General features: G+C 43.8%; 3 protein-coding genes and 1 non-coding gene across 9 annotated transcripts in view; 2 read left to right on the forward strand and 2 right to left on the reverse strand.

Annotated features, from left to right (window-relative positions):
- The first annotated feature begins 5,850 nt into the window (after positions 1-5,850).
- Cep72 (centrosomal protein 72) lies at positions 5,851-84,045 on the forward strand. Of its 4 annotated transcripts, none has more exons than XR_006063840.2 (13): positions 6,033-6,192; positions 8,293-8,420; positions 10,481-10,673; positions 14,018-14,123; positions 41,304-41,482; positions 55,960-56,169; positions 57,656-57,960; positions 60,085-60,223; positions 61,715-61,911; positions 64,712-64,838; positions 68,332-68,443; positions 69,950-70,173; positions 70,836-71,129. XR_006063840.2 is itself a non-coding variant. In XM_006990021.4 (12 exons), the coding sequence occupies exons 1-12, from the start codon at positions 6,114-6,116 to the stop codon at positions 70,113-70,115; spliced, it is 1,941 nt and encodes a 646-aa protein (XP_006990083.2). In that variant the 5' UTR covers positions 5,851-6,113; the 3' UTR covers positions 70,116-70,405. The 4 variants fall into 4 exon arrangements, 2 of the variants coding, with proteins under 2 accessions (XP_006990083.2, XP_042117267.2); XR_006063841.2 differs by having other exon boundaries at positions 70,863-71,129; XM_006990021.4 differs by lacking the exon at positions 70,836-71,129 and having other exon boundaries at positions 5,851-6,192; positions 69,950-70,405.
- Positions 74,715-100,114, reverse strand: Tppp (tubulin polymerization promoting protein). 3 transcript variants are annotated; one of them, XM_076551655.1, is made up of 5 exons: positions 100,022-100,073; positions 92,601-92,755; positions 89,175-89,492; positions 79,693-79,846; positions 74,715-79,412 (listed from the first exon to the last, which is right to left on the reverse strand). In XM_076551655.1, the coding sequence occupies exons 3-5, from the start codon at positions 89,486-89,488 to the stop codon at positions 79,218-79,220; spliced, it is 663 nt and encodes a 220-aa protein (XP_076407770.1). In that variant the 5' UTR covers positions 89,489-89,492; positions 92,601-92,755; positions 100,022-100,073; the 3' UTR covers positions 74,715-79,217. The 3 variants fall into 3 exon arrangements, with proteins under 3 accessions (XP_076407770.1, XP_006990081.1, XP_076407772.1); XM_006990019.4 differs by lacking the exon at positions 92,601-92,755 and having other exon boundaries at positions 100,022-100,114; XM_076551657.1 differs by lacking the exons at positions 92,601-92,755; positions 100,022-100,073 and adding an exon at positions 89,979-90,128.
- Positions 100,115-121,969: 21,855 nt separating this feature from the next.
- Positions 121,970-144,179, reverse strand: part of LOC102910394 (palmitoyltransferase ZDHHC11) — a 29,760-nt gene continuing 7,550 nt past the window's right edge. Inside the window, exons 3-10 of the mRNA XM_016008292.3 lie at positions 141,304-141,482; positions 140,460-140,561; positions 138,251-138,375; positions 136,242-136,397; positions 128,490-128,602; positions 125,921-125,961; positions 122,801-122,893; positions 121,970-122,320 (exon numbers count right to left, since the gene is read on the reverse strand). Coding sequence (XP_015863778.1) covers positions 122,803-122,893; positions 125,921-125,961; positions 128,490-128,602; positions 136,242-136,397; positions 138,251-138,375; positions 140,460-140,561; positions 141,304-141,482 — 807 coding nt within the window. The 3' untranslated portion in view covers positions 121,970-122,320; positions 122,801-122,802. The remainder of the gene's footprint in view (positions 122,321-122,800; positions 122,894-125,920; positions 125,962-128,489; positions 128,603-136,241; positions 136,398-138,250; positions 138,376-140,459; positions 140,562-141,303; positions 141,483-144,179) is intronic.
- Positions 134,664-134,767, forward strand: LOC121822999 (U6 spliceosomal RNA). The gene has a single exon (XR_006064296.1). It is a non-coding gene; the product is annotated as a U6 spliceosomal RNA (small nuclear RNA).

Genomic DNA, 144,179 nt, shown 5'->3' on the forward strand with positions numbered 1-144,179 from the left:
AGAACTAGTTAGGCAAGGTCCCAAAGCCCAGTGTTGACTCACAGAAACCCATCTCTGCTTTATTCATAGGCAAGGAGCACATAGGGATCACAACTCAAGAGTTCAGTGCCATCCCTCATGAGGATTAAAATATGTTCACCAAAGAACATGAAAAGATGCTCAGCTTTGTTATCTACAAAGGAAAACAATAATGCAATGCCACTATGCACCTAGGAGAGAGCACAAAAGAGACGAAAGAAAGGGAACGATGTACATGAGACAGCAATGTCTTGCCTTGGATTTATACAAGAGGAAATAGCTCACCCCAAAGAGAAACCAGCTCATGACTCTATGGTCCATGTGAAGAGATAGCACGATTAATATGTGACCTTTGAAAAACACTTGATCACAAGTTTTGATTTCTTGTCTTTTCTACTTCCTTGAATTTCCACTCGGAATCTTTAATTTTTCTTCAAATCTCTAAGGGTTTCTATTCAAGGGTATTAAACTAGTCATTTAATGCATTGCAGAACTAATGTGATATTCATCTTGAAAAGCAAAATAAAACTAAGGCAAGTGTGTGGCATAGCTGCCATTTGATTTAATATAATGCAGGCTGGCATGGACGTAGAGAAGGACCAAATGAAGTGATGAGATAAAGAAATGGGTCTAATGGCAACCAGCTGAAAAAATAATCCCAAGCGAGAAGAAACATGAGGCCGAAAGCATGGAGTCTGAACCCTCACTTGAAAATGGTCAGTGATGGCAGCATGTGCTACAAGTAAGATAGGCACATATCCCCATCCCCAGTCTGTGTGGCAAGGGCCACCAAGTTGCTTGAATCCTTCTTTGCTGGAGGGCTCCCCCAACTCCATGGCACCCTCCTGGTCAGCCTATATTGCCCTACCACATTCAGCCTCATTCTGACCTGAAGCTTTTTGAGGTCTGTGATCCCTTCCTGTCATTTGCTCTTCTTCAAGGGCTTTGCATGATTCACATTCTAGAATAGGACCTAGAGCCTAGAGGCTTGCAACAGATACTTGAAAGCAGAGGGATGAGGCCCTTATTTAGGAGTAAGCCAGCAAAGTTCTTGGGCTCTGACCCAGAACACCTGACTTCCCAGAACACAGGAAGCCAAGAAAGATAGCAGTCAGGGAACAAGGCCAAGGGTCAGAGGTTGAAGCTGTGTCAGGACCCTGAAACTGGGTGGAGAAGTTGGCAAGGGTGAGCTCTCCAGTAATGGAGCTCCCCACCCCACCCCACCATACACACAATGACCCCCTGCCAGGTGGATCTTCCTGCCCATCCCTGCATTGCATGCTTTTCCATTTTCCTTGTGGCTTCATGTCACACTGTGCCTCCCACCTTGGGATTCTAAGACATCAGTCACGTCGGCAGATCAAGAGCCAGTTGCTAAACACACCCCTTGAAGTTGCTGGGAATTCAGGTGTGTGTCGGGTGGCCCTCCATGTAGACCAGGTGTGGGTGACTTAGGACTTCAAAGGTCTTGGGCAGGAAAGAGGTTGTGAGCTCAAATAGGTGAGTCAGGTCCATTGTTTCATATATCTGAAAAAAATCAATTGAGTCCAAAGTAAAACATGTATTTAACCGGCAAAAGTGTATGGCTAATTGGTTTTTAAAGGATATGCTTCCTGATCCTTGATACCAAAAGGGACCTGAGATTAAAAAACAAAACAAAACAAAAAACAATTTGCAAGGACTGAGTTCTGGAAATGGCTATCTGAGGCCAAGTGAGCATAGAAAATAGCAAAATAGCAGAGTCCACAGAAGATAGCTCTGTCTTCCCTTTAGGGGTAGTACTACTCCAGTGAGAGTTAGCACAGAAAACCTGCAAGCATGTACACAGAAACAGCAGGCTGATGGGGGTAGGCCCTCCCAGGGATCACTATGTCTAATAGATGAAAGCTTCGCCTTCTCTGCATGCGTTCTGGGTCAGGGCCAGGCATGTCCCTGACTCCCTGGCTCCTTGCCTTATTTTTCTGTAAGATGGGCTCTTAATTTAGATAGCACTTACAATGCTCCTGCCCCAAACAGCCCAAAGGTGAAGTTGCAGGCCGCTATGCCCCAGGTGTCCTCAGAGAACAGGTTCTCAACCCTGAAGAAGATCTGGTAGGTTTTGAGGCTCTTAGGATGGCTGTGTCTGGATCCTTATCGACTTTAGATGCTTCTGTGGAGAGCAGCAGAGGCAGGTGCTACTGTGTGCTACTGCAGTGAGTGTGATGTGAGCCCTGCCTGGGTATAGCTTCTGAGAGTCAGAGAGGACTAGGACTCTGAAGCCATCTTTTGTCTCTCCACATGTGTAGTTGAAGTTTTTCTCCTGTGTCCTGCCCGCTCCTGCGGTCCCACGGTCCGGCCTCCACTCAGACCCAAATGAACACACAGAGGCTTAATATTAATTAAAACTCCTTGGCCATTAGTTCAGGCTAACTACTGACTAGTTCTTATACTTAAACTCAGCCCATTTCTGTTCATCTATATGTCACCACATATTCCGTGGCTTTACCTGTGTGCCATTTCATGCTGTTCCCTGGACAGTGGGCTGGCATCTCCTGACTTAGCCTTTCTCTCCCAGAATTCTCCTTCTCTGCTTATCCCACCTATACTTCCTGCCTGGCTACTGGCCAATCAGCATTTTATTTATCAATCAACCAGAGCAACACATTCACAGCATACAGAGCAACATCACCCATCACACATGCAGGGCTGATATATACTGGAAATGTGGGTGAGAACTTTGGACAGTAGCAATGTGACCTGACCAGACCTCTCTGGAGTTTCTGAAGAGACAGTGAACATCTGTGAACAACTATCTATGTTAGGGCTTCATCAAGCTATCTTCTATATTCTATTGTCTTGGTGCATTTTGGATTTGGAATGTATATAAGTTGTCATAATTAAATGGAGTTATTTGTATCAAAATCAACCAAGGTACATTGAAAACTTCCAGAGGTTGTGAAGAAGGGAAATCTCATGTTCATGTGCCTGAATAGCAATAGCTATCTATGGACTAAGACTCTGGCAGAGCCAGAGCCAGGCAGAAACTACCCTGGCCTCACATGGGAAACTTCTGCCAGTACTGCCTGTCCACATTTGAGTTATCGACATCCTGCTTTCTTATCCTGATGATAGCCAAGGATTAGTGTTTCAAAACAATTTATGCAGGCTTTTCACTTTACCTTTGAAAGTCTTCTTTTGTCTCATGTCCTGAGTATGTTGTGAGTATGCCTCAAATAAATGACTCACATGGTCTCCTTGTGGTGTTCAATCCCAAACACAGGAGTCTTTAGATACTCTCTGTGATTGAGGTTGACAAATGTGTGAAGTGTTGTTTCTGTAGCTGCTTTATCAAATTACTAGAGACTTGCTCCCTTGAAACAACACTGACTTCTTTTCTCACAGTCCTGGAGAACACAAGTCCCACACAAAGTTATGGGCAGAGCTGGGCTCCCTTTGCAACACCAGGGAGGGTCTTTGCTGTTTTCTCAAGCTCCTATGACCCTAGGTGCTCTCTGACGAGGGCTACCTCACCTCAGCCTCTCTTCAGAGTCCACTGGATCCTCTTGGGAGTGCTATTGACTTTTACAAGGACTGCATGTGGGCCAGCCTAATATCCCAGGGCAAATCTCAAGATTCCTGGGCAACTTTTATTCTGTCTTATGAGGTGACATTTGACATGTGAACATTTTTCCTGGCATCTCAGGCAATTCATGCTGTTGTGAGATGCTATGGACTTCAACAGCATATGCTCCTTTCTCAGCTTGGCATCCAATCAGGCCTGGTCAGATCTACTACTGGGGACAGGTCTTCCTGCTTCCTTTCTTGACAGAGAATAAGGAAACAGCTTGCTGATGCCTCTTGAAAGGGATTGATCTGTGTGAGGTTCCCTCACTAGATTTAGCTAATGGATATGGTAAGATACCTTAATATAGGCCTCCAGGCCCATACCAATTGTGTTTACATGAAGCAGCCATGGGAAGGGCCTTGCATATCTCTGTAAATTTTTTTTTTTTGTGTGTGTGTGTATGTGTGTGTGTGTGTGTGTGTAATATATTGACAACTCCCAAGCACTAATGTTGATTTTAACTAGTAGAGATATAACTAGGGAGAAGAGTCCTTCATTTAACATTTAAGAATGAACAGTTGCACCAGGAAAGAAAGCTAGCCCTGGGTCAGAGCCTCTTTAAGAGTAGGGGCAATGGGAACAGGGTGGGAAGCCCCTGTCCCCCATTCCTGCTTCACTCCCTGAGGTAGCAAAACCTTTTTGCCTTCAAGGATGACAGCCATTCTGCCTTCAGCCACAGCTTACACTTCCCTCACACAGCTCTGCTTGAGTCTCCTCCTGAAGTACTACACATGGCTCTTGTGGCTGCTCAGTACCCTTTGCCCACAGCTGCTGAGCTTTAGCACTCTCTGGGGAGACACAGTCAGAGCCAGAGCCACAGCCGCTGTGTGCCTTGTGCAATGGGAAGTCCACCTGTGAGCATTGTCAGCCAGCTGGTGTGGCTCCTGCTTGGCTTTAGGAGGAAGTGCTGTTGTGTGCTTCCCTGTGGTAACACACAAGCCCAAACACCTAACTCAGCTAACTTGGAGCATACTAGAGTACTGCTCCTATAAGCAGGATGACGGGAGCCAACAGAGCCACCCATTGCTCTATGAGGCCCATGAGGACACAGGGCCAGGGGGACCTGGATGAGCCCTCCTCCTATCTAAAATCCCCAGTCAATACCACAGCCTCCTCCTGTTAGCATTTAGGCATCTGTACTGGTCTACCTTTAGGGTCCTGACAGGATACGTCCTCAGCTACAGCCACTAAGAGCATAGCCTGTGCACATTCACTACTTTCCCTTATAAAAGGCAGGCCTTGCCCACCTCCTGTCTCTTTCTCTTCCTTAGCTCTAGTCCCCAGGGACAGGTCTCTGCCCCCTTCTCTGGCCCTGTTCTCCCCTCCCCCAATAAACCTTCCATGTGGGCCCTATTGTACGGTGTGACTCCTTCCTGCCGTTTTTAAATTACAACACCTTCTACTTCTTATGGCCAAAGACAGTCATGGAGAAAGGCAAAAACCTTCAGGGGCCAGCTTGAACCCACATTTTCTTCTGGCATACATGGGTCACCCTCATGTTGCCCTGCTTCCTTACTGGTCTTTTTGAAGATGACTGGCCCTATATTTTGGAGGTCCACATATTCAGGGATTCAGGCTGGGGAGTGAGAGCCTCCATGGAAGATCCTAGAAAATGGCAAGGGGTATCAGGTAGAAAGAGTCAGGGAGGCCTCCTCTATCCCCTACTAATTCAGCTGGCCTCACAAGAGGCAGTCCTTTCCTCAATGAAGATGCAAAACTTTAGTAAGCAGAAATGTTATTTCCAAAGTTTCTGCCGGCACTTCCATTACTGGACGAGCTGGTCCCGGGTCTCTGATCCCAGACAGACTATTTCTCTCCCAAGGGCCCTCTTGGACGCTGACCTCAGTCACGCAAAATGGGATGAAAGAGGGTGCTTGGAGGTTGTGCTGTGCCCTGAGGTGCCATTCTCAAGGTGGCAACCATAACAGCTTTTATTTTGCTTCTGAAAAATTTATGTATCTATCTGTTCACTGCCTGGAAGTCAACTAGATGGACAAAGTTCTACTCAGTAGACCCCAGGTTTGATGAAGGGACTTTCAATGTGTCCTAGGCAGGAGAACACTGTGAAGAAACTTTTGCACGCTGCCTGTCTCTCCAACCACAGGATGAGGACTAATGGAAGCCTCTCTGTGAAGGGAACTGATGGGAGGCGAGAGCAGCATCCCAGGGGCTGGGTAAGAGGGAACCTCAGGAGGGAGTGGGGGTTGGGGGAGGTGAGCGGAAGTGGGAGTGGGCGCGAATACCCGCGGCACTAGCAGATGCTACTACAGACCACACTGTGTCCAATGGGGCTGTCCTGGGGAGGGTCCAGAGCAGGGTGAGGTTGCATACAGCCGGTGAGGTGGCATGGGTGAAACTGCCTCAGAGAAAGTTTTGGATTCAGCCCAAACTCCGCCCTCCCCCTCCGGGGTCCGCCCCTTGCAGAGTTGGTCGGGTCCATCCACTTCGCCACACAGCGCAGGCGCCGCGCGAGGGCGTCCAGTTTGAAAACATGGCGCCGGGACAGCGGTTGGTTTTGTGCGAGGAGACTGTCCGGGAGCGCAGCGGCCTGGGTCCCCACCGGGACCTGGGTACGTGTGGGACCGACACCTGGGGTTCAGGGTTTCCCGCGGGAGGCCTGCCTGGTGTGGTTGTTGTTCGGACGCCGCTTCGCCGAAGACGGTCTTGGCCGGTTGAGGGGGTGGGGTGGGGGAGGGCGTGGCTGCGGTCCCTGGGAGCCTGTGGGCCGGGCCCGGTTTGGACGGCTGCGGTGCCCAGGCTGAGCTAGCTCCTCCTTTTTTGCAGCAGCTTCCTTCTCTGCCTTTTTAGGTCCCTACGTGGTATTTCGTTGAGGGTTTTTGTATTTGTGTTTCTGAGGGATGCAGGTCTGTTTTTGTATGGTTTGGACATCAGGGCCTCATGTTTTGTGCAAGAGTTAGTGTAGAATTTGTGCTGACTCTAGAAGCAAAACATTATATGGATTAAAGCTTGTTTTATAATTTAAATATTTTAATCTATAAATCTCTCTTTAAGCACCACTTAGCTGCATACACGTTTGTTAGTGTTGTATTTCCTTCCTGTTTGGAAATTACTGGAGATACAACCTAGGGCCTTGCATATGCTAAGCAAATGCTCTATCATGGAACTTCCACAACCTTTTATAGTTTTTCAAGTGTGATATTAAGCGAGTATGACCTTGATCTCCATATTTAGCCCAAGCTGGCCTTGGATTTTTAGTCAGATTCCCAAGTAGCTGGGATTACAAGCAGTTGCCACCCACCATGACTGGCTCTGATTTTCATTGATTCCAGTATGCTTTTAAAATATCTCTTTGGAGCTGGGCGGTGGTGGCGCACGCCTTTAATCCCAGCACTTGGGAGGCAGAGCCAAGCGGATCTCTGTGAGTTCGAGGCCAGCCTGGGCTACCAAGTGAGCTCCAGAAAAGGCGCAAAGTTACGCAGAGAAACCCTGTCTCGAAAAACCAAAAAAAAAAAAAAAAAAAAAAAAAAAACAACTCTTTGGTATCTTCTCAGACCTATGAATTACTTAAGAACTACTCACTTTTTTATACTTACTTTATATTTGTTTTTTAAAAAATCTCGTGTTTGGAGGTTTTCTTGTTATTTTCAGTTGTTGATTCTAGTGTAATTCTATTATGGTCAGAGAACAGACTGTGTATGATTTTAGTTTTCTTAAATCTGTAGAGACTGTTTAATGACCCTGAGTCTGCTTTCTATTAGAGAGTGTTCCAAGTACACTTGAAAAGTGTGCTGTTGAATGGAATGAGTATCAGGTTGATCTTCTTGGCTGGTAGTGTTCAGTTTAGTCAGAGGATTTTCTGTCTAGTGATTTTGTTATTTACTAAGAGGGTATATTAGTTTGCTTTTTAATTTCCTGTATGAAATACCTGATAAGCAACTTAAAAGAGAAAAGGTTTATTTTGACTCACAGTTGGGGGAGATAAAAGTCAAGTGAGGAAGGCCCAGTGGCTAGAGTGTAAGCCTGCTGTTCACATTTGCATTTGCAGTTAGGAAGCGGACAGTGATGGATGCTAGTGCTCAGCCTACTTTCCACATTTATTTATTCACTCATTTGTTGATTCTTTTGGAGACAAAGTCTCTATGTAACCCTGGCTGTCCTTGAACCTGCTAAGAAGTAGTGGTGCATACCTGTAATCCTAGCACATAGGAGTCTAAGGCAAGAAGATCTGGCATTCAAGGCCATCCTTGGCTGCGTAGATTTGTCTCAAAAACAAATAAAAAATCAAGAACATTAACGAAGATGCTATTCAAGGCTGTTGAGATGGGCTCAGGCCCTGTTGCAGTACAATTTTGCAGTATAAGGAAAGAAGATTCTGTTCCCAGTATGATATCAGGAAGTAGATGTTTTAGCTGACAAGTGACAGGCAGGAATCCATAGATGAACTATTACTGAGAGGAAAAGAGGGAACAGAACCTTGCACTGGGGGATGAGGGATCAAGCTGAGCAGACACTGAGGGCAGGGAATTCTTGCTAACCTTTGATTTATAGGAAGTGCACTGGTGGGCCTAGGATAGCCTAATCACTTTGGTCAAGCAGAATGTCAGACAGTATCTGCTATGTTTCTAAAATAATCCCACCAAATTGAATTTTCTATTATACTATTTTTCAATTTCAAAAAGGATTAAAATCTTACAATTTTCTATTCTTAGCTGAGCTTCGATCTCTGTCTATTCCTGGAACATACCAAGAGAAGATTACTCACCTGGGGAACTCTCTGATGCGTTTGACAGCTCTAAAATCCTTAGATCTCTCACGTAACTCCTTGGTTAGTCTTGAGGTGCGTTTTAGGCTTGTTAAAATTTATCACTACAGTATCAGAGGAACATACTTTAATGGTTAAAAAAATGCAACATGTTTTGAAGCTGTACAAAGAATGCTTATAAACTGTACATTTAGAATGATTGTGTTATATTGTCACTACTGTTCATCTAAAGCTAAATGCTTTACCCATCCCATTCTATCTTTAACTTACTTTGAATACCAAAGTAATAGATTTCTAAAGAAGATGGATTATTGATGACTATGGGGGCCCAGCCCCTCGATAGTCCCCTCCCAGGGTCCGGGAAGAATCTACAACCAGCTGATAATTAATCTTTGATGAAAAGACATGAATCTATGTACACGAAATTCCTTAGTCCATACACTTTATTCTTCTGAGTCAGTTCTCTCTATACACAGCTTCTATTCTGCTCTTATGTCTAGCTCCTTTCTTGCTTGATTTCTCCCTACATTAACCTGCTGTCCCCTCTAAGTTGTATCTTAATTCCCTCATCTTAGTTCTGCCCCATCTAGGTTCTCATCCATCTAGTTCTTTCTCATCTTAGCTCCTCTCTCATGTCCTTCTTTCTATCTTGTTCTTCCTCATCTTGTTCTTCCCCATCTGGCTTTTCCTCATCTTCCATCCTGTTCCTCTAGTACTCTCTTCTCGCCCTTCAATCTAGTTCTTCCCCATCTGAGTTTGTTCCTCTCAAGTTCTTACCCATCTAGTTCTTCTATTCTCTTTTCTCTTCTTGTCTCCTTATTCTCTCAGTTCTCGCTAAGTCTCTCAGTTATAAACCCAAGCAATAGCAATCCTCTGGCCCAGCAAAGTCACTAGGCTTGAATTCTACAGGGTCATAAAGGTAGGTAAGAATTTTCCTCAGGCAATGACTGTCAGGTCTTCTTTTACAACCCAAAATGGGAGTGGTAAAAGAGGAAGTCAACTGAGTGCTAATGACCGGTTAGTATATCAAAAAGGGGATCTATGTGCTCAGTCTACATTCCTAGAAGTAGTTAGGTAAGAAGTTAGGGGTCTGTTAGTAAGGTTGTATAAGAAAGGAGGGTCTCACCCTAAATTGCACCAGAAATAAAGCTATCCTCCTGACCTAGGAGACAGGTGTTGTTTCGTATGGCCTTGGATGCTTGATAGGCATGCAAGAAAATCATTTTAGGAACCAGCTAATACACACACACACACACACACACACACACACACACACACACACACACATAAGCTAAACTATCACCAAGACTTCTTAAGCCATGGCTTGACCTTTGGAGAAGTCCTTGACTTTTCCAAGTAGTAGCTTTTGTGATAGTAGCTGAATTCCATTATGCTTTCCTGTGGCTTGCAGCAATGGATTATCTTTAAATGGAGTGAAACAAGATCCCAAAGACTAAAGTGTGCATGCCCATCCCTCTTCATCCTTTCATCTGCTGTGTTTCCTCTTTCTGCACTTTATTCATGGCCTGGCATTGGTCTTTAACCCTCCATGGCAGTGTGTGAATTTGAGGCTCATTGCAGGTGTCCAGTCATGATGAGAAAGTAAGGAGTCCCCCAAAGTGATGCAAGTGGGAAGTTTGTATAAACACTACTTATGGCTCAATTCAGAGAGGAGGGCCTTGCCTTGAAAGAAGCATACAGTGTCATTACCTGGGAAGATGTTACTTGGTAGAGATCATTCTTGACATTGGTTTCAGAGTCTGACTCAGTTAGGTACAAGCTCCAGCTTTGGCTAAACCAAGGCTTGGCTCCTCTCTCAAACCCTAAACATTAGCCTCCTGATCTGAGTGTGTGCAGAGTAAATGAAATTGTGTAAATTATGTGGCTTGATTTATAACTGGGCACTCAGGAGAGAGTATCTGTGCTTACTACTGTTGGGACTCACATACCCGTATTCAGATACCCCATATGGTTGCTATCCTATATGAAACAGAACTTCACAAAAGAGAACATGTTACATTGTTAGTTTTTTCTGAGAATAGTATGTGTTCATTATAAGTGTGTTTAAATTGGTTAGCTCCTACCAATGTTTTATTTTTCATGATGAACTAATTGAGATATTTTCTTATTAATAGGGCATTCAGCATCTGGTCTTCTTGGAGAATCTCAATCTCTACTACAACTGTATTTCTTCATTAGCAGAAGTATTTAGGCTCCACTCCCTGACAGAGCTCCAGGATGTGGACTTCCGGCTTAACCCTGTTGTGAAGAATGAGTCTGACTATCGCCTATTTGTTGTGCACATGCTCCCCAAGCTCCGACAGCTAGGTAGGTGGAGGAGCCATTGTACTCACATCCTCATGCAGTGGAGTCATTTTTGTGCTCCTGGATAGGTTTTGCTGTTGTTCACTGATGGAAACTAAAGCTGTTTTCTTGCACTGATGGCCTAAATCCCTGTTAGCTCTGGGGTATCCTTCATCCTCACTGGGTCAGTCTTTCTAGCCAGCCAGCCCAGCCTATTCACCTAGTTCCAGGCCTAGTGAGAGGCCTTACTTCAAAAAACAAGATGGATAGCTCCTGAGAAAAGACACCCAAGGGCAGTTTACATTTGACCCCCACATGCACACATACATGTACATGCACTAGCAAGCACATGTAATACACACATACACTCACACACACACATGCCTCACCACCACCACCAACAGCAGCAGCAAAATGCCAAATTTACAGGCCATTCCTGAGTTCATATCTCTAAGTTCCCAGGATAGTTTCTTGTAAGACAAGGAGCTTGTAACCATTGGCATTTCTATTGTTATCGGCATCAGGCCTCCTGTCACAGTGGCCATTGGAAACCTTGCCCTTCTAAGCCCAGAGGGTCATCAAAGTAATAGAACCACTGAAGGTCTATTAGAAAAATTAGAAGAATAGACCACTTTTCCTTTATAGCAAATGCCTGCAAGCAAAGATTCCATTCAGAGTCTTTTGGAAAAAGTAAAGTTTAGATGCCAGTCTTTGGGTCAGTGGGTAAGGTGAGTAAAGATACTTGCTACCAAGTCTGATGACCTGATTTAATTCCCAGTAACCACATGGTGGGAAGAGAGAACTGACTGCTGCAAGTTATTTTCTGACCTCCACATATGCACTGTGACACATGTGTACCCACACTCATACACATAAATATATTCATGTGTATCAATAAATTAGATAAAATTTTAAAAAATAGGTGCTATTTTTCAGTTAACAGTAGCAAAAAGAGACTGGTGTGGCTTGAGTGTCTACAAGCATCTCTAGGTAATTCTACCTGACCCTTGTATGTAGACAGGCATGGGTTGGCCAGATCTGAGTCAGCCTCAGTTTTATGCCCAGTACATAATGCAGTAGAGACATTGTCTGTCAGTCAGCCTTCCCATAGGTAGTCTACATGCCAGCCTTGCACAGCCACTCTTCAGCCCTGGGAGATGAGCACTGTGTAAGCCCTGTCCTGTGGGTTTATCAGTAGGTCAAGAGCATTAATGAGGAAACATCAAATTGAACTCATCCATACAGTCTGGGCTGTCATGTCTTAGCGCCAAGAACTAGAATGTTTTGGTCATGAACTGGTCTTTCATGTGTAAATGATGTTCTGATACCTTAAACTCCCTTTTTCTGTATCTTGAAGATGTTTCTAGAAATAACAGAAGAATTTAGCAGCATGAAAGCACATGTTCCTTTTATTTCATCCTTCTGTAACAGTATAAATTATTGGGGGCGAATTATTCCTTGCAAAGCAGTCCTTTCTCTGGTCAGCTATAATTTGGCTATTACCAGAAGTCACCTGTTCAGTAACTCAGTTGGAAATATATTCTTCAATCCTCTGAAGGTGACTTGAGGACCTGACATAATAGCCCTGAGTAAAGGAGCTAGCCTTTCCTAGCCCAACAGGTTTCATTTCCATAAGAGCTCAGCTTCTAGGGCAGAATGGGCCAGTAGCAATGGTGGGCAGACCTGTCTCATTTGTGGCTGGTAGTCCATTGCCCCTGCAGTGGTGACCATGTGTCTCTAGCCTCAAAGTACAGTTGTTGGTCAAAGGCTAGAGAGTGCTTAGTGCCTGCACCTTCTGTGTATTGACCCAGAGAGCCCAGCTCCAGCACATTGTGAGCGCTGACACTAATGTTCCAGTTCTCATGAGAAACCCCATGTCCTACATACATTTCAGTTTTGATGAAAGCACAGGTGTGTACTGTAGACCTTCTGAAATCATGAACACTGTTAGACCACAAGTGCTGAGCAGATGGGCTATGTGCCCAGAGCACACTGTTTAGTTAAAACATACTTGGAATTTCTCTGTTTAATCTGAAGACAGTTGGGAGGGATAAGTGCTTATGCTCTATTCTTTATTTGACTGTTTAAGTAACTTACAAACAGCTGGGTTTGGCTTTGTTTTTAGAAGCATTACAACTATGAGTAATCTTGAGATTCTTCAGTTTTAAGTCACTGCCTTCCCCTTGCCAAGAAAATTTAGATCAGAATCATAAAGAGTTTATATGGAGAAAGAATGTAAGAGGTATTTTCATACAGCAAAGGGATGTTACTGAAGTTATAGTCATTGGGAAAATCCTGTCTAAAGGCTCTGGATCAACAGATGCTAGAAGAGGAGCTTCTTGATCCTGTACAGGGTCTGCAGAGGGCCTTGGTCCTGGTTGTAAGTGGGAATTTGGAAGGCTCTGGATAGGTTGTAGAGGAACTAGCAAAAGAGTAGCCTGGAGGTTATAGGATACATTAATCCTATATATTTCCTGCTGCAGGAAAGGATGTGGAAGGGGGTGAACTTTATTGGCTTTAGAAGTTTTGCATTTGAGTTCTGGTAGAATAGTCCAGGATTTTTACTGCCTCTGAGGGGAAGGTAGCTCAGCTTAGACACATCCTGCTAGTCTAGAGAAGAGACATGTAATTATACAACATTGTGGGTTTTTCCCTCACTTTTTACTATTTTCTATAATTTTGTGCCATAGGGTAAATACCACTTAGGAGATAGCAGGGGAACTTAACCACATGTCTAACATGAATGATGTGATAAAATGGGAAAGTTCCAAGAGTGAGGGCCTCCTCATCCTCAGGTATTTATGTAAGAGGTTCCAGGAACTCTTGGTCAAGGCCTTCTGAGGCCTCAGATCTCTATTTGGGACATTTGGAATTTCTCCTCTGTCTTGGTGTTCCAGCATTAAGATTCTGAAGACTCAGTTCACCCTTAAGAGCAAACTCACGTAGTCTTCTTCAGTATGTTGCAGACTCATCTATGCAGACCCTTAAGTTTGCTTATTTGACAAGACTCATACAGTGTCTGGCATGCACATGTTTAATAAACACGTCTCAAATGTGTGTGCACCTCACATGTGTCCTACTTTTGCAAGGGCATCGCCTGTTACAGTAGTAGCTCGTGGACAGTGAGCTTTGAGGGCATAGGATAGCCTCTTGGCGTTGCACTTGGTATTGTTGGGAAGCTAAGTGTAGCCACCAGAGCTCATCATTCCAGGATGATGTATGCCATTTGCTGATGAGAGCGTGTGGTCTGAGTCAGCCCTGTATTGTGAACTCTAGAGTTGAGGAACTAGGTGTGTCCACACTCATGAAGAACATGGCAATCACCTGGCCCTGTTGTTCTCTACAGTTCTTGGGAATTTTCTCTTTAGATGACCGTCCTGTGAGAGAGAGTGAGCGGAAGGCTTCTCAGCTTCATTTTGCTTCAGAGGATTCACTGGACTCAAAGCAGAGCTGCTCAGCTTTAACAGTTGGAAGGTATGGACTGTTGTGGTTCTACTCAGATGAATTTCAAATTTTCCTGTTGACAGGACATTCAGCCATCAGGCATGACTGTCTATGTGCCAACTGTCCCTGAGCGATAAGTATGCATAGCAGATGGAAGAAGTTCACAGTACTGATTGGGGCTCAGGTAGATGGTGGGTGGTGCAGAGTCTGTCTCTTGGTTTCTTCAGATGTTCCTTCAATACTGCCAGTCCATTTCGAACAAGATAGCTGCTGTGTAGACAGCCATACCAGAGAACATTGCATTTTGGATCTCTTGGTGTCTCTTGGGTCACTTTTCCCTTTATTTTGCTGTTCACATTCTGGCACTAAGGGAGAACATTAGCATATCAGCCTCATGTCTTGACCTCAGTCTGTAGTTTATGGAGAAAATAGTTTCTTTTTGTTTTTAAAATTTGCTTTCCTTTCATATATGTATATTGCCATAGTTAGAGTTTCTGTTACTATGATGAAGCACTATGTCCAAGGCAACTTGGGGAGGAAAAGGTTTATTTCAGTTTATACTTGCAGGTGACAGTCGATTGCCGAAGGAAGTCAAGGCAAAAACTTAAACAGGGCAGGAACCTGGAGGCAGGAGCTGATGCAAAGGCCATGAGGAGTGTTGCTTCCTGGCTTGCTTCTCAGCCTGTTTTCTTATAGAACCAGGACCACCAGCTCAGGGATGGCACCACCCACAGTGGGCCCTCCCCTATCAATCACTAATAAAGAAAATGCCCTACAGGCTAGCCTACACCCCTGATCTTGTGGAAGCATATTCTTAATTGAGGTTCCCTCTTCTCAGATGACTTAAGCTTGTGTCAAGTTGACATAAAGCTATCCAACACACATATACTTTAGAAAACTTCTACAGTAGCAGATTTTCATACACCTCCTCAAATGGCTTTTAGTGTTAGTTGACCCTCCTTTACCCTTCACTTCTATCACCAGGCCTGTTTAATCCTCCCACTCCAGTCTTCTCCCTATCTTCCCATAACAATATGTTCTATTTCCTCTTGGGAGATCCTCTCTTCCCTTCTCATCCCTTAATGGTTTCCTAACCTCTGTGATCATGTGGGTTGTAGGACACATATCAAGGGCTTACAGGCTAACATCCACATATAAGAGAAAGCATACAGTATTTGCCTTTTGGGGTATGAATTACTTTACTTAGGATGATTTTTTTTTTTCTAGCGCTGTCCATTTACCTGCAAATTTCATTTTCTTAACAGCTGAACAGTATTCCATTGTGTCGATGTACCACATTTTCCTTATTTATTTATCAGTTGATGGACATTTAGGCTGTTTTCAATTTCTGCCTATTATATATAAGCAGCAATGAACATGATAAGCAAATATCTCTGTAGTAGGATGTAGAGTCTTGTGTGTATGCCCAAGAGTGATATAACTGGATCTTGAGGTAGATCTATTCCCAGCTTCCCGAAGAACCACCACACTGATTTCCATAGTGGCTGTATAAGTTTTCAATCCCACCATTGGACCTGTTAGGACACATCTTCTGTATGTAACACCCCTTCTGGCACTGCTTATGTTACAGGGGAGAACTTGAGTCACTGGGTACCTCCAGTGTACAAATTCTCACATTTTGGTTGTGAGCCTAGCCTTTAATGGATGAGCCATCTCTCCAGCCCTGTACAGATTCTTATACCCTAGTGCAAGGAATTATACCAGAACACATGGTTAGAAATAGAGAGTTTATTATGAAAGGGAAGTAGGCTCATGAGCAAAGGAAAGCATGCACTCCAAAAGAAGAGTCCCATGACCCTTTATCTGACATTTACATAGTACCCACCTCTACCAGGTTTTACATGGCAGACCTTTCTTGCATATGATGTGTTCTTTACATATGATGTATTCATTACATGAAGTCCAGGACTTCTAGCCTTTCTCTGCAAATTTTCATCTTTTATATGTTAATCTTGATGTTTCAGTTGTAGCCCCTACTCTCTTGTCATACTCCTTGCTGAACTCTGTGTCTGGGGTGTCCAACTTCCTTTTCACTGGTTTAAGGCAGTTTTCCGTTCATTTTCTTTCTTTCTGAAGATATTCTTAGTTTATCAGTGGCAGTAGAAATCCATAAAAAAGAAAAAGAAAACTACACAAATCACCAAATGAATGATATTCCATCGTGTCGATGTGCCACATTTTCATTATTCTGACACTGCTTATGGTACTTGCCAATATTAATTGCCTATAACATCTGGTAGATATGGCTAAGAAATCAACAATACTTGCTTTGCAAATAATTAAAAAACTATAACTGATGAATCAATCTCCATTAAAAGTACAATGTAAGTTAAATTAGTAAGGTTCAAGGAACCTGCTACCACATGTAACAAAATAGTCTTAAAAACAAGGGGTTGGGAATTTAGCTTAGTGGTAGAGCTCTTGCCTAACAAGCGCAAGGCCCTGGGTTCAGTCCTTAGCTCCGGGGGGGAAAAAATATCATTTACAAATTGTTCAGTTGGTTGCTCATTGGATAAAGGTGGTTACTGCAAAGACTGACAGCTTGAGTTCCATCTCTGGAATGCACAAGGTGGAAGAGAGAAACAGATTCCTGAAAGTCATTTTGTCACTTCCATATGTATGCTGTGGCAAATAAGTGCTCACACATAACACAAAATAAAATTGTTTAATTTACTTTGCAGCATTTTATATATAAAAATTTTAAGGTAGCATGTAGCTGGAGAATTTCTCTCCAGCTCTCGCCAAGCCCTGCCAGTCCTGGAGCCCACTTATAAAATAAACACACTGACTCTTATATTATTTAAACTGCCTGGCCATTAGCTCAGGCCTACCATTGTTTAGCTCTTACTCTTATACTAAGCCCATTTCTGTTAATCTATATGTTGCCATGTGTTCCATGGCTTTACCTGTTGCCTCTATATGATGCTCCCTGAAGGGCAGCTGGTGTCTCCTCCTCTCTCCTTCCTCTCCTTTTCCTTTATCCTCTCTGCTAGTCCTGCCTATACTTCCTGCCTGGCTACTGGCCAATCAGTGTTTTATTTATACAGAGCAATATTATGGTAGATTATTGTATAAACTAGTAAACAAATTTAGTAAAATGACAGCCTTAGATAATTTGCACTGTTATGGATTCTTATATGTTGATACAAATGTAAACTATTTTTATATTCCTGTTTAAAATAATTTGTATATTGACACAAATACAGAACTATATTTGTTATAACGTACATATATTTCTGCTCTTATTTGAAATGTTTATATATTGATACAAATGTAGATTTATATCTGTCATATGTATATTCTACTTCTGTTTAGGATATTCTGTATATTGATATATATTTAAGATTATTGTCATATTGCATATCGCACTATACATTCCTACCTCTGTTATAAATGTCTTGTGTATTGTCACAATTTTGAAGTCATCATTCTTTACCGTACATTTGCTTATAGACTGTTTACCTTGTTTACATGAAGCCGTAGTCTTTAGGTTATTTCGGTAGATATAAGACTTATAGGTTTATAGTCACCTATGCTTGTCATCTATAGAGTTATGTTAGTTAGGTTATCCAGATTTATAGATACATAGGTTGGATGGACAGGTAATCTTCAAACACTTCATAGACCTAGAGAATATGGCATTTAAATAACTTAGAATTCTGTTGACGTGAGACACAATTGCTCCTGGCAGCACCAATTTGATCCCAAGAGAACATTGGGCTTCTAAGACATTTCCATTTGGAAGTTTGTCTTCTTGGCACAAAATGGCCTACTGGGCAAAGAACTGCCCTTGCCTCAACTGCTGACAATATGAGTGCTGTCCTTCTGGACAAGCGGGACACAAGAAAAAGTGACTTCTGAACTCTGCCAAGACAGGGTAAGATGGTCTTTCAGAATTTCTGCTTCTGAAAATGGTCTGTCAGATACTCTAGGCCTGTAGCCAATTTCAATGCATCGACAATGCTGAAAAACATTAGGTGACTGTCAAGGCTGCCAGCTGTCTCTGTCTACTCTTGCAAGACTCCTGAAAGTTGCTTACATCCATCTTCCATTTCTCAGGTACCTTATATTCCTTTTCAGGTCTTTGATGGGATTGAAGACTAGCAGTTATAGTTACAACTTTATATATATATATATATATATATATATATATATATATATATATATATGTGTGTGTGTGTGTGTGTGTGTATATATATGTATATATATATATATATATATATATATATATATCTTAGAACATATTAAGTATTAGATTCAGGTTCATTAGGATAGGACACCTTTTGGAATGATCTTTGTAACATGCCATTTACCTACGCTCTAGACTTCTCTGGATTTGAGTATGTATTTCTTGCTTGATATTGTTCACATTGGTTGTAGTTCCATCTTATCTAGGTCATTATCCCTCATTACTCCTGGACAATATTTGATAACCATTTCTTTGTATTTCACCTTTGAAAAATAATTTTGCTGGAAACAGAATTCTAGATAGTGTTTTATGTTTTGTTGTTTTGTTTTCCTTTCAACACTTTAGTTTGCTCTGCTCCTCTTACGGTTTCTGAATAGAATTCAGAAATAAATCTTATCTTTGCTTCTCTATGGATAAGGTGTGTAGTGATTTGAATGAGAACTGTCCTGTGGTGATATTTTATTTGTACTGAAATGTTATTTTAATTTTATGTTAATAAATAAAGTTGCCCTGGGGTCAGAGCTATTAGAGCCATAGTGAGAGCGTGGTGGTTAGAAGAGCTAGGTAGATTTCTGTGTGTTCAGGGATACAGCCAGTATTGGAGACATACGCCTTTAAGACCTGGAGGGCGGTACTTACAGGCAGTGATGAGGCAGTCATGTGGTTGGGTTTACAACCAATGAGAAGGCAGAACAGAAAGATTATTTAAACAGGGACACAGGAAGTACCTCCCTCTCTCGGGGAAGCTAGGAGCACTGCAGGAGGTAAGATTTTATCTCTGAGCTCTGACCTCTCGGCTTTTCTCTTTTACCTTGGCTCTGTGTTTCTTATTTTAATAATACGATTGGTTACATCTACATCTGGCGCCCAACGTGACAAGAATCCATTAAAAACTGCTTGGGGCCGGCTCCCTAGCCGGAGCAGCCGGCTCCCTAGCCCCAGCCCAGGTCTGCTTGGGCTCAGGCCAGACTGTGAGCTGCTTGCTTAAAGCCAGTGCTACAAACAGCTCAGGCCTGCCCTGCTAAACAGGGCCCCTGGCTGTAAAGCCAAGCCTTGACTCGGCTCAGAGGGAACAAGTGGCTGGCTTTAAGCTTTAGCCGGCTACCCCTTCGCTTTCACTTTCACTTTCACTTTCGCTTTTGCTTTCTCTCTTGCTTTCTCTCTGTCTCTCTCTCTCTCTCTCTCTCTCTCTCTCTCTCTCTCTCTCTCTCTCTCTCTCTGGATTTACACCTAGGACTCTAGGTGGCTGTTTTGAAATTCGCTCGGATTTCTACTGTTCTACGCAGATTTGGTAAGTCATAAAGGAAACTATTTAAAAGACAAATTTTTTCCACATTTAAAAAAATGGGTTTCCTGTGTACATTGGAAGAAAATTGGGTTTTGTTTGAAATTTTAGGCAGTCTGACAATGGAACAACTATATGAAAAGATTAGTATTATGGGAATTATGCAGTTAATCACCATGCTTATTCTCATTTTACTATTTAAAAAGATAGTCGATTTAAGTGCCAGGATAACAGCTTTAGAAAAACCTGTTAATTTTAACAGTGAAGTTGGTTCAAGTTTGGATCATAAGGTTACAGAAAGAAAGCCTGTTTTCACACAATCATCCTTAATTTATCCTGTAACCGTACAGCAGATGCCTGATCAAATGGCTACACAAAATATCTGGGCTCCAATTGAACTGATGGATTTTAAAAGGTTTAAGGAGGCAATAGTATCTTATGGCATGCATTCCCCATATGTAAAGCAAATGTTAAACTCTTGGTCAACATATAATAGGATTATACCACAGGACTGGCGGGACCTTGCACAAGCTGTTCTGGAACCCAGCCAGAGAATTCAATTTCTGACTTGGTTTAAGGAGGAAGCTAGAAACGTAGAAACACAATGGAGGGATAAAGGAATACAAGTTTGTCAGGATCAGCTTATTGGAGAAGGCCAATATGCTTCAATACAAACACAATGTTTATATGATGTTCAAACCGTAATTTTATGTCGAATGGCAGCCTTGAATGCATGGGACAGAGTTGATGAACCAGGAAAAAAACATGAGTCATTCACAAAGGTTATGCAAGGCCCTAAAGAATCTTTCACAGATTTTTTAGAAAGACTGGCTTCAGCAGTAAACAGAATGGTCTCAGGATCAGAAGCTAGTAAGGCAATAATTGAAGCTTTGGCATTTGAGAATGCGAATGCAGCATGCAAAAGAATAATCAGGCCGTTAAGGGCAAGATCTGCACCTTTGGAAGATTGGATTAGAGAAACAATTAATGTTGAGGCTGATGAGCATGATGATACGTGGGTAGGAGAAGTAATTTCAAAAGGTTTGAGGAGTGTTAGATGTTTTGGGTGTGGAAAGCAAGGACATTTTAAAAGGGACTGTAAACAGGTCATTCCTAGAAGCAATGTTTCTTCAAGGAACAATGGCAACAGAATGCCCCTTCCTTCTGGAGTATGCAGAAGGTGTGGTAAGGGAAAACACTGGACCAACGAATGTAGATCAACAAAGGACAGACAGGGTAATCCTTTGCCTCAGTTTTCGGGAAACTCCCGGAGGGGCCTCATGCAGGCCCCCATAGCAAAACCAGTTCAAACCTTTCCTGCAGCTGTAGAGGAAATCCCTGCTCTGAGCGATTAAATAACCAAATGACTATTGGAATAAATCAGGCTGGTCAGGATGATGAAAAAGAGAGAATAGAAAATTCAGGAGAAAACATAAAGAAAATTTTTTGGCAAACTTCTATTAATGAACAGAGACCAAAATTAACCATAAAAATAAATGGTGTTTTGTTGTCTGGTCTGGTAGACACAGGTGCGGACATTACCATAATTGCACCAGAATTTTGGCATCCAGCTTGGCCTCTTCAGGAGGTAAACGTTCAACTGTTAGGAATTGGGACATTATCTGGAGTGAAACAGAGTGCAAGATGGCTGGAATGTATAGGTCCAGAAGGACAGAGAGGAAAATTAAAACCATATGTGGCTAACATAGCTATGAACCTGTGGGGTCGAGACTTGTTGCAACAATGGAATACTCAGATTAAAATCCCTCCAATCTCAGAAACAAATCATAAACTAGCACATGTTTCTGAGAGAAATATTAGAAGGCATTATTTTGAGTGGTCACCAGCCATCCATATTATACAGGAACAGGGCACAACAACTGATAATCCTCCAAAAATACCAACAGCTCTACCTTTAAAATGGTTAACAGACAAGCCTGTATGGGTTCAGCAATGGCCTTTAACAACAGAGAAACTCCAGGCTTTAGAAGAGCTGGTAGAAGAACAGTTAAATGCTCAGCATATTGAACAGTCAACCAGCCCTTGGAATTCTCCTGTATTTGTTATTAAAAAGAAATCTGGTAAATGGAGAATGGTAACAGACCTTAGAGCAATTAACAAAGTAATTCAGCCGATGGGCTCTCTACAATCTGGAATTCCTTTGCCTACTCTGTTACCAAAAGGATGGCCTCTCATAGTTATTGATTTAAAAGACTGTTTCTTTTCAATACCCTTACAAGAAAAGGACAAAGAAAGATTTGCTTTCACAGTGCCTACTTATAATAATTCTCAACCGGTTAAAAGATTTCAATGGAGGGTCCTCCCACAGGGAATGTTAAATAGCCCAACTCTGTGCCAATATTTTGTACAACAGCCATTGGAAGTGATACGTAAAAAATTTCCTAAATCTATAATTTATCATTATATGGATGATATTTTACTAGCTGACTCAAATGCAGATACTTTAGAAAGAATGTTTGAAGAAGTAAAGAAAATTTTGCCTTGCTGGGGATTACAAATTGCTCCTGAAAAAATACAAAGAGGAGATTCTATTAATTATTTAGGATATAAAATAGAGCTACAAAAAATTAGACCCCAAAAGGTGCAAATTAGGAGAGATAGACTACAGACTCTTAATGACTTTCAAAGATTATTTGGAGATATTTCTCATCTACGAACTATTGTTGGGGTAAAAAATGATGAACTGACTAATTTGTTCAAAACCTTAGAAGGTGACAAGGACTTAAATAGTCCAAGAGAATTATCACCTGAAGCTGAGAAAGAATTGGCCTTGGTAGAAAAGAAAGTACATGAAGGGCACGTGGATCGTATTGATCCAAAGCTGGATTGCATTTTGGTTATTTTACCCTCTAGGCATTCCCCTACTGGAATATTAATGCAGAGGGAAGATATTATATTGGAATGGATATTTTTACCAAATAAACCAAATAAAAAATTAAAAACTTATGGGGAAAAAATCTCTGACTTGATTTGGAAAGGAAAATTGAGACTTCGTCAATTAGCAGGAATAGACCCAGCAGAAATTGTCGTACCTTTAACTAAGGAGGACATTGAAAAATTATGGACAGAAAGTGAACCTTGGCAAAGAGCTTGCAGTAATTTTTTGGGAGAAATTAACAGCAAATATCCCAAAAGCAACAGAATTGATTTTATAAAGAGAGCTGATTGGATCTTGCCTCGAATTGTACGGCAAAAACCCATATCTGGAGTTCGTACATTTTATACAGATGCCAACAAACAAGGAAAGGCAGGTTACAAATCAGAAAATTTAAGTAAAGTGGTACAAAGTCCTTATAATTCAGTGCAAAAATCAGAATTGTATGCTATTCTGTTGGTATTAATGGATTTTTCAGAACCTCTCAACATAGTAACTGACTCTCAGTATGCTGAAAGAGTGGTATTACATATTGAGACTGCAGAATTTATCCCTGATGCTTCAGAATTAACTTCACTATTTATTCAATTACAAGATACAATCAGGAAAAGGAGTCATCCTTTATATATAACTCACATCCGATCTCATACTGGTCTGCCAGGCCCTCTAGCACAAGGCAATGATGAGATTGATAAATTATTGATAGGAAATGTGCTGGAGGCCTCAGAATTTCATAAAAAACATCATGTCAATAGTAAAGGTTTAAAAAAGGATTTTCCCATAACCTGGCAACAAGCCAAAGAAATAGTAAAGAAATGTCCTACTTGTTCCTTCTATAATCAAACACCATTACCAGCAGGATGTAACCCAAAGGGTACTCAGAGGAATGAAATCTGGCAGATGGACGTGTTTCACTTTGCAGAATTTGGAAAACTGAAATATGTACACCACACTATCGATACTTATTCAGGATTTCAATGGGCAACTGCTTTGAGTTCTGAAAAAGCTGATTCTGTAATCACTCATTTGCTAGAAGTTATGGCCATTATGGGTATACCTGCACAAATCAAAACTGACAATGCTCCATCATATGTCTCTGTTAAAATGAAACAGTTTTTTGCTTATTACAATATAAAGCATATTACAGGTATACCACATAATCCTACAGGTCAAGCAGTTATAGAAAGGTCAAACAGAACTCTAAAGGATATGCTAAATAAACAGAAAGGAGTAACAAAAACCCCCAGAAATAGACTGCATAATGCTCTATTAACTTTGAATTTTCTGAATGCCAATGAGAAAGGAACAACAGCTGCAGAGAGACATTGGGTAATAGAAAAAACTACAGAATTAAATCAGCCTATATACTTTAAGGATGTGCTGACCTCAGAATGGAAGCCAGGGTATGTATTACGTTGGGGACGAGGTTTTGCTTTTGTTTCTATAGGAGAAGATAAGCTGTGGGTACCATCAAAATTGATAAAGGTTCGATTTGAACAAGAGAAACCTCTTAATTAGAGGAGGTGATAGTTCATCAACCAGCATGAACATCCAATTTAAACTAACTTGTACCTGTAACACATGTCTTTTCATTTAATCAGATAATAACTTGCCAAAAAGGAACATCCCCAAAATTAGTCTTGGGGGAAGGTTTTTGTTTTTGTCTTTTAGGAGAATGAAGGTTAAGGAATCTGAAGGACACAAGACAAATGAGACAACTGAAGAAAAGGGACAAATCATCTATCCCAGGAAACAGAGTATATTGGAGTATATGGCATATGGGTATATATTATCTAAAAAATTTTATGTCTTCTTAAATGTTTGTTTCTGCTTTTCTCTAAAGATTTAACACTATTGGTTTTCTAATAGTCCCAGTTCAATTAAAATTTAAAGCTGACTTTGGAGTTGGAGAATGGCTCTCTCCTTCTTTAAACTCAAGCATGTTGTTAAAATGAAAATACAAACTCCCTGTATCATGACAGAATAAAAGAGCCATTTTCTGCTATGGGACAGGACAAAAGCCAAATTAATTAAGGGACTATTCTATTACTAATCTCAACTCTTTGATTCTATTCTGATTCTTTAAACTTTTCTTAAAGTATAAATTTTATATCAAAATTTACAAGATTAATATATATATACATTTTAAACTTTGTTAAGATATGAATGGTCATATAGAGTACTAACTAATTCTAGAAAAAAGGCTTCAGTTAGCTGCATATATATGTCTTTGTGTTCGAGTCTCTTATCAGTTTTCTGCAGGAAATCACGGCCAGGCCTAACATCAACTGAAGTCTCCGGAAAGAAGATGGGGCCCCACAACAACAACAACAACAACAATTCCACGTGGACAATAATAATATCACTAAGCTGACAAACATCATCTACAGATCAGCTTTGAACTACAAGGTGCTCAGAACAATTTTGAGATGACTAGCTGAGATGATCCAGTCTCAAAGACTACTTGAATAAGGACTTGAGATAAACCCTGAACTTTGGCTTTATACACAGACTGGATAATAATGAAGGATATAGTTACCTTTCCTAGAATTTGACAATTAACCTAAATTTTTCTTTCAGGATAAAGATAACTTCACCCATACCCAGCAGGAAGCAATTTTAAGAATATGACACCCACATTGCCAAAGAAGTGGTGTGGGGCGGGTGGTTTTTTGGTTCTTTTAATGGGTTTTGGGTCTGGGATAATTTTCAATTGTTTAGGGGGGTTGGTTACAAGTTGTTGTCAAGGGTTAGGAAAAAGGCTAAGCAAAGGAGATTAGATTTAAGGTTCTTGTTTAAAAAAAAAAAAAAAAAAAAAGAAAGAAAAGAAAAAGACAATTACTAGTTTTAAATACTTTACATTATTACCAACTATTAGGATATAAAGAAATGAAAGTTAGTAGTTAGACATTACAATAGAAATTGTAGTCATATTAGATATGTTTTAAAAATTGAGCAGATATATTTTAGACAGGTCATCTTCAAACCCTTCAGAGATCTAACGAATATGGCATTTAAAATATTTTAATAACTTAGAAATTTTTCTTTTTTGAGACATGTCAGCTCCTGGCAGTACCAATCTACTTCAGAGAAAATATGGGCATTGAAGAAACTGCATATGGAGTTAATTTTCATTGTGGCAAAAGTTAGCCACTGGACAACAAAGTATCCTCAAATCAACAGGACAAAATGGACAGACAGAACACGAAACAAAGGACTACCGATTCCTGCCAAAACAAGTATGGTTATGGCTTTATCAGAAGGCATCTTCTGAGGCCAGGACAATATGGCACCATCCCTGAAGTGGCCTTCACAATCTGGAAAAGGTACAGTGCCCTTTTCTTTGAAGGCAGCTGAACAGGCAGTGGGCCGATGGCTTCTGTTGTGCAATGGAACAGCAACTGAAAGCTCACGCCTCTCAATAGTAGACTGGCATTTAATAGAGGGATGTGGAGAAGGGCATGCTTAGATGAAGCCATATATACACAGCCAAGAAGAATGGACAGCTGAATTCAAAAACCATCAACAATTTCCAGAATTTAAAATCCTGAATCATGACATGACACTAGTGGAATTCAGGTGTTTCTGGTACATGGACTGCTCTCACCCAGTGTGAGGTTGAACTGTTGACCTTGTGTACAACCTACTTCACAAATGAGTCTGTCAGATACGCTAAGCCTATAGGCTGAAGATGATGCCCCAACACTGTGGAGAAACCTCAGGTGACTGTCCAGGCAGCTGGCTGTTTCTGTCAACTCACAAAATTTTTGGAAGTTGCTTTTGTGCACTTCCTGTTTTTATTTTTGTTAGCTAATATTATTTCCTTCTTGGGTCTCTGAGGGAGTTGAAGATTAGTTAGTTATAGTTGAAGATTAATTAGGATAGAAAGTGAATTAGATACATTTTGGACTTACTAAAATAGGATAGATAAGGGAATTATTTTCTCTGATTTGTCAAATACAAATGGACTAGACATCGTTTAGGTATTTGTTACTTGTATATATTGTATATAGTTATTGTACTTTTGTATATAGTTTTTCTTTTGTTAGTTATAACCTTTTGCCTTTTTTCTTTTTATTAAAATAGAAAAGGGGAAATGTGGTGATATTTTATTTGTACTGAAATGTTATTTTAATTTTATGTTAATAAATAAAGTTGCCCTGGGGTCAGAGCTATTAGAGCCATAGTGAGAGCGTGGTGGTTAGAAGAGCTAGGTAGATTTCTGTGTGTTCAGGGATACAGCCAGTATTGGAGACATACGCCTTTAAGACCTGGAGGGCGGTACTTACAGGCAGTGATGAGGCAGTCATGTGGTTGGGTTTACAACCAATGAGAAGGCAGAACAGAAAGATTATTTAAACAGGGACACAGGAAGTACCTCCCTCTCTCGGGGAAGCTAGGAGCACTGCAGGAGGTAAGATTTTATCTCTGAGCTCTGACCTCTCGGCTTTTCTCTTTTACCTTGGCTCTGTGTTTCTTATTTTAATAATACGATTGGTTACATCTAAACTGTCCTCCATAGACTCAGGCACTTGAACACTCAGTCCCAGTTGGTAGTGATATTTTGGGAGTTTAGGAGGACAGGCTTAGAGTATGTAACCTTGTTCCACTTCAGTGTGTTTTCTGTGCTTTGTGCTTGTGATTGAGATGTGATCTCTCAGCTTCCTGCTTCTGTTGTTATGTCTGCCTGCCATGATGGACTCTTATCCTCTGGAGCCTTAAGCTAAATAAACTATTTCTTTAAGTTGCTTAAGTTCTTTAAGTGGCATTTTATCACAATAACAAAAAAGTAACTAATTCAAGGTTTTGTTTTGTTTTCCTTTGACTTTTTTTCTTTGTATATAGTCTTGTATTAGGTTAGAACCTTCTTATTTAGACAAAAGGGGGAGATGTAGTGGGTAACCATTTCAGCTTTGATCTGGAAGTTCCAACCCCCATTGAGGCTTCAGTAACTGTCACGCCTACAAGGCGGGGCCAAGGGAGGATGCTGAAGACCTGAGATCCGGATGCGCCGGCTCTCTTGGTTCCTGGACCCTGGACCCTGGAGGTAGACCAAGCAGAATTCTCCAGAAAATACCACCGGACTGCGCCACGCCTTTCCCAGACTCTGTAAACTATCCATTCACTTGTAAGTTCCCCCACTAAATAAACCTCTCTTTTAACTATGTGGAGTGGCCTTAATAATTTCACCAGTAGTAGCACATCTCTTTTGTAAGTTTCTTTTCTGAATTTGGTAACAAAGAAAATTGTATAACTATCTAGTATTCAGTCCCATCAGAGACCCAAGAAGGATGAAATACTACCTGAGTAAACAAGAAGTATGGAGCAAACAGCTTCTAAAACTATAGAAATGACAGAGACAGCTGCCTGCCTGGACAGTCACCCAAGGTTCCTCTGCAACATTGGGCCATCTATCTTTGGCCTATAGGCCTAGAATATCTGACAGACTTTGCTGTGAAGCAGGAATTTTTGAAGGACTGTCTTGTGTTGGCAAAGTTCAACAGTCGCCTTTTGTGTCCTGCTTATCCATTTGTCCTGATTTTCTGAAGTTTGCATATGCTTACATATATTTTTGGTTAGTTATCCTCTTTTTATTTCTTTGGTGTTGTTCACATGGAATATCTTTCTGCAAGGCATACTGTCAGCAGTCGAGGCAAGGGCTGTTTCTTGCCCAGTGGCTAACTTTTGCCACAAAGACAGTAAACTCCATATGTAATTTCTTTGATGCCTATCATCTTCTCTGAAGTAGAGTGCTACTGCCAGGAGCAGATGTATCTCACTGTCATGAAAAGCCTTACGTTATTAAAACGTCTCAAATGCCATATTCTGTAGATCTCTGAAGTGTCTGAAGACCACCTATTTAAAATATATCTCTGTTTAACCTTGAAAACATACCTAACATGACTACACATTTGATTGTTATAGATGACTAACTACTAACCTGCATTTCTTAATTATTCTAAATAGTTTGCAGTAATGGCTAGGACTAGAGCTGTACATTATATTTTTAAATGAGCTGCATAAGTACAGTGCCTTAAACAAGAGTAGAAACATATATACAGTATAATAAAAATAACCTTAAATTTGTATCAGTATACAAAAATCCATAGCAGTGTAAAATATTTGAGATTAATAATTGCTTTTTAAAGTAGATTCAGTAATCTGCCCTTTTATCTTATCCCCTCCTTTTTTATCTTTCCAGAAAGAGATCCTTGAATCTAACCCCCTTTGCTTAGTTTCCTCTCTGACCCTGACCAAGAACAATTTGTAACCAACCCCCCTAAACAATGACAAATATCTATAACCCATCGAATGACCAAAAACCACCCACCCCACCTCTTAGGAATGTGATGTCATGCTCTTACAGTTATTTCCTGCTGTCTGCCATCTTTACATTATCCCTGAGAAAATTGGGATAATGGTCAATTCCTTCCTGGGAGAGATAGCTATATAATTTGTTGTCCATTCCTTGTGTAATGGGAAAGTGCAAGGCTTATCTGAAGTCCTGGCCTGTAAGGCTGGACCATCTCACCTAGCAGCTTTGAAGTTGTTTTGGATACAGATTTTTGAGGCAACTGCAGTAGAGACATTCTGTGAAGCCGTATCACTTGGGCTACTTGTCTTCATGGGTGTCTGGTCTTTTTTTTTTTAAACACAAACTTTTAAAGGTAACATACATATCTGTATTGACAAAAGTATGGAAAGTGCAATGTGCACAAATCAGCTAAAGATGATTCTCTGCTCTATGTATGAGCAGGTAAAATATCTGTCAGCTTTATAAGTCTATTTGGACTGTATAACCAAACTGTAATATAAATCTCCATCCTTGCCATATGAAAGGATGGCTATAATAAGATAAAAAGAGAGATTATGGAATCTACTTTTAAAAAGGAACCACTTGTTTTAAATAAGATAAGTAATGAAAATTTTTTGGTCTGAGTTTATCAGATGTTACTGGACTGGACTCCATTAATATATATAATGGAGTTTTTATCTGAATCTGTCAAATGTTAATGGACTAGACATCATTAATGTGATTTTTGGCTGTATATATTGTATATACTTATTGGATAGTTTGTCTTGTATTAGTTATAAGCTTTCTTTAATTTTAGACAAAAAGAGAGGAAATGTGGTGGTATTGTGTTCCCCAAAATATCGTGTACTCTAATAAATTTATCTGGGGTCAGAGAACAGACAGCCACTAGATACAAAAGCTAGAAAATGGTGGCACTCACACCTTTAATCCTAGCATTCCAGAGATAGAAATCCCTCTGGATCTCTGTGAGTTCAAGGCCACATTGGAGACAGCCAAGCATGGTGACACATGCCTTTAATCCCAGAGAGTGATGGTAGAAAGCAGAAAGATATATAAGGCATGAGAACCAGAAACTAGAAGCATTTGGCTGGTTCAGCATTTGGCTGGTTAAGCATTCAGGCTTTTAAGCAGCAGTTCAGCTGAGAGCCATTGGGACGAGGACACAGAAGCTTCCAGTCTGAGGAAACAGGACCAGCTGAGGAATTGGCAAGGTGAGATAGCTGTGGCTTGTTCTGTCTCTCTGATCTACCAGCATTGACCCCAATAACTGGCCTCGGGTTTGATTTTATTAATAAGAACTTTTAAGATTCCTGCTACAGATGGCATGTAATAAGTCATGAGGACTCTGTAGCTAATAAGATTTATCATGTCTCATCCAGTCTCAGAGCTGTTCCCATGTACAGGGATCAGCCTATACGTCACCTATCCTGTAGTTCTTCTTGGTTTCTTCCTTCATGTCTGCAGCCAAGATTCTCAGGAGGCCTTCCCCAATCAAATCTGATCTTTATTAATTTTGAATGAATTCATAGCCTTTTGTTTCCACAAGAAATCTCTCTCCCAATACATTTTTTGATTTCCACTCTGAAATTAAGACATCCTTTAAATATATAGGCTGTCTTAATTTACAAGTTTTTTTTCTGCAATCCAGTGTTTCTCAACAACATTTGCCCTTTGCTTATCAGCATTCTAAATAATTTAAAGGCAACAAATCACCATACAGGATCCAGACACCCCCCCCCCCCCCCCCCCGCACTGTATATTTTCCATCCATATGTGGCTTATTTTTCTTATATTTCTGTATACTTTCCTTAAAGACTTTATTATTTTTAAACTATTTTTTCTATGACTGTCTATACCCATTTTCTTTTCTTTCTTTAGTACCTAAATAAATTTTCAAACATATTGTATCTGTTTAGAGGTTTTCTCGGTCTGGACCTGGCTTTATGAACATCTGCAGCCTTCTTTAACTGTGATTCAAACCTTAACCTGGTAGGCCCTCCACCACACATAGTGCTGGTGGCTGGCTCCGCCCTATTTGGGTCCACCTAACCGTCCCAGCTCTGTGTCTGTGCTGCATCAGGTGTTTTGGCATTTCCATGTAGTGTCCTGCTGGTAGCGTACCATTTAAGTGCTTTGCTGCCTAGCAGGGTCTCTTAAAAGAGCTGCGTCTCTGTATGAGCACCAAGCCCACCCAAGAGACCACAGTTGGTCTGATCCAAACTCTGGTGCTAAGACATTGCTTCTGAAGACATCATGTACTTGAATCATTGGACATGAAACATTAGACCAAAACAAAATCTTTAAGTCACCCTGGGCATTTTGCCATGTCTTAGGCAGTGTATTATTAACTCTTAGTGGTCAGAGTGCCCAGAAAAAATCTTTAGGCCAAAACTGTTGCAGTTATTATTTAAATTCTGGCATAATACAATCAATGATTATATTTATATCTTTATAGAATTGGTCTATATGTATTTATTTTACATTCTGACCAAAGTTTCCCCTCCCTCCTCTCCTCTCATTCATCTTGGTTGTGTTTGCTTTTATTTTAGAGGATTCAGGTGTGCTGTTAAGTTGCTAGTGTAAGATTTCTCCAAGTTCTTTATGCAGGCACTTAGTGCTATGAACTTTCCTCTTAGCACTGCTTTCATTGTATCTCATAAGTTAGGGTTGTTGTGCATTCATTTTTCCTTGACTTCTTTATTTCTCCCTTGACCCAGTGGTAATTCAGTTTCCATGAGTTTGTAGGCTTTCTGTAGTTTGTGTTGTTAATTCCAGCTTTATTTAAACCATGGTGATATGATAAAATAATAATATTTTTTTTCTATCTGTTGAGATTTGCTTTTTGACCGAGTATGTGGTCAGTTTTAGAGAAGATTCCATGAGGTGCTGAGAAGAAGGTATATTTTTTTGTGTTAGGGTAAACTATTCTGTGAATGTCTGTTAGGTCCATTTGAATCATAACATCTGGAAGTTCCCTTATTTCTCTGTTAAGTTTCTGTCTGGAAGACCTATCCATGGTTGAGAGTGAGATGTTGAAGTCTCTCACTAGTAATATGTGAAGTTTGATGTATTATTTAAACTTTAGTAATATTTATAGCTCAAATGTTAAAAGATCTTATTAATAAAAAACCAGGAACCAGACATTGGGGTGAAAGCTGAAAGATCAGAGAAGCAGAGCAAGCTACAGCCACCACCTCTTACCTCACCAACTCCTCAGCTTGAAAAAGCCTCTCTCTGGTTTCTGTCTCCTCATGCCTTATATACCTTTCTCCACCCAACCATCACTTCCTGTGATTAAAGGTGTGTGTGCTTCCCAGTGCTAGGATTAAAGGTGTGTGCCACCACTGCCTAGCCTCTGTGTTTAATCTAGTGGCTTGTTCTGTTCTCTGATCTTCAAGCAAAGTTTATTAGGGTACACAATATATCGCCACATTTCCCCTTTTTTTTGTCTAAAAAGATTATAACTAATATAAGAAAACAATACAATAAATACAATAAGTATGTACAATATATACAGTCAAGAATTACATTAACTATGTCCAGTCCATTAACATTTGAAAAGTCAGAGAAAATACTCTATTATCTATCCTATTTTGGTGAGTCCAAAGTGTACCTAATTCACTTTCTATTTTAGCTTGTATTACCAACTGAAAACTATCTTTTGATGTCTTTCAAACTTATATACTTTACACCTCTTTAGTGAGTTTCTTTTCTGAATTTGCTGATAAGGAAAACTGTAATTATCTAATCTTCAACTCCCTCAGAGACCCAAAAAGGAAATAATATTACCTAAGTAAGCAGGAAGTGTAAGCAAGTGACTTCCAAAAAGATGTGAAAAAATGACAGAAACAGCTGGCTGCCTGGACAGTAACCCAAGGTTCCTCTGCAATGTTGGGGCAACTATCTTCAGCCTACATGCCTAGCATACCTGACAGACTCATCTGTGAAGCAGGATTTTCTAAAAGGCCTTCTTACCTTACTTGGCAAGGTTCAGCAATCCTTTCATTTGTGTCCTGCTTGTCCATTTGAACAGCATACTGTCAGCAGTTGAGACAAGGCCACGTTCTTGCCCAGTGACTAACTTTTGCCACAAAGAAAGTAAGCTTCATAAGGAGTTTCTTCTATGCCCATCATTTTCTCTGAAGTAGAGTGCTGCTGTCAGGAGCAGACATATCTCAGAGTCATTAAAAAAAAAAAAAAAGAATCTGGGCTTGGGGATTTAGCTCAGTGGGTAGAGTGCTTGCCTAGCAAGCACAAGGGCCTGGGTTTGGTCCTCAGATCCAGAAAAAAAAAAAAAAAGAATCTATGTTATTAAAACATCTTAAATGCCATATTCTGTAGATCTCTGAAGTGTTTGAAGATGACCTGCCTATCTAAAATATATCTCTGTTTAGCCTTGAAAACATACCTAACCTGACTACAAGTTTGATTGTAATAAGGACTGACTACTAACCTACATTTCTTTATATCCTAAATAGTTGGTAATAATAACTTTCAAGGACTAGAAATTTGCATTACATTGTTAAGTGAGATGTATAGGTATAATAATTTGAACAAGATTAGAATTATATGTGCAGTTTTTTCTAATAAAATCAATCTCAAATTTGTATGCATAATTTGTATATAATATACAGAAATCCAATCCAATGTAAAATATTTAAAACAAGTAGTTGCTTTTTAAAAGGAGATTTAATCTACCTTTTTATCTTGTCATATCTGTATTCTTCCTTTTTTCTTTTCATAATAGATTCAATAATCTACTCTTTTATCCCATCATTTCTATCTTTTTTGATTCAGGAATCTACCTCTTATCTATATCCTCTTTTTTTTTTCTTTTTCTTTTTTTTTTCAAACAAGAACCCTGAATTTAATCTCCTTTGTTTAGCTTCTTTCCTGACCATTATCAATTAACAACTTGTAACCAACCATCCTAAACAATGACAATTATCAATAACCCATTGAAAGGCCAAAAGCCACCCACCTCACCTCCTGGGAATGTGGGTGTTGTGTTCTTAAAATCACTTCTTGCTGTCTGGGGGCAAAGACATCTTTAGGGGATTCTGAAAAGAAAAATTTTGGGTTAATTTTCAAATCCTGGGAGAGGTAGCTGTATCATTTGTTGTCCAGTCTCTGCATAATTCAAAAGTATAGGGCTTGTCTCAAGTCCTGGCAAGAGTAGTCTGTGAGGCTGAATCATCTCAGCTAGCCATCTCAATATTGTCCTGAGCAGTGTGTAGTCCAAAGCCAATCTTTGGGTGGTGGTTGTCAGCTTGGTGGCATTGCCATAGTCCTGATGGAATCATCATTGTGGGATCACATCATCTTTTTGGAGACTTCAAAGTTGCTGTTAGTTGTGATCATGGTTCACTGCAGAAAATCTTTTTCATGGGACATTTTTTTCTGGATGTGTCCTTTTTCTTCGGATGTCTCATTTGTCCAGTGGTCTTCAGATTCCTTAGCCTTCATTCTTCTAAAAGACAAAAACAAAACCCTTCCCCAACCGTAAATTTGGGGAGGTTCCAAATTTAATCTTTATCAATTTTGATTTATGGTTTCTACTTAAATTTTTGTTTTACTTTCTAAAGGTGTTCTATCATCCAGAGCAGTATGGTTTCTTACAACAGTCATTAGGTTCTTTAATTGCTCTGGGAAGGAGTTTCTTCCACAATGACAGGAAAGGACTGAACGGAATGTGACATGGGGGCCTGTGAGAGGTCCCTTAAGATGTTTCTCGATGGCAAAGGCAAGAGATTGCCTTGTCTGTCCCTTGTTGATCTATATTCATTAGTCCAATGTCTGCCTTTACCATACCTTCTGCATAATCCAGAAGGGAGGGGGCATTCTATTGAAATTATTCCTAGCAAAACAGTGTTTCTGGGAAGGCCCTGTTTACAGTCCCTTTTTAGGTGACCTTGTTTACCACAATTGAAACATTTGACATTTCAGTTTTTCTTCAAACCTCTGGAAATCACTTCTGTCCAAGCATCATCATGATCATGAGATTCAATATTAATTGTATCTCAGATCTATTCCTCCAAAGTTGCTGATCTTGCCTTTAACAGCCTAATTACCCTTTTGCATTGTGTGTTAGCATTTTCAAAAGCCAGAGATTCAATTATTATCTGTCTAGCTTCTGAATTTGGTATCATTCTATTTACTGCTGAAGTCAATCTTTGTGTGAAATCAGTTTCTTTTGGGCCCTGTATAACTTTTGTAAATAACTCAATTTTCTTTCCTACTTTATCAATTCTATCCCAAGCATTCAAGGCTGCCATGCGGCATAAAGCCAGGATGTGGTCATCATATAAAGATTGTCTTTGTATGTCAGCATAATCGCCTTCTCCAAGAAGTTGATCATGGCAAATTTTAGTACCTCTAGCCCTACTTTGTTGTTCAATGGTCTTAGCCTCATCTTTCTAACAGGTCCTCCATTGTAACTGGGGACCAACCTCCACAACTGCTGTAACTAAGTCTCTACAGTCTTGAGGGATAATTATATTATTGTAAGTTGGCCACAAATTTAACATCTGCTTCACAAAAGGTGAATTTATGCTATATGAGACTATTGCATCTTTGAATTTCCTCAGATCTAACATTTGAATAGGAGCCCAATCAGCTCATACATGCCTTAAGGATATCTATCATTTGGCAGTTCCTGTAAGGTTACTGGATAGATTAAGGTTGGCTGTTTGAAAGCCTTGGGCTGTTTCTCTGTAACCTTATAAAGCAATGCTGAGACTGGTTCTCCTTTAAATTCTTCTGTCTAAGTGTGAATATCTATGATCTGTTTTAACAGATTTTTCTAGAATTTTTATCTTGGCACTCATATTAACCAACTTTTTTAATGATAAAACAGAAACGATCAAACAAATACTATTTTTAATTGACATTACATAACTCCCATTAATGTTAATTATCCTCTCGTTTAATTGTTCCATTTTTAGACTATCTAATGTATAGTCAAATAGAGACCAAATGCCTTCAATTGTAAACATGTTTTCCATTTTTTAATGTAGAAAAAAACTTTTCTTTAACTAATTCTTCCCTTTAAGAAATTTTAATTGACTTACCACATCTGCTGACAACGATGATTCAGATGATGGTGTGGCACAGCCTGAGGATGGGGTCCAGAGAAAGCCAAAGGGAAGAAACCAGAGAGCCAGCTGTTTTTACGAAAGCAGCAAGTTCCAGCATGTTTGGAGCCTGGGCCTGGGGAGTTTGCTGTAGAGAGGCTGCAACAGAAACTTAGCCAGCATGGTAGGGACTTCTGGCCTAGGGCTGCATGTAGCTCTGGCCTGAGCCTGTGGTTTTATTATTTCAGACAAAAAAGGGGAAATGTGGTGATATGTTGTATATCAAATAAAGCTTGCCTGAGGATCAGAGGACAGAGCCAGCCACTAGATTAAACATAGAGGCCAGGCAGTGGTGGCACACATCTTTAATCCTAGCACTCAGGAGACAGAGATCCAGACGGATCTCTGTGAGTTCAAAGCCATCCTGGACTACATGAGATTGGTCCAGTGTAGGAGAAAAACAGAGCCAGGCAGTGGTGGCACACACCTTTAATCCCAGTATTTGGAATGTTGAGACAGGAAGTGATGGCTGGACAGAGAAAGGTATATAAGGTGTGAGGAGACAGGAACTGCTGAAGGCTTTTTCAACTAGAGCCTTTTGGGTGAGGACTCAGAGGATTTCAGTCAGAGGATTCATGGAGTTGGTGAGGTGAGACGTGACAATGGCTTATTCCTTTGTCTCTCTGATCTTTCAGCATTTACCCCAATATCTAGATCTGTTTGTTTTTTCTTTGTTTGTTTGTTTTTGTTTTTATTAAAAGACCTATTAGAATTTGTGTTACAAATGTTTCTTTTACAAATGTGGGTGCACTTGTATTTGGGGAATAGATGTTCAGAATGGAGACTTCATCTTGATAGATTTTTCCTTTGATGAATATTAAGTATCTTTCTTCATCTCTTGAATAATTTTAGTTTGAAGTTTATTTTGTTAGATATTAGGATAGCTATATCAGCTTGCTTCTTAGGTCCATTTGACTGGAAAATCTTTTCCCAACCCTTTACTCTGAGTTATGTCTGTTTTTGAAGTTGAGGTATGTTTCTTGTATGCAGCAGAAGGATGGATTCTGTTTTCATATCCATTCTGTTAGCTTTTGTCTCTTTATGGGCAAATTGAGTCCATTGATATTAAGAGATACTAATGACCAGTGATTGTTAAATTCTGTTATTTGTTGTTGTTGCTGTTGGTGGTGGTAGTGTGCATGTATGTGTGTTTCCCTTCTTTGGGTTTTGCTGGTATGTGATTATCTATTACTTGTTTTTTCCTGGGTGCAGCTAACTTCCTTCAGTTGGAGTTTTCTTTTAGTACGTTCTCTAGGGCTAGATTTGTGGATAGTTATTGTTTAAATCTGGTTTTGCCATGAAATACCTTGTTTTTTCCATCTGTGGTGATTGAAAGTTTTACTGGGTATGGTAGTCTGGGCTGGCTGGTATCCATGGTCTCTTAGTGTCTGTATAATGTCTGTCCAGGCCCTTCTGGTTTTTAGAGCTTCCATTGAGAAGTCAGATGTAATATTGATAGGTCTGCCTTTATATGTTACCTGGCCTTTTATTTTTGCAGCTCTTAATATTCTTTCTTTATTATGTATATTTAGTGGTTTGATTATTATGTGGCAGGACTGTTTTTTGTTTGTTTTGTTTGTTTGTTTGGTCCCACCTATTTGGTGTTCTGTAAGCTTCTTGTACCTTTATAGGCATGCCCTTCTTTAGGTTGGGAAAGTTTTCTTCTATGATTTTGTTGTATATATTTTCTGTGCCTCTGAGCTAGGATTCTTCTTCTTTTATTCCTATTATTTTTAGGTTGGGCTTTTCATAGTGTCCCAGATTTCCTGGATGTTGTGTTAGGAATCTTTTAGATTTAACATTTTTTTTTTTTTTTGACCAATGAATCTATTTCCGCTATCATATCCTCAACGCCTGAGAGTCTCTCTTCCATCTCTTATATTCTGTTGGTGATGCTAACATCTGTAGTTCCTGTTTGCTTACCAAGGTTTTCCATTTCCAGAATTCCCTCTGCTTGTGTTTTCTTTATTGCTTCTATTTCAATTTTCAGGTTTTGAACCATTTCCTTCATTTGTTTGATTGTTTTTTTTCTTGGCTTTCTTGGCATTCTTAAGGGGATTTATTGATTTCTTCCAACTTTTTGTTTGTCTTTTCCTCGATTTCTTTAAGGGAGTTTTTAATTTCCTCTTTAAGAACCTCTATCATCTTTTTGTTTGTTTGTTTATTTCGAGACAGGGGTTCTATGTGTAGTTTTGGTACCTGTCCTGAATCTCGCTCTATAGATCAGGCTGGCCTCAAACTCACAGAGATACACCTGGCTCTGCCTCCTAAGTACTGGGATTAAAGGTGTGAGCCACCGCCATCCGGCTCTCATCTTCATAAACTTATTTTTAAGGTCATTTTCTTGTGCTTCAGCTGTGTTAGAATGTTCAGGTCTTGCTGTATGTTTTCACTCCTTGACCTATCCTTCACTCTTTCCTGCCCCCTCCCTCCTAGCCTCTGGAAATCACTACCCTCTCATTTTTAAAAAAGATTTATTTATTTACTATGGTATATAGTGTTCTGCCTGCATGCTACAAAGGGGCACCAAATTTCATTGTAAATGATAGTTAACCACCATGTAGTTGCTGGGAATTGAACTCAGGACCTCTGGAAGAGCTGCCAGTGCTCTTAACCTCAGAGCCATCTCTCCAGCCCATTACTCTCTAATTCTGTAAGAGCAATTTAATAATAATTTACATAGCAAAAAGGTACAGCAGGGGAACTGCAAGGAGGCAGAAGGAAAGAGACAGTCATCTGGGCAGACATAAATAAACAGCTCAGTGAATTAAGAAACCATGGTGTATGTTTCCATTTGTACACATAAAAAAAAAGAAATACTTGGGTATAAACCTAACAAGATATGTACTATGGAAAAGAACCACAAAACTGATGGATGGGCTCGGTTGACTACAGTAATTAAAACCAGAGAGAGAGAAACCACAGGTAAGAGGAAACTACTGGGTAGTGAACGATCGGCTCCCCCAGTATTCCTGCAGTGAACAGCTTGGAGAGCTACTCTCTAAACTCAGGCAACTTGTCCCTTGACTGAACCATTTTCAAAGTAAACTACATGTGTTTGGAGATCTTTTCCAAATTGCAGTCCACCTCTCTTAGCTGCTGTCTTATTTGCTAAGTCAAGCAGTTGTGAAGATTGACCCCATGAGCATGCTCAGTATACACAGGACCACTAGCTACACTCTCAGCTCTACTGAGGCCTGGTGTCACACTGACAGCAGCCAGCAAGAGAATGGATTTAAAACTTATTCCTGGGTCCAGAAATAGTGAATTTTTTTTCTGCTACAAAATATATCCCATACTTCTTAACAATAATCATTTAAGCATTTGTTGAAAACAAGCTAAACATCTACCTTGCAAAATCAATACTATACTTTAGTCAGATTTTTTTTCAATAACACAGGTCTTAAATTTTACATGCTAAAAATTTTAACTGAGATTCCCCAATGCAAGGTGCCATCATAAATTTTCTAACAATAACAAAAACCTTCCTGTGAGCTAAAAAGATGAATCAGCAGCTAAGTGCTGCTCTTGCAGAAGAGTGGAGTTGAGTTCCCTGGACCCATGTTGAGCAGCTCCCAACCACTTCTAACTACAGTGCCATAGAATCCAATTCAACACTTTGTTCTACACTCCATGGTACCTGCACACAGGCACGCATACCTAACACACATATTAAAGGAATAAATCTCTTTATTTTATTTATTAGTTTTAAAAAAAAAAAAGAATGTTCAGGTCTTGCTGTTGTAGGATCACTGGATTGTGGTGGTGCCATATTGCCCTTTCTGTTAATTGAATGTGTTCTTACACTGGCATTTAGGCATCTGGATTTGGGATGATTATAGGTCTAGGTGTTGATTCTTGCATTTTTCTTTGTTGGATGGGTGTTTTGTTCTTTTGTTTTCTGTTTCCTCTCTTGACTTCTGGCCTAAGTGGCCAAGGGTTCTGGTGATTATCAAGTCTTGGGGTCAGTAGGGTGTCTCCACTGATGTTTGTGGGGCCTTGGGTGCCCAGATCCAGCTTGGCTTCCTGTAAAGATAAAGTCTTCTGGGCCTATAGAGTCTGCTCTTCTGACTAGTGTGGGCTGTACCTGTGCCAATGGAGTCTGCTGGAGTTGTGGGGCAGGATGGCCACAGGAAGGATGATGAGGTGGGTGAAGTTGGGCAGTAGAGTGGGTCTTGCGGGGACAGAATCCAGTGGGTGGTGGTGGTTCAGCTGGCAGGCAGGTCACTCACCTGCTAGCTGGTTGGTGGGGACTGCAGCAGAGCAGTGGAGTTGCACCAGAGTTGGGGCCAGGGCCAAGCAGTCTTGCTGGTGCTGAGATGGGGGGGCGTGGCGGGGGGACAACAGGATTTGCCCTGAGGTTTAGGGTCTGGAGATTGGGACACCTTAGGTGGAAGGCCGGTCACTCACCTGTTCTTCAGACTGATATGGGTTGTACCTGTGCCTATGGAATCTGTTGGAGTTGCAGGGAAGGGCTGGCCATGGGGAGGATAATGAGGTGGGTGGTGTTGGGTGGCTGAGTAGGTCTTGGGGGAGCAGAATCCAGTGGGTGGCAGTGGTCCAGCCTGCAGGCAGGCCACTCACCTGTTTGCCTGTTGGTGAGGACTGCAGCAGAGTAGTAGAGTTCCACCAGAGTTCAGATGTATTGTTTTTGCTTATTGAAGTTGTCATTGTTTGGTGGCAATACTGAGCCATTTCTTTGAATTCTCTTCTTTGTCGTATGTGATACCTGAAGTCTCTGTTCAGTTAGTTTAATGCCTTACATATATGGAACCAAAAATTAAAGGCCCTGTTAGTCATGCCTCACTCAGCTGTGGGTAAATACAAGCATCAGGAACATGTAGTCTTTTAACTTTCTTGATCACATGTATTTCTTGTGGATGTTCCAAGGAAAGAACAAATTGATTTTGTTTGTTTGTTTGTTTGTTTTGAGACAGAGTTTCTCTGTTTAGCTTTGGTGCCTGTCCTGGAACTCACTCTGTAGCCCAGGCTGGCCTTGAACTCACAGAGATCCATCCGCCTGCCTCTGCCTTCGAAGTGCTGGGATTAAAGGTGTGTGCCACCACTGCCCAGTGAACAAGTTGAATTTTACTCTGTTAGAAGATTATAAAAACAGAGGAATATTCTAGAACTTTTGTTTTCATAGCTAATTCTAGTGGACTTCTGTTTAATGCTGGGATAATGCGATTGGTGGCAGCTCATGACTTCACGATTGGTTGTCAGTTGTGCTAGGTAAGTCCCTCTTCCAGGTTACTTCGTAATGAGAGCCATCCTACCGCTAAACTCTTCCCAAGAGATGTGTGAGGGTCTCCTGCAGGCTGTAATACACATAGGCCTGCTGACACTGAAGACTTCTCTTTTTCCTTGCAGACCACACCACTCCAGAACCAGATGTGCTGGTACTTCGGCTAAGAAATGCTTGGTTATGGATGCTGATGATGAAGCTGTCTTGAACCTCATTGCTGAGTGTGAGTGGGACCTAAGCAATCCTCCTGGGAGCACGAACTCCAGCCAAAAGGAACATGAGGCTGACCTTCATTATTCCCAAGGTACGCTGCTCAGCACAGTGAAGGCTCCATGGTTTAGGCAGGCTCTGGCTTCAGCAAGGACTTGGTGATGCTTATAGTATAGGCTTTGAATACTGTGTATTTGGACTATGGAATTACAAAAGGAAAAGTTAATGGATCTAAGTTGAGTCTAGCCATAATTGCAGTTTGAATTTCATTTTTTCTCAGAGCATAGGGAAAAAAATCGGATATAAACAAGAAAGCTAGACATCCACAGTACCTGTGAGGAGGAACAGTCAGTCACTTGGCTCTGATATGCCAGTGCTCAGGAGCCTGATTAGGCCACTATACCTACCAGGATCTCAGAACTTATCACACTGTGTGAACTTAATATGCACCAGAGACTTGCTTATAAGTTTTAATTCCATGTCTTCTACTCCATGATGAGCTTCCTAGAGCCATCATACTGGGGCCAGCAGCTCCTGAGCCATATCTTCCCAATCCTGGTGTCCTCAGTCCTCTTAATCCTAATTCCTCTCATGGGTATGTTTATAACTTTACCTTGCCTTTCCCTTAAGGGTTTTGATGCAGTGTTGGCCATTTGTGTATCTTCTCTTGAGGTACGTTAAAGCCTGCCCATCCTGTTGTTCAATGGGCTCATTTCCCTTTTTGGTGTTGTATCATACAAATTATATATGGATTTTATATCTAAGACCTTTCTCTCAATCCACTGATTGATTGCCTTTTCACTTTCATAGCAGTGCTTCAAAGAACAAATAAGTCCAATTAGTCATTTTTTTCTATAATAGAATGTGCTTTATTGTGTCCTAATATGAGACCTTTTTCTGCATCATGCTGTAGAAAGACTGCCCAGGTTTGCACACAGTCTACAATTTGAAGTCAGTGCTGAGTGACAAAAGTACTTCATTACTGATCAAGACCTCTCTGTGTAGTTGTTTTTGTTTTTGTTTTTGTTTTTGTTTTGTTTTGTTTTTCTTCACTCTTACTCTTTGCTCTCTGGGGGCCCACTACCCAGCTCCCAGATAATCACACAGAGACTTATTCTTTCTAATGAATGTTCAGCCTTAGCTTGGCTTGTTGCCAGCCAGCTTTTCTTAATTTAAATTATCCTGTCTACCTTTTGCCTCTGGGCTTTTACCTTTTTCTATTTCTGTATAACTTTTCTTTATTTCTTACTCCATGGCTTGCTGGGTAGCTGGGTGGCTGGCCCTGGTGTTCTCACTCCTCCCTCACATTGTTTTCCTTCTATTTATTCTCTCTGCCTGCCAGCCCCACCTATCCTTTATTCTGCCTAGCTGTTGGCCATTCAGCTCTTTATTAGACCAAAAATCAGGTGTTTTAGGCAGGCAAAGTAGCACAGCTTCACATAGTTAAACAAATGCAACATGAAAGAATGCAACACATACTTGCATCATTAAACATATATTCCACAGCATAAATGGATATAACACATCTTCAACTAATATTCCACAGTATTTCCCCCTTCTTTTCTAAATAAAAATTAAAGGCCTTATCTTTAACATAGTAAAATTATATACAATAAGAACAATTATCAAGGATTACATTCACAATGTCCAGAGAAAAACTCCATTATCTATCCTATTTTAGTGAATCCAAAATTTTATACATAATTTACTTTCTATCATAACTAAGGAAAGCTGCAGCTCTAATTATTTAGTCTTTACTCCATCACAGACCCAAGAAGGACATAATATTACCTAACAACAGAAACATATGGCTTCATGGACAGTCACTCAAAGTTCCTCTGCAACTTGGGGCATCCATCTTCAGCCTGCAGGCCTAGAGTATCTGGCAGACTTTTCTATGAAGCAGGAAATTTGAAGGACTGCCCCACCTTAGAATGGCAAAATTCTGCCATCACTTTCCTGTGTGTCCAGCATGCCCAGTTTATACAGTATACTGTCAGCAGTCAAGGCAAAGCAGTTTCTTGCCCAAATGGCTAGTCTTGCCACATTGAAAGCAAACTCCATATGGTATTTCTATGCCCAACATCCTTTTATGAAGTAAATTGGTACTGCCATGAAAAACCTTAGATTAACAAAGCATTTTAAATGCCATATTCTATAGGTCTTTGAAGTGTTTGAAAATCATCTGTCTAAAATATTCCTTGAAAACATACCTAATGTGACTACATGTTTGATAATTATAGATTAACTACTAACAATTTCTTAATTATACATTGCATTTTAAAATGAGCTGCATAAGCACAAAACCCCAAATAAGAGTGGAAACATATATACAGTATAACAAAAATATAAAAAATACAATATTTTAAAAAATTCAGTATCAATATACTAAAATCCATGCTAATGCAAAATATCTGAGATTAACAGTTGTCTTTTTATCCTGTATTTCTTTATTTCCCTAAATGATAACAAACATCCATAACCCACCAAATAAACAAAGACCACCCACCCAATATCTTGGGAATGTGGACATTGTGTCTCCAGACTGCTTCCTGTTGTCTGTGGGTGAAGGCATCTTTAGGGCTCTCTGAGAAAATAGATAATGGCCAAGTCCTGGAAGACCAGTTATGACCTTTGTTGATAGATATCACCTGTCAAGTTTCAGGAGATTTTTGCTGATCAAACCTGATTCATATCAACCTTGAAGGAATCTACGACCTCTCATTTCCACATGTGGAAACAAAAGCAAACCTCTTCTCCAAACTATTTCATTTTAAAGTTAAGGCATTCTTAAACTATCTAGGTTGGATTATTTCAGCAGTCCCTTTCAGAAATTATTTAGGTCCAGCCTCTTTAATTTCCTTCCCAGGGGCCCAGAAGAGATGTTACTGACGGCAGGGGTATTCTTTGGGAAAATGATCTAAGTACACGATGCTCTTTCATCTGTCTACTTTATTCCTCTGAGATTATAGCTACACAGCTTCAATTCTATTCTTATACTTAGCTCCTTTCTGTCTCTTCTCCTTCTGTGTTCTCATAACTCTAACCCTTTTCTATCCTCGTCCTCATCTTCCTCATTCTTCTCCATCTTGGTACCTTCCCTCCTCATCTGGAACTGGTCTCTCCTACCAGCAGCTTGACCTGACAATACAGTGCAAAGCTTCCAAGGTACCTACAAGAGCTGTGATGGCCAGCTTCATTTGCAACCCAAAAGGAGAGTGAATAGAGGAGGTGATGTCAGATAAGGCCTGGAATAAATCAGGAAGGAATTTATGTGCTCAAAATTTATTCTTATAAGTGGTTAGGTGAAAAATTACTAGTTTATCATAAATGTGCTCAAACTACAATATTACAGGTGGTTAGGTAAAAGAGTCTATAAGTCATTAAAATAAAACTGCTTTTATTGTCCTATGCAGCCAAACACAGGCAGGGTGGGGTGACTCTGCTCAGAGCTAGGAAACCTGTCTCAAAGCTACTTTGCACCTTGTATGCAAAAAAAAAAAAAAAAAAGTTCTGAGTCAGTTGCTCTGGAATGCCATTTGGGCTGTGAGAAAAAGGATCTCAGCTTCATTTGCACAAGAAACAAAGCTATATCTAGGATGCTAGAGAAGAATTTTAGGTAAATTCACTGTTAGAAGTTCTTAGAAGCATATATTATAGCACACAAGAAAATTATTGCAGGAACTGGCTAATATATATACAAAAGCTAAAATAGCACCAAGACTTTTTAAGTCATGGCCTGACCTTCAGAAAAGTCCTTGACCTTTCTAAGTAGTAGCTTTAGTGATAGTAGCTGGATTCCATACATTTTCCTGTAGCTTGCAGCAAGTCCCTCTTTCAACTCCATGTCTCTTAGCAGCCATCATTTGCTTATCAGCAATCAAAAAATTCAAGGTCAATACAGCAACATACAGGATCCAGACTCCCTGTGTATATCCCATCTCTATGTGGCTTATTCGTTTTTATTATTTTACTTATTGATTTAAAGACTATTATTTTTAAACTCTTTCTATCTATGACCGTCTATATCTGTTTTCTTTTGTTAAGCCTACACACATTGTTAAACAAGTATGTTTAGAAGTTTTTTTCATCTGGATATGTCTTTACTGCATATCTCTAGTCTTTTTGGACGAATGAATCTTTAAACTGCTAAGTGGCTCAGCTAGGACCTCTGCACAGCTCAGATGGCTGTTTCAGCTTGCTTCAAGGGTAATGAGAGCCAAGCCTAAAGCTCAGGGCCCAGTTGGAGGTGTGTTTGACTAGGAACTGCATTCAACCCCCCAACTCTGTAATTAATAGGAATTCCAACCACGCCCCATGGTCATGCATGCCCAGCGGGACACTTAGTCATCTCCACCTAGTCATTTCTGGGTCATACGTCCTGTGTAACCCATGCCCCATGGTTATGTGGTCACATCACAGACATGACCACGTGATCTCTGTGTGTGAGCCTGTGTGCCCAGGTGCATCCTGGCCTTTATAAGACGCAACTGTAGATGTAACCAACCGTCTTATTAAATAAGAAACACAGAAACAATGTAAAAGAGAAAGCCGAGAGGTCAGAGCTCAGAGCTAAAATCTCACCCTTCCTCCTGCTGTCCCAGCTTCGCGAAAAGAGACCTACTTCCTGTCGGTTCGTTTTTTTTAAAGTATGTTGTTCTGCCTTCTTATTGGTTGTAAACCCAAACACATGACTGCCTCGTCACTGTCTGAATGTACAGCCCCCTAGGTCTTAAAGGCATATGTCTCCAATGCTGGCTGTATCCCTGAACACACAGAGATCTTATGGGATTAAAGGCGTGTGCCACCACCGCCACACTCTTGCTATGGCTCTAATAGCTCTGACCCTGAACACACAGATATCTTATGGGATTAAAGGCGTGTGCCACCACCGCCACACTCTTGCTATGGCTCTAATAGCTCTGACTCCCAGACAACTTTATTTATTAACATACAATCAAAATAATAATTCAGTACAATTAGATTACCACCACATTTCCCCTTTTCTATTTTAATAAAAAGAAAAAGAAAGCAAAAGGTTATAACTAACAAAAGAAAAACTATATACAAAAGTACAATAACTATATACAATATATACAAGTAATAAATACCTAAACAGGTATTTGACAAATCAGAGAAAACAATTCCATTATCTATCCTATTTTGGTAAATCCAAGATGTATCTAATGCACTTTCTATCCTAATTAATTTTCAACTATAACTAACTAATCTTCAACCATAACTAACTAATCTTCAACTCCCTCAGAGACCCAAGAAGGGAATAATATTAGCTAACAAAAATAAAAACAGGAAGTGCATGCAAGCAACTTCCAAAAAATTTTGTGAGTTGACAGAAACAGCCAGCTGCCTGGGCAGTCACCTGAGGTTTCTCCGCAGTGTTGGGGCATCATCTTCAGCCTATAGGCTTAGTGTATCTGACAGACTCATTTGTGAAGTAGGATGTACACAAGGTCAACAGTTCAACCTCACATTGGGTGAGAGCAGTCCACGTACCAGAAACACCTGAATTCCACTAGTGTCCTGTCATGATTCAGGATTTTAAATTCTGGAAATTGTTGACAGTTTTTTAATTCAGCTGTCCATTCTTCTTGGCTGTGTATATATGGCTTCATCTCAGCATCCCCTTCTTCTCCACATCCCTCTATTAAATGCCAGTCTACTTTTGAGAGGCATGAGCTTTCAGCTGCTGTTCCATTGTACAACAGAATCCATCGGCCCTCTGCCTGTTAAGCTGCCTTCGAAGAAAAGGGCACCGTACCTTTTCCGGATGCGAAGGCCACTTCAGGGATGGGGCCATATTGTCCTGGCCTCAGAAGATGCCTTTTGATAAAGCCATAACCACACTTGTTTTGGCAAGAATCAGTAGTCCCTTGTTTCGTGATCTGTCTGTCCATTTTGTCCTGTTGATTCGAGGATACTTTGTTGTCCAGTGGCTAACTTTTGCCAGAATGAAAGTTGACTCCATATGCAGTTTCTTCAATGCCCATATTTTCTCTAAAGTAGATTGGTACTACCAGGAGCCGACATGTCTCAAAAAAGAAAAATTTTCTAAGTTATTAAAACATTTTAAGTGCCATATTCTGTAGATCTCTGAAGGGTTTGAAGATGACCTGTCTAAAACATCTCTGCTCAATTTTTAAAACATATCCAATATGACTACAAGTTCTATGATAATGTCTAACTACTAGCTTTCATTTCTTTATATCCTAATAGTTGATAATAATAACATTCAAGGATCAGAAATTTGCATTACATTGTTAAATGGATGGAATAAATACAATTAGAAATATACATATAGCATTTTCTAACAATATCAGTTTCAAATTTGTGTACAATATAAAACAATTCAATCCAATGTAAAGTATTTAAAACTAGTAATTGTCTTTCTCTTTTCTTTCTTTTTTTTCTTTCTTTCTTTCTTTCTTTCTTTCTTTCTTTCTTTCTTTCTTTCTTTCTTTCTTTCTTTTTTTTTTTTTAAACAAGAACCTTAAATCTAATCTCCTTTGCTTAGCCTTTTTCCTAACCCTTGACAATAACTTGTAACCAACCCCCCTAAATACTGAAAATTATCCCAGACCCAGAACCCATTAAAAAGACTAAAAAACCACCTGCCCCACACCACCTCTTTGGGAATGTGGGCGTCGTATTCTTAAAATTGCTTCCTGCTGGGTATGGGCGAAGTTTTCTTTATCCTGAAAGAAAAATTTTAGGTTAATTGTCAAATTCTAAGAGAGGTAACTATATCCTTCACTATCCAGTCTGTGTATAATGCCAAAGTTCAGGGTTTATCTCAAGTCCTTATTCAAGTAGTCTTTGAGACTGGATCATCTCAGCTAGTCATCTCAAAATTGCTCTGAGCACCTTGTAGTTCAAAGCTGATCTGTGGATGATGTTTGTCAGCTTAATGATATTATTATTGTCCACGTGGAATTGTTGTTGTTGTGGGGCCCCATCTTCTTTCTGGAGACTTCAGTTGATGTTAGGCCTGGCCGTGATTTCCTGCAGAAAACTGATAAGAGACTCGAACACAAAAACATATATATGCAGCTAGCCTTTTTTCTAGAATTAGTTAGTACTCTATGTGACCATTCATATCTTAACAAAGTTTAAAATGTATATATATATATATATATATATATATATATATATATTAATCTTGTAAATTTTGATATAAAATTTATACTTTGAGAAAAGTTTAAAGAATCAGAATAGAATCAAAGAGTTGAGATTAGTAATAGAATAGTCCCTTAATTAATTTTGCTTTTGTCCTGTACCATAGCAGAAGATGGCTCTTATTCTGGCATGATACAGGGAGTTTGCATTTTTCTTTTAACAACATGCTTGATTTTAAAGAAGGAGAGAGCCATTCTCCAACTCCAAAGTCAGCTTTAAATTTTAATTGAACTGGGACTGTTAGAAGACCAATAGTGTTAAATCTTTAGAGAAAAGCAGAAACAAACATTTAGGAAGACATAAAAAAATTTTTTTAGATAATATATACCCATACACCGTTTCACTCTGTTTCTTGGGATAGATGATTTGTCCCTTTTCTTCAGTTGTCTCATTTGTCCAGTGTTCTTCAGATTCCTTAACCTTCATTCTCCTAAAAGACAAAAACAAAAACCTTTCCCCAAGACTAATTTTGGGGATGTTCCTTTTTGGCAAGTTATTATCTGATGAAATGAAAAGGCATGTTTTATTGATACAAGTTAGTTTAAATTGGATGTTCATGCTGGTTGATGAACTATCACCTCCTCTAATTAAGAGGTCTCTCTTGTTCAAATCGAACCTTTATCAATTTTGATGGTACCCACAGCTTATCTTCTCCTGTAGAAACAAAAGCAAAACCACGTCCCCAATGTAATACATACCCTGGTTTCCATTCTGAGGTCAGCACATCCTTAAAGTATATAGGCTGATTTAATTCTGTAGTTTTTTCTATTATCCAATGTCTCTCTGCAGCTGTTGTTCCTTTCTCATTGGCATTCAGAAAATTCAAAGTTAGAAGAGCATTATGCAGTCTATTTCTGGGGGTTTTTGTTACCCATTTCTGTTTATTTAGCATATCCTTTAGAGTTCTGTTTGATCTTTCTATAACTGCTTGACCTGTAGGATTATGTGGTATGCCTGTAATATGCTTTATATTGTAATAAGCAAAAAAATGTTTCATTTTAACAGAGACATATGATGGAGCATTGTCAGTTTTGATTTGTGCAGGTATACCCATGATGGCCATAACTTCTAGCAAATGAGTGATTACAGAATCAGCTTTTTCAGAACTCAAAGCAGTTGCCCATTGAAATCCTGAATAAGTATCGATAGTGTGGTGTACATATTTCAATTTTCCAAATTCTGCAAAGTGAAACACGTCCATCTGCCAGATTTCATTTCTCTGAGTACCCTTTGGGTTACATCCTGCTGGTAATGGCGTCTGATTGTAGAAGGAACAAGTAGGACATTTCTTTACTATTTCTTTGGCTTGTTGCCAGGTTATGGAAAAATCCTTTTTTAAACCTTTACTATTAACGTGATGTTTTTTATGAAATTCTGAGGCCTCCAGCACATTTCCTATCAATAATTTATCAATCTCATCATTGCCTTGTGCTAGAGGGCCTGGCAGACCAGTATGGGATCGAATGTGAGTTATATATAAAGGATGATTCCTTTTCCTGATTGTATCTTGTAATTGAATAAATAGTGAAGTTAATTCTGAAGCATCAGGGATAAATTCTGCAGTCTCAATATGTAACACCACTCTTTCAGCATACTGAGAGTCAGTTACTATGTTGAGAGGTTCTGAAAAATCCATTAATACCAACAGAATAGCATACAATTCTGATTTTTGCACTGAATTATACGGACTTTGAACCACTTTACTTAAATTTTCTGATTTGTAACCTGCCTTTCCTTCTTTGTTGGCATCTGTATAAAATGTACGAACTCCAGATATGGGTTTTTGCCGTACAATTCGAGGCAAGATCCATTCAGCTCTCTTTATAAGATCAATTCTATTGCTTTTGGGATATTTGCTGTTAATTTCTCCCAAAAAATTACTGCAAGCTCTTTGCCAAGGTTCACTTTCTGTCCATAATTTTTCAATGTCCTCCTTAGTTAATGGTACGACAATTTCTGCTGGGTCTATGCCTGCTAATTGACGAAGTCTCATTTTTCCTTTGTAAATCAAGTCAGAGATTTTTTCCACATAAGTTTTTAATTTTTTATTTGGTTTATTTGGTAAAAATATCCATTCCAATATAATATCTTCCCTCTGCATTAATATTCCAGTAGGAGAACGCCTAGAAGGTAAGATAACCAAAATGCAATCCAGCTTTGGATCAATACGATTCACGTGTCCTTCATGCACTTTCTTTTCTACCAAGGCTAATTCTTTCTCAGCTTCAGGTGATAATTCTCTTGGACTATTTAAGTCCTTGTCACCTTCTAAGGTTTTGAACAAATTAGTCAGTTCATCATTTTTTACCCCAACAATAGTTCGTAGATGAGAAATATCTCCAAATAATCTTTGAAAGTCATTAAGAGTCTGTAGTCTATCTCTCCGAATTTGCACCTTTTGGGGTCTAATTTTTTGTAGCTCTATTTTATATCCTAAATAATTAATAGAATCTCCTCTTTGTATCTTTTCAGGAGCAATTTGTAATCCCCAGCGAGGCAAAATTTTCTTTACTTCTTCAAACATTATTTCTAAAGTATCTGCATTTGAGTCAGCTAGTAAAATATCGTCCATATAATGATAAATTATAGATTTAGGAAATTTTTTACGTATCACTTCCAATGGCTGTTGTACAAAATTTTGGCACAGAGTTGGGCTATTCAACATTCCCTGTGGGAGGACCCTCCATTGAAATCTTTTAACCGGTTGAGAATTATTATAAGTAGGCACTGTAAAAGCAAATCTTTCTCTGTCTTTTTCTTGTAAGGGTATTGAAAAGAAACAGTCTTTTAAATCAATAACTATGAGAGGCCATCCTTTTGGTAACAGAGTAGGCAAAGGCATCCCAGATTGTAGAGAGCCCATTGGCTGAATTACTTTGTTAATTGCTCTAAGGTCTGTTACCATTCTCCATTTACCAGATTTCTTTTTAATAACAAATACAGGAGAATTCCAAGGGCTGGTTGATTCTTCAATATGCTGAGCATTTAATTGTTCTTCTACCAGCTCTTCTAAAGCCTGGAGTTTCTCTGTTGTTAAAGGCCATTGCTGAACCCATACAGGCTTGTCTGTTAACCATTTTAAAGGTAGAGCTGTTGGTGTCTTTGGAAGATCATCAGTTATTGTGCCCTGTTCTTGTATAATATGGATGGCTGGTGACCACTCATTAGAACAATATCTTCTAATATTTCTCTCAGTAACATGTGCTAGTTTATGATTTGTTTCTGAGATTGGAGGGATGTTAATCTGAGTATTCCATTGTTGCAACAAGTCTCGACCCCACAGGTTCATAGTTATGTTAGCCACATATGGTTTTAATTTTCCTCTCTGTCCTTCTGGACCTATACATTCGAGCCATCTTGCACTCTGTTTCACCTGAGATAATGTCCCAATTCCTAACAGTTGAATGTTTACCTCCTGAAGAGGCCAAGTTGGATGCCAAAATTCTGGTGCAATTATGGTAACGTCCGCACCTGTGTCTACCAGACCAGACAACAAAACACCATTTATTTTTATTGTTAATTTTGGTCTTTGTTCATTAATAGAAGTTTGCCAAAAAATTTTCTTTATGTTTTCTCCTGAATTTTCTATTCTCTCTGTTTCATCATCCTGACCAGCATGATTTATTCCAATAGGCATTTGGTTATTTAATCGCTCTCCAGAGCAGGCATTTCCTCTATGGCTGCCGGAAAGGTTTGAACTGGATTTGCACTGGGGGCCTGCCTGAGGCCCCTCTGGGAGTTTCCCGAAGACTGAGGCAAAGGATTACCCTGTCTGTCCTTTGTTGATCTACATTCGTTGGTCCAGTGTTTTCCCTTACCACACCTTCTGCATACTCCAGAAGGAAGGGACATTCTGTTGCCATTGTTCCTTGAAGAAACATTGTTTCTGGAAATGACCTGTCTACAGTCCCTTTTCAAATGTCCTTGCTTTCCACATCCAAAACATCTAACACTCCTCAAACCTTTTGAAATTACTTCTCCTACCCATGTATCATCATGCTCATCAGCTTCAACATTAATTGTTTCTCTAATCCAATCTTCCATAGGTGCAGATCTTGCCCTTAATGGCCTGATTATTCTTTTGCATGCTGCATTCGCATTCTCAAAGGCCAAAGATTCAATTATTGCCTTACCAGCTTCTGAATCCGAGACCGTTCTCTTTACTGCTGAAGCCAGTCTTTGTAAAAAATCTGTAAAAGACTCTTTTGGGCCTTGCTTCACCTTTGTAAATGACTCAGATTTTTTTCCTGGTTCCTCAACTTTGTCCCATGCATTCAAGGCTGCCGTTCGACATAAAATTAGGGTTTGGACATCATATAAACATTGTGCTTGTGCTGAAGCATATTGGCCTTCGCCCATAAGCTGATCCTGGCAAACTTGTACTCCTTTATCCCTCCATTGTTTTTCTATGTTTTTAGCCTCCTCCTTAAACCAAGTCAGAAATTGAAGTCTCTGGCTGGGTTCCAGAACACCTTGTGCGAGGTCCCGCCAGTCCTGTGGTACTATCCTATTATATGTTGACCAAGTGTTTAACATTTGCTTTACATATGGGGAATGCATGCCATAAGATACTATTGCCTCCTTAAACCTTTTTAAATCCAACATTTCAATTGGAGCCCAAGTATTTTGTGTAGCCATTTGATCAGGCATCTGCTGTACTGTTACAGGATAAATTAAGGGTGACTGTGTGAAAACAGGCTTTCTTTCTGCAACCTTATGATCCCGACTTGAAACAACTTCACTGTTAATTTCTTCTGTCTGAATTTTTACAGGTTTAACAAGTTCTTCTAAAGCTGTTATCCTGGCACTTAAATTGACTATCTTTTTAAATATTAAAATGTGGATTATTATAGTGATAAGGTGCATAATTCCACCAATACTAATATTATATAGTTGTTCCATTGCCAGACTGCCTAAAATTTCGAACAAAAACCAATTTTCTTCCAATGTACACATAAAACCCATTTGTTTTTTAATGTGGAAAAAAATTCTCTTTTAGATAGTTTCCTTTAAAATATCTGATATATTATGACTTACCAAATCTGCGTAGAACAGTAGAAATCCGAGGGGATTTTCAAAGCAGCCACCTAGTGTCCCAGGTGTAAATCCAGAGAGAGAGAGAGAGAGAGAGAGAGAGAGAGAGAGAGAGAGAGAGAGAGAGAGAGAGAGAGAGGAAAGAGAGAACGCACAAGAAAGCGTAGCCGGCTAAAGCTTAAATGCAGCCACGTGTTCCCTCTTGTGCCGAGTCAAGGCTTGGGTCTGGCTTCCTTAAGCTCCGACCACGTGCGTTGGCTTTACAGGCAGGGCCCTTTTCGGCAGGGCAGGTCTGAGTTGTTTGTAGCACCGGCTTTAGGCAAGCTGCTCACAGACCTAGGCCCGGGCTAGAAGTTGCTACCCGGACTAGGACGCCAGCAGCTCGGACTAAGAAGCCGATCGCCGCCGGCTGCCGTGTGCCGCCGCTGCCGCCGCCGCCGCCGCTGCCGCAGGCCGCCTGCCGCCCTTGCGGGAAAGCGGACCTGCCGCCAAGCCAAGCAGTTTTTAATGGATTCTTGTCACGTTGGGCGCCAGATGTAGATGTAACCAACCGTCTTATTAAATAAGAAACACAGAAACAATGTAAAAGAGAAAGCCGAGAGGTCAGAGCTCAGAGCTAAAATCTCACCCTTCCTCCTGCTGTCCCAGCTTCGCGAAAAGAGACCTACTTCCTGTCGGTTCGTTTTTTTTAAAGTATGTTGTTCTGCCTTCTTATTGGTTGTAAACCCAAACACATGACTGCCTCGTCACTGTCTGAATGTACAGCCCCCTAGGTCTTAAAGGCATATGTCTCCAATGCTGGCTGTATCCCTGAACACACAGAGATATTATGGGATTAAAGGCGTGTGCCACCACCGCCACACTCTTGCTATGGCTCTAATAGCTCTGACCCTGAACACACAGATATCTTATGGGATTAAAGGCGTGTGCCACCACCGCCACACTCTTGCTATGGCTCTAATAGCTCTGACTCCCAGACAACTTTATTTATTAACATACAATCAAAATAATAATTCAGTACAATTAGATTACCACCACACGCAACCATGTTCCCTCGGTCTCTCTCTCTCTCTGCACCTCTCTATCTGTGTTTCCTCTCCACCAGGCCTGGCCTGCTCTCTCTCTCTCTCTCTCTCTCTCTCTCTCTCTCTCTCTCTCTCTCTCCTCCCTCCCTCCCTCCCTCCCTCCCTCCCTCCCTCCCTCCCTCCCTCCCCCCCTCACCTTCCCCTTGTAATAAAGCTCTAAACCACTGGGTTCTGTCATGATCGTGGCCTTTCCACTCAGTAACCAGCGCCAGCCACCAGCACCGTTTTTCCTTTCAGTAATGCCAGTGCACGGCACTGTGGCAGGCATTTTTCACTTAGAGGGGGAAAGGCTGTGTCAGTGTTCTGCTGCAAGGCGGAGGTTCTTAAGGGAGTCAGATCTGTTTTTTTATTTTATTTTTCCCCCCCAGCTTTCTCAGGCCCTAGGGATATTCAAGCCCCAAGTTAGGTGTCAAAATGTGGTTGACTTTTTTCTTATTTTTTTTTTATCTTACTCTGCTCTTTGGGGGTCCACCACCCAGCTTCCAAATAATCACACGGAGACTTATTTTTTCTTATGAATGCCCGGCCTTAGCTGAGCTTGTTGCTAGTCAGCTTTTTCTTAACTTAAATTATCCCTACCTTTTGCCTCTGGGCTTTTATCTTTTTCTATTTCTGTTTATCTTTACTTCTTACTCCATGACTGGCTCTGTTGCTGGGTAGATGGCCCCTGTCATCCTCCTCTCTTCTTTATTCTATTCTCTCTGCCTGGCAACTCTACCTATCCCTCTCCTGCCTAGATATTGGCCATTCAGCTCTTTATTAGACCAATCTGGTGTTTTAGGCAAAGTAACACAGCTTCACAGAATTAAACAAATGCAACATAAAAGAATGTGATACATCTTTGCATCATTAAACAAATATTCCACAGCATAAATGAATGTAACACATCTTTAACTAATATTCCACAACATCTCCCACTTCTAGTTATTCTGAGCATCTGTTGAAAAGAGTAATCATGTATCACTGTGGATATTTGTTGAGGCAGTTGGCCTGCATCTGTTTCCTGATCTATAAATCCTGTCTTCCCATACACTGCCACTCCATCTTGGTTACTTGGGATTGAGTCTTGTCACCCTTGAGCACTGCCGTTTTCCTACCTGTGGAACTACCTGGAATTCACTGCACTGCTATATTAACCTACTAGACTTCCTTGTCTTATTTAATTAAGGAAGGTATATTTAATAGATTTCATATACTCTCACAAACTTAAAATGTAATTTCTAATGAAGTAAAACTTTAAATGTTTTTAATAAAATAGACTCCGGACATCTATTGAGTCCTTTGTCCATCCAGCATCAATGTGGGGACTCAGTGAGGAGAGGCCATGAGAAGAAGAAAGGCACCTCCAGAGGGTGCTGTCCAGGTCATTCACCACAGGACCAGCTCTGTGGGGAGCTCACCCCACAGCATGGAGTGCCGGAGGCCTGCCATGTGCATGTGCCACACACCCGCTTCACTTCACACCCAGGTAATCGCCAGATCCTGCCAGGGCCTTTCTAAGTAGTTATACATTAGTCACAGTGTTTGCTACAACTCTGAAATTTTTCCTGATATCTTTATACTTATATATGAAGTTCTAAAATATCTTTGGAAAGGATTTGGCACATTGGAATTCATCATACACCCATATCTTAGATTGCAAGTTTGAAATTTCTTGGTATTTTTCCCACTGTGAACACATACTCTTACTCTGCCTCTCACATTTCTCTCTGTCCTTGTCTAGCCCCATAGGCACACACTTTCTTCTAAATACACAGGCCAAGCTCATTACAGTAGCTACATTTTTAATACCAAAGATGAGGAAGATTCAATAAGTTAATTGAGAGTACCATGAGCATCTATAGTATAAGTATGAACAGTTCCCACATAAATAAATCTGTTGTCTTGAGGCTTCTTGTTTTAGTCACATTTGTGAGACCTTCAGAAGTACAATGGTTCGGTAATGTGGCTTTCTAGAATTCTGGGCTGTGGTTAAGCCAGGGTTATGCTGTTGTACCTGTTTCGCAAAACCCCCAGAGACCACCAAGGAGCCAGTTTTCCGATGCAAGCACATAAGGGTCCTTTTATTCATTGTGATTGGTGCTGGGCCACCGTACAGCAGATGGAAGGAAATGTGGCAGCGGCCATGAGCCCAGGTATAGAGGGTTTTTATAGGGAAAAACCACAAGCTGGGAATTGGCAACTTGGGATTGGGTAGAAGGGGCAAGGTGATTTTTTGAAACTGTTGGTCTAGACTTTGGGCGCGAAACCACATTTGAAACCATTGAGTTAGACCTTTGGCGGGGAACTACAACCTGCAGAACAGGATTATCTGGACTGCTCAGCAGGATTATCTAGATATCTTCAAGGGCCTAACTGCAGACAGGATGTCTGCAGGAGGATGCTGCTCTGTATCCGTTGCAGTTGTCATGGCACATTCCTGAGCCTGTAAAGTTAAATCTAGATCTTCACAATGCCCCTATGCAGTGCCTTCCCTGTGCAGTTCCCAAGACAAGCATATCTGCCCCTCCAAGAGGGCTAGTGAGCAAGTGCATAGGATGCCCCGTGTCATTTGGTCATCCTGGCCCATTTAATCTCTTGGAAATGCACATATGTGATGTTGTATAGAGAACTTTGTTGACCTGATTCTGTTGACCTGATGCAGAGCAAGTACTCAAAGAAGACGGCTACTTAATAAGGATAGAGTCTGACTACTTCATCCAGGCTTTCCTAGAAATCCATGTTTTATGACATTGCTCCCTTGTGTGCCTCCCTCCTTTTACCTCCTACTTCTTCCTCTTGTGTGTCTTTATGTGTATGTAGGTGCATAGATACTCTTGTGTTTGTTGCATATGCATGTGTTTGATGGACACACATTCACATTTGTGGATGTATTTTTTTTATTATAATAGCAGCCTCTATATCCCAGAGAATTCAGTCTAATGAGGACTCTGCTCACTTTCTCTGTATTACAGACTCTATGGATGTTGAGGACTGTGGTTCATCTTCTCAGAAATCAAGTTTGTCATCACAGAATATTTTAAATTCTTTGCCTGTTCCTGAAAAGTACAGGAAGCGAAGGATGCCTGGTGGGAGATTCCAGGTACCTTCAGACCGGGAGTGTCTGAGCTGCCTAGAGAGGGCTGATGTACCCTCTGGCCTCAAGGAAAATCTGAGCAGACAGGATGGCATGGAGAGCCACAGTCAGGTGGCCTTGTCTCATCCTGAGTCTTTGGAGGCTGAAGAGCAGACATCTCATGGCACAAGTGACCCCAGAGTGGTAAGCAGCTGGAGCAGAGGGGTCAGCAGCTAGAGACATGCCTGTGGTGATATGTTATGTATCAAATAAAGCTTGCCTGAGGATCAGAGGACAGAGCCAGCCACTAGATTAAACATAGAGGCCAGGCAGTGGTGGCACACACCTTTAATCCTAGCACTCAGGAGACAGAGATCCAGACAGATCTCTGTGAGTTCAAAGCCATCCTGGACTACATGAGATTGGTCCAGTGTAGGAGAGAAACAGAGCCAGGCAGTGGTGGCACACACCTTTAATCCCAGTACTTGATATCTCATGCCTTTGCTACTAGTATTTGGGAAGCACACACACCAGTAACCCCAGCACTAGGAAGGTTGATACAGGAAGTGATATGGCTAGGCAGAGAAAGGCATGTAAGGCAGAGGAGACAGGAACTGGAGACCCCCTTTCAACTGAGGACTCAGGGTCATTCAAGTAAGAAGTTTCGCGGAGTTGGCAAGGTGAGAAGTGGCTGTGGCTTGTTTCCTCTGGTCTTTCATCATTGACCGCAGTGTCTGGCTCTAGGTTTTACTAAGACCATGCGAGCATGTGCCTCATTCCCAGTCAGTGTGGATAACAGCGCAGTTGTCTTGCTTGCCAGGTCTTATATTTCAGTGCTAATTGTGACCCCACAGTGAAAGTTGCTATTAAACAATTTCTGGTACTTGGTCACATGCATGCCTGTACTAGTGCTCTGGTTCTGAGAGGCAAGTACAGCCACACAGTAGAGGTGATATTCCCATATTTACATTTGTCTCAAAAGTTGGAATCAGGGTTTATGGCAAGTGAATCATCAGTAACTCTGTTATGAATGGAGAATCCTGGAAATATATTTTATGGTTTCTGAAGGATACATTCCTGCTGAGGGAATTAAGAATTCTCACACCCTCAAGGACACAGAGGCTTCCTAGAGGGGCTTCAAGGTGGTTGAGTCTTTGATTGGTCCTAAGCTGGACTGAGGCAAAAATAAGGGAAGCATGTACCAGGCCTTTACTTTGGGGCCACCACTCAGCTCCCAGATCATGACACAGAAACTAATTAGTTATAAATGCTCAGCCTAGCTTAGGCTCATTATGGCTAGCTCTTTTAACTTAAATTAACCTGTTTCTCTTTATCTATCTTTTGCCTTGGGTCTTTTCTTTCCTTCTCTGTGTCTGACTTTCACTGCTTCTGGTGTCTGGCTGGCTTCTCGCCCTGGGTGTATCCCTTGTTCTCTCTTCTTTCCTTTCCGAGCCTAGATTTCCCCTCCTATTTATTCTCTCTTCCTGCCAGCCCCATCTCTACTTTCTCTGCTAAGCTATTGGCTGTCCAGCTCTTTATTAAACCAGTCAGGTGCCTTAGGCAGGCAAGGTGAAATAAATGCAACACATCTTTACATAATTAAACACACATCCTTACATCATTAAACAAATACAGCATAAAGGCCAGGCAGTGGTGGCACACTCCTTTAATCCCAGCACTCGGGAGGCAGAGGCAGATGAATCTCTGTGAGTTCAAGGCCAGCCTGGTCTACAGAGCTATCTCCAGGACAGCTAGGGCTGTTAAACAGAGAAACCCTGTCTCAAAAAAAAAAAAAAAAGACAAAAAAGACAAAAAAACAAATGCAGCATAAACAAGTGTACCACACCTTTTCACAGTTAAAATAATATTCTGCAGCATAAACAAATGTAACACATCTTTGCCCAGTTAAAATAATATTCCACAACAGAGGATGGCTATTTATAGCCATAGTTAAGGTGACTTCTGGGATTTCTGGGCCATGTTAAAGACAGTAGTTAGTTGACTACAGTGTTAGTTGGGGGCTGTTTTCATATGTGATGTGACCATGTTGATTTGCAGCCTCTGTTTCTCGGGTTCTGGATTGGGGAAAAGAAGGGAAATGGGGGAGGGGAGTGCTATGCTGTCACAGCCTCATGAGGAGCCAGCTTCACAAATGGGTGTCTCCAAAGAAGGTGTCTCTTGTTCTCAGCCCAAGGTTGTGACTCTGGACATGGGTTTCTTCCATTATGGAGACAAGCATTTTATACTCCGGCATGTTGTGTTAGAGACTTAGCTTTTGCAGTGAGCTGCCACCGTAAAGCCAGTCTTAGGCTTGTGTCTTCATTGTAGCTGTCTCCTAAACTTGGCGTGGCTGCAGTGCCTGAGCAGAGGCCTGCTCTGGAAGTGGCACTCCTGGAGGCACTCCTTGACCTAATAGACAGGTGCTCAAGTGGCAGTGGATCCCTGCATGGCAATGAGGCATTCCTTGGTGAGTCCTGGCAGCATCTGTTGGTAGATGCTGCTCAACTGCTAGGTTTGGGGCTCTCAGTGTTCACACAACCTGGGGTTCCAGAGAAATGGATAATTAGTCCCATGCCAGATAACAGACGTCCTCTGGTGAGTATTGCATGTTTGTTATGTGTCCTACCTACTGTCGCTGCCCTTCTTGGTGGCTGGAGGGCTTTGTTTCTAAGGGCTACCACCTGCCATGCTACAAATGCTGTGCCCATCGTTGGTCTCTAATTACTCTGTCATTTTATGGGCACTTGGAAGGCTGGGAAACTATCTGCTGTCTTCTGATTTTCTAGGTATGTCTGGTTGAGTACAGGACCCTGGACTCACAAAGCTTCAGATATGTGATAGGAACCCAACAAGATTATTTTCCCTAGTGAGTCTCAAATATTATTAATGGACCAGCCTTGGGTCTATTTGCTTCTGCAGACTGGAGATTCAGGATGAGAATGTGCTAGGGTACTTCATGCAGTATTGTGCTCTGAGCCTAGGCAATGGCTGCTTTCTCCAGAAGCCTGGGCTACATGTGAGTGTCCTTTGGGAGCCAGGCCCATCAGCACTGAGCTGCCTAAGCTACTTCCTACCATGGCTCCTGTCTTAATCAGGGTTAGTATGGCTGTGATGAAACACCATGGCCAAAGCAACTCAGAGACGAAAAGGTTTATTTGGCTTATTCTTCCACATCACAGTTCATCATCAAAGGAAGTCAGGACAGGAACTCAAACAGAGTAGAAACCTGGAGGTAGGAGCTGATGCAGAGACCATGGAGGGATACTGCTTATTGCCCTGCTCCTCATGGCTTACTCAGTCTGCTTTCTTACAGAATCAGGACCACCATCCCAGAGATGTCCATCCCCCCACCCCCACCATGGGCTGAGCCCTCCCCCATTAATCATTAATTAAGAAAACACCCTACAGACTTGCCTGCAGCCCCATCTTATGGGGCATTTTCCTAATTGAGGTTCTCTCAGATGATTTTAGCTTGTGTCGGTTGACTTAAAGTAGCCAACAGTTCCTGACCACTACCCTCAGGAGTTGGGGCTGTGACCCTTTTAGTTATTCCTGGATCAGAAACCTGGGAACTGCAGTACTGGATCCTGGTGACTGTACATCTATTCTTTAATCAGGGCCAGTGTCTTGTTGCAGCAGAAGTGGTCTGTGGTAACTGTGATGGTTGTGATGCTGTTGCCACCTTGGAGTTTTCAGGCCAGGCTACCACATACTCACCACATTTTCCTGATGTGGCTACCTGGCATATGCAGCCTTCTCTTGAGGGTTGCCTTTTTGTAAATTAAAAGCCAAGTCCGTTATTCTCATAGAGAAACAAGCAAGGTGGTTTCAAGGTACCAGTGTCTATTTTTTCCTGTGCTCTGCTTTCAAGTCACATAGCTATGTAGTGAGCATTTTTGTTTTTTATGTCCCATCCTTTAGCTGTGATATGGTAACTGTACTTCCTTTTGACTTCCAGCTCAGGCCAGGCATGTTTTGTCATCTCTTCAAGACTTCACAGCAGCTCGGGACAGTTCGGCACTTGAAAAGGAAGAAATTAGTTACCTCTCTCTTGAAAATAAGTCTCTGCAAAGCCGCCTCGCTGAGCAGCAGCAGCAGTACACTGCTGCGGTGAACAAGGTGACGGCGGAACTCAACAGTTCAAGGAAGGAGCTGGTGAGCAATGCTCTGTGTTGTTTGCATTTGTTCACGGGATGAGGGAAAGACAGATCTGGCCCACAAACCAAGGGCAGTGCTGACTGTTCTGCTCCACAGCCACTCCTGGGCTCCCTCTTGCTGCTCCAGACCAAGCAGTTTCCCCCTATTAGCAGTTGTTGGATCCAGGGATCCACTTGACTGTTTCACACCCAGGTCCCAGAAAACAGTGAATCTGTGATGGTGTTGCTGCTGATTGCCAAAATTCTACCTGGTACTCTCTTCTTAGAGAGTCTAGATGGAAGAGATGGGGGAAGAAGAAATGAACCAGACTCATTCTGTCCCTGACATAGGCTTCTCAGTCCCATGTGGTTCCAATTGTCTGGGTCATCTGTGGTCTTTTCTCTGTTGTGCACCAACCAGGCAACATTAGAAGGTTGTGTCTGAGTCTCGGGGACTCTCTAACACCAGATGGTACCCAGAAAGAACCATACAAACTTGGACCTGGCCTCTAAGTTGATGTTATGGGGTGTATTGTGTTTAAAGTATTGGGGTGTCCTCACTTCTTTTAAGTTTGTGTTGATGGTTGAAGGGTTGGACCACAGGGCCAGTGCATCTACCAGAGCAAGTACTAATCTTCTACTTAGCTCTGTGGCATTGTAGTACATAACCTCAAAATGATCCATGGACCAACATGGCTGTGGCCAGCTTCTGCAATAGACTGAGATTAACTAAGCACAAGTCAGTTGCCAAAACTCAAGACTCTCATCTGAAAGCCCAACAGGTCAGGATCTACTTCAGGCTTGCTCACAGAAGGTCTTGATGACATGTGAGCCTCTGTGTGGGCTGCAGGAGTCTTCATGATACCAAGAAGGGGATACAAGTCTGTCCCCTCTCTGCCAGTGGATTGGTCCACCCCTGGCAAGGTCAGCACCTAGGAACCATGTACACTCTGGGTTAGTGGGTCCCTGCAGCAGCTGCCTGGCTTGTCTCCTGCATTAGTCACCTGTTTTGTAAAATAGGTGAATATACAACAGTATTTCTGGGGGAAATTTAAAGTTGCCTGACAAATAATATCTTCATTTTGGGAAGATCTACACAAGAGATGACACTTGGAATCTCATTTTAGAGAAAACCAAAGAACAGTGAACTGACACAGATGGTCTCTGGTATTGAAAGCACTGTGGATCTCCTGCATGTGCACAGAGCTCTTGCATCTGGAGAGGGCCAGAGCCCAGTGTGCCTGGACTGCAGTGCTATGCAGAGTATTGTCTATGTGGGATTGTTGGCTCCATGGGACACAGTATAGTCTTACAACAAAACAATCATTAGTACCTGTTAAGGCAGACACCGTGAGTATGAGTCACCCTGCTGGATGTGGAACAGCAGCACCCAGAAAGATAAAAAGTCCAGAAGTCAGCATTGCCCTGCTGCAGTATGGAAGTAACACACAGAAGTATCTATGCTGAAGGGTAGCCTTAAGTGCCAAGACAGGAATAGGCTAAAGTTCCCTGTCTTTTTGAGTGAGCTGAGCCTTGCTTCTGGTTATCAAGCCTTGGAGAAGAAGGAGTAGCCTAGCACATGGATCAGGAGTTCATATGGTAAAAACCACCTCCTTGGACAGCTGGGAAAGGACCAACAAGAGCCACTATCCAGAGTGACTGAACAAGTCCTCGTGAGCTTCACAGGGTAGAGACATTAATCTGCATGGAGCTTCCTGTGACACCTAGGATTATGTCTTGAGGCAGAGGCTCTGCCCCTAACCTGGTATCCTAAATAGTTTCCAAGGCAGATGTACCTGCCCAGTCTGGATGTGTTCAGTCCCCTGCTGCCTTTGCCCGATCACATGATTGAGAGGTCGGAGCCAGCACAACCCAGCACTGAGAGCTAGTGCCAGAAGGAAGAGCCTATGTGGGGACCTCATTGCAGGAGGTGCTTTGAAAGGAATACTTAAAGCTGCGGCTGAGTTTTATTAGGGTATTTTGTTGAATAATAAGAGTTCTTTATTTTCTTTTTTTTAAGTTAGAGGAATTTTTGGTTTTTGTTTTGTTTGGGGGATGTCATTCCTCAGCTTAAAGTGCTGGTTCTCACTCCTCTTTTCCTGGTGGGAGGCATGAGGTCCTGTCTAGAGCCTAGACCTTTATGAGTATGTCTGCTGGTACCTGAGCTGCAGGTGGGCGAGTACAGATCTGTGGGAGCCCTGACTTTGCAGGCAGCTTGCATGGCTCCTGTCGAGAAGCCTGGTGACTTTCGGCACCTTTGCAACAGCTGTCATTACTGGCTCTGATGGTGGTCCTGGTCTCTGTCGTATGTTTCAGTCTTAACACCCCAGCTTATGTTCAGCATTTTCCCTGCCTGTGAAGATGCTCAATTCCAACTTGTGATAGGGGATAACTGATGGAATCCCCCACGTTTGTAGACCAAGAAGCCAGATCATAATAGAGTTCCCATAGAAAGGATACCAGTAATACTGGTATAGTATAGAAGCCCTGAGGGATCTCTGTGACAGTGGAATCCTCATGGAGAGAGAGGACCCACCAGCTATCAGTCATTGCTCTTCCAGTATCGCACCTGAATTCCTCTGATACATATCCCACCTGCCCTCTCCCCTTCCCTCATGTCCTTCCCCTTCCAGTGGGGAGTTAGAGTAGCCTGCTGGTGGGAGAATATGCTTGAGTGTGATTTTTGCTTTATGTTGTGATTCAGAATTATACTATGGAAAGGGAAACTTGAGTCTATGGTGAGTGTCCAAAATTTTATTCCATTCGTTAAATATATTGACTGAACTTGACTTGTCTACATTTGTTTTCTATGCTTCTAGGACACATTGAGGCAACATTTAGACAAATCTTTGGAAGAGAATAGTAACTTAAAATCTCTTCTATTCAGCGTGAAAAAAGAAGTAAAAAATTCAGACACATCAGCTGCATTAACTTTGCAGATCACTGGTAAGTGTACAGTTTATTTGGTAACACTACTTGGTAAAATTTGAGTGCTCATGCATGCATAGGGTAGACATTGTTCTAAATCACTTTATGCCAGGAGTTGAATCAGTAAATACTGTCTGAGTGGGTCTAGAGACCCAGTCCAGTTGTTAATGGCTGCCTATAGCAGCCAATCTGGGGCCATGTGTGGAGGTAACTTCTTTGGCTCTTTCCACCACCATCTAGATCTTGACTCTTCTGCTTCCTGAGAAAGCAAGTGTCTTGATGGCTGTTTATGATTACTGTTTCTTTCAGGTCCAGATAATTTTTATTTCTTTCTGTATTTTTTGGGGTGTTTTGTTTTTCCATTTCAAAAAGAGTCGAGCCATCTGTGTTTCAGAAGGGCAGACTGTTGAGCACACATTGCTCTTGTTTCAAGGGAAGCTTTAAAGAGCCAGGAGGTGTAGATGTAACCAACTGTCTTATTAAATAAGAAACACAGAACCAATGTAAAAGAGAAAGCCAAGAGATCAGAGCTCAGAGCTAAAACCTTACCCTTCCTCCTGCGGTGGTCCTACCTCTCTGAAAAAGACCTACTTCCTGTGAGTTTGTCTTGATAAAGTCTTTCTGTTCTGCCTTCTCATTGGTTGTAAACCCAGACACGTGACTGCCTCGTCACTGCCTGTAAGTACAGCCCTCCAGGTCTTAAAGGTGTATGTCTCCAGTGCTGGCTGTATCCCTGAACACACAGAGACTTACCTAGCTCTGCCTAGCAAGTGCTGGGATTAAAGGTGTGCACCACCACCGACATGCTCTTTCTATGGCTCTAATAGCTCTGACCCCCGGACAACTTTATTTATTAACATACAATTAAAATCACATTTCAGTACAAATAAAATACCACCATAAGGAGGTAACTGCCTCCTGCCTGATCCTTTGTACCTCAGCCTTTGCAACACAAAGCGCTATAGCTGAGGAGTGCCACCCAGTCTGATTCTTGAACCAAGTGTCTCCTCGGATTTTTTGCTGCTTGCTATTATTAGGATGTTTTGTTGAATAATGAGTTCTTTATTTTCTTTTTTTTAAGTTAGAGGGGATTTTTGGTTTTTGTTTTGTTTGGGGGATGTCATTCCTCAGGTGCCATCCCATTTTACTTATTTCTTTTCTTTTTGAGATTATAATATATCATTTTTCCATTCCCCTCCCTCCCTCTAGACCCTTTCATATACCACTTTCTTTCAAATTCATAGCCTCCTTTTTCATTAATTGTTGTTATATGCATATATGCGTATGCATGTATATGTGTATGTGTATATATTCCTAAATACAACCTGCTCAGTCTATATAATGTTACTTGTATGTATGTTTTCAGGACTGACCATTTGGTATTAAGTAAAATGTTAGTGTACTCTTCCCTAGGAAAGACTATTTTTCTCTTGCTCCCAGAATTCCTTAGTTGGCTATAGTTCTTTGTGTAGGGTTGAAGCTTCATGGTCTTTCCCTGTCCACTTAGGCATGTCTGTTGTTCAGCTCATGTTTAAGCAGTCGTGTTGACAAGATTTTATGGATGTAGCTTCTGACATTACCAGAAGACACAGTCTTAAGCCAGCCCCATGATCCTCTGGCTCTTATAGTCTTCCCCACCCTCACCCCTCTTCCACAATGTTTCCTGAAACTTAAGTGTGGTGAATTGTTTGTAGATGTGGACTGAGCTCCACAATTTTGCATTTTGATTGATTGTTGTTTTCTATAATCTGTTGCAAAGAGACATTTCCTTGATGAGGGGTGAGGACTATATTTATCTGTGGATATAAGGACAAATATAATTTAAAGTGTAGTTAGGGATTATGCTGATTTGGTAAAGTGATGGTTGTAGGTTTTCCTCCAAGATTCATGACGTCACTAGCCCTAGGTAGTTGGCTAGGTTTCCAGTACCAGGCATGGTTTCCCTCTTGTTGAGTGGGTCTTAGGTCCATAATGAAAGCTGTTGGTTATTGCCAAGGTATGCATGCCACTCTGCATCCTTAGGGTTAATCCTGCCATGCTTGTTGTTTCTATGAGACATTACTTGTATTGTCTTGGCTCTATTCCTTCTAGCCTTGCCCTCACTTCTTATGTGATACTCTCTATTGCTAATCTAGCATGAGTTTTCTGACATTCTCTAATTCTGGTTCAGGTTGCTCTTTATTTCTTGTGTCATCTTATGTTTGTCTTTACTCATTTTGAAATGGTGGGTGGGGAGTGGAGGTGGACCTGCTTTGTGGACCTGGCTCTCAGGAGCTATGATTCCTCACACTCCTGCTGTGGCTGCAGGACTTTTCTGTCATTCATTTTACATGACACTTGTCCTTCAAGGAGATAAGCCATGGCACCTTTTCTGAATGTATGGATTAGAAATACAGCATCCTCCTTTTGGGAATTTCTTGGTCCTCCCCTCCCTTCTCTCTGTTGTCATGGTTTGCTCTGCCTTTTCCAGTAGCAGCTGTTTTTCCCAATGAGGACCCTGTTCTAAAAGGGACTGGGATGGCCAACTCCTTAGACTAAGTGGAACACCTGGTCTCCCCCTCACTAGCAACGTGAAACCTTCACTTAATCTACCATAGTCCTGTCACTGGCCCAGGAAAATGGGCCTTTTGGGTCTCTTCCACATTGTATCTGTCAGATGCCCCACTAATGACAAATACCCCCATAGACGTAGACATCTTGCACTTCCATACCTCTGGGGCTTGGCCTAGTCCCTTGGATTAGGGACTTGATACTCCTCTGGGGTTCGGGTTTTCATCTAGCTTTCTTGAAGTTTGGATAATGTGGGGTTCTTGGGAGGCCCTGAGACCACTGCTGTCTTCCCTAGAACACCTTCCACCTCTGCTCTTGTCACAGACATCCCAGATGTTTGTACACTGCTAATTGCTGAGAAGTGTATGCCAGTGTCATTGCCAGCCTCTGCCACACTGTCCTTTCTGGCTTTCCTGATGTTACTGATGCTGTATAGTTTCACAGCCTTGTGTCTTCATACGGCTTTATCTGTGTCCTTTGTTCAGATGTGGGGAACCAATAAATGAGGTATCTCTTTCCCCCTTGAGATGGAAACTCAGAAATAAGTAAGAGTCACATAGATTGAAAGAGAACACCCACAGATGTAATCAGTGGGTACATCAGCTATATGGCCACCACAGACTTCATTATGCTTCTCCCTAAGCCATAGGCTCCCTCATGGGTGCAGGTTGATTCCTGAAGGAGACTCTGCAGGCAGATCCAGTGGAGGAGTCTTCTGCTGGTGCCAGGTCTGTATCTGTCATCACCTTCTGTGTGACTCCTCAGGCTTACCAGCTTTAGGGTATCAGGTATGGGTAGCAGGGGTATTAGTTCCCATAGAGGGAGACAGTTGTTGCCTTGATACTCTTCACCCCCATCTTTGTGTCTCTGATACTCTTTCTGGCTTTAATTTAAACCAGAAGGGTCAAAATGTGTGAATGAACATCATTACACAGTACTACTTCCTCTCTTCCTCCCTCAGGACTTCAGGCAAGTATGAAACAGCTCTCAGGGGAAGTTGTGGAGCTGAAGCAGCACTTGGAGCACTATGACAAGATCCAGGAGCTCACACAGATGCTGCAAGAGAGTCACAGGTCCATGTCTGAGTGGGCTACAGGGGTGGGGTGAGGGCTGAGGCACGGGGTGTGGGGCACCAAGAAACAGCTGGCAGTATCTCTCAGGAGTTGGTGTTCAGGACCCACATGCATTGCCATGTTAACTTTGCACATCAATGAGTATTTCCTTCTTGGTAAAAATTGAGATGATGGTGACTGCAAGGAGTGCACTCTGAGGTATAGCCTGGAAAGTCTGCAGCCTGAGGTATGGACCCTGAGGTGAGCACCTGTGGTGAGCACCTGAGGTGTACATGAACCAGGAGGTATGGACTAGGAAATCTGAGGGCTAAGTACATGTGTGGCATGTACTTTCCCTTTCACTGCAGTCCATGGCTGTTCACTTAGAAAAATGGAAATTATATTTCTACTTCTTCTGTGTGGGTAGTCAAAGGGGGACTAGGAACGTCGGGTTGGGCAAGGCAGACCCTCGCTTTATTGAAGAAGTTTCTTCTGGGAAGGAGGCAACAGGTCATCAGAGCAGCCCTGTTCCTGGAGCCTCCGGTGGGGAGGGCTGGCCTGTAGTCGTTGTTTCCTACCAGGTGACCACATACCTTTATGTGGAGCCGAGCTATGCCAAGCTCTCCCTCCACAGGCCCGAGTCACAGTGGTTGAGGGAAAGGCTGAGACTCAGGAGGGAGGAATGGAAGGAAGGAATCTGAGCTGCTCATTTAGGGGCAAAAGCAATAGCACGGGCCATCTGTGGTACATCCAGTGACATCGGTGGTTGAGCTCTCGGCATCAGGGCCCAGATACGGGCAGAACAAGGTGCAGAACTCTGAAGACAGTGGGATCAGGCTTTGGTCCACTCATGTGCGTGCTGATGTTATTCAGCAGCCATTTCTGTGATTTAAGCAAACAGGGCCAGCGCCTGCTTAGTAGATTATTCAATGGGGTGACTGTTCAAAAGTGGCAGAGGTTAGTATTGCCTTGCTTTATCTAAACTTGTGATGCTGCTCACTATGGACACCTTGGGGAACTGAGCAGTGTTGAGAAATTGTGAAAAATGCACTAGCATTCTGAATCCAGCTCTGCACTGTACTGTTGCCGCAGCACAATTAACCATGTATGACTAAGAATTAGAAACATTGTAGAATTGGGTCTTTCTAGAGCAGAATATGGTTTTATTAACCATAAAGTTTATCATTGTCTTGTCGGGACATCACCATTCACTCCTTCAGCTTGTTCCCAAGCTCAGCTCACAGTGACCGGAAGTGCCCTTAGGAGGCTTGCTTAAGCCAAGGGGTCGGTTGCACCCCATCATGGTATGGAAAAGTCACAGACAGGGACGGTAGTCAGTAAGAGGGGAGATAACGGAGCGTGAACGAGTGGTGGCCTTGGCACTGTGCGTTCAAGAAAACCCAGCCAGAACAAGGGCTGGAGATGCCTTCACGCTGGTGGGTTTTGAGCTAGGCTGCGACAGTGGGGACACAGCAACAGGCTGGGTACTAGCAGGGACTCAGTAGTTATTCTCCTTTTATCCTCCAGTTCCCTAGTCAGCACCAATGAACATCTCCTGCAGGAGTTGAGCCGTACGCGGGCACAACATAGAGCTGAGGTAGAGCAGATGCACTGGAGCTTCCAGGAGTTTAAGAAGACTGCTGCCCTCTTCCCACACCATAGCTCTCCACTTGGTGGCCGCCAGTCCTGCTAGTTCCTACTGGGCTGTGCTCTCCTCCATCAGTTACAGCTCCAGAGTTGTGCCTGGGCAGGTATCTATCTGAATACCCTGGCAAGACTGTAATTACCTTAGAATCCTCAAAATGTGTTCATGGTCTGAAGTTCAGCTTGCTTATATGTCCTAAACTGATCTTTGACCCTGGAGCTTTGCCGAATTTGAAATGCTTGTTTGTCATTACACATCCTGTCGTAAAGTACCTGTAGTATTTTTTTCCTCCCAATTCGTGTAAGTTTTGTATAATTAAAATGTTTTCATGTGACAAACAGTCTTTATTTAAAGAACTAATATATTGTTATGTCTAAAAAGCAAACCTTTTGACGGGCGGTGGTGGTGCACGTCTTTAATCCCAGCACTCGGGAGGCAGAGGCAGGCGGATCTTTGTGAGTTCGAGGCCAGCCTGGGCTACCAAGTGAGTTCCAGGAAAGGCACAAAGCCACACAGAGAAACCCTGCCTCGAAACTCCCCACCAAAAAAAAGTAAACCTTTTAAGTGGCTCTTATAAATTATAACTGACTTTCTCTTTAAATTCTTCTATAAAAACCAGTTACACACAGTAAGTAAGCAAGAAGTAAGTTCCAAGTTGTAATAAAAAAATAACATTTATAAATGTGAAAAACATTTTAAGAATTTGTATGTTACCATGTCATAGTAAAAAAAACAACTCCCCACTCCTGCCTCACCCTTTGCTTGCAGTAACTGTGCAAATAAACACTGTTTCAGCCAAAACCAGGGGAAGACTTATATACAGTGTGCAGAATGAAACCCGGATGACTGCATATGTAAAAAGTGCTCACTGGAATAGGCAAGTTTAACCACCAGGAAGATACCCCTTGTAGAGTGAAGCCCTCGCAGACAGATGCTCTTATGCACCAGTGCTGGTGCTGCTGAGTACAGTCCCTCTGGAGACTGCCTGGGATTGTCTAGAAAGCTATTGTGAATATGTTGAAAGAAACATGAACATAATGGAAATAAAACCTTACTAACAAAGGATTGAATATCTGAAACTTTTTGAGCATTGTGTTGGTGTCCAAATAGTCACACTTGGACTAGGAGTGCATCTCTGTGTGGAACTCCTGCCAGACATATACGAGCCTCAATTCCATCTCTAGTCTGAAATGGGGGGATAGAAAAACAAAACAAACAAACAAAAAAAATGATACCCAGAAAGATCTACATTTTTCTGATTAGGAATGCTCACCTAGAAGTCTGTAAATTCAAAAAAATGAAGAAAATTTGAAATCTAGCACACTTGTCCCAAGCATGGATATGGCAAATAGCCTAAGATTCTGGGATTTGGGGATCATATTTATAAACAGTGGCTTTCCTTTTTATTTTTTAATAATATTTCTGAGGGAACTTTCAAACTTTATTCTGGTTCTGTGTATCAATCTTTTTATTATTAATTCATTCTGGGTACTAATTTTTTTAAAATTTTCCTTTTGTGGTCATTGTGATATTGTAAAATAAATATTTGGGTTTTGTTGGTTTCCAAACACACAGCACCTAGAGCCTTTAGACTCTCTGAAGGATGTTATCATTGTGTTGCTTGGCTTCAGTATGTGGCTGGCCACTGGAAAGATACAGGCAGTGTGATCCCCAACGCTAAGCTCCCAGAAGTGAAGGGGATGATGGTTAAATTGATCACCAATGACCAGAGCTGATAATGCCTACATAATACAGTTTTGTAGTGATATTTAAGGAGGTGGTGCTTCCTGCCATTGTATATGACCTCTTATAAGAAGTTGGAGAAGGGTCACATGCCCCATCTCCCTGCTCCTGCCTGCGAGGTGGATTCGCTCCTGGTCAGATCAGAGGACAACTTCTGCTGTCTACTCCGACCTGTCTTCATGAGTATGTTTCCTCAGTTTATATCTTAATAAATTCTGTTGCCCATTTAATAGACTCACATGGATTGATCATAATAAGTAGCGCCCACATTACACAAAGACCCCACACTCCCTGTAGCTCCTGCTTGCAGCGTCTGGGGCAGCAGCAGCAGGTTGGCTCAGAGGCTTGTGTACTTGCTGCAGGAACTTTCTTTGTGGGTAGAGTTTTTATACCAATTCAGTATGATTGTTTTAAGATGTGGCAGAGCCTGTTCTCACCAACAGCCCAGGCTCTCCTGAGTTGATTTTGGGCCACAGTGTGTGAGGAACTGAGGTGTTTCCTGGCAGGACCAGACAGAGGAAGAGCCAGCTGCTGAGCCACTTCAGTAGTTGTCCTAATGGACCTTGGTGTAGCAGGAATCTTAGAAGTTCTTACTAATAAAATCAAACCCGGAGCCAGGTATTGGGGTGAACTGGAAGATCAGAGAGACAACAAGCCACAGCTAACCTCACCTGGCCAACTTCTCAGCTGGTCTTGTTTCCTCAGACTGGATGCTTCTGTGTCCTCATCCCAATGGCTCTCAGCTGAACTGTGCTGCTAGAAGCCTGAAAGCTTAATCAGCCGAGTGCCTAACCAGTCAAATGCTGCTAGTTACTGGTCCTCACGCCTTATGTACCTTTCTGCCTTCTGCCATCACTCCCTGAGATTAAAGACTCACTCCCTGGGATTAAAGGCGTGTGTCACCATGCCTGGCCATTTCCGATGTGGCCTTGAACTCACAGAGATCCAGAGGGATTTCTACCTCTGGAGTGCTAGGATTAAAGGTGTGAGTGCCACCATTTTCTAGCTTTGTCTCTAGTGGCTGTTCTGTCTCTGACCCCAGATAAATTTATTAGGGTACACAATATTTTGGGGAACACAATGCCACCACACCTTGGTCTCAGCCTCACAAGGTCAGAAAGATTCTCCCACCCAAACCCTGCATTGGCCCAGGTAGATTTTGTGTTCAGGGCAGTGAGTGAAGAACTTTGAGGCTTTGGGGCTTTCAGCTGTGTTCTGTAGCTCCTAACCCCCAAGTCAGGAGTTGTATAATAACTGTCTATTTCTGTTTGAGTTTTGTAAGTCCTGTATGTCTATGAATTAATTTATATTGCTTTGGTTTTCAGATTATTTTTCACATAAAACTGATAATCTTTTATTAGTGCTTTAACAGCTTCAGTATTTGAAGTTGTACCAATGTGTAGACATGTTGTAACACTTGAGCTTTTAAATAAGAAGACCTCGCCGGGCGGTGGTGGCGCACGCCTTTAATCCCAGCACTCGGGAGGCAGAGGCAGGCGGATCTCTGTGAGTTCGAGGCCAGCCTGGGCTACCAAGTGAGCTCCAGGAAAGGCGCAAAGCTATACAGAGAAACCCTGTCTCGAAAAACCAAAAAAAAAAAAAAAAAAAAAAAAGAAGACCTCACTATCTGGGTAAGAAGATAGCCTCTGGCCATTGGCTCTACCTCAGCTTCCACACCACAGACATGCTCATCAAGCCAGTGAACAAGTAGGCCTGGTGTTCCCATCTTCAGTGAGTCACTGGTGGGTGAACTCTAGAGCACTCATTCTGTCCTTTACCTTTTCAGCATGTATCTGCTGAACCAGCTTCCTGTCTGTCCTTCCTCCTGATGCCAGCTGTGGCATTAGACATTTCCCAAAATTACAAATGTATTTGGGTTTATTGTTTCATCAGTTTTCCTGTTTTGTATTTCTTTGCTTTTGTTCTATCTGCCATTTCATTTTGTATATTTGTTCTAGTGTGATTTTTTTTCTGGCTCCAGTATTGTCATTTTTTGTTTGTTTTGTTGATGGTTGGTTTTTCTGGTCTTTTTGTTTTGTTTTGTTCTGTTTTGAGACACAGTCCTGACTATGTAGCCTTGGCTGGCCTGGAACTTACCATGTAGACCAGGCTGACCTTGAACTCACAGAGATCCTCTAGCCTCTGCCTTCTGAGTACTGGGATTAGAGATGTGCACCACCACTCCTGGCCACTTTTAGATTGTGTCTTTTCAGCTTCTCTACCCCTGCTATCAGGAAGCTGGTCAGTACTCTGGATACCTCCAAGGTACACCAGAGCCTGTGAGCACGAGCCTTTCTTTTCACCTTTGGGTTTTTGTGTGATTGTTCCCAAATATCTTAATGAAATATTTTTAGTTTCACAAAATATTTGCATAGCTACTATTAATCTGAAGCCACCTGCCTGCTTATTCTCTTTATTTTACTTTATGTTAAAGACATTTCCTTGTGATCACTTTCTGCATTTATTTTATTTTATTTTATTTTTTTGCCTACTGGTTGCAAATTATTACATTTCTAAAAAACCTTTTTTTCCCTCCTCTTAGCAGCAATCTTCCTGGACTAGTATTTGAGGTTGACCTGAATTTTACTCATCAGATTGATGATGTGCCACCTTTGGAGTGCTGGTATGCAAGTTTATGGGTCCGCCTTAAGTCTGGACCTCACCTAAGGGCCAGACCTGGCCTTGAATCTGACAGATGGCTGGTGTATGTGCCCTTGAAGTCCTGCCTAAGCTAGGAAGCAGAAAGCCCCTTGAGTAAGAGTAACATGAGGCTCTCTGCTGGTGAGCTTTGCTGAAGGAAAGACTCTAGGCACCTCCATGTTAGTACCCAGGTATCAAGGCCCTGCTGGGCAGAGGATGTGACAACTAGTATAGATAGCATATACTTTGAGGAAAATAGAAATCCACATTTTAACACCTTTATTCATCACTTTACCAACTTGACACACAATGTTAATAACAGCAAACACAATGAACAAAATGTTGATAGACACAAGCTGTTTCACTAAAGCAATACGAGCCAGGCCATGATGATACGTCCAACAGATGACTAGATGCCTTGCACTCTATAGGAGGGACAGGAGGGCCATCCTGACCTGACAGACATTCTGAGCAAGTGTAGTTTAGATGTCAGCATAAGTGCCTTTCTGAGTCAGAACACCCATGACATCAACATTACCCATCACACTGATAAAGTGATATACTCCATATTCCCTAACATTAATAAAATAGTGTAAAAATATATATCACATATATATATAAACTTAACTCCCTTTCTTGAAAAAAACTTAGTACAAACTAGTAGTAGTAGCATATTATTCCTTTCAAGTTTAAGTTGTACAGGCTTCCTTTGTTGTTTGGCTTGGTTTAGTTTAAGAGGTCTAAAGGAAGAGATAATTTAAGCGTCCCAAGATGGCCACACCCCTGAACTGTCAAGTTCAGAATGGTCAGTAGTATGTTGGTGAAAAAGAGCAGTTTGGCTCAGTGTTGGAAGGATATTCTGTCTTCACAGTACAGCTAAATTGTCACCCTTGCCATTTTAAAAGGTGTTGGCGGGGCTTTCCCAATGTGCCCATGCTGTAGCCAGGTAGTATACAAGTCTGCAGATGGAGAGAGAGCCAGGCAGACAGACAGGCAGTTTTCCCTGAAAGGGCACAGGTGGCAAATGTCATAGGTGTCTGTGCCATGGCATTTGTCTGAATCCTCTTAGCCAGTTCTAGTGCCAGAGCAGCTACAGAACAGTTTGTAAACACCTGGGTACAGCCTTGTGCTAGTAAAACAATTCATTAAAACGAACCGGAGCACCCAGGGCCTCTGGGAGTGGGAAGGGTGAGTCTTGGCCCAGGGCAGGCACCTGTCATCTCCCAGGAAGAGACTGCAGGAAAGTGGCAGAGGCTGCTGTGCAGCCCACTTAGAACTCTCTCCATCTGTCATAATGTCCCTATGCCCCTGTGTAAGATAGGATACTGAGAGGTGTAAAAATACTCCAGTATAAATATAGACTTTCAACAATATTTAAACATGTAATTTGAACTTTGATTTTTGGTAAAACATTCCCACTAACTAGTTGCTTATCTTATAGCATTAAATAGAAATAAATAAGAATTCTACTAGAGTCAGTGTTCTCAAACACCCTACCTACCTACCTTCCTTCCCTGACACTTAAGATCTTATCTACATTGTTCTTCCTGCAACCTGTACCTTTCTCCTGAATGTCACCTCCAACAGAATGTGTCCCTGTATATAACACCCCCACACAGAGCATGTCCTGAGTGTCACCCCAACAGAACATGTCCTGAGTGCCACCTGCAACAGAACTTCTCTGTCACTACAACCCATGTCCCTGAGTGTTGCCCCTGACAGAACCTCTCCTTATTTTCTACTGTCACACCTTAAGAGAACCTGTCTTTGTCTCCTGAGTGTCTTCCCCTGATAAGAATGTGTCTTTTTTGTCTCCTGGGTATCAGCCCACAACAGAGTATGTCTCTGTCTCCTGGGTATCCCCTCCAGAAAAAAAAATGTCATGTCCTGGTTGTCATCACCTGAGAGAACCTGTCCCTGTCTCTTGTATGTCTATCCTATCACCTAATAGCACATGGCTCTGGGTCTCGGTTTACGTGCTATGCAGGGTTTGTTTTTTTTTTTTTAATTCACAGATAGATACTGAATTCTATTTATCCATGATTAGTAAAAGCTAATTGGTATCGCATAAAACATGCAACAGAGACAAACACCCTACCTGTGTGTTCAAATCAGAAACTGAGGGAAATGCACATCTGTTTTGTGCAGAAGAGTTGGAGTCCAAACAGTTTCTGTGTTGAGAGGGTACACAGATGCCACAATGAATTCCATAGACACTTTAAACTGACAGTATGGAGACACTAAGTCTTGGTGATCTAATTGTTACTACCCTTTCCTTGCTAGATGATGTATCATCTAGAGGGATGGTGTATTTTCAAAGTTAAACTTAACACTGACTAAAGGAAGGTGCTGTGTGAGGAAACTCGGGGAGTAAGAAGGGACACAATGAAGACCACTTGTCTGGCACACTTCTGGGTGCTGCTGAGGGACTACATGGGAGGGGCTAGGACTGTCCCTCGGAAGCCCACGGTTGTTCAGGTTCTGTGCTAGGACAGCGGGGACCAGCAAGGCAGTGGCCCAGTTTTCATTTACAGAGCCCAAGTTGTGTTAGAGCAAAAGCTCCCACTCACACTGATAGGACACCTGCCCAGGCCTGGTCTGGACCAAATGCTTTCTGAAGTTTTTATCTTCTCCTGCTGAGGCTTTTACCTGTGGGAGCTGAGATAGCAGTTTTGGCCCTCTGCTGCCCAGAACCTATATGGGCTCACCACTCTGAGCTGTTCTGTTCAGTCTCCAGCACATGGGCAAGGTGGCCAGTTGATAATGAAGCTTCTCCATGAGGCTGGATGACCATGAAGGTGGACACTTAAATTGTTACCTCGATGCTCATAGGCAACCCTGTTTTCTTGGTGCTCCCAGGCAGCTAACCCTGGACTTTGCCTGGGTCTTCATCTGGACATCAATCTTTCATCTTGGCCCTTTGAATGGGAGACTGTGTCCAGGGTCCTCAGACTACTATGGGGTCAGGGACACATCTGACCCACTGCCTGATATGGGGACTCTCAGACACCACCCTAGCCTGCCCTGGCCCATATGCAGTTACCTCCTGATGAATTTGTGTGTGTTCCATTTCACTCAGCTATGATGGTAGTAACTGGGCTGTTCATAGGCAGTAGAAAAGAACAGCATCAGACCAAGAGACTGCCAGCCACATGGGGACTAGGGGTTCTGGAGGAGAGTATGAGAAATGCCAGTGTCCTTTTTGTTTCTCCAGACCAGCGAGGTCAGATTTCAGAACAGAGGCTCCACTACTTGGTTTTGAATGCCAGGTACTGCAGACTCTCAGAACCTTGGGAAGAAGCTGACTATAGGACCATCCCCATCCTCCAGTGGTAGCTGTGTTGAGGGGCTTGGTAACTTTGGACCTTCAGAGGGCCTTGTGGGAGGAGGTCTGGTATTGAGGCCCCTGCTTTTCTCTCTCAGGCTAGTAGGCAGTCTTCTCTCATGCTGCAGTGAAGATATGCTCTTTGGGCCCCAGAGGAGTAGATAATGTTACTATGTGCTATGGCAGTGAGGAAGACAGCCTTGCTGTCTACCTTTGCAGTGCCAAGGCATGTAAGATGTCCCACCCTCAACAACTACCTGCTCTGGGAGCCATGTCCTGAGACCACTGTGGGTTCTTTCTAGGAACAAGAACACATAGTCCAGCAAGTTGCATGCAAAGAAACAATTGCTGTGGGGCTGTAATGATGGCAGCACATGCCTTTGGGCCTGCCTAAGTGGCGCCCTTACATGTGGATGAGCTGAGTCATGTGTTCTCTCCTATGGCAGTAAAAGAAACCCTAGTAGATGCTGCAAGTCTTTTTTTTTTTGGGGGGGGGGGGTTAGTTCTGGTATCCAGGGCCCTGCACTTGCACTTGAGAGAAAAGTTAGGAAATTGAACTCCGAGGTGGCTTCATAGAGCTGAAAACACATACTTTTGAGCAAAGCACAGCATAACTTGCCCTGGCAGAAGCTCCCATCTCACACTGGTGGAGTAACTGCCCAGGCTTGGTCTGGATCGAAAGTCTCAGCATCATGTGTGTCCCAACCTGGTGATGGGATAGAGCAAGGAGAAGTCTTGGCAGCTTCATGTTCTGGATCTCCCTGGACCACTCTTGAGACCAAGCACATAGTCTTGCCATTTCTTAGACCAGCACTGAAAAAACTTCCAGCTTCATGCTCCAAGTCACTCCCCTGGTAACCAGGGGGCTTCCATTGTCTCTTGGCCACTCTCAGCACAGACTTGGTTGATGAGCATGAGTCGTGTGTGTGTGTGTGTGTGTGTACATGTGTACTGATGTGAGCTGTTACACACACACACTGGCACAACGATCAGATAGCCTCAGTCTTGTCCTGTGGTCAGGAAAGATGCAGTTGGTTAGTTCCTTAGCTCCTACTGCCCTAGAAGTGCCTGGATAAGTCAGTGAGTTCTGATGTCTGCTTTGCTCATCCTTATACCTACCAGCACTCAAAACACCCCTTTTTACCTGCAGATCAAGTGGCCAGTGTGGTATGATCCTGGGAGACAGTTTGGAAGTAGCAGTCCACTTCCCAGCTATGGACAGGGCAGGTATGTTAGGAAAGGACAATGAATGATGGCCCAAACCTGGGGTCTGAGAGAGAAGTGTCAAAGCACCCAGCAGGAGGAGGCCTGGGCATTGCCCCTACCATTGCCTAGTGGAGGTGCATTTTGAGTTCTGCCCAGTTGAACATAGGAATGTAATGAAGTGCAATGGGTGTAAGTCCTGTGCCTGGCTCCTGCAGCGCAGAGCTTCGGCCTGAAGGCTACTTGCCCCCCTGCACCTTCTGGTCATAGGTGCCTGCATGCTTGTAGCCAGGCACATAACCTGACTCATCCACCAGGTCCACGCGGCCAGCTTTGCCCTTGCCCTTTCCTGATTGGTCAAAGCGTTCTTTGTGGGAGCCTGTGAACTTGGTTGTGTCTGTGAGCCGTGACACTGTAGGTGAAGACACAGCTTTCTGAAAGAGAACAGAAGAGGGTGTTATCACAAGCCAAGTGAGGGGCTGGGTAAAAACTGCCACCATCTATTGTAGCATTTCAGTGGGAGGTGGCGGGGGCTGTGGGAGGCGCTAGCAAGGAATGTGAGTCTGCTAGGCCACATGTCCAGACAAGAGATTACCTCTCCTGGCTCCAGGTTAGCCCCAGACTTATGGGGCTAACCAGTCAACTGGGCCATGGTCTCCCCAAGGGCAGATGCAATCAAGAGTACTAAGCCCCACCCTTGCCCCACCCCCTCACCGTGACACCGGAGATGACTGGCGCTCGTCCCTCGATGAGCCGGTGCACCTCACGCACAGCCTCCTCGCTGCTCTTGTCCTTGAACCGCTTCTTGGCCAGCTCCTCCAGTGCCTCCTGGAACTGCTCAAAGGTGATGGTCCTGCAGGACTTCCCTCTGTGGGTGATAAGCCTTATAAGTCCCCAGGTAGCGGTCCTCTGGGGCCAGCCCACGTGTACACCATCCCTCCCTTCCTTCTGCAGTGATCCCTCCTGGTCACAGGCAAAAACTACCAACAACTGCCAGCAGCCTGGAAAGAATGAAGGAAGCATATTCTATAAGAACTGTTCCACAACAGGCAGTGTGGTCTCTCTTGGGTGGGAGGGCAGAGGAAAAACCAGGAAAGAAGATCCCTTTATCTCCAGGAACACCCTAGCCAGTCAAGGAGCAGGAGGGAGCCCAGGCCTAAACCCGGATCAGAAGTGGCTCAGGAGGGGCCTAAGATTCTGGTTATCAAAGTAAGCAAGATTAGGAGGAGCCATAACACCTGTCCCTATCAGGATCCTAAGCTGGAGTGGTGATGAGCAACCTGGTCAGCAGGATGGGGCTTAAAGCTGATGCTCTCACCTACTATGTTTACCCCGCCATCAGGGATGGCGTCATTTCACAAAATCCTTCCTCCAAGGCTGCTCAGGTAGTATTTTTAAAAGTTATGAAATTATTTGTAGTAATTTTTACTTTAAACCATTTTCAACTTGGCATTCACCCCCAACTAATCCAGATGAGTGAAGTTTTCAAAGTTTTGACATAATGTGAATGAGGCACAAGCCTGCAAGTCCTGCATGTTGCTGGGGAGTTTAGTCAAATGGCCTGAGATAAGCTGTTATGGCCAGGCTTGCCACCAACCCCAGCTCCCATGCTGAGAGTTCAGGACTTTAATACAGCTGACTGACAAAATCCCAGTGGGGCTCTTATGGCTGCCCATCAGCACAGGATCCAAAGCAGTCAAGATGAGTTTAAGAAAACAAACAGTTGCAGGCCTGAGACCACACTATTCCAATACACTTTATAAAAAGACAGTATGCAAGATACAAGGTCTGAGACATACAGATCAGTGTATCTGGAGTCCAGAAATGTCCACACAGGTACCTAACTTGAGCAAGGTCAAGGAGAAAGGAACATTTCAAAAAATAACTAGAACAGCTGCTACCTCTTCAAAATAAACCAACTAGGATCCACAGATGACACCACATGCAGTTTACTCAGCATGACCCCAGAGCTAACTTTTGTAAGTACATTTGGTAGATAACCTGGGTGACCTTAGGGTGGACAAGGTTTTCTTAGAAATGATGCCAGATCATCATGTTCAATAATAGAAAATGGGAAGACTGAACTTCAGAATATTAAAAACCATGCTCTTTCAAATAGCATTGAAGATAAATACCACAGAGCTGCAAAAAATACTAGGACACACAAACTTGAAAAGGAGCTTGTATCTGAAATGTGCCAAGAACTTAAGAGTAAGAAAAGAAAATTTCAAATGGGCCAAGTATTTGGGCCAGACACCTCACCAAAGAAAACCCATGGATAGGGAGCCAGCACACACAGGAAGTCACCCATGGGAACAGCAGAAGTAATGAGGGTAATGTCTGCTGCATGATAAGGAGGAATGACCATGAGCCAGTCTTTTTGGGAGGGAGAAGAGGGTGCTTGAAGAGAAATGAAGATTTAAGCTCATGTTAAACCCATGTGTGAATATTGTACAGATTTTCTTCAGTCATTCAAACTTGAAAACCACCCAAATGCCCTTTAGCAGTGGCCTGATAAAACATTCTGTGGACAACATTGTGAGGATACACAGTGACAACATAACAAAGTGGACCCCTAGTAGTTGGGCAAAGGAACCAGACCTGAAAATACTACTGTTCCCACACACCCTGAACTTTTACTGATGTCTAAAAGAGTCTCAAACTTTACACTTGTCTCAAACACAAACGAGAGCTGAGCCAAACATCCTTTGAGAAATGCACAGAACCCCATGGTGTGGGCCACCCCTACTTCTCAGGAGACTGGGGAAGCCACTGGGGTATTACACTTGGATCAAAAATACAACATAGGAGCTAGAGCCTCACAGTGGGACTGTGTGACACTAGAACATTGTAGAACTACCTGTGATACAGGTAATGGAACCTCAGTAGATGCCTTGTGTCTTAGAGGGTATATTCTAGTCCATCAGTGCTCTCAGCCCCAACACTTACCAGCTACCTTTGGAATACTGGGAGATCCAGGGCACTTGAGCAGCTTGGCCTCATAGTCCAGTGGTGCCTGGGGCTGACAGCTTTTCCCTCTCTACTAGGACCTTGGGGGGGGGGTGTTGATCTAAGGCCCCTTGGGGCTGCTCTGTTTGTCCTGAGAAGTCAATGGCACTCTTGTCTCCTACTCACAACCCTTCCTGGGCTGACATGAGGATGCCAGGCCTAATGGCCAGCCTGGCAACCCGCTGCTGGGGAACACAGCCCTTTCTGGGCAGCCTCGGCACCAGGCACCACCAGCATGAGTCACCGGGGGATGGAGTAACTGGAGGGGCTCTTCCATCACAGGCCACATTCAGATAGAGCTGGATGTTTGCCCTACTGGTATCAAGAATCCCTTTCTGGCCTGTGTCCCCACAACTCTAACTGTGTTGTTGGGGAAAGGAGGCCCTGTCTTGGTGCCCAGTTCACAGGGAACTCTTCTCAGGAGACCCAGGCACTTCTTGAAGCAGAATCCCCAACTAGCTCTGGGAAGACAATGCCCATTTCTTCCTTATAATGAGAAAACCTCTTCAGGGTTCTCCTACACAGTGAGTCTATATCTAGAGCTCCCAGGACTGAGGACTCTTCCTAGGGCTTGGCCTTCCCTGCCTTTGGCTCCCAAGCTGTCCAAAGCTAGCCTACAAGTGGGTGTCTGTTCAAATATACTCCAGGAGCCTGGGATTGCTTCCTAGGCCCTGTCCCCATATGTACAGGGCACCTTCTCAGCCTCTTGGGAACCCTGGGACCTGGCTAGGGGGGTCAGGACCCAGTGTCAGGCAGCAGAGTCCTCTGAGGAAGGTATACTCCTCTATGGCCAATACCACAAACACCACCACTCCCCACCTCAGCTTTGGGCTTTCACAGAGCCCCTAGTCCAGCCTATTCATCACCTCTGTGAAGGGGTCCCTGTCAAGGCTTGAGTAATAAGAAAACTCTTAAGTGGTGAAAGATGGGGTACACAGGACAAGACAGGGATGCCTGGCTTCTCAGTTCCTGGATTTTCAGAAGCTGTTGCTTCTGAAGTAACCACTAGGGAGTATCCTCGTCAGCGAGATCCTCGTCAGCAGGCAGAGAAGGTGTTTCTGGGGTGGAAAGATATACCTTCCCTATACAGGTGGTGGTCTGAGGGCAGTTGAAGGACCTGGAAAGGACCCCTGGGTAGTGAGGACCTCTAGTCCAGGATCTTGCCTTGCAGGGGTACTTCCTCATAGGAAGCCCTTCTAGAGGCTTTCTGTAGAAATAATAGGGGTGCTGACCTGAGTCTGTTGAACCACAGAGCAGCCTCAGCTGCCATGGGCCTCAAGTTGGCCATTGCTACCAATGTCTCTGACTCTTTAGATGTGTTCAAGAGGGTTGCAGAAATCTGGTCATTCTCTTCAGACACCAGTCTCTTGTTTCTTTCTCAGGTCTCTCTGTGCTGATGCTGTTGAAAGTCTAGGCCTGTCAGTTCTTTGTACCCTGAGCAGGTCACTGGACCCAGGAAATCTCTTGGGAGCAGGCAGTGTGCTCTCTGCCTAGAGGGGCCTGGATTGCCGGTCAGCCACAAGGATTCTGCCTGTTCCAGGAAATCAGAGGCCAGCAGCAACACTGCTACAGCCCTGCTCTGGGCACATTCCAGATGTTTGTTTACAGGCAGGCACCAGCTTGCCTGGTGGGGACATCTGTAACCTGCAGCACAGTTACTTCCCTTTGTTGGGGACAAGTCATCCTTAAAGCCTCTTCTCAGTTGTCACTTTGTGTTTTCCAAGGGGCTGGAGGTTGTGGGATAAACATTCTCCAGGTGACCCCAAATGAGCACCACATCTGCCCACCCCCACCTCCTCATGGCTCTGGCCTGGACTGAGTAGGAGTAAGCCATGGGGACAGATGTTCCTGCGGTTGTTCAGACAAGTTATGGATATTCATTCTCTTACATGTCCTTTATACACTGGCCAGCCAACTTCCCAAGGCTAGGTGGAGGAGCTGAGGAGCAGGAAGGTGCCTCTCATCACAGTGGCCTGATCCTTACCTGGTTACCGAAGACTCATCAGAGCAGATGGAGCCTTGACCACAAAGCCACAGGGTCCACTAGCTCAATGATTATCGGGAAGAAAAAAAAAAAAAAAGTCTACAGGTCCTGTCTATCCCCCAACAGAGGTCAGAACCCCGAGTTTCCCAGCAGGCGTCTGAGGTGGTCACACTGCACTGCCATATGTAGCCACTAGAGGGCCATGCAGAAGCAAGAATAGTTGCTTCAGACACTGGGACACCTGAAGACTAAGATGCATGCTGGATCTTGCTCCATTCAAGGCCTGCAGGGTTAGGCCACTTTCCCCTGGAGCATGTGACTGTTAGTCTTACCCAAGACTCAGGAAGTAGAGCCTGAAGGAGGAGCTCCAGGGGCATGTGTGCCATAGGTGAATGGAACTGGGTGGGTTCCACAGTCAGGAACAGAGGCTGCCTCCAAGAGTCCTCACATGTCCAGATTCCTGGATCTCTGGGATGTTTGGGTGGGTACACACAGAACCCTGACCTTCCCATGGGTTCCCAGAAATCTTGCCAGGACTCTCCAGACCTAGAGCCTGTTCCTAGGAATAATGGGCTACATTAGCCCAGGGAGCTGCTTTGCTGAGCCTCCTCAGCAGCATACAGATGTCAGAAGAATCCCAACAGGCCTTGCTGACTAGCTGTGGCATGTAAGGAACACCAAGCGACTCGTATACTCAGCAGAAGCTGACAAATCTCAGGCTAGACAAATCTAGACCCTGCTTTCTACATGTAGGGACTGGCCTTGCTTCCTTCTGACCTGTATCCAGACATAATGGACACCCTCGATACCTTAGCCAAGTTACTTTCTGACTCGACACAGTGTTGGCAGGAATCCATGCATTTACTCTGGAGGGTACCCAGTACCCAATCCTGGTCCAGGGAGGCCAAAGATCTCTGGGCCTCCTCATCTGGTAGTATGGTGGTCACAGTAAGTAGGCAGTAGGTAAGCTCAGCCCAACCCCGAGGCTCCTATACCTCTTCTTCCACAAGCATAGACAGGTCACACCAGACACTCAGGCACATAGACCCATTACAGACAGTCCTACACACATACACACACACACACACACACACACACACACACACACACACACACACACACACACAATCCCGAGGGCCCCCAGGTGCCTCTCAAGCTTCACCCCTGACCTTGCTTCAGTGTCAGGCCTCTGTTAACTGCGTGGAGACTGACCAAGCTGAGCCTTTTGCAAGATGGAAAGTCTAGGTTAACAGTAGTCCACAATAAAAGTTGGTATAGAGCTTCAAGAAATTTGTTTAAAATTTAACACATAGTAACATCAAAACAAACAAGCGCTGCCATGGTGACAGGGACCTAAACAAAGGCTGCAGATACCCCAGCTGGCGCCACGCCTGCAGAGCCATGGCAACCTGCCCCAAAACAGAAATAGTTGAACTTTTTTTTCTCTCAAGTCCTGTCAGAGTCAGCAACTTCCTGGAGGTACCTAAGCAATTTCCTCCCAGGCCCCAAATTCCCAGAGGAGGCAAAGGCCTCTGCAGCTGCCATTGCTGTCCCTCAGGGACCACAAACACCCAGCTCTCATAATACAAGCAGTGCCACCACAGCCACAATTTTCCTGGAAATCTCAACCCCAGAGTTCCCCAGCCCTTCTTGTGAAGCCCTTTCAGTATTCTCCCACCACCCTGGTACTCAGAATACTGTCCCCTTACACTTGAGGACAGCATGAGTCCGAGTCCAAATCTTCTGTTCACACATGCCTGAGAGGCGAGGCTCTTCCTCAAGAATAGAGATGTTCCAAGTGGGACATAGGTCATAACCTCAATAGAGTTCAGGTTCTGAGAGGGAAGGAGAATTCAAAGATGGTAGAGGTGAGAGGATGGCAGCCTCTACATTCTCAAGGATCCAGGTGTGAGGGCAAAAGGAACATCAGAATTTCTGGGCCTCTACTTAGTGCAGGATCCTCACCTGAGCTCCCCCAGCCACCCAGCTAGACACCTGCCCCAGTGTGTACCCACAGTGTCAGCAAGCACAGCCGGCACAGAATACAGCACTTAGAGCTTGTCTGTCTAGACCATCACAGCCTTGAGCCTTCTTTGGGCTTCTGCATACACTTGCTTTCCAGGACTTTGACTTGCAAGGCAGGGAGGGACCCTCCAAGGTTTCCAGGCAGCCCAGAGTCTACAGTGAAGAATGGCTGTGTCCTGGAGTCTGAGCATCTCAAGTTCTACATTCTGGGAATAAGCATTCCCTTCACATGGCTCACTCATATGGGTCTAGTGTCCCACCCCCACCCCCACCCGTGTGCCACATGTCAGGAAGGACATGTGGAGCTGGAGTTCTCAGTCCTCTGTGGCCCACATCATCCAAAAGGCCCATGACCGCATAGTACCACCCACTGAGAGGCTGTAAAAACACAAGTCCTACATGGGGTGGGGTGCACATATAAAGGCACATAACAGCTGGAAGGTAGCCTTCTTCAGAAGAAAATGGAGAAGCTGACTAACCTCTGGGCAGGCCACTTCTTCCTACCTTCCAACAATCCCTTCTAGAAGATTCCTCAGACAAAAGTCTCTGGGTCTCCAAGTGGGTGTCTTAAAAGACACCCCATGTGTTCTCAGTGTAGGAACAGCTTCTAGGGGTTCTAGCAAGCTCAGGGTTGGGTCTGTAAGGGACACCTGCTGGTGGAGAAGGAATATGGGGAAAGATAAGGTGAGGAGCTGTCCAAGTTATTGCCAGCTTAGACATGGTAGTGAGCTCCATAAAGCAATCAGCTTTAACTGTTGCACATGCTAGACACAGCTAACTTAGTTTTTCTAGGTCTCAGTGTTGCAGGGCATGTCTACAGGCCTAATACAAGCTCTTGACACCATGATGAGAAAATTGTCTCTATCAGAGGCTCTAGTGCTGATCATTTTTGCAGCCTGGGTCAGTGCCCCTCACTCATGGCTGGCCAACCTACCAGAGCACCTCTGTTTACTAGGACCTACCTGTCTGTCCCTGCCTGGAATTTCCAGTGGAACCCATAAGGCCAGTTTCTCTGAGGAGGCTGCACATTTCTTAGCAGGTGACAGCCGGGACAGGCCATGTGATGAGCACAGTAAGCTCTACCAAGTCTGGGAAAGCCCCCACAGACAAGGCCCATGGTGGTGTCAGTACCCAAACTCAGGGGCAGTCACTTTGGTGAAGTTTAGAGAATCTCAGGGACTATAAGCAACAAGATTTCTCGGTCACCTGTGGAGGAGCAGCAGCAGTATGGAGGTCCTTTGAGCTGATAGACATCTTGCTGCATACATATGCCTGTGTTTATGACCTGTTCTATCTCCAATGAGTATGCAGTCCTATTTAGGGACTTGGGGGAAAAGCCATATTCTGACCTTTTGTCTTGGGTCCTTCTTATAAAAGCAATAGAATGAATATATGATGTTCAGTAGACCCTCCTCTGCGGGAGTCACATAGGGGCCAGTGCTACTCAACAGCATTGCACATAGAAGAAGCTGTGGAGAAAGAAGGTTTAGAAACCCAAGAACCACAGTCTAGAAGTTCATAGGATCCCTGGCCAATTGCCTCCCAGATAGGCTTGGGAGGAACTGGTGCCAGGATTATCACAGTGGAACCTGGCCAGAATAGAGATGAGAACTTTCACAGTGAGCATCAGGGTAAAGTGATCACATCTGAGCCACTGGCCATAATTTTTTCTCACATCCTAACTCACAACAATTGAACTTCAGGACAAGGTAGGTCTGAGTCATCATAGGAACAGGATCTGAGGTGGATGGGAAAGGGGAACTAGGGGTAACTCTGTACACACAGCATCTGCATTCAGAGATTGAGGCTGCATGGAGAGTCTTTTCTTCAGCTTCTCATTGGAGTTGAAAGCCACAAGGAAACAGAGCAAGCATAATGGACCAGCTCAGACTTCTCTTTGGAGTCCTCTGGGGTCAGTGGGGCCTGAAGAAGGTCAGGATGCAGAGCCCCTTTGGGATACGTTTCTCAGCCTTTCCAGTACAACTTTTCAAATCTAAGGTACTTCAGACACACTCTCATGTACTATGTACAATAGGAAGTTCATCAGGGGGCATGGGATTCAGATTTTCTTGCTTTGTAGAATCTCAAACTCCCAGTACACAGCAAAGTTTATATCAGCATTGGGATGGGTGGAGACAGCTAGGCTCCGGCTCAGTAATTTCCACAGAGCCCCTTCCTAGGGGCCAGGACCTTGAAAATTCTGGCTCAGCCTTCTTTCATCTCTCTCAACCAGGATCTTGGGGAATCTGGCTTCATCTGGAACAGAAAGATATCAGTATCCCAATCCCCTGGTCACAGTGCCCTGCATCTAGTAATGGCTTACTTCACCTCTTCCCACTGGGACACGGGTTAAATCTCTCCATCTTGCCAGGAATGTCTAAATTCCTGGCATGAAATACTTGTTGGAGCTCTCATGAACCATCTGCCAGGCCACCTATACCTTTCTGCCTGTTGCTCAGAGACTCCTCCAGGCACAAGTGCACAACCTGGGGGCAGGGAAGCCTTACTATGCCTAGAGAACACCAACAATTCCACAATCAAAATGGTGATCAACAACCACAGTTACGAACACCACATCACCCATCCAAAGCCAGAGGAGGAAGTAATGCTCAGCTAGTAGCACCCACAGAGATCAACCACAGGACCTGACAGCACATAGATGTTTGACAACACAGGAGATGAATGGCCATTCTCTGATCTGTATCAATTTGTCAGCACGTGTGAGCATTTCTCAAGTGAAAAATCAACAGAGATGGACAAGGAACTGGAAGAGAGTGTCATGAGTCACTGCCATATCCTGGAAACAAGGCCAAACAGGCCTGGCCCCCACACTAACCTCATAGACTCAGCCCACGGTGACTGGGTCTCTGTTCACCTAAGCAGATCCTGATCATGTCTAGGAACAGCTTGCTAACCTGGCTATTGGTTAGAGTTAACTAAGTTTTCTCAAGTCCAGAAAGCCCCCACCCAAGGCCTAACAGACTGAAGCTAAGACCACAGTTCAGGACATAGCCAAGGAGTTCCAAGGCACTTGGGGCCAATGTACTCCCCAGACCGTCCCAGACACTTCTGGAGGCTTGAAGCTAAGAAGTGGGCACAGAATCTGCAAGCAAGATACTTCAGGGACCCTCACAGCTACTGCTATGAGCTGTGCTACCTAAGCCTGCATGTCACTTACTTGATCTTGCTGAAGACAATGTCCACGTCAGTGACGGTCACATTCTTCCCATCGATCACGTGGCAGTCCTTGCACAGTTTCGACCAGTTCTTGCCGTGCATCTCCTTCCCTGTTGCCCTGGTGTCCCCATGTACGGCAAACCTCCGGAAGGCCTCCTCCAGAGCACTGAGCTCAGGGGCTGCAGCTGCCCCCTCATTTGCACCCTCTGACTCCAGTGACAGCCTCTTAGCAGCCTTGTCCTTGGCTGGGTCTCCTGGGGACTTGGGTGGTGTCTTGTTGGCAGATTTGGCAGGCTTGGCCTTGCTGTCAGCCATGTTGCTAGGGAAGAAGAAGAAAAGGGTCATTCTGCTTCTCACAGCCCATCTGTGTCCCTGGTTCTAGCTGCAGTATGTGGTACCAGGCAACAAGATATGGCAAGAGCTATGCCGGGCAGCGGCGGTGGCGCACACCTTTAATCCCAGCATTCGGGAGGCAGAGCCAAGGCAGATCTCTGCGAGTTTAAGGCCAGCCTGGTCTACAGAGTGAGTTCCAGGACAGGCCTAAAAACTACACAGAGAAACCCTGTCTCAAAAAAGCCAAAAAAAAAAAAAAAAAAAAAAAAAGATATGGCAAGAGCTGAAGAACATGCTTTCTGGGGCTGGGACCCCTCTGAGTTCCCAGCAGGTCAGTGTTGGACCTAGAACTGACCCTGCCAGCCTGACATATGCAGGCTCTGGGCAAAGGAGACAGGGCCTGACTCAGCAACAGTGGGTTCTACCTTGATCCTCTCAGCTGCATTTCCATAGCCTCCTCCCTGGGCCTCGCCTGCTGTGGGTGACTGCCTGGACGGATGCTTAGGGTCTATAAAATGATGCCATCCTTAGGACCCAGGCCAGTCATGTCATGCTTGCTGTCCCTCTGACCTGAGTCTTCTGATCAGAAGATGAGCCATGCCCAGGTGGTGAGTGACCCTGGAGACACACAATAAGGGCCCACCCTGGGATTCTAGAACATGCAGTTGGTCCTTGGGCTCAGAGGAGGGAACCCTTAGGGAAGCCCTCTTTGGGTTTTTAGGGCTGTTGATTCTCAAGACAGGCAGACATCCCTGAAGGCTAAGAAGACTGAGGAGATGGTGTCACCTCCCAGCAAGATGCAGGAGCACGGCCGGGCGGTGGTGGCGCACGCCTTTAATCCCAGCACTCGGGAGGCAGAGGCAGGCGGATCTCTGTGAGTTCGAGGCCAGCCTGGACTACCAAGTGAGTTCCAGGAAAGGCGCAAAGCTACACAGAGAAACCCTGTCTCGAAAAACCAAAAAAAAAAAAAAAAAAAAAAAAAAAAAAAAAAAAAAAAAGATGCAGGAGCACAAGGATAAGCAGATGATCCCAACATGGCCACTGTTGTTCCAGTAAGGGCAGGCACATGCCATTTCCAGCTTGGGAAACAAAGATGATGAGCTCCCAGTTAGCATCTCTCTGGGAACTGAGTGCTTAACAGCTCAATGCAAGAAGAGCTCCTGGTACAGGCACACACTCCATAGAGGGTCGGTGACAAAGTTGAAATGTGCAGGCCCTGTCCAGACTGGAGATCTCAATGTCAATGTGACCTAGGCATATCTCACCCTAAGGGATGTGAAATGTGGCCCCTGCTGAGCTCACAATGGTATGAGTTCCATAAACAGCCAGAATGACACAGATAACAGTCAGTCACAGGGCCAGGTCCCCTTCTTGCTCACCCCCTTTGAAAATGGTAATAAAAGCATAGCAGAAAAGCTCAGCCTTTTTGATGAGAGACTCTTCTTAAGGTACTCCAATGCACCCCCAAATGGAACTTCTTGGGGGCCCCAAACAGGGCAGATGAGGACAGCAAAGGTTAGATGGGAAGCTCGAGCTAAGTGTGACGCTCAGGAGTTCCTGTATCCCCACAAGACATGACTCATGGTGAATCAACTCCATCTACCTGATCGGTTACCTGAGCTTCTGCCCTGGGCCCTCACAGGATATTGAAACAGGAGATGGGCTCTGCCCTTCTGAGGACTGCAGGACACTAAGGCAGGTCAGATCCTGGCAAGCAACAAATTCAAGTCAAGTGAAAGAACTCTGAGCAAACCAGCAGCAGGGTAATGGCACATTAGGAAAGTGATGGCATATGTCTCCCACTGATGTGGCCACTCCTCATCAGACAGGTGTCAACTGTGTTCTGTCCAGGTTCCTACAGCACAATGCCCCCACAAGATAGTGAACAGGTACCAGAGTGGGGAGGGTCCTCGTGGGAAAGAGTCAGAACCACAGGGGTAGCGGACGACCCTCACTTGCAGCCCCAACACTGTTCATTTGCTGTAGGAAAAAGGCTTCTGGGCAGGACTCCTACCCACATCCAGGAGATTAGGGATTGCAGAGGGAGCTCAGAGAGAGTATTAGTTGCTGTGACACTCTATGAAGATGAGTGATCATGACTCAGGAGTCGGGGCAGCAGTGAAGGCTGAAAGGCATCTGCACAAAACAAGAGGAGCATGAAGTAACATCCAAGTTGCTGCTAGTCTGGAAAGCAGAACCCATCTCAACTCAACCCTGGAATAAGACATCTGGGAGCTTTTTTGGACCCTGTGGCAAAGCAGCTGACATCTATGTTTCACTGAGTAGCTGACAGCATGGTCACACTATTTTATAGCCCCAGTGCCAAGATTTTTCAGCAGGATCAGCCCAGTATGAGATCTACATAGCAACCACTGAAGAGCACCAGCAACACACTTGCACAAAGGATAGGCTGAAACAGGAGGGTTGAGACCCTTCCCTGGGTGGTGCTCAGGATGCACCTTGGCGCTGTAGTCAGGCCTCCAGACTTGGCTTCCATCTTTGATGTGTTTTACCCTTAACATGTATTACCTGAATAGCACATCATAAAAAGGTCTTTAAAGTAAAAGCAGCAGTGGGTTGGGTCCTAACTTTGTGGCTACACAAAGACCACTAGACTATTACTTGTTCTGTGAAAGAAAGAGGAAGGGTCCTGTGCTATCAGAGCACACCCAGGCGTGGGCTGTGAGGACACAGAGCTCTTACCCAGGGGCTGTCTTTTCCAGTGTGAACTATTCCATTAGCTCACAGTGTAGCAGTGAGAAAAAAAAATATGAATCTAAAGAGAATCAAAGCTGCACCCAAGGTATCCTGGAATAGGGAGGTACCTACAGGCCTAATTCACTCCTCCAGTGTTGTGGGATGGCCAGATGCAGCCTTTGCCCACCTCCATTCAAAGGCCCTGGCCTCCTGGTTTTCCTCTCCACAGCATCTGAGGCAAAGTTAAAATTTAAAGAGACCTTAGTGTGTCCCACTAAAATTTCCACCAGGGAAGTCAGGCTTTAGAAGAGGTTCCAGGAAGGCACCTGATCCACCAAATATGGTGGTAAAGGGATGATAACCTCTCAGGTGTGAGTCCTGTACCTCAAATACGTACCCTAGATATGCATTGTGTCCCTAGGATATGCCTTTCTTGATAGCCTGTAATTCATTGTCTCTCAGCCAGAAGGATGTACGCCAAACTTCATCCTATGGAGTCTGCCTATCAGCAGGTGTTCTTTCCTGGACCAGCCTCCTTCAGCAGTGATTGCCCTGGGAGCCAAGAGAGAAGGTATTGTGGAGGAGGGGAGTGGCGCCAGCTGGTGACCCAGCGATGGCTGCTTACGTTCCCTGTGGGGCCAGGAGGGCAGGAGATGGTAACTTATCCACAGCAGCACTGAGTGTAGGGACAGACTATGTTACCAGATTTGCATCTTCAGACCAGGCCTGAGAAGGGCAGGGGAGGCCAGCTAGAGGTAGAATTACAGATCTTGCAGTGGGAGGGAACATGGTCAGATGCCAGAGACAGGACTTTCTGCAAACCCTGAGGGCCCCCTTAGCTCAGGCAGGGTTTCTTGCATCCCATATACCCCAAGTCTTCCTTGCCAACTCCAAAGGATTGACTTGTTCCCAACAAAGCCCATAGGAAATCAACTGAACCCCATTTTTCAGAATGAAAAATACTGAAGCAAATCCTAAAAATAAAATAAACCAATTTCTTGAAGAAAACTATAACAGTATATTTGGAAAAAAGATCAGTTGGTGCTGAGTAGGTGAATTTGATTCCTAGAACCCATGTTTTAAAAAAACAGGCATGGTGGTATGTATTTATATAATCCCCCATACACTGGGGAGATGGAGACATGGCAATAGCCAGCCAGCCTAGCCTAATTAGTGAGTTCTGAGAAATTACAGTGAGGTTGCTTTCTGGCTGCCACATGTACACACACACACACACACACACACACACACACACACACACACACACCCATACATGGTACACCTGAGCACACACCAACATGTACACATGTACCTCCACCATCAAAAAAGAAAAATCTAAAGGTGACAGAGGAGAGACTTTGTCACTAAGTCCCACTGTTACATAACTCAGGGCACAGCCCCGTACAGGGGGAGTAGAAATGAGGGGATCAGTAAATTTTCTGTAAGCAGGGCAAGGAGCCTACTGCTACAACCAGATGCCTACAAGGAAAAGGTGTCCGCAAGCAGAGAAGGCATCTGTGAATGTGATGAGTGTCCATGAATAAAGTAGGTGTCATGACTAGGACAGGTGCCTGTGCGTGGACAGGTATCTGTGTTGGGGGGAAGCGTCTGTAAACAGAAGAGAATGTGGAAAGGAAGAAGAAAGCACTTCTGCCTCTCTGGAGAATCCCCACAGGAGCACACAGGGCAGATATAGCTCTTTCTTTAGAATGTTCCATGAACGCCATTTCATCCTGGTCACTGGAGGCTGATAGAGCATGGAGAATCATAGGGCACGAAATAAGCAATCTCCAGATAAATCTAGGGAGACGAGACTTCTATCCACTTGTAAGACACATGCCACTCAATCCCTGACCACCAGACAAGCTGTTTTCAGTTCCACAGGCCTCAGCAGCAAAAGTGAGGCCAGGGACAGCTAATTAGAAACTGTGCCCTGGAGTTCAAGAGAGAGAAGTCTGTCTAAGATGAGAAGAAGAAGAAATGGATAATATCCACTTGGAGCTCACTTCCTCCTCCTCACTACATCCCACCAAGGCTTGAATCCTATGGGACCCCATGTAAAACCAGGGTGAGGCTGACTGTGTGGGATCTAGACACATCCAGCTAGCCCTAGAGAGTGCTCATCTGAGGATGGGTCACAGGCAGCCTGCCCTATACAAGCTCTGTACTTTAGAGTGTACTTATACACAACACATCCTTTGATAATTGTTTGTTTCATTAATAATACAGCCATACACCCTGCTTCTCATCAGGCTACTCCACGTGAGTGGCCTCTTATCTCAATGGGAACTTCTATCCTGTGCAAAATGAACTCCCACAAAGTGGACATTTTCTGAATGTGTATATCCTGCAGGCACACAGAGGCAATACCAGAAGCCCAAATCTATCAGGAAACCCAGCCAGGCCCCTTATCATCCATGTCACATCTACACAGTGCATCTAGAAGCCTACAGCCCAGAGTATGACTAGGGCTGACCAGGTGGTACACAGTCTCAGTCACTGCTCCAGAACAGTCACCAGGATTGGAGTCCCAAGGCCAGGCTGCTGCCTACAGGGTGACCTGAGAACCAAACCCTGTGCTTCTCACTGTGTCTAGGTCAAACAGAACACAATTCTCCTGGCTGTTGTAGGGAAAGGGGAGCCCAGCATCCATATCCACTCATTTCCTATACCCGAGGCCTGAGCAGTACTATAGGCAGAGCAGGACTATGTGCTCCAGAAAACCCCACACTTTTAGGAAGGAGGTATCTTGGGCAAGGAGAATGGGAAACCACAGAAGATAAGAAACTGAGGAAAGTCCTAGACCCCTCTATCCACCTGTGTCCTTCTTTGTATTCAACATCTATGGCAACAGAAGTGGGTCCAGAACTCCCCAAAGTCACTGGCTGCTCTATCCAGCTACCCACTGTCCCTACCTTCCTAGGATTCACATGTCAGGCCTTGCTTACAATGTTGCCTTGATTGCCCCTCAATAGGGAATACAAGGGTACAACCACTTTCAGGAGTGACCATTTGAACTTCTGGCTTACAGTTCTAGAACAAGAGAATGAGGATAGCCACCATTCTTGGTTATGGGGGTCACAGAAATACCTTCTTAAAAAAAAACTAACGAATGCAACAAACCCCTGTCATTAAGTGGAAGCCTAAGATTGAGCATAAAGAAGAACCATGAGACATTCCAGAGTGTCTACCTTCCTTAAGGCATCCCCACTGTCCAGCCAGAGACCAGGTTTCCCCAGAACCCTGGATGACTGGAGAAATGTGAGTGGAGAGTAAGAGAGTGGTAGGCCCCTCATATCCAGCATTTAGTATGAGATCCAGGCTCTAGAAAATTGTCTAAGGCCAGTAGTGGGTACTGAAATCAAATTCCATCACACATCATCTAATCAAACACCCTTTCTAAACCATCCTCTAAAATATTTGCCAATACAGCATTCCACACGAGTCCAAATGGATAAAAATCAAGATCAAGAGATGCGATTATGTGGGTCCATGTTCTGGGGTTAAGTTACAGCAGAGATGCTATATGACCATTCCTTCAAGTGTCTACCTCACAGTTGCATGCCAAGGTCTGCCACCATGCTCTCTTTAGAAGCTCCATGGGGCAGGTCCTGAGGATGCTGATGAACCAGTAGATGACTGATTCCTAATTCAGCATCAACATGGCTTCATGATCACCAAATAAAACAAGTATCTACACCTTAATGCCAGGACCTCTGCATGCATCCTGGTTTGGAAATAGGGTCTTGACATGAAATCAACCTAGATTATCCACAATTGGAAGGTAAATTGTATGCCAATCCCCACCCTTCTCCCCCTGCAAGACAGAGCCCCTGTCTGCATGCATCTCTCCAAAAGTATGAGGCCTTTGGGGGAGCGATTAAATCTAGTTCCTGGGCTCTCATGAGTGTAGTAAGACCTCCCAAGAGGGCTGTAAGGAATTGGCTGAGGCCTTTCTACCATGTGGTGACCCAGGGTCTAACCTCTCCTCTGGAGTATGTTCCAAGAAGGCACTATCTTGGAAGCAGCCACCCTTATCAGACTGTGACCCTGCAGCACCTTGATCCTGGACTTCAGCCCCCAGAACTGTGAGAAATACATTTCTGTTCTGTATAAATTTCCCATCCTTGTTAGAGTAGCATAGGTAGACTTGAGATAGAATTACAAGAAGACCTCTAGACTGTCAGAGTGTCAAGGCACAAGGCCAGGAATGCCTGAGTAACCTGAAGCTGAGGGGCAGGAAGGACCTACCAGAGCCAGGGCAGGAACACAGCTTACCTGATACATTGAACTTCTGGCTTCCAGAACTGTAGGAGAATGAGTTTATGTCATGTTAAGTCACTCAGTGTGTCATTGTCATCACACAGCTTCTAAACTCTGACCAGAAGAGGAAGCAGGACTCTGAGACAGAGCAACTTAAGCAGAGGCCCCATGAGGGCAAAGCCAAGTGAGGGGTCAGAGGGTCAGATGGGGCTAGACCAAGAGGTCTTGGGAAGTCAACCCAAGTTGAGTTTTGCATGGAACTACATATGGCACTGTCTTCTGTGACACCCATCTCACCTTCAATTGTCATGTGCTGGGGCAGAAAAAGGGAGGTGCACAGACAAGGTGAGCAAAGATGTAGAATAGTCACACGACACACCTACAGGGAACTTGAGGAAGATGAGCTCCTGTGCCCATCTACTACTGTCCACAGCCAAATTCTCATGTGTAGGGAAGATTTGCCACAGTACATACAGTACATACTCCCAAAAGGGAAAGATTCTAAACAGCGCGAGACTGGAATTAAGAACTTCTGCTTATCAAAGAGTATTAAGAGACTAAAAGAGTATTAGAGACAAAGCTCAAATAAGGAAAGATTGTTATATACAACAAACACTGACTTGTCCAATATACAAAAAGCCTCTATAGTCAATAAGAAAAAAGGGAGATTACTCAACAGAACAAGACAGTTCAGGGGAGAGCCAGAGAACACAAGAAATGCCAAGCTTCATTAGTATAATCAGGAAAGTGCAGACACAACCCCAAACCAGATACCAGACACACCTTGCAAGGTGGGGACATTTAAGACTGACCTAGGTAATTGTTGGTGGAATGTGGAGCACAGAGCACCACACGGGAAGGTAACTGGTGAGACATCCCCTGCTCACTAAATCTGAAGGTGCACATAATCTGAGACCCAAAAACTTCAGTTTTTCAGGAGCCTTTCAGTTTGTACGAGAGTCCAAGGCAGCTGTATTCTTGATCTCCCAACAGGGAAGCAACCAAAGACAGTTGAAAGAAGAGGTTCACAGAACAGAAAACTAGAGCTATGAGTGAGTCTGCTTAGACTAAAACTAGTCAAGACAGTCCAATAGGATTGTTGCTGTGTGATTTCATATGTGTAAAGGTCAAAAAACACAGGCAAGTGTTCAGGTATATATGTTCATGAAACTAATAAGACCCTTCCACCCCCACACTTTCCACCACGGGACAAAGGGCAATGGGAATGGTTGCCAGGAGGAAATTGAAACTACAGCACTGAAGCAGGGTCCCTATGGGAGGGACCTTGAGGGGCCAGCCATCTGGCAGAGCTCACTAAGCCTAGCAGGTGGGAGAGGAGCCTGAGATAGGACTCATGAACCATGACTCCTCACACTTGCCTGAAAGACCAAAGAAAGTCTTACATTTGGGCATCTAGACATCAAACCACAGCTTACAGCTGAGATGCATTACTGTACAGCTAAGAGAGACCACGGACCTAAAAAGGTTTCGTTCTTCATCAGGAAGTGACATTCTGTCCACGGACTTTACTCTGATAACAGTAAGACATCTGTTGGGGCACACAAGTACAGGCTTCAGGTCACAGAAACCATATCCTCTGGGACCCCAGCAGGGCCATTCCTGGGACTGGCATAGGACATTAGAGCAGGCTCCCAAAGTGCTCCAGAGGTAAGGTGTGGCATGGATCTGAAGGTGCTGTGGGAGGATGATGTGGGTCCTCGGTGGGGCTGCCCTAGGTGCGGAATGCCCTACGTGAGTGATGCCATTGGTGAAGGATGCCATAAGGAGATTCCTGTGGGTCATGGATGGGGCCACCATGCCATGGGTGGTGGCTGCCATGAGTGGCGTTGCTTTGATTGGGAGGTGTTGTAGGTAGTGGAATGCTGTGGACAAAGGAAGCCCTGTCCATAAATAGAGGATGCAAAGGTTGAAACACTGTGACCTTACTCTATGAGGAAGCTGGTCTTACCAGGTTGAACCAGCAGTAGGAGACCCCATGAGGGTGGTAGGGGCTGGGCACCATGTCTGGACCCAGCCTGTGGCTGAGCAGCTCCAACCCTTCCTTTCAGTAGGAAGTGAGAAGCTCCATTCTCCTGCATGGGGTCTCTGGGCACAGCCTTGCTGGGCAAGGGGGAAGGGCTAGACAAGACTGCAAGGTCCCCTTTCCTGGCAGAACTGAAATCACACCTCCTACAGGCTCCTCCTTCAGTTGTGCACTATAAATAGGCCAGCAGACTCTGCTGAGGAAGCTAGTTTTCATCCTCTGTGGAACCCAGTAGAGCTGTTTTCAGGGCCCAGAAATTTCCAGAAAAATATGGAGACTTCTCCCAAACCTCCACCCCTCATGAGTGGTTTCAGTTTTCTTAAATGAAAAATTCTAATGCTTATAAAAACTTCCCAACCCTTAGGTGATAGTTAAAATAGCTATATTCCACAACCTCAAAGAATGGAGAAGGTGGATCCAAGAAGCACCAGGAGGAAAACGTACCGCTGCGTGTTACCCTCACTTCACCATCGGTTAAGACAAGCATTTTCAATACGACACTTGAATTAGGGCACCTTTTCTAATGGTGGGTCCCTGTGGCAATCACGAGTTTTTCTGAATAGAGGAGTCCTTTGGAGACGCTAAACTCAGATTGTGCCCCTCCCCCTCGCCAGGCCTCCAGGGTCACGTGATGGGAGAGGGGCTGGCACGCGAGCAGAAACAGCAGCCCGCCGCCAGAGAACCCAGCTGAAGGCTAATCAAGCTGGGTCCCCCACCCCCACACCACCCCCATTGCTCCAGCCCTGGGGAGTTCACACCGCCTATGCAGGCCACCTACGCGACCAAGAGAGTCCAGATACGCAAGTGGGCGCTGGGCCGAACGCCATCATAAGCCCCAGGACACGCACAGGACCGATCACCAGGACAGCAAAGCCTGTCCAACGCTGCGCCACAAAGGACATTACTCGTCTTCCTCACCTCGTTCAAGGCCTCGTTTACATAACCGAAACCGCCCAGTAAGGGTCGGACCCTCCCTCTCCCGCGCGCAAACATGGGCGTTCAAGATGCGACCCTGACAGAACCCTTGCCTCCTCGACTGCGAGATGCAAGCTCGCAAGGGGTGGGGGGTGGGGGGTGGAGGACCGAACAGGCTCTGTCACCTGCAGGACGCAACGCGGGCTCAGAATTCGAGACCCGTGGACGCGGGGAGCTTTAGCTCCCATATGCGTGGCTTGGGGCAGTGGCTTCCCTTTACACCGTTTGCCACCAGGTTCCACGGGCAGCGACCCAAGGCCCGGCCAGGCCTAGCACCTGGGTCTGGTGGGGGACCGTGGGGTGCTTTCGGTCCACCGTATTAAGTGGCGACGCAATGCGCTTGGCTCAGTGTACACGCATACCCATTCTTGACACCACTGCCCCAGGGTCTCGGAGGAACCACTGCTCCAGCAGTGGGAGCTGATCGAGCCGCTGCAGAGAGTGGCAGGTGGCCAGCCTCACAGACCGGAGGCATCCGGAGCCTGTGGCCCCGGAGCCGCGCCTCGGACCACGGACAGCGCCCAGCGCTAGCTTACCTCCAAGATGCGTCCACTGGTGCGCCTCCGCGACTAGACTTGCGCCCGGGGGCGCTGAGCTCTCAGAGTCGCCCGCCCGGCCCCGCCCTCCAGCCCCGCCCACGTGCCCCTCCTCCTGCCCTGCCTAGGCGCGCACTGAGGCTCCTCCCGACCGGAGCGCGGCGCACCGAGACGGGAGGCCGCTACTGCCTTACAAGGCTGCCGCAGGCACCGCCAGCCTATGGACGCAGCTCGACCCAGGGCGCGGTCGTCTGTGGAGCTGTGGAGCGTGGGAACCAGGCGGTGGTTGGGGAAGAGCTAGTGGGGCACACCTGGCCCTGGGGCACCGGGGGTGCGGCCAGTCCCAAAGGGGAAGCTGAGGCTGGTGGCGCAGTTGCAGCCTACACTGAACACAGCCGGTTGCTGATTCCTACATGCGCGGAGAGCTAGATGCACGTGATGAGATGCTGGCCGCTCCGGTTACCTGTATGAGAAAGATCCCGAGAGTCTGCTGATTTTCCTTCCTTCTAAGGATACTTGCCACGGGATCTCTACCCCGCTGACTCTGTGGTGAGGTCATGGCCGCACTGCCTCAGTAGAGCTGGCTCTGTAGAAGATTATGGGCTTGGTAAGGTGGGGCAGCGGGGCTGGAGGCAGAGGCTTTGGTGCAATAGACTCCCCAGCCCTCCAGGTTGGCTCAGGGTTCAGCCTCTGACTTCAGCTCAGACTCTAACCAAGTCAACCCAAAGGGGAGTGTGTGTGTGTGTGTGTGTGTGTGTGTGTGTGTGTGTGTGTGTGTGTGTACTGATGAGTGTCTGACAAATTAACTCATGTTTGAGGGAACCTTGTTCTGAAATTTCAGAAACGAGACCCACATTGGCACTTGGAGCAGTTTACCCCTCCCCCATGGTGGTCTCTGACTCTCCAATCCTTCAGACTACCTGCTTTCTTCAACTACTCAAAAATGACTAAAGTCACATCTAATTCTTGCTCTCCTGCGAATTCCCACTATGGAAGTCATATGAGTACAGGACCGTGGGGTATGAGGAATGGAGAGCCACACCCAGGCTCTCTTCTGTCACTCAGCTCTTCTTTATGAGATCCTGGCTTGGCCACTTGTCTTATGTCCCACAAAGCTCCAAGCCCTGTCATCCCCTGGAAATCAAAATGTGAGCAAAGTACTGAAAAACTGGCATTTATGTTTATGTCCCTACTAGCATATTTTCAAAAGATGACTATGTTTTAATTTTATTTTTATTGTTGTATGTAGATAGCCTGTTTGTCAACATGCATGCCAGGTGCCCTCGGGTTCCAGATGGGTATGTTAGATGCTTTAGAACTGGAGTTACAGGTAATTGTGAGATGCCCAATGTGGCTGCTGGGAACCAAACCCAGGTCCTCTGCAGACTTATATCAATACTATAAAGTTCTGGAGGACTTGCTGTTAACAATGATAGTCCAAGATGTCAGCTTGATGAGCCTTAGGGTTCCGATGATGTCTTCTGACCTGACTCCCGACAGCATGGCAGCTGCTGAAGCCACAAGCATCTCACAAGCAGACAGCCTGTACAGGGGACCTGCACCAAATCTGGATGGAAGTGCCTCTGGTGAGCATCCCTCCACAGTGACCCAGCAAAACACCTCTGCTGGGGTGATGGTGGGCCCCAAATTCACTACAGTGGAACCTCAAAATGTGACCTTATGTGTAAACAGGATCTTGGTCTGAGGGTATAGTTCAGTGGAAAAGGCTCCTTCCTACCTGGATCCCCAGGACCACAAAAAGTACATGAAGGGTGTCTGCATATGAAATTAGTGTCTGTTCTTCAGATGAAACCTTGTCCTAGATTATCCTAGTGGACCCTAAATCCAGTAACAAGTGTGTGTCCACATGACCCTGCAGCATCAGAGTACCTAAGCAGACCACTATGTCCAGGTTTCCAGAGGTGCAAATGGGGCAGACCAAGGTAAGGTCCAGTGTGGGCTCCCACAGTCCAGCTGTCTTCTTTGTGACCCAGGCCTCGGGGAGATACCTACACCAGAGCAGTAGCCTGGCCAAGATGGGTCCTATTAGAACAGCATGGAGTTCAGGGAGGGGATAACCTTTAAAGTCTGAGGACAGTGGCTCGGGGAATAGGAGCTATGCTGAGGCACTGGCAGGTTTCCAGGTGGATTGCACAGGCATTTCTGAGGGCCTCAGCAGCAGTGTCCTAGGAACATGCTACAGGATTCTCCATCAGGGTCACACAGAGACCAGAAGGTACAGCCTTCTGCAAGGGCCTACTGGGTGTAGTCCTAGTAGGCTTGGAAATGCAGCCCACTGTGGGAGAGCAACTAGTGCCTCAGAGTCTCCAAGAAAACAGTTCCAGAGATTTGCTACTACATGGCAGGAACCTTTGTTGACAGTCTTTGTGTCTCTAAAGTCCTGAGGTAGACACATTAAGTCATCTGCTGCTGCTGGCAGCCCTAGCGTGGACCTAGCCTGAATTCTAGTGTATCTTCTGGTGGATTCTGTAGGATATATGTCTCCCAAGCCAAATCACATCTCTTTGTAGGTGTGAGCAGCTTGATGAGGTCTGGTAGGCCCTATATAGGTGGCTTCCTAGTCCTTCTGATCCTTATGGGGACTAGGCAGACTGGTGACATGAGCAGAAGGGGTCCCAGGCTCAGCAACAAAAGAACAGTACTGCTAAAGGCAAAGGCTGACTCTGCATGGGTTAGAGCCTTGCCAGCCATGGAGTTGGGTCTTTCTTTGCAAGTACACACAGGGATGTACACAGGCCTCAAGCCAAGACAGTTCCAGGAAAGTGATAAGGGTAGCTGGAATGTGGGGTATGGGGACTGTTCTGAGGATGAAGGACTGTGAGGATGCTCTTACTATTGGGAAAAGCTTGACATATTTCAAACCATCATAGACAGATATGGCCAGTTTCTTTTCATACCACTGCTGAAGGTGCCAGGGAGGCCCTGCCTATGGCCTTCACTGACAATGAGCCGTGAGCAAATTTCAGCCCCTAAGTGGCTGTCAAACATGACAGCTAGACTGAGACCAGGGGTCTCATAGCTCTGGGCCTGGGCCAGAGGTTAAACTCCAAGGGAAGAGAGGAGTACCTAGCCTTGGGGCCTTGCCAATCCTCTGCTCACCTTGTGAGCTTGCCTTGTGAGCAAGCAGGCCTGAAGATGGCAAAGTGTCCTCCCTGCATACCACCCTACATCTTTCTTCCCATATGGGGCCAAATTTAGAGACCCTTAAACAAGGATCTGCTTTGGGCCTCAGCTTAATTTCTATCTAGCACTGCTCCATGCAGAGAACTTGTCTCCTAGAATCACAGGCAGGGTTAGGTTGTCATTGAGTTACAGTGTAGGCCGGTCAAGGTGTCACAGAAAATTCTATTAATAGGCGAGCTTCTCTAAGCCTGGGGTTCTGCTAACTGTCCCCCTTACCAGCCACAGTACTACTCCAGGTTGACTTTGACCCCCAGAAATCCCATCTGAGACTGAGAAGAAGCATGTTGGAGGCAGCTTGGCCCACAGAGCACAGAGATGGACACTGGGGGTATCTGAGCCAGCCCAACAAACCCTTCTGTCCTGGCCAGTGGTTCTCATTGAACTTCTCCATGACAAAGTTACATTATCACCTATGGAAAACATTTATACATCCCATTAGCTAAAATATCACATTTTATTTTTCGGCTATAACTCTACAAATTTAATTTTAAAATGTTTCAAGTTTTAAGAACCTAAAGTTTTGCTTCTTCTGGCTAAAAACATTCTTGACCACACAGCCTCAAGGCTAGGCATAGTGTCCCCCTCCGCAAGAGATAACTCAGCTTGTGTGAATTGCATTTGTAGCCATGAATGAAACCTATGGAGACAAAATGTGGCTCAGACTGGCTGCAGACACCCATCCTGCTACAAGAGTTTTTAAGCGCTTCCTACTTCCCGGGAGCACACACTGAAATTTGCCTATGCAGCCTTGTCCTGGGATTCCAGTCACACTGGTCAACAATGGGAGCTCAGCTCTAATGGAAGATGAGATCTAAATGGAGCTACAGTAACCTGTCGTGGCCAGGAAGTCTCCATCCCTGTAGAAGGAGGGGCACTGTCAGCCAGTTCCACCTTTCCTCCTAAAGCCATAGCTGTGATGTAGAGAATGGTATCTTTGTACTCTACCCCATGCTGGACATCTACTATATCCTGACAAAAGACCACTCACCTTCCTTAGTGGGGGGGGGGGGTTTACAGGCCTGAAGGCCCCTGCTGTTGTTTGAAATGTGTGGTTCACAGCCTACTCAATAACAGAAGGAGCCTGAGTGTGTCTGAGCAACGCTTTGCTCGTGAGCAATATTTATAAAGACATGTAGTCTTCACTAAGATATGTGAATACTGTCACAAAGGGCTTCCCAGCAAGATGGAGTCCTCTCTCCCTATGAAGTAACGCAAGACAGATGTCTGAAAGCAAGACAGCAAAGGACTATGGTCTCTGAAAGAGGAACAGCCAGCTCTAATAGCTCCCCAACTGTGGAGTAGAGTGGAAAACCCAGGCAGTGATCTCCAAGTTGGGAAAACCATGAGACCTGGGAGAGGGAACATCATAAGGTCCTTTAAGTGTTCAGCTGAGCACAGATCACTCAGACAAAGGGGAAAACCATCTAATCCTGGAAGAGAAGGTGAGAGCATATCAGAGAGAGCAAGGCTGCGACAGAATCCTACCTGACAAGTTAGGAGGCTCAAAACCAATGTTCACTAAAACTGAACTGCAGGAGTGTGTGGTTTCACAGACTGGGTAGTCACTCTTGAATGACCTCCACTCTCATCTTATCTATAACTTAATAGCAAGGCACAAAAAGACCAAACTGTTTTTAAACAATTATATCAAGGATAATAATATAGAATATAGAAATAGCCAACTCCAAGAAAAGGTAAGCTTCATATATTCTGGCATCTAACCAAAAATATTAGGCAAAGTGGCAAGAAAATCTGACCCATACTTAAGATACAAAGCAATTTACCAACCCTAGACCAACATAAGGGCATTTTAAAAGTATCATAACTATTTCCTCCTGTTTGGGAAATGCAAAGATCCAATCAAATTTCTAGAGGTGAGAACTATATACATGCAATGAATACACTGGATGGGATGAGTAATAAAGTCACTTTTCAGGAAGGAAAGACCATCCATGTGAGCCTAGAGTTTTATCAGCTTTTCACAAGGAAAAAAAAGAAGAGACCTGGGTGATTACCCAGGTGATATGTCACCAAATATATGATTAGTTCAAGAAGAAAAGCAAGGTGAACAGTTCTGAAGTTGCCCTCTAGCCTAAACACACACACACACACACACACACACACACACACACACACACACACACACACACACACCCTAGAGACAGACACAGAGAATATGAAAAAGAAAGAATATAAATGCATTATGGTACACTGTTAAATGGAAATCTTAAAAATAATCATGGGAAGGAAGTAAAGTCCTGAGCTGGGCCTGGACACCAGGTAAGAAAGAAAGACAGTACCATGAGAGCTACCAGAAGCCAGCTCTGATGAATGGACTTTGGGGTTCTGTACACATTTTGATCTTTTTTGCATATATTTTGGTTGATCTTAAAATTGTAGGTAGCTGACTCAGATCATGAGTTAAGTTTATGTCTCTATTAGGCAGAGATTACACTGGCCCCTCCTGCTTAGAGTACAGTGCTGGTATGCAGCTCTGTCCCTAACTTTCAGCTCTCATCCAAGAAGCCCTGCCATCAGGTGACCCCACTTCCCTAAGCTCTCTCTTCTCCAGCCTCTGGAAGGTCTCTTCATTTTTTGTAGACCCCAGATGTAAATGAAAGTCTGTTTTTATGCATAAGCTAGTAATTTTACAGCACACAATTTACTATATAGCCTGGACCCTCCCTTTTAAAATCTTAGTTTTTAAACCTTGTCCATGTTCCAGACTCAGGTACCCTGACCTGGAACAATATTGCAGAGTACATATGCCGCTCTTATATTCCTCTTTAGTCAGGCATCCCTGGAGCCCATCCATCTCTTTCTAGAGAACTTTCTGTTTGTGAATTCTGAGATCACCCTTTGGAAACCAGAGGTTGGCCTCTTCCTCTTTTAGAGGAAGGTTGGAGGTTAGGTTGGTAGTGAGCCATCCCCCAGTCCCTGGGATTCTATGTATTCAGAGAGTCACTTGCCATGAGCCAGGGCAGCAGCTGAGGCCACAGGTCATAGTCACACATTCACCCCTCTGTTACTCAATTTCTTATCTCTCCATTCTTCCTCTTCTCCCAGCACTTTCTTTCTTTTGAGACAGGGTTTCTCTGTGTAGCTTTATGCCTTTCCTGAGACTCATTCTGTAGCCCAGGCTGGCCTGGAACTCACAGAGATCCTCTTGCCTCTGCTTCCCAAGTGCTGGGATTAAAGGCGTGCGCCACTACCGCCCGGCTCCTCCCAGCACTCTTGAGGCAGAGACAGGTAGATCTCTGTGAGATCTGGCTCCCTTAGTCTAACTTTTCCTCTTCCTCCCTCCTTTTTGCCATACATTTGTATTGATGGTCTTTAAAATGCACCTTAACCTGTGGTTTTATAGAAACCATATGGCTCTCTTTGTCTGGAGCCCCTTTTCTAGAGTTATGAGGTACTGAGGACACACTGAAAGACTGAATGCATACTCAAGTCTTCCCAGTGACTCATTCAGAGGCATCATCATAGCGCCAGTTGTTTAAAAACCGAATGGCAGTTGTTTTGTAAACAAGTGTTTAAGACACTCTAACTTCAGCAGGCTGGTGGAGTGGCCAGGCTTTGTTATTGGACATAGGGGTTACAAGCTGTCCCCAAGTCAAGTCTAACAACCAGTCTTCAAGAAAATAATTTTTAAAAAGCCAATCAAAAGTGGAAGGCAGAGAAATATTTATCCAATGTGGCCACATTGGGAAGAGGGACAAAAAGATCCCTAAGCAAACTCCTTAGGTACATCTTGCAGGTCCTGAGGTGAGATCAAAATTTAAACAGAGAACTATTGAAATGAAATCTTTTCCAGAAGGAAAGTTCTCTCTGTGGCTGGTACTCTTCCCATCTCCAAGAATGAAATTCCTGGGGAAATTCTCATTTGGGGAAGGTCTGGTGTTTAATAGTTAGATCAAGAGGCAAATGTCTCTTTAGAATATCTTCATTTCTGCGAGCCTGGTTATGGTGTGAGCATCGCAAATCACATGGAGCCTTGTATCCATTGCTAACATAGACTACTACATCTGGCTCTGCTCTCTGCATCCTTTATGAAGCCAACACACACACACACACACAGAGAGAGAGAGAGAGAGAGAGAGAGAGAGAGAGAGAGAGAGAGAGAGAGAGAGAGAGAGAGAGAGAGAGAGAGAACCCATGTTTCTTTGCTGGCCACACAAGAGGATGGCAAGGGTATCCTGGCTTCTGTGGTAACCAGCCAAGGGATGTTGTAACCAAGGGTCTGGCCTTCTCAGCCCACAGTCTTCAGCCACCTCAAGGAAATATAGTCAGCAGTGCAGATAGGATGCATCAGCTCATGGCTGTCCCATAGACATTCTATTTGAGTTCAAACCTTTGCTTCCCAAGCTTATCCTCTGCCTCACTGAGACAATTTTCTGCAGTCTTATTTATTTCTATCCTCTGAAGGTATCAGTTTTATTCTTGTGAGTTCAGTGTCTTCCAGTCTTTTCACATTTCATTATGTTCCCCCTTTGTCTTCTCAGTTTGTCTCCTCTGAATATGTTCATTTGTGCCTCCTGGAGACTTTATGCTGCATATTTCATACATTGCTCAAAGGTCTGAGTGAGAAAGAACAGATCTATTCTTTCTCTAGACTTGGAGGAAAATAGATCATCTCAATTCTTAGAATTTCCCCAGACCATGTGGAAAACCCAAAGCTGCAGTCTCTCTCTGTCTGTCTCTGTCTCTGTCTGTCTCTGTCTCTGTCTCTGTCTCTGTCTCTGTCTCTGTCTCTCTCTCTCTCTCTCTCTCTCTCTCTCTCTCTCTCTCTCTCTCTCTCTCTCTCCAGAATATGCATCAGTTTTGCTCACATGTTCAGATTATGTAGCTGGAAAGAGATACTGACCTACCAGAGGATTCTGTAGCACCCAAACCCAAGGTGAAAAGGTTCTTGATGTCTTTCCTGCCTGTCTGATTCGGCTTGTTTCTGAAAGGCTGTAAAAGGCTTCTGAGCTGGTTTTATGTCAACTTGACACAAGCTAGAGTCACTGGAGAGGAGGAAGCCTCAATAAAGAAAATGCCTTCATAAAATCTGGGGTGTAGGAAAGCCTGTGGGGCATTTTCTTTATTAGTGATTGATAGGGGAAGGCCCATCCCATCCCTGGACTGGATTCTATAAGAAAGCAGGCTAAGCAAGCCATGTGGAGCAAGCTAATAATCAGCACCCCTCCATGGCCTCTGCATCAGCTCCTGCCTCCAGGTTCCTACCCTGTTTGAGTTTTTGTCCTGACTTCCTTCAATGATGAACAATGATGTAGAAATATAAGCCAAATAAACCATTTCCTCCCCAAGTTTCTTTGGTCATGGCATCTCATCACAGCAATAGTAACCCTAACTAGGACATCCTTACAATGTGTATACATCCTACTTGATTCTGACAGAACTGATCATTCATCTTGTAATGCATTTTCAATGCAGCCAATAGAGCCCTAAGTGTGTAAGCAGACATATAGGACAGATCAGGTCAAAGGCATTTAATAAGAAACTATCATAGAATTTCAGGGGTTTGTCCCTTGTAAGTGTTCTTATATTAGTGTAATTGAGGAAAAATAAATCTAGCCACTTCAAGCATAAAAACAAATGGTCTAGAAATACTAAAATAAACATTTCTGTAGCTCAGCAGCAGCATGCTTCTGAAGATAAAAACAGTGTTTGCATTGTAGACAGTAACTACCTTCATGGGAGGCAGGAGGCTCACAAGGACACTCCACTTTTCATTGATGACTTATTTTTATTTTTAAAATATTTTATTACATTTATTTATTTAATGGGGGCACCATGGCATGCATATGGAAGTCAGAGGACTTGTAGAAGTTGGTTCTCTCCTTTCACTGTGTAGATCTTGGGATCAAGCTAAGGTCATCTGGCTTGGCTTTACCTGATGAGCCATTTTGCTGGCGCTGATGACTTTTTTTTAATAAAGTAAATATTCAACATTCTATTGAATCAAACTTAGATAGATCCCCATATTACTGTAACTGAAGACTATCTATGTGAACTAAGTGTTTGCTTTCATCATTGTCTTTGTTAAAGAACTGTTTGTCTCCTTTGCCCACTTAGCACAATCTATAGAAGAAAATGAAGCAATTAGACACAGTTAGTGTGGTTTGTTAGTCTGCAAAACTGGGTAAAGTGAATCAGAAAGAGCGTACTTAGAGGTTGAGAGGCAGCAACTGCGTCCTTCCTCTGGGTCTTATGGCCTAGATGGCCATTATGGGGACAAAGGCATAGCTGCATTGGGGTGGATGTTGAGTTTCTTTCCTTCATGCACAACAGGGAAAGATGAGCTGTGCAGAGCCTGAGAGTGGAGGGTCTGCGACAGGCAAAGTTCCCAGCATGAGAATAAGGAAGCATGGTGCGCACTTAGACTGTTTCAGGCCCAATGATGGCTGCAGTGAGTTCCGTTCCAGTTGTTTTATACCTACATGCTAAACAGAAGTATTTTGTTCCTGGCCCTGGCCTTCTATTGTCTAGCCAGCCAGCTGATGAGTCTGTGCCCCTGTATATACTGAGGAGAAGATGGATAGGTAACTACTATGTAAAACTTTTCTTTGTAGATTTTGACTTGCAACCAGTAAAGTCATTATAAGACACTTCTAAGTCAAAATAGAACATTTATCATTTGTTTCAATGATATGGTCTCCCTTCAATGATCTAATCTTAAAAAATATAGTCAGGGTGCCAGTGGGTTCATAATGAACATATTATAACAAGAGGAAATCCCACAGGGAAACAACTAGTGAGCCAAAAACAACATCCAGGAGGAGAGAAGCCAAAGGCACCAGAGTATAGAAGGCCTGGTCAGGCGAGTATGTGGCAGAAGATAAAATATCCTGTCCTGTGGCAGAGGATGCTGAGGTAGGGGGATTTCAGAGAACCACAAGATGAGCAGCCCCACAACTAGCCCTACCACAAAACTTACTGAATCTTGAGGCAGCAATGGGATGCCCACCTCAAGTCAAAACAGCACCATCAGCAATGTTAATGCAGACAAGGAAATGCAAGAAAAACAGAAGGAACTGAAAGTACAAAGGAACAAAGATAAAATGACACAATTAAATTACATAAAAATTAAATTATAATATAAAAATAATTTTAAAAATCTCTACATGAGATTGACTCAGTCTAGGAGAGAAACAGAGCCAGGCAGTGGTGGCGCACACCTTTAATCCCATTACTGGGAAGCACACACACCTTTAATCCCAGGAAGTGATGGCTGGGCACAGAAAGGTATATAAGGCATGAGGAGACAGGAACAAAGGCTTTTCAGCAGAAGCGTCCCTTTCAGCTAAAGGCTTTTTTCAGCTGAAGCCTTTTTGGCTGTGGAAGCTTGTTCAGCTAGAGACCTCTCAGCTGAGAGCTTTTCAGGCTGAGGAGCTGGTGAGGTAAGAGGTGGTGGCTGTGGTTTGTTCCTTTGTCTCTCTGATTTTTCAGAATTTACCCCAATATTCTGGCTCTAGGTTTCTATTAAAAGACATATTAGAAATTTGTACTACACCTTTTTTTGTCCCTCTTGGCAGCACTGGGTTCCCCTAGCATATACTAGAAGATTTAAAATGAATTCAAGATTTAAAATGGCCTGTTACTTAAAATTTTGTTAGATCTTTAATGAAATCTTTGTCCCTGACTAATAATGACAGGAAAGCTTTAATATTAGTAATACGCATTTTCAAATTTCATTAGGAAAAGTCACAAAGGGATTGTTTTAGCTCTCAGCAAATGAAAATTCACAATCTCTGTTCTGAAATTCTCAATTTGATTTTGAGTTACCACATTTTAATGCTTGGAATTATATACTTCTAACTTAAAATTACAAAGTACATAAAGAAACAAAAGAGTCTATTCCTAGGAGAAGAAAACAGCAGAAGCCATCTCTGAGGAAGCTCAGACTTTTTGTCTTTTGTTTTTGTTTGTTTGTTTGTTTGTTTTTCTGAGACAGGGTTTCTCTGTGCTGTTTTGGTGCCTGTCTTGGATCTCGCTCTGGCCTCAAATTCACAAAGATCCACCTGGCTCTGCCTCCCGAGTGCTGGGATTAAAAGTGTGTACCACCACCACTACCACGTTGTGGGTTTTTGTTTGTTTGTTTGTTTGTTTGTTTCACACTTTTTAATTAATAGGTAAAAAACATTAAATCATTCCCTTGACCCATCCCAGCTGGATCAAGAACAGAGAGGGAGTACAAGGAATAGGAGACCATGGTAAATGAAGACCACACGAGAAAATGAAGAAACAAAGTGCTAAAGAGGCCCACAGAAATCCACAAAGATACCCCCACAAAAGACTGCTGGCAATGGCCGAGAGACAGCCAGGACTGACCTACTCTGGTGATGGGATGGCCAAACACCCTAATAGCTGTGCCAGAAACCCCATCCAAGGACTGAGGAATCTGGATGCAGAGATCCACGACTAGGCCCCGGGTGGAGCGCCGGGAGTCTAATTAGCGAGAAAGAGGAGGGTTTATATGAGCGAGAATTGTTGAAACCAAGGTTGGATAAAGCACAGGGACAAATAGCCAAACGAATGGAAACACGTGAACTATGAACCAAAGGCTGAGGGGCCCCCAACTGGATCAGGCCCTCTGAATAGGTGAGACAGTTGATTGGCTTGATCTGTTTGGGAGGCATCTAGGCAGTGGTACCAGGTCCTGGGCTCATTGCATGAGTTAGCTGTTTGAAACCTGAGACTTATGCAGGGACGCTTGGCTCAATCTGGGAGGAGGGGACTGGACCTGCCTGGACTGAGTCTATCAGGTCGATCTCAGTCCTCAGGGGAGGCCTTGCTCTGGAGGATGTGGGAATGGCTGGGGGCAGGAAGGGGGAGAACAAGGGAATCTGTGGCTGTTATGTAGAACTGAATAGTACTGTAAAATAAAATAAAATAATAATAAAAAAAAAAACAAAAAAAGAAAACAAAAAACACTAAATCAGCTGTCTTAAATATGCTGAATGAATAACAGCAAAGAACTAAAGGAAACTAGGAAAGCACGCCATGGACAAATGAGAATACTAACACAGGAATTACAGAAAGGAAATAAACTCAGGAGCTAAAAAGTACAATTACTGAAACAGAGTTCATTCAAGACGTTCAACAGATTTGAGCAGAAGAAAGAGTCAGTGAGCCTGAAAACAACTGAACAACTGGAATTATCCAATCTAAAGACTGCAAAGAAAAGAATGAGAACCAACAGAGCAAAGCAGAGTCCCAGGAACCCATGAGAGAACAAGACTGTCAATACATACACCAGAGGAATCAGGAGTAAGAGAGTGAGGGAAAGAAACAGAAAAAAAAAAGTGATGGGTGAAATAAAACTCCAAATCTGATCAAAGATGTAAATCTCCACATCTAAAAATGTTAGCAAATTCTAAGTAAAATAAACTCCCAAGATCCACAACAAGACACATCACATTGTTTATCAAGACCTAGATAATGAGAGAATGTAGAAAGAAGCGAGTGACTAACACAAACAAGGGAACCACAGTAAAGTTAGTAACTGATTTTACATCAGAAACTACCATTGCTGAAGGCCGGGGGCTGAGGTATTTAAAGCTCTGAAAGGAAAAGAATGGACAGCAGCAGCTATCATATAAGAATTCTACATCTGACAAAAAATGCTCAAAGATAAGACCTAAGTCTACAAAAATACCATTGAGTTTGTTTTGTGTTGGCCATCTACTACTGGGCATGGGACCTACCTAAAGTGTGGTTGTTATAGCCAGTGAGATGCCATTGGAGAAAACTTAGGCATGTGTGTGTGTGTGTGTGTGTGTGTGTGTGTGTGTGTGTGTGTGTGTGTTGTTTTTATTTATTTGTTTGGTTTGGTTTGGTTTATGTAAAGACAAAGAAAGAGAGTGGAATTCAGCAGGAGGCTGGAGAGTGGGGAGGATCTGGGAAGAGTTAGGGGAAAGGAAAAGCATTATCAGAATATATTGCATAAAATTTTTTTCAATTAAAAATTTTAAAAGGCAAAAAATTTCTACATCTGACAAATCTATCCTTCAAAAATGGAGAAACTAATATATTTTCTGATAAATAAAAACAAAAACTGAGGAAGTTTGTCACCAGTAAACCTAGCCTTAAAATGCTAAGGGAATTTCTTCAGACCAAAGATATGTTATACAAAGCTATAATAAATAAAGAAAACAGGTTAAAAAGCATAGTGTTATACTTACATTTTAACCCCTCTATTTTCTATATAGTTTTAAAGATAAATACATAAAACAAGAATAAATGGTTGCTATTGGGTTCACAGTGAATAAATATAACCCATGGCAGTCACAAAATAATAAAAACCATGAAGTCTTTTCTTAGCAGTAATTATGTTGGATGCATATAAAGTAAATTCTTCTGAGTCATCTGCTAAATTTCACTCCCTTTGTCTATCTTTAAGCAAACAAACCAAAAAGCAATGTTAAAAGAAGTACATTATATTATTATTGTTAAAAGGCTCAATTTACACACATAAAGACATCGTCCTAAAATATATGGAGCAAAATGAACAAAATCGAAGGGAGAAAGACAATTCTACAATAATTATGGAAGACTTCAAAATACCATTTTCAGTAATCAACAGAGTAATTAGACATACATCAAAATGAAAATGAAGAAGTTAACATCATAAACTACACCTAACAGTGTGACATAGAACACCCCCCAGGACAGACCATAACCAAGTCATACCACCACACACACACACAATTAAATGTTTTAAATGTACTAAAAGGTTTTTTGTTTGTGTGTATGTGGTGGTGTGACTTTGTTATGATCTGTAAAAATTATGTTATGGCTATAATGTAAAAACTATGCTATGGTCATGAAAAATTACACTTTTTAATTATACTGGAATTAAGCTAGAATTCAGTAAAAAATGCAAAATGCACATGTAGCACCCCTGAAGGCCAGAGGCATTGAATGCTCTGAGCCAGAGTTATAGGTAGGTGTGAGCCCCCTGACATGGGTGCTGGGAACCTGGATCCTCTGCTCTTAACCACTGGGCTATCTTTCCAGATCCCAAGAAGAAAAATTTAAATGCAGAGATGATTCAACTTCAAGCTGAACATGCATTTGAAACACTTGCTCACAGTCCTGGAAGAAATATTCAGAAACAGTAGCAAATACTACATCATGTTGATGACACAGAGCTGGGGAGGCAAAGAGTACAGATAAACACGTTGAGCACATCTTTTAAGGGGAAAACGCAAGAGAAGGGGCTGAAAGACAGAGAGAACACTGTTAGAGGATTACAGCAGAAGTGGATCCTTAGCCAAGGACAGTCATCTTTGCCACAGAAAGCAAGAGATGGTCCAGACCTAGGAGCAGGGTGACAGCAGGGGCGGGGTGAAGGATGAGGGATGGGGTGAGATGTGTGGTTGAGCACAGGTTTGGGAACGGAGGCCCATTGTCTCCTTGCAGAGCGTTCAGCAGGTCCTACAGAGCTAACAGTCAGCTTCCTCCACCCCATGGGAAACAAGGAGACTCTGCTGTTAGGACACAAGACAAAAGGAGCCATCATGGAGAATAGGGCCTATGCTGGGACACTTTGCTCAGCCTTGGAGCAGGGAGGAGGGGACTAGACCTGCCTCAGCTGAATCTACCAGGCTAGGCTGACTCCCCAGGGGAGACCTTGCCTTGGAGGAGGTGGGAATGGGGGTGGATTTGGGGGGAAGGCTGGGGGTGGGAAGGAGGACAGGAATCCGTGGCTGATATATAAATTTAAATTAATTATAAAATAAAAATATTTATTAAAAAAAGAAAAGAAGAGAATAGAAATAGCAATACTGGAGACTAGGGGCCTTCCTGGAAGACAGTCTTGTTTATTAGAATTTAGGAGGCTTGGAATACACGAAGACATGAGCAGGGAGAGACGTGCCACCGAAATGATCAGGGCAAGATGGAAATCTGGTACAGAGGGAGTCAGAGCCCTTCTTCACAATCTATACTCAAATGGACCACAGGTAAAAGACTTATATCACAATTTTAAAAATTGTTAAGTATTAGCAGAAAAGATATTTGCTGTTATTCTTTCAGGCATTTGATCAGAAAGACATTAATCAAGACTGAAAAGGTGTTATCTATAAGGTAAGTTTAAGTGTGGCTACATTGGCACTTATGGCTCTGGTTCATTGGATGTGTTAAATGAAAAACAGTCAAGTTCTACACCTGAGAACTCCACCTGAAGTTTACCCAGCTGACAAAGGGCGTGTCTCAAGTTCCCCGGAATCAGTAAAGAAAGCCAGGTGTGGTGGTGCACACCTGTAACCTCAGCGTTTGGGAGGTAAGGGCAGGAAATTGTGAGCTCAAGGTCATCTTCAACCATCACAAGTTTGAGGACAGCCTGGGCAACATAAGAGACTGTCTCAAACAAAGAAGAATAAAATGAGACCGGGGGAAAGAGATGGGGAGAGAAGAGGGAAAAAAGCACCAAGAACCCATGGGAAAAAAATAGATTCAAGACAGAATCAATTGTTTCACAGAAGAGAAAGCTCAGCAGAGAAATGTGTTCAGCCTCATTAGTGGTGAAGGGAATGCTGGGAGATCCCCCAGTAGTTACCTATCCACAACACGGGCAGGACTGCAATGCTCTAAATTATCAGGGCTTTCTACACATTGCCATCAGAGTGTGAATTGTAAGGCCACTTTAGAAAACAGTTTGGCCTCATCTGCCAAGCTGAACATTCAGAAGCCCAGCAATTTGACTGCCAAGAACAGACCCAGAAGAAGCCTCCACACATCTGTCATGGCAGCATATTTTGATAACAACAATACAGAGGATACACCAGTGCCCATCAAAAAAAAAAAAAAAAAGACTACAGGATGTCAAGTATGGGAAGATTTGGCAATTTGGAATTTTTTACTTTGTGCTTAATACCAAAGATTCATAACAATACATATCAGTGAAGCACATTTATGTCTTTTTTGAAGAATATATGTAAAGGCCTAAGAAATGAAAGAAAGAGGAACAGAGTGGAAAAGGCTCAGAAGGCAGGCCACAGAAGCTGACACCACACTGCATCCTGCTCTAGCTGCAGGTACTTCTTTTCCAGAGAAAAGTACTGTATTGACCAGGGTTCTCTAGAGGAACAGAACTTATAGAATGAATATAAATGTATATTGTATATACTCATTAATAACTACCATATACATGGTGTTTATTAGAATGGCTTACAGGCTGTGGTTCAGTTAGTCCAACATGGCTGTCTACTGACAGAAGATCTAAGAATCCAGTAGTTGTTCAGTCCGTGAGGCTCAATGTCTCAGCTGATCTTCAGTATACACAAGAATCCTGAAGAGTAGGCTCTAATGCCAGTGAAGGAATGGAATTGCCAGCAAAAGTAAGAGCAAAGAGACAAAAAGAGCATAAGCTTCCTCTTCCGTGTCTGTGTCCTTATATAGGCTGCCAGCAGAAGATGTGGCTCAGATTGAAGGTGGGTCTTCCCATCTCAAAAGATCTGGATTAAAGTTTGGTCTTTCCACTTCAAAAGATCTGGATTAAAGGTTGGTCTTCCCACTTCAAGTGATTACATTAAGAAAAAAATCCCTCATAGGTGTACCCAGAAACTTGGGTTCTAGTTAATTCCAGATGTAATCAAGAATAGCCATCACAAGTAGCTAAAACATGGAGGCTATTTAAAAGCAAGTTGTTCACATAGTCTGTCTCCAGCCAAGAACTGTAATTCACATCCTGAGGGCCCAAAGTCTAAAAACGAGAAGAGCTGCAACTGCACTGTCAGTCCCTTCTGGTCCTCACACACAGCCCGCTTCTTAACTTGACTGATGAGGAACTAGGAGCCCAGTGAAGTTTCAGAAACTTGAGGTTGCAGACAGTAACTTCCCCAGACATCCCTGCAGTGAGGTCTTTGTGACACCCAGGTCCATGAGTGTTTCCTGTGCTCACCAGTCTCCAGCACAGGAGCTTCAGAACTGGACCATCTGGAAGGTGAACAGAGAGAGGCATCTGGGGACCTCATCCAACAGGATTAGATACAAACTGAGCCTGAGGGCCTGAGCAGCTCCCAATGTCACTCTCAGTGGCCTCCAGGTTTGGGGCCTCAACTGAACTTGCTGGTGTCATGAAGGGTTTTCCTGGGCAGGTGTTTCTGAAAACCTGCCCTGCAGTTCTCCCAAAGGAAGCATCTCAGCTACCTGAATGTGAGCATCCATATTCCCATTATCCCCGTTCTTTCTTTCCCCATGGTGTGGGTCCTGCCCACACACCTGTGACCAGGTGCCCGAACTTGCCTACACTTGCTGTTTCATCAGTATCTTACATATGACATCCACATGCTCATTAAAAATTATGTGCCTAATACATGCTCATGAATAAGTTCCAACTCGTAGTACCAGTAAGCTACAAATATCCTCTACCTTCTCAAATAGCACTGTAGAAACATCTTAACAGTTGAGTGTGGATACAATTCAGGACACAGTTTTTCCTCTGTACATTCCCACAACAATTCAAACTGAAGACATACCAATTAAAAATTATCCTTTACCCCAATCAACATGATCAAAAATATATAAAAAACATTAATAAAAAATAATAAAGCAAGGTTATAGATGAAATATTTATTTTATAATAATTGAAGTCAAATATTCAATTTATATTTTCATATGTTAAGTCAAAGACTGAATATATTATTACAAAATTATTCAACTCAGAATACCATTGAAAACAATGAATTTAAGAAAACTGACAAAATTTGTACATAATCTAAAAATAATTGCTAAGAGAAATGAGACATCTATTTATAGTTCGTGGATTAGAACATAAAATACTGTTAAAATTGTAGTTCTCCCACAATCCCTATTGAATTTTCTTTAGGCTTTTTTAAAGTAAGACGGAGAGGTTAGTCTTAAAGTGAATATGGGAATTCATAGTAGTCAAAGTGATTCTGAGTGCAAGTCAGGGGTACAAAAATTCTAGTTCTCTACATTGCCACCAATATTTGATATTTTTCTGGGCTTTATTATTTTTCAAATGTATAACCTTCCTAATGGGTGTGAGATGGTATCTCACTGTAATTTTAAAATAACTGTTATTGAGGAGTTTGTGCCGGTGTCATACATGTAACTCTCTCTTTCTAATCTCCCTTCTTTCTAGAGAAAGCCCAGGCTGACCTTGAAATCAATAACCTCCATGCCTCATAATTGTTTTTTAGTATCTTAAAACAATTCTACATTTCTGGAATACATTTTAATCAGTTGTGGCATGTACTACTATATTGATGGTACCAGGCTCAAGGTACTCCTGTTCATTTTTTCAACAGCACTGATACTTCTATTCATGTAAAGCACAAAGCAAGTTAGAGGTGAGAATAGCATTGATGCTTCCATTTATGGAAAATGCAATGGGTTAAAGATAGAAAGTTAAGTTCCTTCTGTCTGAAGTCACAGTGACCTTCCTCTACCGATGATTCCCGGGGCCATCCTGAGACATCTGCACTTTAGTGCCGCGGGATATGAGAAGCCAGGGTGAACTGAGGTGAGGAGATGTTTGTGGAGGGTGACCTGGAAGTGATGGTGTCATTGTGTCTACAACACCCTGACAAAGCTCAAGTATGTGACCTTGATCACAATATAGGGAGGCTGAGGAGTGCGTGGAAAGGAGTGCAGTATGAAATACATAACCCTCTCCATTCATGACACCCCCTAATGTTCACTCAGGTGAGTCATAACATAACCCTCTCTGTTCATGACAACCCCTAATGTTCACTCAGGTGAGTCTCCATGAAATACATAACCCTCTCTGTTCATGACAACCCCTAATGTTCACTCAGGTGAGTCTCCATGAAATACATAACCCTCTCTGTTCATGACACCCCTAATGTTCACTCAGGTGAGTCTCTATGCTCATCACACATACACAGGTTTGGAAACCTGCCGAGGTGTGATGTTTGGAGATAGATTTCCCACATTCTCAGGAATTTGTCTTTATAGCTCACCAAAGCTAGATTTTCATAACAAGTATTGACTTAGGGCACTTTTAATGACCACATTACAGAGTCGTTGTATCAGATGGAAACAGAATGAGTTGGCATATTTTTCTTCCTTTTCCACTTCCTGAAAGAGGTTACATAAAGTATTATTACTTAAATTTTTGTTTGTTTAATTCACAAATCATTAAGCCAGAATTTTCACTGGGTGAAAAATTTAAATCAGCAATTTGGTTCCCTAATATAGACAACAAAATTTTCTATATCTTATTGAACCCACAATAATAATTTGTGTTCATTGCCTGAGAAAAGCAACTTGTGCCAGTTAGAAAGCACACAGTTAACTTGGAAAAATTTACAACTAGATAGAGGCTGGATCCATTAACATCACTGTGCCTACCTTAGCATATTGCTGTCAGGTATTGGGCACTCATGTTTTTAAATGCAGATGAAAATTTGTCCCACAGCAGGTGGAGTGAAAACTGTGAGCTCTTGGGTCTTTTTCCACGTTGATAGTTCTCATCATCTAGCCCTAACCACCACAGTGGCAGCAATGAGAGCTTCTTTTAGATAATTTATCAGAATTATACCTGATAACAGATAAGCAAGAGGCAGATAATGGCTACACAGCCAATGTACATCTCAGATGAGGCTGGGTTTCAATCTGCTCCTCCTCCAACCTGCGTGAGTTATCTGCTGCAGGACACACAGAGGAATATCTGGACTAGCTTATCTGTATGCAGGTGTCAACTCAGTGACCTACAGCCAACTTCATACATTCTGTCCCTTGCTTCCTCAAAATTTCTCTGTGAGACTCTAGGGAAACTGGGGATGGGCTCTGATAAGCTCTTCAAAGGCAGGGCTGTCAGCACTGGCCTTATTACTGCCTCAGGTATACCTGTGCCTGGAGAAGAGCGCTACACTGATCTTCCCAGAGTCTGGTTCTGGCTGAGGCTGTTAGTGGAAGGTACGGAGTCTCCACAAAGGATGGACCCAAGAGCAACTGGTGACTGGGAGAGATCATGTCAGATTCCAGCAGGCTAGGGGTATGTATTAGGATTTGGTTACTCACATCCAATCCCACTTTGGACTATCTTTGCTCTGGGTTCAAGAAGAATTGCTGCAGAGTAAACTTACCAGGCCAGGTATATCCTTCCTAGGTGGATTTCATCTCTCCCAGTGGCCCGAGAGACTCCCAGCAAAGCCATCCCACTGACGCAGTAAGTTTATTGGTGCTCTGAGGGACACAGACCTACTTGTACAGGTACATCTCAGCAATTGGTTGCCACACTGTGGCCTTAAGTGACAGTTTCATTGGGGCCCCAACTAGATGAGAAGGGGATACGTGTAGACATCAGCTCTGCGGTATTGTTCAGTTACAGTTCATAGTTAGGAACTCATCACATACTGTTGTAACCTTTTGTCCCCTTTGTAAATGCCCTTCCCCATGACCCCAGAAGACCCCATGAAGACACTGTGCTGCACCCTGCACCATGTACCATGAAGCTCTTCTCACATCCATGAAAACTCATACACAACTCAGATCCATAATGGGGCACACTGGAAGCCCCATTTTGCAGGTAGAATTCCCCATTGATGGCATGATGACTTCAGTGTCCTTCCTAGCATGCCTGGAACCTGTGAGGATTTGTGGATTTAGATGTTTAGAGCTGCTGCTTTTTGATGTCACACCAGGCATCACAGTGGGTTAAAGTTAGAGTTCCTGAGTAACTCATTACTAAAACCAGACACTCCTGAGTTGGAGCACTTGAGATAACACCAGGACAGACACCAACCAGGGACAGGGGGGTCTCATAATCATGAAAGCAGTAAGGAGGCTCCAGAGCTACCTGCTATGATGTGGCATAACTCAGCATCACTTTAGTGGCTGAGTCCGGGGTAGGTCAGCCAAGCCACAACAGAATTTCTACCATGTGTCAGGAAAAGTCCATAAAAGAATCCCTGAGGACTCTGCTGCAGCCTCAGGGTCACTCCAGGCAGCTGAGGAGCCCTCTGCAAATTAGAAAGCATTCTTTCAGAAGCCATCAGTGACTGAAGCAAAGTGAATTCCTTCTCACAAAATGAAGCCCCAGTAACCTTCAAATTTTTCAAAGTTCATACCTCTTCAGCCACCACCACCACCAAGAACCCACTAGCAGCTGCCCCCAGAGGAGGGATACAAGTGCAGATGGATCTGACCCAGTCAGCTCTCTTGAACTGTTCCACAGGAAAGGACAGAGACTTTGTAAACACACACATTATACACCATACAGACACACATACACATCACACACCACACAGACATAACACATTCATCAAACACCACGGACACATCACACAGCACACAGATACATATACCATATACCTCACACACCATACAGAAACACTACACATATCACATGTTAGATACCATGCACCACACAGACACATACAGATGTATCATAGACATATCACACACCTCACAGATGCATTATACAACACATAGACACAAACAGCATACATATCATAACACACATCACATATAACACTCCACAGGACACATCATAGACATATCACACACCACATAGATGCACCACATACCACAAACACATCACACAGCAGACATCACTTATCGGACTCTAGATACACCACACAGACACATCACAGACACCTCAAACACCACACACACAACTCTCCATATACCATACAGATACAGCGAATAGTATAGGTATCACACACCACATATCACACAAAATAACCACACATACATTACATACTATAGACCACATTATACACAACATAACACACATAACACATGAACTTTTGCCATGTTTATTTTTACCAATTCATATCTCAACATTTTATTGTGAAAATTTTCAAACATCTAGAAAATTTGAAAGTGAAAATTCATATGTACTTAACACCTAGCTTCTATCATTGCTAACATTCTTCTATATAGATGATTCTTGAATGACAATGGGGTTTGCATTCTGAGGAACTCATCATAAATTGAAGATATCTTAAGTCCAAAATACACATAATACATATACTCTACTGAGGAGCACGGCTCAGCAGCATCATGTACCACAGAGCAGAGGCGTCTCCTCATGATCTCGGGCTGACGGCCTGACACTGCCATCCTGAGAGAGGCTCATACTTGTCACTAGCCCTGGAAAAGATCAAAATACCAAATTAGAAGCATGGTTTCTCGTATTAATTTTGTACCATATCAAAATCAAAAACTTGTAAGTTGTGCCATTACATCAGGGAACATCACTGGCCACTTAACCATCTGTTTTAATCACTTAACTGTAAATCTTATTTCCGGGTGTATGTTACAATTGTAGCCTCCGGTGAGCCTCACTAACATGTACAGATGTTGCTTCAGTTTTAGTGGTTTGACTTTTTTACTTCATTTTCTACCCCCACTTCCTCTTGTCCCCCAGACACGCTATGGTTGAGAATTTCTGTCACTCCATTGTCCTGTTTCTCACTTTTGTTAGTCCTGAATGCCATCCCACAACTGTAAAACTTAATATCAGTCAAACAGAGGCCCAGTGCATTGCTCTCTCCTCAGGCTGGGGGAACTGTGGACCCACAGGTGACTTAGGCCTGTGTCCTGAAGCCCCAGTCAGCACGCCATAGTCACCTTTACTGTGGAGTTGTTTTTGGAGCTGGAGCCTTAAAACACATACTTGACTGCTGGGAAAGAGTAGACAGCAGGAACTTCTGGGGCTCCACTCTGAAGAGGAAAGACAGACGCGTCAGCTTGGGGGAGACCCCATAATTGAGGCCGAAGAATCTCATACCAGCATCTTGGGGCTGTAGTCATGTGTACTACACAGTGGGAATCCATAATTGGGTTCTAGTGTGATGGGCCCTGACTCCTAGCCAGTGGTATACACAGAAAGGTGCATCCTCATACTGCTTGGGCCCTGTGTCAGAACTCTATTTTGCCAAGTCTAATCTTCAGTCTTTGCAAATGGATAAAAGGTCACCCTGTGCACCCTCAGCATCTCCAGCTCATGGGAGTTTCTTGCAGCAGATCCAGCAAGCTAACATAGAAGGCTGATCTGGAGTATCCAGGGAGCTCTACTGTAACCACCTTAAGGCATGGGAAGGCAGAACTCAGAGACTCAGCATAGGAGAACGATGGTGCTAGCCATGCTGCCAACAGTGTTGAGGGTGAAAGCAGGAAAAGACAGGAAAAGTAAGTTCCAGAAGCTTCCTGAATGTACTTAGCCAGACTCTTCCTCAATCCCTCTGGGTAATGCTGCCTGTGAGACACTGGAGAACCCAGCTGTGTGTAGAGACAATGAGTTTGTGCTAATGTCTTCTACAGCAGGAGAAAACCAATTCAAACCACATGGAAGGCAGCAGCTGACCGGAATTCCCTCAAAGTCAAACAAGAACATTCTTCCTATGTAAAGTCCCATTCTTTGTTCCTGTTTGCTTCCTAACTCTATCCGTCTATTTCATGGAATATTTCACAACAGATACAGATGCTAGAGGAAATATTCCCAGTAAATGGTCTACCAACCATTAGAAAGAGTGCTCTGTGAAGTTGGGGCCAGAATATTCCACTAACCAATAACTGTAACTGATACCTATATCCCATGGACACTTACTTGTGCTTTGTGACTGGTTCAGTGCCACATAGGACTAAGACAATAACCATGCTCTCTGGCAGGAGACTTTGGTGAGAGTTTTATTTATAAAATTTTGTAATTTCCAAAATTGTCTATAATGTGCATCTATTTGGTAATCAGAAACAAAATGAAGTGGTTTGGAGTGGAGCTATAGTCATGGCCACAGTTAGGTTTTGCCAGCCTTCCAGGAAGAGGAGAGGAGGAGAGGAGAGGAGAGAGACAGAGACAGAGAGACAGAGGACACTCTGGAAGTCTGCTTAAAAGACTAGGCAGCATTTCAAATCAACATTCCCAATGATTTGGCTACACAAGAGTATTGCCGACCAAGTTTCTAAGAAAGCCAATTTAGACCAAAAAATTAGTTCTTTAAAAGAAAATGATTTTGTTTTTTCAGAATAAGCTGTTCTCACTGACCAATAGACGGAAAAAAACTAAAGGGACTCTCAATATTTGCACGAATGAAGTGTGAAACTTCAGTTGTGTCCTGGGGCCCTGGAGTACCTCTGACCCTGAACTGCAGGGAGGACTGGACTGACTAATGGGAGGCTTCTGTAAGACAGAAACTTCCTGGGCACAGAGGTGGGAAGGGGCCACAGGGCCAGCCTGTTCCTCTTTACTCTTCCTCTCTGGACAAACACCAGCTTTTCCTCAAAAAAAGGGAGTGTCTAATGCTGATTCTCAGAGAATCATGGAGATGTATCCTTTCTCCAACAGACATGAGTGGAGATTATCTCTTCCACCCCCTATTTTGTTCCTTCCTCTGGCCTGCCACCTCTTGCTACCTTTCATGGAGAGACCATGGCTTTCCCCTCAGAAGAATAGTGTCCTGTGCTCATGACAGAGTCCCCTGAGCCTTGGACAGCAGGGAAGAAGCTACAGAAGCCACGATGCAGATATAGGACCGCCCTGTGCAGGGCACTAACCTGTGAGGATCCAGAGAAGCTGCACCTAGCCTGCTCAGAAGACATGGTCACCTGCAGTGTCCTGGCTGGGGGACCATGACTGAGGGCTGGATGGGGGTTTGCATATGTGTGTTTGTCTGGGGAGGCTCAAGTGAACATCTACTTGTTTTTCCTTTAATTGGTGTTAGCAGACCCTAGAGATGAGGTGACAGAGATGAGAGAGTGAAAATGCAACATCCACAAGTCTGAAAAATACTTAGTATGGTAACTCCTCAAAACGCACATACATTTGGGCTTATGGTGTGAGGAGCAAAGAACAACAGAAAACCAAGGTGGAACATTCAGTTAGTGTGTATAATCATGTCTCTGTTACAGTTTTTCTTGGCTATACAAAACGTTTTTTTTTTTTTTAATGAGAACAGAGAACACTATAAAATGTGTCTCCCCTCTGTGTTAGGGCCAATTTCTGTCTCGTGTTTCTGGTGGTATGTGCCTTGCTTTCAGGCAGAGCTGTCACTAGGGAGCATTCTTACTCAATGTCTCCTTGACTCAAGATGGAAATGAATGACAAGCTCTGACTCTCAGGATCTTATAATCTAAGCCAAACACTGTCAGAGATTGATAGGTACCCATCTGCCCGCATGGCTGTACATGGATGTATTATATGAACCAATAGAGCTGGGGAAACAGCTGAGTGGGAAAGCTCTTGCCCTGCAAACATGAGGGTATGAATTCATCCCCAGCATTCATGGCAAAAGCTGAGTGTGGAAGCACATGCCTGTCATCACAGCACTGGGGTTCACCGGCCTGCCAACCTAGCTAAGACAAAAAGCACCTGATGGGGTGGGGCTGGGGAAACAGAGAGACAAAGATAGAAACAGAGATACTGGGTCTCAAAAAATAAGACAGAAAGCAACCAAGAAAGACATCCATCTTTGGCCTCCATACATATGTGCACACTCATACACACGAACACTCATGCACACAAAGAAGCATTCTAATTTTATACACTAGTACAGCTGTGAAGGACATACCTCAGTTGGCACAGCTACATAAACAGTTATGGATGTCAGAAGCTAAGTGAAGCAACCGTATTTTATACTATGTCATCCCATCATTTAAAACATCACACCACAAATGAACTATTTTCTAAAGCCCTTTGAGCTAAGAGGCAATAGCTGTTTTCAGATAAAATACCACCAGGAAGCTGCCACTCACCTCGGTGAGGCCTGAGACCAGCTCAAGTTGTTACTCTTTTCCTACAGAGCAAACGAAAATGCACAAGTGAGACAAGAAGCTACTTATGGTGGGCTTCCTGCCTGCTGCTCACAACTAGAGTCTATCTTCAATTCTGAGAGACAGCACCTAGGGAGGTTGTCATGGGAACCGTTCCCTCCCCAGACAGCACTCTTCCTCAGAACCATGTTTATGGGCACATGCCTTCCTGTCTCCATGGCCAGGTGGGAGAGGGCCTGACAGCTGGCCTGGTGGCAGTATTTGTGCAGCTTTCTGAGGACCACTTGATGTTTCCACCTCTGGAGAGTTTGTAATCCCATTTCACCTTCTGCTCCTTGGGACGAGCTGTCCCTCAGCCTTGTCACTAACATTGGTACTGTCAGGCCTTTTGGAGGAGGTTAGCTGTTGGGTGTGTGGGTATCTAATGGTCTTACCAAATGCTGTCTCCCCTTGCCATCTGTGTTCTCCTCAGCAAAGGATTTGATCAGATTTAGGACCATTTCATTAGAAAGATCTTAGTATTTTTGGAACAAGTGTGTGGTTTAGAAACACCTTGACAATGGCTTCCATTTCGTTTTCTTAATGACAATCTTTGAAAATAAAATTTTATATTTCATTGTATCATTTCTCTAGACATTGATTTTACTGTTGTATTGGTGGAAATTGCTGAGTTCAAGGTCACAAAGATTTTGTTTTCTCTATTAATGCTATAATTTAGGTCTCAAACTTAGATCTGTGGTTGGCTTTGGATTTTCTGCAGGAATAAAGAAAAACTCAAGATGGTCTTCAGTCTTGGGTATGTTCAGCTCAGGGCCAGGCAGGGAAGCCAGCACTTCTCCCAGTTACCCTGGCTATCTTTGTTCAACACAAGCTGGTCAGAAATGAAAGGTGTAAGTCTGGGCCTTTATGCCATCCATCTGGTACATGGCTGTTGTAAAGCTGTTAAGCTATGGGTTTACACATTTTTAAGGATTATGTTGCCCATAAACTGTTTCCTGTTGTTCACGGCATGCCTTAAGCGATCATTGCACTGGCTTTAGTATGATGTCAAAGGTGGTGAGAGTGGATGTCCTTGCCTGTTCCCAGCTAGCGGGGCAAGGGTCACTTTTTCACCATAAAAATGACCGACTAATGAGCTCTTCATGGTTTTCATTTTATTCTTGGGCTGTGGGTATTTTCTTTTAACCAGAAGTAGTGTTTTAACAGAGTATTCATTTATTTTCTGTATGGGTTGATATGATTAAAAGGTTCTTGACCCTTATCCCGTTAGTATTTTATTACAATAATTGTTTCACAGATGTTAAACAAATGCATTTCTAGAATACACACGTTTTCTCTCGGTGTACAATTGATCCTTTGTGTGCATTTGTGACGTGTTAGTTTGATGATGCTTTATGTGTTTTGCCTATATTTACTGAATATCTTTGCCTCACTGCAGTCTTCCCTTGTGCTGATACTTTCTGGCTTCAGTGTCCAGTTAATCCTGGTGTCACTCCATGGGTCACTTCCTCCTCTGTGATCTGAATTCGTGTGCTTTCTTTTTCCTCCTCCTCTCCTCCTCCCCTTTTTGTTTTGTTTTCATTGAGAATCTCATACAATATACTTTGATCAAATTCTTTCCTCTCCCCCAACTCCTCCAAGATTCCCCTCAACTTCATGTTCTTTCTCTCTCTTAAAAACAAAACAAAAGAAGACACACACAAATAAAAACAAAACAAAACAAAAAAGAAATGGAGTCTGATTTGTATTGGCTAACTACTCCTGAGAATGAAGCCTGACCTGGAATGTGGTTGAGACAGAGATACTTCACCACACACCACACAGACATACACACACAAAAACACAATACACTCACACACCACACAGTCACACTACATACACCACACACCAGACACCACATAGACACATCACACAAACATACTAATGCCTCACACACAATACACCATATAGACACACCACACAAATATACCAATACCTCACACACCATACACTCCACACATCACACAGGCATACCACATACCATACACATCACATACCACACAAACACAACTCATAGACACAGACATACCACATACTACACAGATGCATCAGATACCATATACAACAAATAGACATACCATATAATGCACCATATGTCAAATAAACACACTACACACAACACAAAAACGTCCCACACCACAAAGACATATTACACACCATACACATGCATCACATATTACACACATAACGTATATACATTATATGCCATACATAGACACACATATCATACATTGACACAACCAAACTACACTTACACCATGCACTACATACATTACATACCACATGGAAACACATACCATACACGAGCACATATGCACATACACATTATGTACTATGCAGACATACACACTAAGTACTGTATCTACAGACACTCTACACACCACACAGTTCCACTGAGTCTTAGGACAGCATCAACAGTGAAAGAGTGCAAAGCTGGGAGGTCCCTGTATAGGGTGCATCCACACATTGGCCTCAGCCCTTCCACGAGCATGACACGGAAGGACCAGCACACCTGGGAAAGGTTCCCCTTTTTCCGCAGAGATGGCTCTTTCTTTTCTGCTGAACGTGAATTCCTCTGGAATCGGGTCTGCACCATGTAGTCAAATGTGCTCAGGTTCTTGGCAACTGCAAAGGGAAGGGCAGAAAAGGACAGGGTCATCCAGAAGCCATGCACAATGTCACGATGTAGCATGAATCTTAAGAGGTCTTATTAATAAAATCAAAGGCCAGGTATTGGGGTGAATGCTGAAAGATCAGAGAAGCAGAACAAGCCACAGCTACCTCAGCTGGTCTTGTTTCCTCAGACTGGAAGCCTTTGAGTCCTCATCCAGAATGAATCTCAGCTGAACTGCTGCTCAAAAGCCTGAAAGCTGAACCAGCCAAATGCTGCTAGTTTCTGATCTCCACACCTTATATATCTTTCTGCTTTCTGACATCACTCCCTGGGATTAAAGGCTCACTTTCTGGGATTAAGGGCATGAGTCCCCATGCTTGGCTATATCCTTGTGGCCTTGAACTCACAGAGATCCAGAGGGATTTCTGCCTCTGGAATGCTAGGATTAAAGGCATGTGCTACCACTGCCTATCCTCTATGTTTAATATTGTGGCTGTCCTGTTCTCTGACCCCAGATAAGTTTATTAGCATTTATTAGCACAATATTTCAGGGAACACAATACCACCACATTTCCCCTTTTTTGTCTAAAATTTAAAAAAGCTTATAACTAATATAATAAAAATTATATCCAATAAGTATATACAATATACACAGTCAAGATTACATTAATGATGTCTAGTCCATTAACATTTGACAGATTCAGGCAAAAAACTCCATTAATATATAACAATGTCCAGTCCAGTAACATTTGATAAACTCAGACAAAAAAATTTTATTACTTATCCTATTTAAAACAAGTAGTTCCTTTTTTTTTTTTTAGGGTGCATACCCACTCGTTAATAATTTATATATATATAATTTATATATAATTTTACAATACCATTCAGTTCTACATATCAGCCATGGGTTCCCCTATTCTCTCCCCTCCCACCCCTTCCCCTTACCCCCAGCCTACCCCCCATTCCCACCTCCTCCAGGACAAGTCCTCCCCCAAGGACTGCGATCAACCTGGTAGACTCAGTCCAGGCAGGTCCAGTCCCTTCCTCCCAGACTGAATCAAGTGTCCCTGCATAAGCTCCAGGTTTCAAACAGCCAACTCATGCAATGAGCACAGGACTTGGTCCCACTGCCTAGTTGCCTCCCCAACTGATCAAGCCAATCAACTGTCTCACCTATTCAGAGGGCCTGATCCTGCTGGGGGCCCCTCAGCCTTTGGTTCATAGTTCATGTGTTTCCATTCATTTGGCTATTTTTTTTCAATAATTGAGTAAAACCGAAATTTATTATAAGCCACAGTCGTCCTAGGGACCTCCATGCTATATATATATAGCCTCCATGGTTCTATGGGTTATGGTCTGATTGTTCTTTATTTTATATCTAGAATCCACCTATGAGTGAGTACATACCATGACTGTCTTTCTGGGTTTGGGTCAAGTAGTTCCTTTTTAAAAGTATTTTTTCGATTTAGTAATCTACCTTCTGTCATTTTTATATGACAATCCAATATATGGCAATCCAATCCAATGTAAAGTATTTAAAAATAGTAATTGTTGCCAGGGAGTGACTGCCCTGCCTTGCATGTCCCAAGACCAGGAGGACCAGGTATTTCAGACCAGACAAGCTATGCTCTGCACATTTCATGAGTGACAGGACCTAACTGTTCCCTGTTGCCCAAAGCAAAGCCTCTAATTAAGCTCAGAGGTGGGTGTCCCAGAGGAACTGGACTGCGGCACCTCTCATGGGTGCCCTGCTTTCTGCATTATGACAGATGACTCCAGAACCTCCTGGGATGGTGCCCAGAGGCCAGGCTCAGGGAAGACTACTCTGTCTAAGGGTTCTAGAAGCCTTCATCTTCAGAGCAGTAGCTGCCTAGAGGCAATAGAAGTCCTGCTGGTAGGAGTACTGAATCCCTGAGCTGACCTTGCCGGCTGCCTACCACCCTATGCCTGCTTCCCCCCCACCCCATGCAGCCACCTCACCCTAGATGCTCTGCCTCAGAGAACACAGGGCTACCAACAAATGTGAGGCATGGCAAGCAACCCCAGCTCAGGCTGAGACTTTGGCAACCACACTTAGCAGAAGCAATTTGGGTTATTGCAAGAAGACCAGATGTGTTTTTGAGAAAAGAGCTGTAAGTGCCTATTTTCAGCTCTATGCTTCTAGGGAGGGGTCTGACTTTTCAAAATCAACACACGAGAGCAGGTAGTTTACAAGTATTTCTGAGGAGCTACGGGACCACCCAATAGCCCTATCTGTAGCTCAAGAAGCAGATGGGATGGGCTGCCCCAATCCAGAGCTCCTACAGAACTTGGCTTTGTGTTGTTGGAGTGATGAATCTCCCTAGGCCCACCCAACTGTAATCCAGTCTCATCAGCTAGCACCCATGTCAGAGTAAGCCTGTGGGCCTGCACTTGCTAACATTCTAATTAAAACCTCCCTTCTTTCCAAGAGTTATGGAAATGCCATTCAAGCCAACTGATGAGCACATCCAAAACTGAGTAATGTCCCTGTGTGTCCTTTAGGGTGACCAGGCACCAACCAACAGCCAGCTCTGGCAGTGTATGGATCCTGTCCTTTCTCTACTGGTTTCAACACATTATTCCTCCCCCAACATGACCACACACACCCTCATCCCTCTATTGCAGGTACTTTAGCCTCCCACACTTGCTGGGCATGGGGCCCTTGAATCTCCAGCCCATATTCAAAGTGGTGCCTCATAGAGGGCAATCCACATGGATGCTCGTACCTTGAGATCCAGTCCTTGAGTGCAGACCAGATCTACAGACTGAGCTATCAGTGAGCCCTGTCCATGGCCAGGGTACTCTGCGGCCCTACTCCTTACATGAAGCCAGTCACTGTTGTGAGACACTTTGTAGTCCATCCAGAAAGGATCAGAGCAAGGTGGCAGATCAGTGACTTAGAGGAACTACATCTGCCAGTCACCTTGCAGGGAGTTCAGAAGAAGAATCTTATGGTGGCACTGTGACCACTGAAACCCAATGTGGATGTCCTGAGTAGAGCACCCAGCCTAGCTGTGTTTACCCTGGCCCTACAGTGATGAGTGAGAGCTACAGTTTGGAGCAGTCTTAATAATATATAACAATAGCCAACATGTCCTGGAACTATTTGATGTCTAAATGCCCTGAACTCAACATGTTCAGTCTCACTCCAATTCTTCCATCTTAGAGGAACACTTTCCAGTCCCTTCATTGTAAACAGCCTTATCCTTAATATGACTCCAGCTCCAGCTGCCACCAGTTCCACCTTGTCCTGCTTTCAGCCCTCTGAGCCCATCTTAGTGTCATAGGTGACAGTGGTGGCAGCAGCTCTCAGTGGCTGGCTGCCCGACTTGTTCTCCAGGGTATGGTGCAGCAGATGTGGTATTACACACAGTGCACTTGGACACTTTTGAAGAGTAATTCAGTACCGATTCTGTGCATGTTCCTGGCCCGCAGAGAATGCCCTGAACTGGAAATGCTCTCATGGCCATAGCAGGCCCCTTTTAGCACCACCTTCTCTCAGAGGTTACAAAAGGAAGCATGACATTCTTCAGGAAGTACGGCAATCTGGCTCTCTATGAATCACGTACCCATCATATAAGGAACAGTGCAGGCATACTGCAGTTCACCATGGGCAAAAAAGCCAGCCCATATCAGCAGCTACAAGAACAGAAGTCTAGATCTGTGGCCACCCCACACACATTTCCAGCCAATTCACAGGCCTTTGGCCTCAGAGCATCTGACCAATGGGATTACCCTGGCCATCACATACCTTGGTTACATTTCTGGAGAGGAGAGATGAAAGCAAGTCCTATTCAGTGTTCTGGGAGGGAAAAGCAGATCGCTGAGGGCACTTGAGCATGAGGGCTGAGCAATATTCTCTTGGCCTCTGCCACCTTCCCCTTGCTGGTATAGCAGCATAAAAACCCTTTCCTGAGAGGCCTGGTTGACCCTGAGTACTATGAACAAGTCATTTTCAACATCAAGGATCTTGGGGCCAAAAGCTAGTAAGTGGCCAGTCTCTTACACCTTGAAGCTGGAAGTGCTGTCAAGAAGTGGAGGAAGCCAGATGTGGTGGTGCACACCTTTAACTCCAGCATTCTGGAGGCAGAGGTCGGCAGGTCTCTGTGAGTTCTAGGCCAGCCTGGTCTACGTAGTGAGTTCCAGGCCAGCCAAGGATGTCTCAAAATAAAAAAACAAAATAAAAAAGTGGAGGAATTCCAGGTTAGAAAAGTCACCTTGCAGTCTAAGTTGTCCTGGTAGTCAAGTCAGAGATGCCATAGCAGAAGTTCCTGTCTGTGCCTTCCTCTCAGCATAGTTGGCCCAGTGCTGGGGCCTTAGAGATTCAGTCAGGGCTCTCTGCACCATGCCTTCCTCTCCATCTGTGGAGGAGTTTTCCCATCATGGAGCCCTTGGTTTCTTCAGTTTTCAGCCTGAGGTCTACGTTCACAGAGCCAGGTAATGATATCATGGACAGTTACAGGGCATCACTGCACAAGTCTGCCTTTCTTGGGTCACATGAGGCCTCCTCACTCTTTCTGGTCATGACAAAAGCTGCTATGATGTATCTTTGTCTATGAAGCTTGTTTGAGAGGGCAGGCATGGTGGTAGAAGATGAGAGAACTGGGAGCCAAAATCCTGACTGAATCTTGGAACTGGCACTCCTCAGGAAGCGTGTGGATCTACGGGGCTTGGGTCTATGAGTGTCAATGACACAACACTTCTGACACCAGTGAAGTGTTGTGTGACATATTAGGGCCCCCAAAAGTTCTGAATGAGTCTTTGAGATTCATTAAGACTCGGGATGGCTGTCAGCATGTCCTTAGGCTGTTTTTTAGCCTAAATGAGCAACAGGGAACGCACCCAGACTGTCTGGCCTCCTGGGGGTTCTGGAATGAAGGAGGAAGAGGTGCAGGTTTTAAGCTCTGAAGCTTCAGCTTTGGTAGCTTCATGTGTGGTCTAGACTGTGCAGTCCCAGAACCTAGTCTCAAAGAGTTGCTATATAAAAGAGTACAGACAGGGACAGCTGATAGCTCCTGGGTCCTTGCTGCTGAGCGTCTCATACATGGCAGAGGTGGGACAAAGCAGTTCATGGTGCCTGGCATATTCCAGGGGATACAATCCCTCTTAGGGGTCTTCTGTGGAAAGAAGCCTGTTGTGCTCACTACCCTGGACTCAGCACATCAGACCTCACTGCAAGTTCACTGCAGTCTGATGTCCACAAAGGATGTCTCAGCAAAGTTCTGCTCACACCATGGGCCTCAATGCCATTGTCCCCCTCGCTACCAGAATGTGGATGCCTTCAAACCTCATCCACAGATGCAGAATTGCCCCCCACATTGGTAGGCACCATTGTGCCTCACATGGTAGGCACAAAGTCCTTACTATGAGGTGGAGGAAAAATGACTAACACTGAATTTGTGTTCCTGGGCAGGATGGGCCCCAGTAATCTTCAGGCCTATAGGACGTGACACCAGCTGCTGGACCTAACTCTGAGAGAAGGGAACAACCAAATAAAGAGGAAAATGAGTTCTACCTGAGGTCAGCTGCTAGGAAAGGTGGCATTACTGATAAATCTGAAAGCATTTAGACATGAGAAAACATTACAGATAAGCTTAGAGAGTAAATGTTTTGTTTTTATAAATTCCTATTTATAAAAGCAGTGGAGAGTTTTAAAGGTAACCCAAAAGATGCACCATTCTGAGGGTTTAAGTCACAGGGAATATGAGGTGCCCTCCCAGCCTTGTTACTGATAAAATAGCACATGGTGTTCTGTTGAAACATATAGGTTCAGTTGATGTAGGTTTGAGATTTGATTCTACCCCACTCTACAAATACATCTAAACACAAGTAAATAGAAATGGATCAGGTCGTTCCTAACAAAAACCCTAAAGCATAAATTGCACCAACAAGATTTAGTTCAGGGGTTTTCACTATATTAGGAGGAGGAGGAAGGAAAAAGGGGGGAAGGGAAAGAAGAGGAGAAGAAGAGTCTAAGTTTCAAGTTATTACAATGCTGAAGTCGGGAATGTGTGCTAATAAACACACTCGCAGATTAAGAAGCATGCTCTGGTGCTCGCTTCAGCAGCACATATACTAAAATTGGAACGATACAGAGATTAGCATGGCCCCTGCACAAGGATGATACGCAAATTCATGAAGCATTCCATATTTTTGTTCATAGCAGCACTATTTGTAATAGCCAGAACCTGGAAACAACCTAGATGCCCGTCAACGGAAGAATGGATGAAAAAAAATGTGGTACATATACACAATGGAGTACTACTACTCAGCAGAGAAAAACAATGAAAGCATGAAATTTGCAGGCAAATGGATGGAACTAGAAAAAATCATCCTGAGTGAGGTAACCCAAACCCAGAAAGACAGTCATGGTATGTACTCACTCATAAGTGGATTCTAGATATAAAATAAAGAACAATCAGACCACAACCCATAGAACCATGGAGGCTATATATATATAGCATGGAGGTCCCTAGGATGACTGTGGCTTATAATAAATTTCGGTTTTACTCAATTATTGAAAAAAATAGCCAAATTAATGGAAACACATGAACTATGAACCAAAGGCTGAGGGGCCCCCAGCTGGATCAGGCCCTCTGAATAGGTGACACAGTTGATTGACTTGATCTGTTTGGGAGGCAACTAGGCAGTGGGACCAAGTCCTGTGCTCATTGCATGAGTTGGCTGTTTGAAACCTGGAGCTTATGCAGGGACACTTGGCTCAGTCTGGGAGGAAGGGACTGGACCTGCCTGGACTGAGTCTACCAGGTTGATCGCAGTCCTCGGGGGAGGATTTACCCTGGAGGAGGTGGGAATGGGAGGTGTGCTGGGGGTAAGGGGAGGGGGTGGGAGGGGGGAGAATAGGGGAACCTGTGGCTGATATGTAGAACTGAATGGTATTGTAAAATAAAAAAAAAAAAGAAAGAAGCATGCTCTGTAGGTTCAGGGTGATGCTGCTGGTAAGAACCACTGGACATGCGTGAGGTCTTCCCATGGGAGGAGGTCAGCACTCTGCCAGGCACTGTCCTCACAGCCAAAGGCAGAGTCTGTACCATCCTTGAGGTTTGGGTAAGTCAACCTGCAGGAAACCAGTATTTCAAGAGTGGCCCTGGTGCCCTCCAGCCTGGCCTACCACTGCCAGAGACCAGAGAGGCTTCATGGCCAGTTCCCACAGCAGAAACAATACGCACAGGGGAGGAGGTGGCTCTAACTCAACAGAAACACTTTCTTAGGCAGAGGATCTTAATAGCGTAACCAGGTGTCCGACACATATTTGTGGATATAGAGCCTCCTTTTTGGCTCTATTTGGATGAGAAAAACCAGTCCCTTGAGCTTAAGTTTCATTGTTATAATTTCTACTTGGTACTCTCCTAAATCCTCCTGGTCCTAATGGCCTATTCTTGCATAATAGTCATATTCCTTTGTCTCTGTATATTTTAGTCTCTCCTGTGCTTTCTGCAGGCTTTTGAACATGAGCTCAGTTCCTTGCTGGACTTGCTGACCTTCTCTTAGTATCTCCTTCCTGTAGTCTGTCCTTTGTCTATGAACTCATGTCTGGCAAGGCTTCCCAAGGCACTGTCTGCCTCAAAACAAGTGAGCTACAGTGGCAAGTCTAGAGTGGGTACATACTCAGGTAGACGTGGAAGAGGAGCAGGTGCCCGAGCAGCACAAAGCTGGCAATGGCTAGCAGCAGTACCACCACTGCGATGAAAAGGACCAGGGGGATCTTCACAGGCACAGGCCACAGTGGGAGGAACAGCAGCCATATGTTCTCAGAGCTGACCTCTGTGAAGACAAAGAGACATGTCCATCTAGCATCTACCCTGACTGCAGCACCTGTAGTCAGGTAAGCAGAGCGACAGAGGTTGCTAGGGTGAGTGAGGACAGCCAGCCAACGGATGCACTGTTGCCCTGTATTTGCCTTGCTCTACCATGGGTCCCATGGGCCCACTGGCCATTCCCTCTCCTGCCCTTCCCCAAAGCCTTGGCCTTGTATTTCAGATCAATCACCTCACAGACATCAATGAAAACTGATCCCTCTTGGTGCATTTCTTGAGCACTGTCCACCATGGCCCTCAAAATGAAGACCGCAGGGGCTTCCTAGGCTGTGTGACAGAACAGTAGAGGACTAGACTCCAAACCCAAGCACCTTGATCCATATCACATTCCAGAAAGGTGCTTAGCTCTTTCTAGAATGGACTCCTAGGTATGCTATCTGAAAAGGGAATACTGCATGCTGCCTTGTGGGCTGGGCCATGGGATGCCAACTCAAAATGTGATGGTGTAAATAAACTCCAGCCCATGAGATTCTGAACTTGGGCCATGGACTCTGTAGGGTCCTGGAATGGCAAGCCAGGAAGGGACCTCCACCCATTGCTCAGAACCACAAGTCTGCTCCAAGGAGAGACATGATCCACTTCCCTGCACCACATCTGATGCCATGGTCAATAGCCCCAGCCAGGTCACCACCACTCTGAATATCCCTCTTTTCTTCCTTGTCCTTGTCTCTGCTTGCTCAGCATGGACAGTCTTTAGGAAAGCAAATGTTACTAATGAACATAGTGGTGGCTTCTCAAGAGTGCTCAGGAGCACCAGGAACTTCTAAATGGTCACAGGGGATGCAGAAGCGAGGTGCTTCCATGTGGAACTCATAGAGCCCTTTCTTAAAAGAACATCCTGTCATGTTGGCTCCAGGGATGCCCTAGGATAAGCGGCATACAGGTCCTAACATCTCTTGTTGCAGGACTTGGGCAAATGCCTGTAATGCTTAGAGCAGAGATGGGTGGCTTCCCCCTGGCCATAGGATAACCAGCAAAGGAATATCCCACTTTAGTCACCTGTCAGTATCTTGGGGCTGTTGTGAAAAATGGCCATAAGCTGGTGGCACTTACATAGTACAGTAATTCTCTCATATCTATAAACCACAGGCCTAAAATCAGAGTATCCTCTCTCTGAGGCTCCAGGAGACAACCCTTTTAGCCTCTTCCTGCTCTGAGTGCCACAGGTCCTCTCGGGCTTGTGGTCATATGGCCCAGCCTCTGCCTCCTACCTCCATAGGTCCTTTGCAAGTCAGCATTTCCTCTTGTTTCTCCTGAGGACACTGGCATTGGATTTGGGCACATGAGGGACCTAGGACAGGTTCCTCACCTCAGAATTCCTAATCATATCCACAAAGATCCTTTTTCCAAATAATGTGCTACCTCGGGTCTGGTTCAGGACTCAGACACTTTGGAGGCCATGTTCAGCCCACCCCCTTCCTCTCTTATTTCAGACAATTGTGCCATGGACTTGTGCTTCTGGGCCTATTTATTCATATAATCTCTGAGCTTCACCTCAGAGTCTGTGGCTCAACGTAATAGCTCCACTTTCTGCTGTTCATCTCTACAAGTAGTTGTGTCCTACAAGATAAGCTCCTGCCTTCTCCACCCAGCACTGCTGAAGGTTCACTGTCTAGGTGCTCAAGACTGACTGAAAGGACAGAAGGGTTAGAGTATACCTCACTCTAATCCCTGGATGTTAGGTCTCAGAGGGGCTCAGGTCAACTGGAGAGTGAGGGAACATGGAGGGTGAGACTGGGAAGCCTAACCCTTGGCACATGGGAACCAGGTAGAAGCAGTCCCTAAGCGTCAGAAGGGTACCTTTATACCGGGGGTCTGTGCGAAGCTCATTGGGGTTGACAAAGTACTGGATGAAGATGTACAACAAGATAACCATCACGCCAAGCAGGGCAACTACAGCTGAGGCCACAGAGCAGAAGAAGAACCTGCGTGAGAGGAGTGAGATTCTGCTCAGAGACAAGCGAGCGAGCAAGAGGTCAGGACAGACTAACACCTAGCCAAGCATATGAGGTCAACATACAGGTCTGGTGTTGTCCACCTCATAGAAGCACAGAACTCTTCCATGGGTGTCTTCTCTACTCTTCCCTCATGTGCTCTTTCTACTGTCTTTCACATACCCTAGGCAGATGCTGGCTCCTGATTGTATTGATTGTGCTCCACATTCCCTACAGCCTTCTGCCTGAGCCCTCATATCCTTCCATCCTGCAGTCTGGACAAGAATATCATTCCCATCCGATGGGAAAGGTTAATCCCCAAGATGGCAGACTATCACCTAGGCAGACAGAACCTCTTCCACCAAGCACGCTCTAATCGTGGCCATTCAGGAATCACAGTCTTTCTTAGTTCCTCTTTTCCTCCTCCTCCTCCTCTTCCTCCCCCCCCCCACTATTCTTCCATCACTACCTCCCCATGCACTGGACTGACCTCCCATAGCCTTTATTGCACCCCACTCTGAAAGACCATTTGGCTTCCTGTTTATTAGGACTATGAGACATGGAACTCCCTTTCAGGGCTTCTGTTCAACCCTGGTGCCAAATGCTATTGCAGGACTAGAGAGATAATTCAGTGCTTAAGAACACTGACTGCTCTTCCAGAGGACCAGAGTTCAATTCCGAGCACCCATATGGTTCCTGTCTGTAACTCTAGTTCCAGGGGATATGATGCCCTCTTTTGGCCTCCAAGGCCAAGAAGAGCCCAGACATACATGCAAGCAAAAACATCCATATACATGGAATAAAAATAAATTTTAAAATGTTTTTTAATTCCATTGCCCCCTCTCATGCTTTCTTAGACCCTGGAGAATGAGGGGACAGAACATGAGGATGTTAAGGCTCAGGCTCTCTAGTGAGAATGGGTGGCACCTATCACCCTCTGCTCTTCCCCAACCCCAATTTCACCACACAGAGGCTATCTCTCAACGCCATGCACATTAAGTGTGCCTTTTTTCTGTCCTCTCCCCTGACTCATGGGCAGGCCACACCCTTACCTATTCCAATTTGCCTTCCCGGAAATGCTTGGTTAGTTGAAGAACCTCCTGATTCTCTGTAAGCCAGTGTGAGACACTCAAAGGGACTGTGGTCAAGGGTCTCCTGGCTAACCCAGTCACTGCCAGAACCATGGTGACACACCACTAACAGACCACTTTGGAATGCCTGGTAACAGTGGCTGCATTTTTTTTCAAGCTCAAAAGCTCAATCAGGAAGGAGCAAAACCTAAATCTGTGGCCCCAGGCACTTCACTGGATGGATGGCAGAGACCCCACAGCCCAATGTATTGTCAGGGCAGAGCAAGGCATGGGGTTGGGGGTAAGGCGCTACTATACCCTGTTCATCTTCAGGATTCCCAAGGTTGATGGACAGCCTAGGCCAGTGGTTCTCAACCTGTGGGTAGAGACCCCTTTGGCAAACCTGTATCTCAAAAAATATTTACATTATGATTCATAACAGTAACAAAATCACAGTTATGAAGTAGCAATGAAAATTATTTTATGGTTGGGGGTCACCACACATGAAGAACTGTATTAGGGAGTTGCAGCAGTAGGAAGTTTGAGCACTACTGTCCTACACCCTGACCTGGTGCCCAATAGCTCTTTGGATTCTGCACTCATGACCAGGGCAATGTTTGAGGGTGGCCTAAATTTTCATTCCTATGCTCAATAGTCTTGCCACTGCTCTTGGGTTGGTGGCCATTGCATTGAGAAGGTAGATAGGCCTGAAGCAGGAAGTTTAGAAGGCTCAGCCAGGCTGTGACCAACTGTCAATAATGATGGACTTTGTGAATGTGAGCTTGCTCCACATGTTCAGGAACAACCCCACCAACACATCAGAACCAGTAGCACATGGGCACTAAGCTCTGCCATAGCAGAGACATGGCCCAAAGGTCACCCTTTTCCTGTGCTGTTCCCAGCCTTGACGGCCCCCTCCCCTCTGTCACCTGCCACCTATTCCTATGAATCCCAGGCCACACATCCCTCCCTCAGGTCACAGCCTTGACCCTGAGAGTGCCTTACCGGTAGTTTCTGCTGCCCACGCAGTTGTTCAGCCATTTGCAGTGGTGGTCAAAGCCAGAGACACATTTGTTGCAGGAGCTGCAATGTTTGGCTTTCTTGCTCCTGGGAGAGAAATTGGGAGAAACAGACTGCTGGCCCCAAATGCACCAAGGGAACTGAATGTCTACCATGAAATGGAGGGTGGGGCCTCCATCTGAAGGCAATAGGGCACTGGAAGTCTGTAGGAAAGACAAGGCCATCTTGGGAGAGAGATGAGCCTGAGCCCATGGGCATTGTTTTTGTAAGGCAGACTGTGGACTTCCCTGTAGGTAGGCTTGTTTGCTAGATGGGAGCCTGAGAATCTAGGAGTTGAAGGCTTGTATCTCACCCAGTACCTACAGTGCCTTCCTATAGCCAAGTCAGTGTGCTGCCCTCCTCAGGTCCTGATATCCACCAGGTATCGGCTGAAACTGCCCTCCCTCCTTCCCAGTTGGGGATGTGAGGCTTATCAGAAAAACCACATGGAAGTGGCACACTTGCCCACCAACCACTACTACAAAGAAGGGCCTGTGTGTATAAGAGGACCTGAGAATGACACACTGGATCTCCCATGCAGTCTTCATCCCCAGGGAGAGGGGTTTGGAAACCAGAAGGCAGAACTGTCAGTCTGTAGGGTAGGGCAGTACACTGTGGTCTCCTGGAAGGCTGTGAACACATGACCAAGCCCTCCGTGGAGTGCCACAAAGGGCCAGTACTCAATACCAGCAGGATCAGCTGGTCGACTTGGGGCTATGGGTCAGCAGTACTCTACACCCAAACTCCTAAAAGCAGCCCTGCCCCACTGCTCAGCAGATACCCCACTCACACAGTAACCTCACACAGGTGGCAGTACTGGTTCTGGATCACATGTGCGTGTTTGGACCGGTCGAAAGTCGGCACAGGCTCCGAGTAGTCCTTTTTGAGTCGGACACTGGTGTCAGCGGGATCGATGGTAGTTGCAATCAAGTGCACGACGAGGTGGAACACGGACAACACACCCATCACCTGGACTGTCAAGGAACACACAGCCCTGGGCCTGGCTGGCATGATGCGAGGTGTCTCCCGGGGGACAGAGAGTGTCAGGGACGTCTGTAGCACCCAAGAGCAGATCCCACAGTGACAGTCACTTCAGAAACCTAGCCAAGCCAGCCAACCGCTGGCCACGGTGTGCACAGGCCTTGAAATGCCTTATGTGACCAAGTATTCTTTCCCTGTAACACTAGAGTAGACCTGCTCTCAAGGAAACCAGTAGGCAGCAGGAAGCCCAAGAGAACTTTTGAGGAACAAATGAGGTGAGGCTGAGAGGAAAACTGCCCAGGCCCTCTGTGACCACACCTTGTGATACCCTCACATATTCTCTAAACCACCAGTATCCATTCTTGGCTCACACAGGTAAGTCCCACTCTTGGAGACTCCTGGGACACAGGCCGACCATAAGGAGGCTATGGTAGCAAAGTAGTTCTCAGGGTGCAACTGAGCCAGGTTCCCTTGAATCTGGACCTGCCACACAGACACTAAAGGACAGCCAGTACCCAGCCTTCATGTGGAGTACCAGGAGGCCACCCTAAAAGCACCAATATGGCACACAAAGACTCTGGTCCCACGGGGACTCAGACCTCAGACATAACCGTCACTTGTCCCTCTAGGAATGGAATTCTCCTGTGACAGACAGTTGCAGCACATCTTTTTAATCACATTTTCCTGTGCAAAGCTTGTTCAGCAACACTTTGCCAGTAAATTTTGAACCGTTCAAGGATAACCCTGTCACTCAAAAGAATCTTGCTGGTGACCTTACTATACTATATTTTGTCCCAAATGAACTGGCTGGCCACTCCCTACCACATGCCAAGGTGACAATCCCAAGAGGGAGCCCAGGAGAAAAACTTCAGGGTCTGCCCCTGCCCTCACATAAGCCTGTCTCAGTGGATAGTTAATGTGAAAGAAGCAGGGTGAGGCATCCTCTATGGAGGCCTCCCTCCAACTCCCTCTGGAAGTTTCCATGTGGGAGCCTATGAGAACCACAGCTGGCTGGAACATTCCCTAGCAACAATCTGTGTTTAGTAAACAAACAAGGGAAGGGCGCCAGCTCAGGACACCACCCTCCTCAGTCTCCTCGAACTAGTGACCTCTCCCTTGTCCTGTTTCCGCAGGAAGAGGGGAGGCCCAGGAGAAGCCAACATTCTGGTACTGTCTGGGCTCATGATTCCTCCAGGGCAAATTCCGTGGCTGATCGACAGCAGCAGCTAAGACACCCTGCTTGATGTCCCCTCTTCTAATTCACATTGTTCCAAATTCAGGACTCTAAAAGAGACTTCTATGTTAAATTTTGATACTGCACAGTGGGCCCTGTTGTCTAAACTGTGTATTTATTCCCTTGTCAGCAAGGTGGGATTCCCACTGGCGAAAGGACCCTCATGGGCCACCAGACTGGTGGGCCTTTTCTCTTCTGTACCATGAGAGGGATCTTCGGGCTTTTCTTTGTCTCTAGCTCCCTCAGGTCGCCTCCACAGAAAGCCCTTGATCTTCTCCTAACCCAGACCCTCACTTCCCAGCCCCTCATGGTGCCTAGCAGGTGCCAAGTGATGCTGGTGCCCTCTAGTGGCTATTAACTAGCACTTAGTGCTGCTGGTTTGAACATAATGCCAGTGTAGCCAGGCTGGGGACAAGTGAATGAAAGGATTCCAGTGATAATAGCCTGACCTGAAAAGCCAGGAAAGCTGCTGGAGCTGCACATCTCTGGACATTGACTGGGGGCTGAGCTATGGAGTGGGTGTAGCAGGGCTCTGGGAGGAAATGGAGGTCAGGCATTTGGGTGTGCAGGAGGAATGAGGCAGAGAGCAAGACAAGCTCAGGCCCACTGCAGTAAACACAGAACCACCGGACAAGATGCAGGGCCAAATAGGGCCAAGTTAGGAATAAAAGTAAGAAGGAAAACAGGGATTATGAGGCAGTACATATCTCCTAAACATATCCATGTCCTGACACCAAAATTGGCAGACCTCACTTTCAAAATAGGGTCATCACAAACCAGATAAATTAGGCCAATGGGAACAATCTGATCCACTATGATCACAGACCTTTTAAAATGGGAACTGTAGACTGACAAAATGGTAAAGTAGCTGAAAGAGCTTTCTGTATAAGCATTACAACCTGGATCCTGCGGTAGAGGGAGAGAACCAGCTGCTGAAAATTGTCCTCTGAACTCCACACATGTGCTACAGTGCAATCGCACACAAACATACACACACTACTACTACTACTACTACTACTACTACTACTACTACTACTACTACTACTACTAAATAACATCTTCATGGGAAACACAACACACTGAATTACCAGGACAGAAGATGGATAAACACAGGGAGAAGAATGCATCCCCAGGCCAAGAACCAGGTGACGTGGTACTCTCCAGTGCCTTTCAGGAGACTGTGGCCTCGGTCACTCTCATCTTAGATTGCTACCCCAGAACTAAGAGAGAAACATCATTTCTCACCTAAGACACCTTGAGTAGCCCTGTTAAGACAGCCATAGGTCTCACACACATTATTCCACAGAACTGATGGAGAGATACAAGACAAAGGAAACCATATGAAGGTAGGGAGTGAGAAGGAAAGCCCCCTTTACAGGGCATAGGTGGGCTAGTTCAGTGGCGTGTGCAGAGACCTTTGTCCTCACAGGTGCCACACCCCAATGACAGTG

This window comes from Peromyscus maniculatus, chromosome 15, assembly GCF_049852395.1.
Source record: "Peromyscus maniculatus bairdii isolate BWxNUB_F1_BW_parent chromosome 15, HU_Pman_BW_mat_3.1, whole genome shotgun sequence".
Classification (NCBI taxonomy): Eukaryota; Metazoa; Chordata; class Mammalia; order Rodentia; family Cricetidae; genus Peromyscus; species Peromyscus maniculatus.

Bases quoted from the DNA above. Each gene is read 5' to 3' on its own strand.
- Cep72 (XM_006990021.4), top strand. From the start codon at position 6,114: ATGGCGCCGGGACAGCGGTTGGTTTTGTGCGAGGAGACTGTCCGGGAG. The intron at 6,193-8,292 runs GTACGTGTGGGA...TTCTATTCTTAG, and splicing joins GGGTCCCCACCGGGACCTGG to CTGAGCTTCGATCTCTGTCT. The intron at 41,483-55,959 runs GTACGCTGCTCA...TTAATAAAATAG, and splicing joins TGACCTTCATTATTCCCAAG to ACTCCGGACATCTATTGAGT.
- Tppp (XM_006990019.4), bottom strand. From the start codon at position 89,488: ATGGCTGACAGCAAGGCCAAGCCTGCCAAATCTGCCAACAAGACACCA. The intron at 79,847-89,174 runs GTAAGTGACATG...TATCACCCACAG, and splicing joins ATTGTCTTCAGCAAGATCAA to AGGGAAGTCCTGCAGGACCA. The intron at 79,413-79,692 runs GTGAGGGGGTGG...GTTCTCTTTCAG, and splicing joins CAGTCATCTCCGGTGTCACG to AAAGCTGTGTCTTCACCTAC.